Source organism: Malania oleifera, chromosome 7 (genome assembly GCF_029873635.1).
Source record: "Malania oleifera isolate guangnan ecotype guangnan chromosome 7, ASM2987363v1, whole genome shotgun sequence".
In the NCBI taxonomy this organism is placed as follows: domain Eukaryota; kingdom Viridiplantae; phylum Streptophyta; class Magnoliopsida; order Santalales; family Ximeniaceae; genus Malania; species Malania oleifera.
In genome coordinates this window covers 50,766,276-50,910,454 of record NC_080423.1, presented here as the reverse complement: position 1 = coordinate 50,910,454, position 144,179 = coordinate 50,766,276, and the positions used below count along the sequence as shown (strand labels likewise).

At 35.3% G+C, this 144,179-nt stretch overlaps 1 protein-coding gene across 2 annotated transcripts; it reads right to left on the bottom strand.

Moving 5' to 3' along the window:
- Positions 1-51,872: 51,872 nt before the first annotated feature.
- On the bottom strand, positions 51,873-114,189 carry LOC131160470 (uncharacterized). Of its 2 annotated transcripts, XM_058116176.1 has the most exons (6): positions 113,969-114,189; positions 110,322-110,474; positions 109,778-109,871; positions 53,853-53,935; positions 53,110-53,263; positions 51,873-52,298 (listed from the first exon to the last, which is right to left on the bottom strand). In XM_058116176.1, exons 1-6 carry the CDS (start codon positions 114,131-114,133, stop codon positions 52,063-52,065), a joined length of 885 nt encoding a protein of 294 aa, XP_057972159.1. In that variant the 5' UTR covers positions 114,134-114,189; the 3' UTR covers positions 51,873-52,062. The 2 variants fall into 2 exon arrangements, with proteins under 2 accessions (XP_057972159.1, XP_057972161.1); XM_058116178.1 differs by lacking the exon at positions 110,322-110,474.
- Positions 114,190-144,179: the final 29,990 nt, after the last annotated feature.

Below are 144,179 nucleotides of genomic sequence, written 5' to 3'. Positions count from 1 at the left end.
AGGGGGAGCCTTATCAAGGTTACCTCACTTTACTCCTTGTTTGTCATCATAAAAAAGGTTAAGATTGTTGGCCTAACAAGGTTTGATCTTGTTTTGATAATGACAAATTAAGGATTCTAATCGTACTATCAAGTGTAATTTACAGGTATTATAGATTAAAAGCACAATGAAAGATGATAAATGGAAAGCAAATGAAGAACACAAGTAAATGAAGAATGTATATTGAAGAAAAGCTTGGATGAAGATCAAGCTTAAGGACATGAAGACTTAGATAGTATTCCATGTGTATTGTAAAATAAGTCTCATGTAAGTACTTCTCAATTCAATGTTTGTTATGAAGCTCTTAGGATAATCACTTGGACTTAGATACCTTATCAAATCTTGGAAAATATTTTTACAATGTCCAAATATCATTTCAAAAGGATACAAATAACTTTTGGAATCAAAAAGATAAAGAACATTGAATTCCAGGGTGTTTGGGCGCCTGAGGCTTATGCTCAGTCGACCGAATGCAGGAATGAACAAATTAGCCTGGCATCAAAGAGTTTGGGCGACCGAACGTAGGGTTCAATCAATGGAATGGGTTCAAGCGACTGAATGTAAAGTTCAATCAACCAAAAGTATATTGCCTGCTTTGAAATTCATGATTTTAATTAGTTCAAGCGACCCAACTACCAATTCAGTCGACCAAAGAACGTGATAACTTTCACGAATAGTAAGATATCTTTCCAATTTTGAAAGATAATGTTTCCAAAACTTCCACAAACTATCAGTGTTCAAACTTAGCTATAAAAGGCTAAGCCTAATCGTGTTAGGGAAACAGAACACATTGATTTTCACATTGAAAATTTGTTGTGCGTCGTTCCCTCTGCTAAAACCTATTTTATAGTTTATACTTCAAATTCTAAACATTCAAACCCAGAAAACTAAGCCAATCTCCTTGAGCTTATTATAAAATTTTCTTTTGAGAGTATTATAGTATTTATTCATGTACAAATCCGCTATGTTAAGAAAGTTTTTCATTGTACATAATCGGTTATTGATTTCCTTGTAAATTGATGGTTTTGATTTTGAATCGTTGAAAAACAGGAGGATTCTTCTTGCTTGAGAGGTGTCTATGCCTACTAAAGGAGAGAGGCGTCTTCACCTACTGAAGGAGAGAGGTGTCTCCACCTACTAAATGGATGGTTTAGTCAAATCCTCATAGCAAGTTGCTCGAGGTAAGGATGCAGGCACAGTTACTGAACCTTGTAAAAAATACTAGTGTCACTCTTTCCCTCATCTCTTTTACTTTTCAAGCATATTGATTTTGAAATATATCTATCATGTATGCAGTGAATATGTTATATTGATTTGTGAATGTTGTGTATATTGTGAATGTGCTATATTGATTTTTGAATGATTTAAATATTTATATTGATCAAACTCTGTTATTGTTACAACTATAGGTTTGATTTAATCTACTAAAACTTTTTGTATTGGTTCAATCATTCATTCAAGTTATTGTGTTAGACTTAGTGGCTACATTATCCCAATCTAGTATGATAACAACCCATTTGTGATCCTCGAGTTAACTAATCTTTGTACATCAATTTTAGTACAGGACAACAAGACGATACTGAAGTAAGCACAAGGATCAGATGAACTTTGATGGAGCAATGGTCAAAGCTTACACAAAAAATACCCAAGCACAACCAACCAAAGCTATATAAAGTCTTACATGTTTAATAGGTTGCGTGTGAGGTAAGGATATCTTGTAACTCTTGTGATTATGATCTTAGTAAGAATATCCAACAAAAGTTGAGCAAATGCACATACATATTAGTTCATACTAGTACATAAGATATCAAAAATGAGTTTTCAAATGCATTATCACACATAAGATATCTTATAAACAAATGGAACTTCATAAGGACAAGTTTTAGTATCATTAGCGTTAGACGTCATAGCCCGTGGAGTATATACATGTGCCCCGAAGCAGATATACAATAAAGTTAAGAGGGCGGGTGAATGACTCTTTTTCCATATTAAAAGTTTTCTCTATAAAACAAAAATCTTGGCAAGGTTCAAGTGATTATATCACAATATATAAATTAAAACAAGCACAAGACAAGTAAATAAAAGAGTGTAGGGAGAGAAGAATCAACACCAGAGATTTTACGTGGTTCGGCACCAAGCCTACATCCATGCCTTGGGACCAACCCAAGGATTCCATTATCAAATCTCCTTCACTGGTGGAGAAGCCTTCCACCTCGGGAACAAATCCCTAAACTTGGGAACAAATACCTATTGCTCACAAAGAGCCTCTTCGGTGTATAAAGAACCTACACCCAACAATAGTTCACATAGAACCTTACAACAAAAAAATGGAAGATTTCAATGCGCCTCAAATGAGCAAATATGAAATACAACTCAAACCTCGCACTATTCTCTCAACAATTGAATCACACAAGATTTTCTAAGCAAGAGAGAATTGAGCACTTTAAAATGAATAACTAAAATGCAAGTGTCAAGTGCTAGGTTTTTGGAGTCAAATATATTTTTCACCAATATGATCAATAATACTCAAAAACCTTCTTAAACATGTTTAGGAACATGTATATATAGCCCAAAGCCCCTAATAGCCATTAACTAGCCGTTGAGAGCACTCCCCAAACAAAACTAGCCATTACAGCGCTGGGTACAAGGCCAGTAGTCGACCCCTCACTTTCTATGGTTGACCAATGCCCTACAATGGTTGAGCATTCACCTAGTTTGCAAGGAAAAATTAGCTACTGGAATGTCTGGTCGACCATTCCCCTATAGTGGTTGACCATTCCCCTGTTTTGGTCAACTGTAACCCTAAATCAGAAAAATTTTGTGGAAACTTTTCTTAGCTTTCCATAGACACCAATATTGTCCTATTTGGACCTTTCTAGAAAAAGTTATGCCCCAAAAATCGAAAAGTGTTCAAGAATCGAAGCTACACTACGTTAAACGACAATTGCTCAGTTTTTTCTTGTCAAAAAGCCTTTTTGATGACTTAAAACATTTCTTGGACAAAATATGAGAAAGATATTTAGTCTAATGAAGTTCAAAACTTGTCCAAGTGAGTTTCCCCTTGATTATAAGATATCTTGTTAATTAAAATCTATTTGAAAGCTCGTTTGATATCTTATTTGCCATTATGTCCTTTTATGAAAAATACTTGACTTCTTCGAAGCTTTTGGAAATAAGACTTGTTTTGAAACATTTGGGACCAAGTATGAAAATGTTTGTAAAACCAAGATGTTACAAACTTGTCTCTTTGAAAACCATGTTTTGAGTTTAGGATTCATTTAAAAAACTCTTTAAGTAAACCATGAAAGGTGAGTTTGTGTTTGTGATGACTTTAGTGCAATCCTATAAACACATGTGTCCTTGTATGCATGTGCATTGCTCAACTCTTGCTCAGAAATCATGTAAGAAACAAAACGCAAGATTTACAAAAAGTTCCTACCACACACACAACCCTATTACAAATAATTCTACAATTAAGCTTCCTTTGGTTTTCCTTGGGTTCTTCCAAGTACGTGACCTTTTGATCTTTCCTACTTCGATTGTCAACTCAGTCCAATCTTTGCCTTCAATCTAGTACTTCATGAATGTGTCACTTGTACATGTACTAGGCATAATCTGCAAAGATGGAAAACACTAGGAACAATAAGTAGGTTAATATCATCAAAACACAATAAACCATGATGGTGTAGCCACCAAGACTAACATTCTCTCCCTTTTTGATGATGTCTAACCTATTACAAATTTATTAAACTTTGCATTCGTATTTATATTTATCATAACTTTTTATGCAAAGATAAGCTAATCTAGAACCACTAATGGGTTGTTATCATCAAAAAAAGACAATCAAGCTTATGTAGTCTCTAAGGCTAACATTCTCTCTTTTTTTTTATGATGACAAACCATTGGTGTTCTTCTATAAGGTATGTTTCAAAGCTTCCCCTCAAATTATGCATATTGTTAAATAATGCTACACTTTTGCTCCCCCTTATGATATGCATATAAGGCATAATAAGCATTTAACAAGATATTTCATATCCTTGGAGCTTGAACATGCAATTCACCAAAAGGAAAGTTAATGCACGATAAAAAAAGTAAGCAATGAGAACTTTCATACTACCATATGCATTCTACCCTACATGCATTTCACTTCTCCCCCTCACATAACACCACATATCTTCTTCCTAACATGTAGGACACCAAATATCTTCTCCCCCTTTGATCATCATCAAAAGGAGAGGTACAATTCATTTTACTAAAATCTCTCCCCCCTAAGATATGCTTCCATGGTTGTGAGGTGAGTGTGTGCTATTCATATGCCAAAAGACTGTGCTAAACCATAACATTGAAAATGTCAAGAATGACTTTCTTACAACTCATGAATGATGATTTTTTTTTTTTTTAAAGAAAAAACCATTTTATGTTTGATCAAACATTTAAAGCAAATTTTCCACTTTTTGTTATGATTAGCTTTCACTAAAGCTCAACTTCATGAATGGGATATATTATGCTACGCTTAGACATACTATGTATCCAAACAAGAGCACATATCATCAAAACAAATTATAGCATGCTTTTGAATCAATAAATTCAAACCTTAGCAATTCATATGAGAAAACAAGGTTTTTCTATTTAACATGTTATTTCATCCCATTAAGCAATAGCCAACATTTTCAAAAAGAAACCAATTGATAAGATATATACACAATTTAAAGTGTCACATTGGTTTTATAATTTGAATGCATCAAATATTGGCATAATTCAAAAAAAATTCAGAAAAATAATTTAAACAAATTAAAATGCAAAAATTGGTATTTTCCCATTTTGAGCTTTAAACACAAAACAAATAAGTTTTTTTATTATAGAACAATATAAATTCATTTGATCAACACTTATTCATTTCTCCTAGGTTTCTACCTAAATCCTATTTCCCAATCCTAGGTCCTAAGGAAGCAATTCAAGGAATTCATGTGATTCCTTTTGGTACCCATTCCTCCTTGGGTGCCAAGGACTTTTTTCTTCACTACCCATTCAAGCTTCCTTGCTTTGCCTCTTTCTCCTCTATAAGGGCAAATATATCTAATGTGACCCTTTCTTTCACAATATAAACAAATCTTGTTTTCATGTGAGGGTCTTGACTTATTTGCATTATTTTACTTGTTGAGGCATAACCTTGTGATTTATGAGAGGATTTTGAAATTTTTTAAAAAAATTATTTCTTTTAACTCCCAAGAGTTATAATCTTTTCCTCTTGTGATTTTGTCATGATTTTCATTTTTCTTTTTCAAGCAAATGTTTTCTTTCAAAATGTTTTCCAATTTGATTTTTCAAATTTTATACTTCGTCTTGAAAAATTTTATGGTCTATTTGAGCTTTTTCATTAAGCTCTTCATTTTCTTTTCTAAGGGAAGCATTTTCATCTTGCAACGAGGAACAAAGAAAAGGTTCTTTTCCTTTGTATTTTGACAATTTTTCCTCCAAGATTTCTATCTTTACTTGCTCTATTCACCGCATTGGTCATGCCCGATTTTGATAGTTACAAATACTCTTGTATTTAATGAATATCTAGTTCATGTGCAGGTCTACAGTAGCAGATACATTGACGGCACAAAAAGAAAGTAAAGTTGAAGAACAAATCTCTTTTTGTAATGCATTTCATATCTATTTGGTCTGTAATAGTAATTAGGACATTTGCTTTGTAATAAGCACACACATCACATGTATGATCTATTTTGTAAGCTCAAACCAAATGCAAACTAAAAGTGACTACTCTCACATATGTACTACACTGATAGAAAATACCTTTGAAAGTTAAACTATCTAGACCACACTAAGCTTACATTTTAAACCATATTATGGTGTATGTTATTGAGCACATTCGGGTACAAATTTGCTTTACGTGAAAGCACCCATATATTTACCTTTTGATTGTATATCTGAGAGATTCCAGGCGTGGCCTAAGCGGGCAGTAATCCAACCCAGTAAGGATTGGTGTAAAGGTTGAGATTAGCCCTGTGCTAATTGACCTGGTTTGTATAGATGCCGCTCCACCCATTTAAGTGAGCAAGTTATTGTGATAATCCTTATGCTGGTTAGCCAAGGCGGGGACGTAGGCAGTTGGCCGAACCTCGATAACATATCTGTGTGTTACCCTGTTCATTACTGCTTTCTGATGCATGTGTAATTGATTAAACTTCTTTAATTAACTTCTGATATTACTTGCACTATATTGACTATAGGGTTGTGAACATACTGCTGTTAGGAGGAACACATAGGGGATAGAATTTTAAAAATACCAATTCACCCCCCCCCCCTCTTGGGATCACGGTAAAGCTAACAATTGGTATTAGAGGCACGTAACATAAACTAGTTGTTATTTTGCAAAAAGATCACATATGGCTCATAGCTCCGTGACCCCTTTCCCTGAGGGACCATCTTCCACACAACCTCCTGTTTTAAGTGGTGTTAATTACACCTTCTGGAAACAGAGGATGCGCATCTACCTTCAGAATACTAATTGGAAAGTGTGGAGGATTGTCTTTAAGGGAAACTATGTCCCTATGAGAACTGAGGGTGCAGCTAGGGTTCCTAAAACTGAGAATGAATATGATGATGATGATGATATGAAAGCTGTTAGTCTTAATACCACTGCCATGAATATCTTATACTGTAGTCTTGATGTAAATGAATTTAACAAGATTATGGCATGTTCTACTACAAAAGAAATATGGGATAAGTTAGAGGTCACATATGAGGGTACTAGAGATGTGAAAGACAGTAGGATAGATATGTTGACCAGTGAGTATGAGGCCTTTAGGATGAATGTAGGTGAGTCCATTCAGAGCATGTACACTAGATTCACACACATCATAAACTCACTGCATGCATTAGGAAAGACCTATCCCACATATGAGATGATTAGGAAGATCCTTAGAGGCTTACCTCCTGTTTGGGAAGCCAAGGCTACGGCCATTGCTGAGGGTAGAGACCTTAAAGCCATGAGCTTAAATGAATTGATAGGCTCCTTGATCATTTATGAATTTTTCATAAATGAAAGACTTAATGAGCATAACAGGGCTAAGAAAGTGACTGCACTAAAAGCATCTAATAACACATCTAGTGAGTATAATGAGTTTGACACTGATAATGAAATGGCTATGCTAACCAGAAAGTTTAGCAAATTTTTCAGGAAGAATAGGAAGCCGTTTAAAAAATATAGAGACTCCACTAATGAGAAGGGAGAGTCTAGAAAAAGAAAATAAAAATCAAATACTCCTACATGCTATAACTGTAACAATGTGGGACACATCAAACCCGACTACCCACTACTGAAAAAGGAGGCTAAGAAAAAGAAGAAAGCCATGAAGGCTGGGACTTCATGGGACCAATTCAGCAGCAGCGATTCGGATTCAGATCATAATGACACGGAGGTCGCTAATCTGTGCTTGATGGCACATGAGGATGAGGTATTGTCTTCTTGTTCATCATCCTCTTATTATTCATCTAATGATTGTGATTCTGATAGCATGCCAACATTTAGAGAATTACAATTTGAATATATTCATGTTTCAAAATTGCTAGGCAAAATGACCAAAGAGAATAATGATTTGAAAAAGAAATGTGAGAATTGGTCAAAATTGTTTAATATGGCAAAAACCTCTCATGCATCTATTTTAAAAGAAAAAGATACTACTATTGTTGAGCTTGAGAGGAAATTGGAGAATAGCTCCAAAATCATTTTTAAATTCACAAAGGGCAAAGAAAATTTTTAAAAATTACTTGGTACCCAAAGAAACTCCTTAAGTAAAGAGGACCTTGGTTTTAATGGCATTGAAAATGTTAGACGACCTAATCTTTACTTAAGACATCATATTCCTCCTAAAGAACCTAAGTGTAGATTGTCACATTCAATTTGATTGTCCACTTAAGAATAAGCATGCTAGAATTAGGAAGGTATGGGTAGTTAAGGGAGATCCTGCTACTAACCCCCATGGACCCAACAAAATTTGGGGACCAGCATCAATCACTTAACTTATTTTGCAAGTATGCCTAAGATCGTCCTCCTCCAAGGACAAATGGTACTTGGATAGTGGGTGCTCACGGCACATGATCGGCGACAAGGGCAAATTCACATCAATCGTTCCCAAGGATGGAGGTTATGTAACATTTGGGGACAATGCCAAAGGGCGTATCATCATGGTAGGTAAGGTTGGTAAGGATTCCTCTCTTACTATTGATAATGTTTTACTGATTGATGGACTGAAGCATAATCTACTTAGCATAAGTCAATTGTATGACATAGGATATAAAGTATTGTTTGAAAATGACAAATGCATAGTAGAAAATAAAACGGACCAAAAAGTGCTTTTTAATGCTGATAGACATGAAAATGTCTACACAACCTCACTTGATAATTTAGCTTCACAACAAGTAACATGTTTTTCTTCTATAAATGAAACTAGTTGGTTGTGGCATAGGCATTTAGAACATGCTAGCATGGATTTATTATCTAAACTTGTTAGAAAAGAATTGGTTAAAGGTTTGCCTAAAATGTCTTTTGTGAAGGATAAAATCTGTGATGCATGTCAAATGGGTAAGCAAACAAAATCCAGTTTTAAGAAAAATAAATTCATATCTACTACTAGACCTTGGAGATGCTTCACCTAGATTTATTTGGACCTAATTCTGTGCAAAGTCTTGGTGGTAAATTGTATGCTTTTGTTATTGTGGATGACTTTTCTAGATTCATATGGGTGTTGTTTCTTGCACATAAAAATGAATCATGTGAACAATTCACCAAACTTTGCAGGAGAATTCAAAATGAAAAAGGATATAAGATCACTCACATAAGAAGTGATAGAGGCACTAAATTCAAAAATGAAAGCGTAGAAAAATATTATGACGTAGAGGGCATATGACATAACTTCTCTGCACCTAGGACACCTAAACAAAATGGTGCAATAGAAAGAAATAATAGGTCACTGCAAGAAATGGGGAGAACTATGTTGAATGAGCATAACTTACCTAAATATTTTTGGGCTGAGGCTATTAATACTGCATGCTATGTTATGAATAGGGTGTTGATTAGACCATCAATTAATAAAATCCCTTATGAATTATGGAACAACCATAAGCCTAATATTTCCTATTTTCATGTGTTTGGTTGTAAATGCTTTGTACTTAGAGATAATGAGCATCTAGGAAAATTTGACTCTAAATCTGATGAAGGCATCTTCCTAGGTTATGCACTTAATAGTAAAGCATATAGGGTTTTCAATAAAAGAACTTTAACTGTGATTGAATCTATTCACGTTGTGTTTGATAAGTCTAATCTATTTTCTAATAAAGATGATGAAGATGATATTGATATTAGAAAATGCTTGGAGAAAATGTCAATTGAAAATAACGCAAGTGAAAATCAAGAAGCAAATGAAAAATCACTTGAAGATAATGAAAATGGAAATCAGGAGTTTCCTAGATATTGGAAATACATTAGAAGTCATCCTATAGATCAAATCATAGAGGAACCATCCCGTGGAGTAGCCACAAGATCCTCCTTGAGAAATATAGTGAATCATTCTGCTTTCTTATCCCAAGAAGAACCTAAAAATATTAAAAAAGCCATAGAGGATGAGTCTTAGGTGATGTCCATGCAAGAAGAGCTTAATCAATTTGAGAGAAGAAAAGTGTGGACCTCAGTTCCTAGACCTAATGAGCACACCATCATTGGAACTAAATGGGTATATAGAAATAAGAAAGATGAGAATGGGGTACTAACTAGGAATAAAGCTAGACTAGTTGCCCAAGGGTATAACCAACAAGAAGGGATTGATTTTGATGAAACATATGCTCCTGTTGCTAGATTAGAAGCCATTCATATGTTACTTGCCTTTAACGCTTTTAAAAATTTTAAATTGTTTCAAATGGACGTTAAAAGAACTTTTCTAAATGGCTACATAAATGAAGAGGTATACGTAGAACAACCACCCAATTTTGAGAATCATAAATATCCCGATCATGTTTACCGGTTGTCTAAAACCTTGTATGGATTGAAACAAGCTCCTAGAGGTTAGTATAAGAGGCTTAGTTGTTTTCTACTAGAAAATGGGTTTACCAGTGGCAAAATTGACACTACACTCTTCATCAAATCCAAAAATGATGATATGCTCCTTGTTCAAATATAGGTGGACGATATCATTTTTGGAGCAACTAATGATGAGTTGTGTAATGAGTTTGCCAAATGCATGCAAAGTGAATTTAAAATGAGCATGATGGGTGAACTTACTTTCTTCTTAGGTCTACAAATTAAGCAAGCTAATCATGGAACTTTCATATGCCAATCTAAATACATTAGGGACTTGCTAAAGAAATTTGATATGGATGATTGTAAAATTCTTGGCACTCCTATGAACTCTTCCATTAAGCTTGATAAAGATGAGCAAGGAATCCCTGTTGATGTAAAATTATATCGTGGCATGATTGGAAGTCTCCTATATCTCACTGCTAGTAGGCCTGATATTATGTTTAGTGTGTGTATGTGTGCTAGGTTTCAGGCTGCCCCTAAGGAATCTCACTTAAAAGCTGTCAAACGAATCCTTAGGTATCTAGTTGGGACTATAGAGTTAGGCTTGTGGTACCCTAAGCACACTACCTTTGAGATTGTTAGTTACACTGATGCTGATTTTTCCAGTAGTAAGGTTGATAGAAAAAGCACTAGCAGCACTTGTTATTACTTAGGACAATCTCTTGTTTCTTGGTTCTCCAAGAAACAAAACTCAGTTGCCTTATCCACAGCCGAAGCTGGATATATTGCGGCTAAAAGTTGTGCCCAAACTCTTTATATGAAACAACAACTTGTGGATTTTGGATTGCACTATGAAACAATACCGATTAAATGTGATAATACTAGTGCAATCAACATATCTAAAAATCCTATCTCACATTCACGAACTAAACATATTGAGATTAGACATCATTTTCTTTGTGATCATGTGCAAAAAGGAGATGTGGCTCTTGAGTTTGTATGCACTAATGAACAGTGGGTCGATATATTCACTAAACCACTACCTGAGGATAGATTCATACAAATTAGACGCGAGTTAGGCTTAATGCATAGTAGAGATGCTTCCTAAACTTAAATGTGTCATAACTTGCATAATTTTAGGGGGAACTCTCTCATGGGAACCTTTCAAGTCTTAGCAACTAATTCTATTGTTGACTTATCTTCTTGCTTGAGACTTTGTGAAAAGTTAATTATTGATTGTATGCACAGTTCATATTTCTATCACATGCTTATATTGCGTATCATCTGTGTTGCAAATTTGTCCAATTCATGTTCATCTTGATATTTCACTTGCTTGATTGGACAATACTGAATTGTTTGAGTAGTTGTGGATAAATTGTTAGGAAATTTAAACCCAAACAGGTTACGATTATACAGGATGTCTTTTGGAAAGTCCGATTTATAAACAACACTCTGCCGAAATTTTTCTAAATCTTTCCAAATTTCTTTTTACATAACTGTAATATTTACCCCTGCCTAGGATTTTAATTCATATTGCCCTTTTTGCTGTTGCCAAAAGGGGGAGATGGAAAGAAGGCAAAAATAATGGGTTTATGGTTTTATTTGAAAATACATTGGATGCATATTATAAGGGGGAGCCTTCTTGGCTTAACCATATATTTTGCCAATCGTACTTGTCATCATCAAAAAGGGGGAGAATGTTGACCGCATTGGTCACGCCCGGTTTTGATAGTGACAAATACTCTTGTATTTAATGAATATCTAGTTCATGTGCAGGTCTACAGTAGCAGATACATTGACGGCGCAAAGAGAAAGCAAAGTTGAAGACCAAATCTCTTTTTGTAATGCATTTCATATCTATTTGGTCTGTAATAGTAATTAGGACAATTGGTTTGTAATAAGCATACACATCACATGTATGATCTATTTTGTAAGCTCAAACCAGATGCAAACTAAAAGTGACCTTAGAAAGACTTTAGGGCGGTCGATCGACACCAAACTTTTTCGGTGTCTTGATTTTGGACATAAATGACCTTAGGACACTCATATTTGCACATATGTTTGTTAGGCACTTAAATAGGGTTCATATGTTTCGAAATGGGACCGAAATGCACACTTGGTGCACTTTTGGTCGACTGAACCAGGCAGTTCATTCTACCTTGGTCGACCGAACCAGGCCTAAGTCAACAGTTGACCAATGCCCTGGTCGACCGAGTCAGGTAGTTCAAAAAGTCCCAGTTGACCGAAACCTCCCTAGGTCAACATTTTGACCATCTGGTCGACCGATCCAGTTTTGTACTCCAACTACCTGGTCGATCAAGGGTCCTTAGGAGAAATCCCAGCGGTCTGGTCGACCGAACCAGCCAGTTCAAAATGGTCTGGTTGACCGAATCTCGAAAAATTAAGAAATTGCCCTGTCCTGGTCGACCGAGCCCTTAGTTCAAAATTCCCCTGGTCGACCAAACCATATGAGTCCTAGACGACCAAAACTGGTCTGGTCGACCAGACCTCTCGGGTTACCCTGATTTTTACCGCGATTAAATATTTTTTAAACAGGGTTAAATTGGTTTAAATGTCATTAAACTTTTCCAATAATTACTAATAAGTCCCCAACGGTCAAAAATCAAAGGGTGTCTATATATACCCTTTCATTTGGGAAAATTAAGTATCGATTAGCAAACATACTCAAAAATTCTCTCCCAAGCTAAATACATCCTACTTCTCATACTCTTGAAAAATCCACTCAAACTTACCTTCTTTGTCCTTCAGTATCATTTGTAAGTGTATTGAGTGTTATTGTTTAGAGGTTTTCTCTCATTGTTTGAACTGCTTTGAATCGATTTTTTTACGAGAGCACAACCTAAGTATTCTTAAGAGGCTTTTCTAATAAGCTTATCCTAAGAAGACTTATTAAACTTCCGAGTGTTGCATTATCATTGCAATAACTTAGGAAGTTTGTATTTATTTTTGGTTTGCAAAAACGTTTTTAAACTTACTCAAATATCTTGTGGAATCATTACTGAACTATTTGTGAAAAGATATTTGTGTTTGTTACATTAATCTTTTTGGCAATATTTATTCAAGTATATATCATTTACTGAATACAAAGATTATCTATTTTGCAATCCAAGCATATATATATATTCATGTGATTGAGATATTCTACTGATTGATATTCTTGAGGCTTGCTTGGTATTCTATGTGAACACATTTGATTGAAACATTTTGAAATACACAGATTGTTATTGATACTCTCACATATGTACTACACTGATAGAAAATACCTTTGAGAGTTAAACTATCTAGACCACACTGAACTTACATTTTAAACCATATTGTGGTGTATGTTATTGCGCGCATTCGGGTACAAATTTGCTTTACATGAAAGCACCCTTATATTATACCTTTTGATTTATATCTAAGAGATTCCAAGCGTGGCCTAAGGGGGCAGTAATCCAGCCCGGTAAGGATTGGTGTAAAGGTTGAGGTCAGCCCTGTGCTAATTGACCTAGTTTGTATAGGTGTCGCTCCACCCGTTTAAGTGAGCAAGTTATTGTGATAATCCTTGTGCTGGTTAGCCAAGGTGGGGACGTAGGCAGTTGGCCGAATCTCGATAATATATTTGTGTGTTACCCTGTTCATTACTGCTTTCTGGTGCATGTGTAATTGATTAAACTGCTTTAATTAACTTCTGATATTACTTGCACTATATTGACTATAGGGTTGTGAACATACTGCTGTTAGGAGGAACACCTAGGGGATAGAATTTTAAAAATACCAATTCACCCCCCCCCTCTTGGGATCACGGTAAAGCTAACATGGTCCTTTTGAGAATTTAAAACAAGCTCCTCATTCTTCTTTTTAAAAGAATCATTTTCTTCTATCAATGAGGATTCCCAATGTTTTGATAAAGTAAGCTCTTTCTCAATATTTTTGTTCCTTCTTTTTACTAAAGCTAATTTATCATACAATTTAGACCAATTTTCTACTATGTCATCATAAGAAGGTGCACGGTCGTCCTCCTCATCATCCGAACTAATATCTCCTTGTTCATTTGCTACAAAGCAAAGTGCTTCTCCAAGTGTGTGTTGGTGAATATCACAAAAATGTATCTAAGGTTAAGTCCACTTTTTTCCTAGGCTCTTCATGGGTGCTTTGAAGCAAATCCCATATTTCTTTTGTAGTTTCACATCCGCCAACACACCTATATTCAATGTCATTTAAAGCACAATAAATAAAATATTTTGCTTTAAAATTCAACTCTACTAACCTTATTTTCGTGCTTGACAACTTCTTAATTTCTTTGGGTTTCCCATCTTCATTTTTGAAGATGTAATCTCCCTTTGTGATGACTTTCCACATTTGAAAATCAAATGACCGGACATCATTCTATTTTTCCATTTGGGGTAGTTTGAACTGTTGAACAATGTCAGTTGATCAAAAGATCGTCCATACGAAGAGATGCTCACCAAATACTACATGATCTTTTACACTCTAGATTTTACTCTGATAAATTCAAGCCTCTGGCTTTGATACCACTTGTTAGACGTTGTAGCTCGTGGAGTATATATGTGTGCCCAGAGCGAATACACAATAGAGTCAAAAGGGGGGTGAATGAATCTTTTTGCACATTAAAAGTTTTCTTTACAAAACAAAACTCTTGGTAAGGTTCAAACGATTATGACACAATATATAAATTAAAACAAGCATAAGACAAGTAAATAAAAGAGTGTAGGGAGAGAATAATCAACACCGGAGATTTTATGTGGTTCGACACCAAGCCTACATCCACGCCTTAGGACCAACCCAAGGATTCCACTATCCCATCTCCTTCACTAGCGAAGAAGCCTTACACCTCGGGAACAAATCCCTAAACTTGGGAACAAATCCCTATTGCTCACAAAGAGCCTCTTTGGTTTACAAAGAACCTTCACCCAACAACAGTTCACAAAGAACCTTACAACAAAGAAATGGAAGATTAGAAATCAATGCTCCTCAAATGAGCAAATATGAAATACAACTCAAACCTCACACTATTCTCTCAACAATTGAATCACACAAGATTTTCTAAGCAAGAGAGAATTGAGCACTTGGAGATGAATAACTAAAATCCAAGTGTTAAGTGCTAGGTTTTTGGAGTCAAATATATTTTTCATCAATATGATCAATAATACTCAAAAACCTTCCTAAACAAGTTTAGGAACATGTATATATAGCCCAAAGGCCCCTAATAGCCATTAACTAGCCGTTGAGAGCACTCCCCAAACAAAACTAGCCATTTTCTAGTCATTACAGCGCTGGGCATGAGGCCAGTGGTCGACCATTCACTTTTTATGGTCAAGCATTCAACCACTGGTCGACCACTACAAGGTAGTGGTCAACCATTCACTTGGTCTATAAGGAAAAATTAGCTATAGGAATGTCTGGTCGACCATTCCCGTGTAGTGATCGACCATTCCCCTGTTTTGTTCAACTATAACCCTAAATCAGAAAAAGTCATCAATGCAAAAGTTGTGGAAAATTTTCTTAGCTTTCTATAGAAACCAAGATCGTCCTATTTTGACCTTTCTAGAAAAAGTTATTCCCCAAAAAATGAAAGTTGTTTAGGACACAAGGTTGCACTGTTAAACGACGATTGCTTCGTTCTTCCTTGTTAAAAGCTTTTTGATGACTTAAAACATTTCTTGGACAAAATGTGAGAAAGATATTGAGTCTAATGAAGTTCAAAACTTGTCCAAGTGAGTTTCCCTTTGATTATAAGATATCTTGTTAATAAAAACCCATTTGAAAGCTCATTTGATATCTTATATGCCATTATGTCCTTTTATGAAAAATACTTGACTTCTTTGAAGCTTTTGGACATAAGACTCATTTTGACACATTTGGGACCAAGTATGAAAATGTTTGTAAAACCAAGATGTTAAAAACTTGTCCCTTAGGAAACCATGTTTTGAGTTTAGAATTCATTTAACAAACTCTTTAAGTAAACCATGAAAGGTGAGTTTGTGTTTATGACTTTAGTGCAATCCTATAAACTCATGTGTCCTAGTATGCATGTGCATTGCTCAAATCTTACGTGGAAATCATGTAAGAAAAAAAACGCAAGAATTACAAAAAATTCCTACCACACACACAACCCTATTACAAATAATTCTACAATTAAGCTTCCTTTGGTTGTGCTTGGGTTCTTCCGAGTACGTGACCTTTTGATATTTCCTACTTCGATTTTTAACTCTGTCCAATCTTTGCCTTCGATCTAATACTTTGTGAATTTTTCACTTATACCTGTACTAAGCATAATCTGCAAAGATGGAAAACACTAGGAATAACAAGTAAGGTTAATATCATCAAAACACAATAAACTATGATGGTGTAGCCACCAAGGCTAACAATTAGTTTCAATATCTTTCATGTACACTTGTCCTGGATTGGTTTAATTCAATAGAAAGCATATAAGTATGAAAAATAGGCCAATTAGTCAATTAATTGACCCTACACATCAACAAATTAAACCAGTAGCTAAACATGATTTTCTGCCCCGATCAAATCATTGACTAATTTGGGTAACTCGTCGATGCATTGGGGCAACTTGTTGATGAATTGGAGCATATCGTTGACAAATTAAACCAGTACTGTAATACCTTGAACCCTTAAACCAGGGTCCGATGCGTTATACCTAATAATGTCCTAAATAATCATAAATCCATCACATATGCAGCGGAAAACATAATCATAATCTCCATAAACATAGTTCTACAATACCAACATTCCATAATACTAGAGTTTGTTATATCCTAACTAGAAATCCATAAAATTTATCCATCACCTGCATTTTCCATAGATACATACATCTCCAACACATTTCGGTATATTCACAACCATTTCTCTCACAACATCCTTAAAACATAAAGACATAAAACATAAACTTAAAATTAAACTTTATACAACTCTTCAGTATATCAAAAATATACCCTTTTCTCTTTACAACCCTCCAAAGGTGATAGAAACGGTGCAATCCCAAGAGGGGGGTGAATTGGGTATTTAAAAATTATAGCCTAGGTTGTACGAGATAGACGATATTACTTAACCTAGGGTCTATCTATGCAAATGTAAACTCAATCATTCACAATATAACATACACGTGCAGTAATTAAATTGTGGAAATGTAAAAGAACACGCGCAATATGTTATCGAGGTTTAGCCAACAGTACCTACATCCCCGCCTTGGCCACGGCAGCACAAGGATTACCACTATAATGCTCACTTAAACGGGTGGAGAGGCACTTAATACAACCAGGTCAATTCAAGGAGCTGACCTCAACTGACACACCTTAACAGGATGGCGCACCTAGCTTTCCTAACCGGGTCTAAGCCAATCTGAAACTATTTCAAAGGGCTAGTCTCCCTCTTCAAGCCTGTGCTTGGAAATACAATAGATTTGAAATACAATCAAATGGTACAGTGATTGTGCTTTTTTGTAAAGTAGATATGTACCCAATACGCACAGTATAATCATTACACTACCAAAAGATAGGATTTGATAAGCTTGGTGTAGTCTAAGTGTTTACTATCAAATATTTATGCAAATATAGCAATTAGTGCATGAGAGTGTAAATGATAGGATCTTTGTGTCAAAATAATATTTCAATCACAATGCACCAACAAAGATCACAAGCACACTTCAAATATCTCAACAAATAATATTTCTCAATATAAACCACAAGAGATATTTAAAAATGGCTTGCAAAATATTTATTTAATCTTTGTAATAAAAAGATAATCTCAATCAAAAGGTGTAGCAACAAAGATCTTTTAGCACTTGATAAAATATCTAAAAATAGATTTCTCAAAGATATGCACAAAAGATATTTTTGAAAATGATGTATAATATTTTTGCAACCAAAACACAATATGAACTCTTGAGTAATGCAATGAGAATGCAAAATTCAGAAGCCCAAAGAAGTTTTCCTACAGAAGGCTTATTTACGAAGCCCCCTAGAAGAACTTGCAGCTTACTTTCTACGAAATATAAATCTCAAATAGAACAACCAAGAGAGAGTTTAAGCTTGGTGAGATAAGCACAAGAATACTCTTACAAAGAGGTATTTGCAATATGAATGAGTAAGAGTGGGAGTTTAAAGCTTGAATATGAAATATAGGCTTTTTGAGATTGAGAGGATATTGGCTAATTATATTTGCTAATCTCATACTAATTATTCCAAATAATGTGGTATAAATAGACAACCCCTAAAATATAACCATTAAGGACACATATGGAATTATTAGGAAAGTTTTAATACAATTTTAATTATTTTAACCCCATTTAAAAAGTTAACCACGGTAAAAATATTGGGGCAACCCGAGAGGTCCGGTCGACCAGAACAGGTTCGGTCGACCGAAGTTCTTAAGGTTCGATCGACCGGGGAAGAAATGAACTATATGGTCAGTCGACCGAGCATCAAGGTTCAGGGGCGATTTTCTCAATTAATGCGGTTCGGTCGACCAGGAGTATTTGAACTGCAAAGTTCGGTCGACTAGGTAGTTGGGACATCTCCCGAGGACCCTCGGTCGACCAGACAGTTGGAGTTCATTTTGGGCTCGGTTGACCAAGTGGTCAACAAGTTGACTAAAAGGGAGTTCGGTCGACCGGGAATAAATGAACTATATCAGTTCGGTCGATCGGACTGTGGTCAAATTGTTGACCTGGTCCGGGTTCGGTTGACCGATAACTTTTGAACTAACAAGTTTGGTCGATTGGACTGTGGTCAAATTGTTGACCTGGTCTGAGTTCGGTCGACCGAATCTATTTGTACATGGAAGTACAATCGAACGAATGCACCTATTTCAAGCATTTTGGTCCTATTTAAGCATGCAAACACCCTATTCAAATGACCATTCATATATATATATATATATATATATATATATATGCATGTGTGAGTGTCCTAGGGTCATTTTTAGGTCCTTTTTAGTTCGAGGACACTTAAAAAATCTAGTGTCGGTCGACCGAAGGGTGTTCCCTAAGGCCCATCTATGGTTGTGAGCTTATCGATCCTACCAGGCATGTAAGGAATTAATTATTACAGATCATTTCCTATTTACTATTACAAACTCAATATGATAAATATAAAATACAATGAAAACACATTTTGAGTCTTCGTCTTCTACAAATCCATGTGCGTGCACCATATGATACGTTCGATTGGTCCTGCACACAAACTCATCAAACCATTCATATTCAGGTGAGACACATCTCAGTAAGGGAATAAACAGGGTATGACCCTATCAAAGGGCTATAAACCCTTGAGCTTCTAAGCCCGACCTCGAGGATGTCCTGAGAAAGAAACATTCATATTCAGGTGAGACACATCTCAGTAAGGGAATAAAATATACATATTAAAATAACGTGTGGCCAACATGAGGTAAATAGATATCATTTTAATTACATTTGCAAATCATTAACATAACTCTGAAATAATTTTCTAAACCTAATCAAACACTTGTAGAGATTTAGCCCATAAGACTACTAAAGGATAGGGGTGATTACCCGCCCATACAAGTAGCACCCCTCTGCTCTAATACTTAGGCAACCCTGAGGTCACAACTAAAGCATACTAGGGCACTCACCTTACTCAGTAAGCCCTTAAGTGTTAACTTGATCTCGTACTCACACATTCAACAATAGTTTACCGACAAAGGTCTTAAGGATAGGGAAATTTACTCGCCTATACAAATAGGTTCCCTCTACCCTAGTACGTTATGCAACTACTACCACATATGAAGCTACTAGTGCACTCGCCTTTCTCAGCAAGCCCTCAGGCGAAGATTTTGCCTCGCCTAATTGTAACATGTTTCACATACATAGATACTTCTAATATCATAATGCTTTATTCCTTTCTGTCATTATTCATTCATACACATCTGTTCATGTTCATAGCTTAAACATTGCATTTCGTTTCACTTTAAGTGACTCTTTCCCATTTACTTTGTTCACATTTGTCATTTTATTCAATGGTCATTCCGTTGTCATTTCATTGCATAACAATTTCCATTTCATTCTTTCGTACTACAGCTGCTCTTTAGCCATCATTTATTAGTCCACATAGAAATGTGCGAGACTCTGCTACAGTTAGTCCACATAGAAATGCGCTAGAATCTGCTAACATGGCTTTCAGCTGTCTTACATTTATATGGTTGCATTTAACATACACAGGCAACATAGCCCATGTAATACTTTGTTCATAATACCTTACTTACTTAACCTGCATCTCATACATTTAATATCTATGCGCAGAGAATCTCATGCCACACAATTTAACAATAATTTCATACATATTCATGTAAAATAGGCCAACCCACATTTAACATTTATATGCTGAAAATACATTTCATTTCTCACGTAAATTCCTCAGAAAATTCCTTTTCACTTTCATCCATTTAGTTTCACATATACATAACTATATAAACAACCTTAGGTTCAGAAATCATAATTTTTAAATGGTTGGCATTTTATACCCATTGAAAAACATATATGCATAAATAACACACAATCCATTTTAATTCATGAAAACCTGATTTAACATATAAATTTCCCCCTTACCTCACTTTCAAACTACATTGGTAGGATCCCCGATCCGACACTCGCAGCGTTCACTTAGACCTTGAATCCAAAAATCCTAACTTAATTGAAATAAATTCCAATTTACTTAAATCTTAAGAAGAGTACTTATTTACTATTTCCTAGGCTCCAAATAAGAATATTCGTTAAGGAAATTCCAAAATAACTCACTTACCCTGATTTTGGGATGTTTCCCAAACCTCACAACCCAACTATCAACTCCTACAGACTTACAGAGAATGATCCTACGAACCTCATGGTGGTTCCAGATCATCAAATCGGGTCAAATCCGACCCGAGATCGAAGAGAGAAGGTGGAAAACTGTCCTAGAGAGAAAGAGGAGAGAGAGGTCATGAGTTTTTTGCTAAAAAATGAAGAACACTCTATTTATAGGTAGGTTTTCGTCGACGAGACATGTGGATTCATCGACGAGGCACTATAAAGACTTTGTCAGCGAGAAGATACCTTCGTCGACGAAATTCAAAGTTCCAAAATATACTCTCACGGGATTCCTTCATTGACGAGGAACTGGATTCGTCGATGAGAACATGACATTCGTTGACGAGGCCTGCTCTTCCTTCTAAAAATCCTTCCTTTCCCCTTATTATCCATTAATCCATTTCATTTGTTATATTTCCTAATTATTTTAAATTTCCAGGTCATTACAAGTAGCTTAATGTATTTTCTACCCAGGTAATTCGTCAATTAATTGGGCAAGTCGTCGACAAATTGAGGCAACTCATTGGTGATTTGGGTCACACAGCCGATGATTTGCATCGAGCCCCTAAACCAATGGGCATTAAAACAGCTAGTTCTCGAGCCTAACAAATGGGTTTCACACCCAACAATCAGACAACAGCTAGCTGGAGCATTTGCCTATAAATACAAGCTACTTGCATTTATTATGCAACCTCTTGAATCATTATTAGTGATTAAGTGATTGTTGCATTCATTCCAAGTTATCATTTGCTCAAAAACTCTCTTGCTCCTTATTCTTGTGAAATATCATATAATTAAGAGAGTAGTGTGGGGCTTTATGTTGCAGTATTAGCTCAAGAAGGAGCACTCTTTGTATTTTCTACAATCTTTGTGATTGTAAAAGGAGTCTTGGTGAACCAAAGGTTCTTGGCAAACTGTACAAGGAGATTCTTGGTGAACCGTATTAAAGGAGTTTCTTGGTGAACTTCATGTATTGGCTCTTGGTGAGCATTAGGGATTTGTTCCCAGTTTGTAAAGACTTCTCCATCTTGAAAGGAGATTTTTTAGTGGATTTTGCAATCCTTGAGTATGTCTCAAGGCATGGACATAGGCTGGGTATCAAACTATGTTAAAATCATGGTGTTACGCTTTTATCCCTTTCATCTCTTTAATTTATTTGTGTTATTAATTTTTCTATTGTTTTGATTTAAATTATTTGTGTCTTGCCAAGTCTAATTATTTTGTAGAAAAATATATTATCCGCAGAAAGAGTCTATTCACCCACCCCCCCCCCCCTTTAGACACAACTCTTGGGCCGACAAGTGGTATCGAAGCAAGTCGCTTGACCTATTGGAGAAAATTCTAGAGCACAAAGATCAAAGGGAAAATACAATTGAGGCTCCACTCACCCAGGGAGAATCAGTTGATCATCCACCAAAATTCAGCGGAAACAACTACCCAACATGGAATAATCGAATGACCATTTTCATCCAAACACATGATCTTCAAATGTGGCGCGTCATTACAAAGGGAGATTATGAATTCAAAAATTACAAAGGTGAACCAAAACAACTTGAGGATATGTTAGGCACTGAAATGAGGTTAGTTCAACTAAATTTTGAGAGTAAGAACTGTCTTTACTGTGCTATGAGTGATGAAGAATACAATCAGATTTGTGGTTGTGACACCGCAAAGGAAATATGGGAAAAGCTCAAGGTACCATATGAAGGTATGTCTTAAGTTAAAAAAAAAAATTAATATGTTGGTGAAAGAATATGAAATGTTGAAAATGGAAGAAGGTCAATCAATCACTTCCATGTTTACTCGTTTTATACATATAACAAATGAATTGAAAGCACTTGGTAAGGATTATTCTATGGAAGATAATGTTCAAAAAGTTCTTCAATCATTGCCCGAGTCATGGCTTGCAAAATCAACAATCATTGAAGAAGCAAAGGACCGCTCCAAGGTTACCCTTGATGAGTTGATCGGATCTCTCATGACTTATGAGATCAAAAATAAAAATAAAACACTTGAGTAAGAAAAACCCAAAAAGACAATGGGCATCACCTTAAAGTCAACAAGCCAAAAAGAAATAGTTGATGGAGAAGAAAGTGATAATGAAGATGAGGTGGCTCTACTCACAAGAAGATTCAGAAGATTTCTATTGAACAAAAAGCCTAGAAAGCAAAAAAGAAAAAGGGGAAGCCAGCATAAAGAGCTATAACTGCAAGAAATCCAGACATAGAATGCTTGATTGTCCTCAGTTCAAAAACAAAGGTAATTATCGACAAGGGGAAAATAAGAAGTACAAAGCCATGAATGCAACCAGATGGGATGAACTGGACAAGCTTTCAACCAATGAAGAAAACGAAGATGAAGTAGAAAACTTTTGTTTCATGGCGGAGGACCAAGATGAGGTTAGTTCTGATGATGAGTATTTTCCTTCAAATGATGAATTGGGAGATAAATGTAGAAAACTATATGAGTTAGTTGTAATTAAAAGGAAAAATAAACATCTTGAAGAAAAACACTCAAAGTGCAAACAAAAAGAAATATGTCTTTGCTCCACTTTTAAAGAAGAAAATGCCTCTTTTTTCAAAAAAAAAAATGAACTTATTAAACACTCTTAAGAAGATCATGAACTCTTTCAAAAGAAAATTAAGAACATGAAAAGTCAAATTGATAAGAGTTTAGAAGAAAATATGTCTTTGAAAAAGAAAATTGAGGATCAATGTAACATCATTTATAAGTTCACTAATGGAAAAGAGAACTTTGGCAAACTACTAGTAGCTCAAAGAATTGGGATTTTTAAAGAAGGTTTAGGTTATGGTTTTTCCTCATCTAAATCTGTTGGCTTTTCTAGTCTTTGTGTCAAAAGAATTTCTTTACCAAGTAAAAACACGGAACCCAAACTAAACCCTTTACATGTAGATAAAACTTGTTTATACAGTGAAAGAAAGGGTCATATTCACTACACTTGTCCTTTTAGAGGAAACAAAGGAAAAGAAAGTAGGTATGCATGGGTCATCAAGAGAACTAACCCCCTAAGACCCAAGAAAGAATGGGTACCAAAACAAATCACTTAACTCTATTTTGCAGGTTTGCTTAAAGACCACATCCATGAAGAACAAATGGTTTCTTGACAGTGGGTGTTCAAGGCACATGACAGGAGATGCTAGCAAATTCGTCTCCCTCACCTACAAAAAGGAAGGGTTCATGAATTTCAGGGATAACTCCAAGGGTAGAATCATCGGCAAAGGTAAAATAGGTAACTCATCATTTTATGTTTATAGTGTAGCACTTGTTGACACATTGAAACATAATTTGTTGAGTATCAATCAACTATGCAATAAAGGGCTTAATGTTATATTTCAGTCCACTCAATGTCTAATAAATGATTTAAATGGAAAAACAATCTTGATAGGACATCGTGAATCTAACATCTACACTATTGAGTTTGATGACATTAAATCTAGTGATATTAGATGTTTGGCTGCAACTAATGAATTCAATTGGTTGTGGCATAGGAGACTTGGTCATGATAGCATGGACCTACCTCAAAAATTATCCTCTAAGGACTTAGTTAATGGTCTACCAAAAGATAGCTATGTCAAAAACAGAGTATATCATTCATGCCAGTATGGTAAACAAAACAAATCACCCTTTAAAACCAAAAAGGTAATCTCCATAACTAGACCCTTGGAATTAATTCATATTGATTTATTGGGTCCAAATGACATTGCAAGCATTGGTGTACAATTATATACTCTAGATTTTCTTGGGTAATTTTTCTGGCAAAAAAAAGTGACACTTGTAATGCTTTCATAAATTTTTGTGGCAAAGTTCAAAATGGGAAAGGGCTACCCATTGTTCACATTATGAGCGATAGAGGAAAAGAGTTTACAAATAAAGAATTAGAAGACTTTTGTAATGAAAATGGTTATTCACACAACTTCTCTGCACCAAAAACTCCACAACAAAATGGAGTAGTTGAAAGAAAAAATCGAACACTCCAAGAGATAGCTAGAACAATGTTGAACGAACATAGTCTTCTTGGGCTGAAGCGGTAAATACCGCATGCTATGTTAGTAATCGTGTAATCATCATATCCAAAATTGGTAAAACTCCATATGAAATATAGAAGGGTCGAGAACCCAACATATCTCACTTCAAGGTCTTTGAATGCAAGTGCTTCATTTTAAATGATAGATATTATTTGGTAAAATTTGATCCAAAGTCCAATGAAGGAATTTTCTTAGGATATGCTATAAACAGCAAAGCTTATAAAGTATTTTAAAAGAACCCAAACTATTCAAGAATCAACACATGTAGTTTTTTATGAAGTGAATCCTTTTTCCTCTAAAGCCACAGTTGATGTAAAGGAGGATGATCAAGTAACTACCCTAAGAATTGAAAAGGAACTTGAGCAACTTAAAATAAACAACGAACAAGAAGAAAGTTGCCAAAATGACATGTCTAACCATTAAGGGTCACAATCTCAGGACGAAGCCTTGAAACTAGATGAAGTAGATCAAGAGCTCCCTAAAGCCTAGAAATTCATCAAAAATCATCCAACTAATCACATAATAGGAAATCCATCTAAGGGAGTTAGCACTAGATCACACCTTAAGAGTGGATGCAACCACATTGCCTTCGTATCCCAAACTGAACCAAAGAACTTCGAAGAAGCTAAAAATGATGAAAGCTGGATCATGGCTATGCAAGAAGAGCTTGATCAATTTAAAACGAACAAAATATGGGAACTAGTTCCTAAACCAAAAAACACTTCAATAATTGGCACAAAATAGGTATTTAGGAATAAGAAAGATGAAGATGGTAATATAGTGAGAAATAAAGTAAGATTAGTTGTACAAGGGCATAATCAATTAGAGGGTATTGACTATGATGAAACATATGCCCCTGTAGCTATACTTGAAGCCACTAGGATGTTGCTTGCCTTTGCTTGCTATAAAGATTTCAAATTATTTCAAATGGACTTCAAAAGTACTTTCCTCAATGGGTATATAAATGAAAAGGTCTATGTTAAACAACCCTCTGGCTTTGAGAGCCATGCACATCCTAATTATGTATTTAAACTCTCAAAAGCTCTTTATGGACTAAAACAAGCACCAAGAGCATGGTATGACTGGTTAAGTAAATATCTCTTGGAAAATGGTTTCTTAAGAGGACAATTTGACACTACCTTATTCTTAAAACACAAAGGAGATGATATGTTAATAGTGCAAATTTATGTGGATGATATCATCTTCAGTGCTACAAATGAAAGTATGTGTGAAGAATTTGCTCTATCTATGCAAGAGACCTTCGAAATGAGCATTATGGGAGGCTAACCTTCTTCCTTGGATTACAAATCAAACAAATGAAAAATGGGATATTCATAAATCAAGATAAATACGTGAAAGAAAAGCTCAAGAAATTCGGATTAGAAATCAGAAAGACTAAATCAACCCCAATAAGCATGACAACAAAGCTTGACAATGATGAAGATGACAAGAAGGTTGACCAAAAACTTTATAGAAGAATGATTGGTAGCTTACTATACCTGACATCGAGTAGGCCGGATATATTGTTTTGTGTATGTTTGTGTGCTAGGATCCAATCATGTCCCAAAGAATCTCATTTAAACAATGTTAAAATAATTTTCAAGTACCTAGCAGGGACGTGTGACTTAGGACTATTCTATCCTAAGAATGCACCATTTGATCTCACTTGCTATTCAGATGTTGATTATTACTAGTGGCACGTGGACACTCGCTCATTGCATGGTTTTTTTAAAAGTAAACGTCAGTAGCACTATCAACCACTGAAGCTGAGTATATTTCTGCTAGTAGTTATTGTGCTCAAGCCTTGTACATGAAACAGAAACTTGAGGATTTTAAAATCTTAGTGAAAGGTACTCCAATCCATTGTGATAATACCAGTACCATTAGCATTTACAAAAATCCTTGCCTCCATTATAGAACCAAACATATTGAAACTAGACATCATTTTTTCAAAGATCATGTACAAAAAGGGGATATTGAAGTTGTATACATCAACACTGAAAGCCAATTAGCCGATATCTTGACAAAGCCTCTAAATGAGGATAGATTCTGCAAAATAAGACATGAATTGGGAATGTGTACTCCTCAATACCTATATTAAAAGTGTGAAGAATTCCCATTCATTTGATATATTTAGTTTGCTTAATTAGCAAAATTCTCATTTCAGTTCTATTCCAAAATTCTATTATGGCCACAATTCTTGATCTCCTTCACCGAAATAACTAGGATCCCTCTTTTGATGATAGTCAAAGGGGGAGAAAGATGTATATTGGTGTTGACTGATGCATGCGTATGGGAGATAAATGTATATTTGTGTTGGCTAATGCATGCTTGTATGTGTTGGAAACTTGGATGAATCTTGGAGAAAGATGTATATTGGTGTTAACTGATGCATGCTTATGGAGATAAATGTATATTTGTGTTAGCTGATGCATGCTTGTATATGTTGGAAACTTATATGAATATTTAAAACCTTAACTCTTGATGAAACTTGATAGTTGTTGAGTACTACTATTGATACTGTTGAGCAATACTACTATATCATACATGTCATGATTTTTAAGTACATCACAGGTTATTTACATGTGGCATATATGATTGTTGTGTACTACTACTTGCCACTTTATACTTAATTATTAACATTGTGGTATATGTATGTTAAGTAAAGACTTGTTGGATATACTGTTTACTTATTGGAATGTTGTCTATCTGTTGGATATACTATCAAATTGTTGGATATGCATACTTACTCTTAATGAAAGTTCAGTATTTTCTTGCTGGTTTATATGATATGAACTTTCTAAATTTTGCATGATTGTGAAATGTAAAGATGAATACTTTTATCATGCTTGTAATGCATACAATAGGGGGGATTAATGTTTTCTTAAACTTCAAAGAAGTATGCATATATTGAGGGGGAGTTTTTAAGTTATATCCTATAAGAACACCAATGGTTTGTCATCATCAAAAAGGAGAGATTGTTAGCCTTTGTGGCTACATTATCCCAATCTAGTATATTTTGATGATAACAACCCATTTGTGATCCTTAAGTTAAATAATCTTTGTACATCAAGTTTAGTATAGGACAATAGGACAATACTAGAGCAAGCACAAGGATAAGGTGAACTTTGATGGAGCAATGGTCAAAGCTTACACAATAAATACCCAAGCACAACCAACTGAAGCTATATAAAGTCTTACATGTTTAATGGGTTGTGTGTGAGGTAGGGATATCTTGTAACTCTTGTCATTATGATCTTAGTAAAAATATCTAGCAAGAGTTGAGCAAATGCATATGCATATTAGTTTATACTATTAGATAAGATATCAAAATGAGTTTTCAAGTGCATTATCATGCACAAGATATCTTATAAGCAAATGGAACTTCATAAGGACAAGTTTTTTTATCATTAGTTTCAATATCTTTGATGTACACTTGTCCTAGATTGGTTTAATTCAATAGAAAGCATATAAGTATGAAAAACAAGGCAATTAGTCGACTAATTGACCCTACTTGTCGATGAATTAAACCAGTAGCTAAACATGATTTTCTACCCAATCAAATTGTCGACTAATTGGGGTAACTCGTCGATGCATTGGGGCAACTCGTCGACAAATTAATCCAGTAGCTTAATGTGTTTTTTGCCCAAGTAATTCGTTGACTAATTGGGAAAGTCGTCGATGAATTGAGGCAATTCGTCAATGATTTTGGTCACACAGTCAATGATTTGCCTCGAACCCCTAAACCAACAGGCATTAACATGGCTAGTTCTTGAGCCAAACAAATGGGTTTCACACCCAACAATCAGACAACGGCTAGCTGGAGCATTTGCCTATAAATAAAAGTTACTTTCATTTATTATACTACCTCTTGAATTATTATTAGTGATTAATTGATTGTTACATTCATTATAGGTTATCATTAGCTCAAAAACTCTCTTGCTCCTTATTCTTGTGAAATATCATATACTCAAGAGAGTAGTGTGAGGCTTTATATTGTAATATCAACTCAAGAAAGAGCACTTTTAGTATCATCTACATTTTGTGTGACTATAAAAGGGTTCTTGGTGAACCGTATCAAAGTAGGTTCTTGGTGAACTTTGTGTATTGGAACTTGGTGAGCATCAGGGATTTGTTCCCGGTTTGTAAAGGCTTCTCTGTCTTGAAAGGAGATCGTTTAATGGATTTTGCAATCCTTGAGTGTGTCTCAAGGCGTGGACATAGGCTGGGTGCCGAACCACGTTAAAATCATGGTGTTAATCTTTTCTCCCTTTCATCTCTCTGATTTATTTGTGTTATTCATTTTTCTATTATTGTGATTTAAATTACTTGTATCTTTCCAAGTCTAGTTATTTTGTAGAAAAATATATTATCCGCAAAAAGATTCTATTCACCCCTCTATAAACACAACTCTTGGGCCAACATGTTGTATAATCCATTTTGTGTGGCTGAAAATTTTTTTATCAATATTAATATATTACAAACTTTGTCAATAGTGTGTGGTTGATTATATATTAAAATTTTTGTTTAGTCTTTTTCATATTTAGGAATATCAAAATTGGTATAGTTATTTGCTAAAAATATTTCCGTGGTGATTAAAGTATTTAGATCACTTATGAAAAAACATATTAAGATAGATTAAACTCCCTCATTAAATTTTAAAATACTCAATTCACCCCACTCTTGGGATTACACCTTAACTTTTAGGATGAAGGAGCTTTATAATAGAAATATTTCGAAGGGTGTCAAAACATGCAAGCTAAATTTCTACAGGTATTGTATTCTTGAGAAAGCTGAAGTGGAAAACTAGACCGGGAGGAGGATCAAATGCCTCAAATCAGACAATGGTATTAAGTACCCAAATTCAAAGTTCATGGAGTTGTGCGAGCATCATGGCATTAGGAGACACTTCAAAGTACGCAAGACACCACAACAGAATGGTGTGGCAGAAAGGATGAACCAAACAATAGTTGAAAGAGATCAGTGTCTTAGGTTGAATGCAGGGCTTGCAAAGAACTTCAAGGTTGAGGTAGCAAATATGGTGTGTTTCTTGATTAACAGATCACCAAGGGTAGCATTAGATAGGAAAGTAGTAGAGGAGGTGTGGACAGACAGCGTGGTAGACTACTATAGTTTGAGAGTGTTTGGATGTCCGTCCAACGTGCATGTTTCTAGTGAGGAGAGTTTGAAACTTGATGTAAAGTCAAGACAGTGTATTTTTATGGGTTATCATAAAGGGGTGAAAGAGTTCAAGTTGTGGGATCCAAAGGCAAACAAGGTGGTGATAAGTAGAGATGTGGTTTTGATGAAAAAGTCATGTTGTCGTGTACTCAGGAAGAAGAGAAATAGGTGCTATAAAATTGCAGCAGCAACGAGCATGTGGTGCAAGTAGAGCTAGAGACTTAAGGTATAGATGATTATGTTTATAATGCATGGAGTTCTACCTCAAGAAACTAGCAGCATCACAATATAGCTATAGATAGGCCCAGACACACTATCAAACCACCTTTCATGTATGTATTTGATGATCTGGTTTCTTATGCACTCATTACTTGTAGCGGAGATCCTATTATTTTTCAATAGGTTGTGCACAGCCATGAGAAAAGTAAATGGATGGGTGCTATGGTGGAGGATATGGAGTCTCTGCAGAAAAACTAGGCATGGGAGTTGGTGGAGCTTCTAGGAGAAAAGAGAACAATGGAATGCAAATAGGTGTATAGGAAGAAAGAAGCGATATCAAAAAAGGAAGGAGAAAAATTCAAAGCTCGTCTGGTAGCAAAAGGCTACTCATAAAGGAAAGGGGTCGAGTATAATGAGATCTTCTCCCCTGTGGTCAGACACACTTCCATCATGGTAGTGTTGGCATTGGTGGTGAATTTTGATATGCATTTGGAGCTATGAATGTAAATATCGTGTTTCTCCATGGTGATTTGGAGGAGCTGATTTGCATCGCATAACCAGAAGGGTCCAGTGAGCCTAGGCATGAACACTTGGTCTGTAATTGAGGAAATCACTTTACGGGCTAAAGCAGTCTCTAAGGCAGTGGTACAAGCGGTTTCACTCCTATATGATATGGATTGTCTACATGAGATGTGAGTATAATTGTTATGTGTATCTAAAGAGCCTTGATGATGGTTCATTCATTTTTTTGTTGCTTTTTGTGTATTACATGATGATTGCTGCGAAGAGTTTGATTGAGGTCAACAATTTGAATACCTTGTTAAGCAAAGAATTTGACATGAAGGATTTGGGTGCAACCAAGAAGATTCTTGGGATGAAGATTCGCAGGGACAGAGCTTGCAAGAGATTGTGGTTATCTCAGTGTAGCTATGTGGAGAGGGTGTTGGAGAGGTTCAATATGGACAATGCAAAATTGGTGAGTGCACCTTTAATGAATCATTTTATATTGTCTACTCCCTAATGCCCGAAGGCAGATGATGAAGTTCATGACATATCGAAGGATCTATATGCTAGTGCAATAGGGTGCTTGATGTATGCTATGGTCTGTACAAGACCGAATCTGGGACAAGTTTTCAGTGTGGTGAACAAGTTTCTTTGATATCTAGGATGATAGCATTAGGATGTAGTCAAGTGGATTTTTAGATACTTGAGGGGTACTACAGACTATGACATCATATTTGGCAAACAATAGGGTGATCCTTCAGTTTTGCGATATTTGGATACAGACTTTGCAAGGGACATGGATGACTGGAGGTCTACCACAGGGTATGTATTCACCCTTGTGAAAGGACCTATTTGTTGGAAGTCTATGGTTTAATCTCTAATTGCACTATTTACTACTGAATCGGAATATATGGCAGTGGCTGAGGCTGCCAAGGACCAAGCACATAGATGTGAGGTTTATCAAGATTGGTTGGTCTCTTCTGGTGAACTACGGCTTGAAAAAGTTCACACTTTTGAGAATGCAGCCAGCATGTTGACAAAGCCTATTTCCACGGACAAGTTTAAGCATTGCTTGGACTTGATTAACGTCTCCAATTGCTAGATAGGAGGTGTCCCAAGTGGAGTTGCGGGTTATATTTTGGTTTTCTCCCAAAAGGTGAATATTCGCCTAGGTGGAGATTGTTGTAGTATGTGGCTTATATTGAGTGGAACACATGTATAGAGAAAGCATGCTGAGGGAAACAAGGAAGCTGGTATGAAGAAAACTGTCGACGGTTACATCAACGATTTCAGACAGAAGCTTATTTAGAAGGAACCCGTTAACGGTTTTGTTTGTTGTTGTTTTTGAATTTTGAATTGAAAAGATCAATAGGTTGGGGATTCAAAGGAAAATCATCCGGGGATTTATCTAGGGATATTTATGGAACTTCTTAATCCCTCTGTACATGTAGGGTTAGCATATATACAGTGTGGTAAGCTTGGTTTCGATAGATAGTGAATTTCAGCTACTGCTTGCTCTCGTGGATGTAGGCTTTCTTCCGAACCACATTAATTATTGTGTCATTGTTTTTATTGCTTTCCTTATTATCTATGTGATTGTGTTTTCCATATTGTTCATCGTTAATTGTTGCATTGCACAATCAGTTCTACACAACATTAATTTGCAGAACACAAGTGATTCAAAATTGATAATGGATTGGAATTTTTCTCTTGAATTTGAAGAATTTTGCAAAAATGGAGGCATTGTCAAGCACAAGACGGTTAGACATATAACATAACAAAATGGGGTAGCTAAGTGCATGAACAAAACCCTTTTGAAGAGAGCTTGTTGTATGCTCTCAAATGCTGATTTATCGAGGGATTTTTAGGTAGAGGCTATTTCTACTGCTTGCCATTTAATAAATCGTTCTCTAGCCTGACACTTTAAAGTTCAAGACCCTAGAAGAGATATGGTCCAGTAAATCTATTGATTATTCTAATCTAAAAATTTTTGGGTGTTCTACCTATATGCATGTTAGATAAGGGAAATTAGAGCCAAGAGTTAAGAAATGTATTTTTTTCTTAATTATGCAACCAGGGTGAAGGGTTATGGAATTTGGTGTCCTGATTCCAAGTCACCCAAGTTTATTATTAGTAGAGATACTATTTTTTTTTATGAGACAATAATGCACCCAAAGGAGGAGAAAGGTACCATTACAGAAGTTAATCAAGTCAAAAATGACATCAAGAAAGTGGAGTTAGAAGATGACACGAGCCTTTTATAGGAGATTACTCCTAGTCAAACTAGCTCAATCGAGAACACTAGTGAAGTATAAGAGATAGCACAAGAAGAATCTTATAGAATTGCTAGACATAGGCTAGAAGAGAGAGGTCAAGAAAGTCAAGGTGTTATCCCAAAAGGGGGGATGAATTGGGTTTATAAAAATTTCTTTTAGAGTTGTTAGAATTGGTGTATTCCCAAGAGGGGGGGGGTGAATTGGAATTTTAAAATTTATCACCTAGGTTGAACCGGATAAACAGCAGTATATACACAACCTAGGGTCTGCCTATTCAATTTCCAAATGCGTAGATAAGTATAATGTGAAATTTAAGTCATACGCATCATTCACCCATAACATACATGTGCGGCAAATATAAAGTGCGGAAATATAAATGAACACACGATATGTTATCGGGGTTCGTTCAACAGTGTCTACGTCCCCGCCTCAAGCTCGCAAGCTAGAGGATTGCACTAAGAGCTCACTTAAGGGTGGAGCGGCACCGTTTACAACCAGGTCAAATTAACACAGGGCTGACCTCAACCTTAACCAGGTCAATTAGCGGGGCTGACCTCAACCTACACGCCTTAACAGGACGACGCACCTAGCTTTCCTAACCGGGTCTAAGCCAATCCGGGACTATTCCAGGGCCAGTCTCCCTCTTCAGGCCCGTGCCTGGAAATACAACCAATGTGTATTACACTGAAATGGTACAGTGATTGTGCTTTCAAGTAAAGCAGATATGTACCCAAATTCGCGCAATAATATACACCACAAATATGAAATAATATGTAAGCTCAGTGTGGTCTAAGATGTCAACTCTCAAATAGATTTACTATCAGTGTAATGCGTACGTGAGAGTGCAAACCTAAATGATCTTTGTATCACAGGTTATTCAATCTAAGTGCTCAAACAAAGATATCATCCGGACTTCATATATTTCAATCAACAAATTTTCTCAATACACATATGTATATGAAGCTCTAGCAACGTATAAGTTTGGTTTGCAAAAGGATATTCAATCTTTGTATTCAGCAAGAGATATATGAGTTAACGAGTATTGCAACAAAGATTTTATCACACTAGCAAATATCTCATCAAATATTTTCAAGATTAATAACACAGTAGATATTTGAAAATGTTTTGCAACCAAAATACAATTACAATCTTCTTAAGATGTTGTAATGGAGGTGCAAATCTTAGAAGATCTATCAAAGTTTTCTTAGGATAGACTTATTAGTAAAGTCCCCTTAGAATACTCAAGGTTTAGCTGTCAAGGATAATAAAACAATCAAATATGAATGGGAGAGCAAACCAACTTAGACTAGCACTCAATCAACTTACAAAGGGTTTAATTTGTATGAGAAGGTAAGTATGAGTGTAGGAGGCTTAAGAATGAGTATTATAGGGTTTTGGATTTTCAAAGAATTTTCCCTAATCAAAGTGGGTAATCCTCTCCTAATTTTCTCAAATGAACTTGTATATATAGGCAAGGGAGAAAATATGACCGTTGGGGACCTATAGGGTATTTTTAGAAAAGTTTAATGATGTTTAAGGCATTTTAACCCTATTTAGAAAAATATTAACCACGGTAAAAATGGAAACAACCCGAGAGGTCCAGTCGACCAAAAGTGTCTTGGTCGACCGGGACTCAAGTAGCTCGGTCGACCGGGGGCATTTTGAATTGAGTGGTCGGTCGACCGGGCAAGGGCGATTTTCAAAAACACTGAGGTTCGGTCGACCGGGGCCTTTTTGAACTGTAGGGCTCGGTCGACCATACCGCTGGGAATTCTCCCAAGACCCCTCGGTCGACCAGGTAGTTGGAGTACAAATCTGGTCGGTCGACCGGGAGGTCAAACTGTTGACTCCCAGGTGGTTCGGTCAACCGAGGTCAAATGACCTATAAGGGCTCGGTCGACCGGGCCTGGGTCAAATAGTTGACCCGGACCGGTTTCGGTCGACCGGGCCAAATTGAATTGAATTGGCCGGTCGATCGAAAGTGCACCAAGTGTGCATTTCGGTCCCGTATCTACCCAAACAATTCCTATTCAAGTGCCTAACAAATATATGTGAATATGTGTGTGTCCTAAGGTCACTTTGGGGTCCAATTTGAGATCACCGAAAAAGTCCGATGTCAGTCGACCGAAGGTTGACTGAAGGTTCACCCTAAGGTCTTTCTACGGTTCGGTTTGAGCTTGCAAATTAAATCATGTTTGTGATGTGTGTTCTTATTACAAACCGAAGAACCCTAATTACTATTACAGACAATTTTACTGAACATTATTACAATTAAGAGTTATGAAATTGTCTTCAAGCCTTTCTTGCTTTTGTGCACATCTTGATCTTATCATTCTTGATTCCTGCTCAAAAACTCAAACGCTCATTAGATACAATGAGTATTTTTCATAATCAAAACCAGGCGTGACCAATAAGGTCAACAAGAGTTATTACCAATTTTCAGCTTTTTATATACTTAATCAATCACACAAGGAAGCTATTAATTTTAAATATTCAAACAAATCAACCACACTCACAAAACCAATCAGAAACCAAAAATAAACAATCACCCAACCATACAATACTTAGCCAACTTTGTGAGAGCTACAGCACTTTGTTTTTTAGCATTTGCAAGAATTCAGTTTATAGCCCTATTTGAATGAATTTTTATGTGCTCCTTTTAAACAAGATTTCCTCAAGCAGTTAATCAACGTACTCCCTTAAAGGTTTCCGCAAAATATTAACCAACGTACTTTCTTAGATTTAAAAGGTCTTCTCAATCTCAGATTTTCAGCAAACCTGCACTTTGAAACACAATTTGTATATGCTAAAATTTAAATAGAAGAGGCTAGAAAGAGTGACATCGAGATTTTTTACGAGGTTCAGCTTATTCCCAACCTACGCCCTCACCTTAGGCAAAACCACCTAAGGATTCCACTAACTTATTCCTTTCCGAACGAAACAAACTGACTACAACCCTCTTTTAACGTGGAGTCCCCTCTCCAAGCAATGCCCCACGCTCGGTTACAACGATCCAAATACCTAAACTGTCAAAGAAACAAGAAAATAATTTTTTTTTTTTTTGGTACAAAGAATGCTCTTAGATAGAGCTGGTTAGAACAATTGAAAAAGTTATATACTTCAATTAGAAATACCAAACGAAATAGAGTTGAAGCTCGAGAACAATATCACCGCAATACTTCTCTTGACAAGGAATCAACAATTCATAATGAAAGAATGAGCAAAAGAAAGCTTTGAGAGAATTAGTGAGCTTTCATCTTAAGAACATATTTTTCAATTGCTTGGTGTATGTTTGATTCATGAAAACATGTATTTATAGGCTCATAAAGCTTAATTCGTGTATCCCAAGTTTACTTGGAGTATTTCCCAAGTTTTTACAAAATTTGGAGCACAAGAAACTTAATTTTGAATTTTAAAAATTTTAAAAAATATAATTGTTAATTGTGTTTAGTTGCCTAAGGAGTCGAGGTCAGTCGCGTGAGGTTCTTTAAAACAATAATTTTTGAACTAAAAACATGGTTAGATGCTTGAGGTGACAAGGGTCAGTCGCCTAAGGGTACCCTGCCTCTTCAGAAATTCATCAAGAAAATCTTCAGGTACTTGAACTTATTCTTCAGTTACCAAAGGAAATTCTTTAGGATCCTGAGCTTATACTTCAATCGCCTGAACAGATAAAATTTTTGTTTTTCAGGTTATTTTTCAAAAACACTTTGCTCTCTCGCTTTGTTACTTTATAAAAACATTTTTCAGGGTTTTTAAAAGAAAGTCAATAAATCCAAAACAAACCCTAAAGAGCTTCAAACCATTTCACATGATATTTGAATAGGAAGTACTTACATAGTTCATCCTAAAGCCTTAAACACTCTAAGCTTTGAAGTCTTCATATGAGTTTTTGCTTTGAGTCCTATGAGACTTTGAGCTTGAGTCAACTTTAGGTTTCCAAATTATTTTGGTCCACTTGAGCTTCCTTTGGATCACTCTAAAGATAAGTGTGGCTTTGTGGTCCTTGGTGATCTTGAACTTGTTTTTCCTTTGATATTTTTGAACTTTGTCATTTAGGCTTTCCTGAAACATCATCACTTAAACAACACATGTTTAATCAACCTTCATTTGTTATCATCAAAATGAGATTCGAAAGCCATGTTAGGCCAATAGGTCAAATTACTGTCAAGGTATAGTAATGTTGTACAATTTTATCATTCTATTCCTATTGGCTATGCTTTGGCAGTTGCATAAGAAACCAATGAAATCATAGAACCAATAACATATTCAGAAGCAATTTCTTGTGTTGATTTTTCTAATTCTTTAGTGGCTATATAAGAGGAGATTGATTCTTTACATAAGAATCACAATTTGGAATTAGTAAAGCTTCCCAGGCGGAAGAAGATTTTAGGTTTCAAATGGGTCTTTAAGAAAAAAGAAGGTATTATAGGAGTTGAGGAAGCAAGGTATAAGGCTTGGTTAGTTGCTAAAGGTTATAGTCAAATTGTAACAGCAGATTTTAATGATGTTTCCTATCTTGTTGTAAAACATGCCTCTATACGTGCATTATTATCTCGTCATTATACATAATTTGGAATTGGAACAACTAGATCTTAAAAGAGCTTTTACCCATGGTAGACTTAAGGGGAAGATTTTCATGCGCCGGCCTAAAGTTTTTATTAGTGATGGAAAAGAAGGCTATGTTTGTTTACTAAAAATATCGTTATATGGATTGAAACAATCTCATGGTTAGTGATATAAAAGGTTTGACTCATTTATGTTGCACAATGGTTTTTCAAGGAGCAAACGTAATGGTTATGTGTACTTCAAGAAACATAAAAGTTGTGACGACCCGAAAAATTCCGTTCAATTTCTCTGATACCATTTGTAATAACCTGAATATTTCAAAATTATAATAATCACTAATACAGACAGTGGAAGGCCTCAAATTCAAATTACTAGAGTATTAATTATCCCAATACAACAGCAATATCATTTTTAACATCACAATTTACATATCCCTAAAAGAATAGTCTAAATACATCAAAAACCTAATTTAATTAAATATCTATTCTAAATAAAACCTTTTATCCCACCCACGCTTTCACTACGCTATTTTGACGACTTTTATACTCCTAATGGCATCTAAAAATATTGGATAATCATGGGGCGAGACACCTCTCAGTAAGAAGGAATAAATTATTGTTAGCGTGTGGCAACATAAGTTTTAATGTATCACAACACATTAATTTAATAATAAATTTAACTGAGAAATCATGAAAACTGTACTCATAACCATATATATACACACACACACAAAAATTTGCAACTATATATTTTTCTCAAAAAATGCTCGTGCTCAATAAGTTTCTCTGTGTACGAAACACAACATGTCTGTTGGCCTCACAAGACTTAATATCCTATTTTGATGCTAACAAACAAGTGGATATTAACATGCTATGTTAAGTGATGTATTTTCAGGACTAAATGAAAAATGCAAGGTTAAAGAGTTCATGAGAGCTTGTACTTCAAAGAAGGATGACTATATCAAGCTTGAGGCATGGATTAAAACTTGAAGATCATGAGAGCATTGATATAAAATAAAAAGCTTCAAGAATGAAAGCTCAAATGATCAACATGAAAAGCTCAAAGAAAGATGAAGCAAGCATAAGGATCTCAAGGAATTCAAGAATTGAAAATTTGAAAGAGTCTATAGGAAATGTCATATAAGTACTTCAAAGAATTTCAATATGGATGCATGAAACTCTTAGGTAAATTTATTGGACCTAGATACCTTTGAACATACTTGAAAAATATTTTTATAATGTAGAAAGTTGTTTCAAAAAGTTTAGAATCATTTTTGGAATGAAAAGTACCAAAAAGAGGATTTCTCAAATGCTATCAATTTTTCTACATCTATATTGATGCACGTTTTTCTCCATCAAAAAATATTATTTTAAAATGTATTCAACATAAAAGTTTTAGGATTTTCTCTTAGCTTTCATTTGACACTAAGAACATCAAATTTGGAGTAACACAGAAAAGGCTATGATAAAAAGTCTGAAGGGTGCTCGAAGTTGACAATATGACAGGCGACTGTCAAGAACTTCACAGACAGTCATCAGTGCAAAATGAGACGTTTGTGCTTGTTTGTACAGACGACTGACACCCTACTGCCCCTTTAATTTAACTGGACAAACAACTTCCAAAAATGGACAGTCATCTGTCATGCGACTGTTTTTAATTTTTTCATAACGGTAAAATTTTTAAATGAAGTTACTTGGAACTCAAAACTTATGGAAACTTGGGGAATACTTCAAGCCACTTGGGGATCAAGTTACATACATTTTAAAGTCTATAAATAAGCCTCAAAGATCATTGAATTAAGGCACCAAGAATTCAATTCAGAAAAAATTCAAATCTCTCTCAATTGCTCTCAAATTCTCAAGGCTCTCTCTTGCTCTCAAGCTCACATATTGTGCACAAATTCAACTGAGTTTTTGCTAATCTTCTTCTACCGGAATTGTACTACAAATTCTAAATCTTTTAATCATTGAAATAACTAATCAGTGATATACTTCATTGAGCTTCAAGTTAATTTCCATAATTGTGATTTACTTTGAAGTATATTAGTTGTGTTGTAATTGTTTTACTAACTAACTCTTTGAGGAGCAAGTTCTTTGTATGCATCTATTTGATTTGTATCTTGTAGATTGACGATTCCAAGGGTTGTTTGGATTGATGGCTAAGCAAGGGGATATTGCTTAGAGGCGGGCTCTAGCCTAGTTAAAGAGTGACCAAACGAGGGGATGTCGTTTGGAGAAGGCGGGCTCTAGCCTTAACCAAGGAATGTTGTAAAGGTTTGTTCTGCCCGTTAAAGGAACATGTTTAGTGAATCCTTTGGTAGTTTTCCAAAGGTCAGGACGTAGGCTGGGTATAAGCCGAACCTCATAAAAATCTCCGTCTCACTCTCTCTTTCCCTTACTCTTTATTTTCAGTACATATTTAAATTACGTGGATGGTTTAAATTGGAAATCATATATACTACGTATATTTGGGAAACAAATAAACTTAAAGTTTAATTTTGATTTGGATTGCAGAAACCGAAAGGGAGTACGTTAAAACCCATATTTTGCTGAAACCATATGGGAGTACGTTACTTGGTTAAACATCCCAAAAATAAATTAACTAAGAGTTTATTAGGATTTTGAATATTGGGAAGAGTGTTGGATTCTTGCACATCATATTAAAGAGGCAAATCCATTCATACAGAGCTTTATATCAGCAAGCATAACATTTCATATATACATTGCTTAATTCAATTTTATATCCAAGGCTGACAACATAAACTATATTGTGATTGAATGATATTAAGTGGTTTGTGTTTATATTCCAAAGAGTACTAAAGCTTTCATAAAAAGTGCTGTAGTTAACTTATACTTGACAAATTATTTGGTTGTTTGGTTTAGGCATTGTGCTTGATTGGTTTGGTTGATTGATTGATTACTTGTTTGGCTAAGTAATAGTGTCGTTGATTGGATAAAAGAATTTAAGCTTTTTTTTATTAAATAGTTAAACAAACAAGTCAAGAATTGGTTAAAATAAATAAAATAAGTTTTTAAGAATTCTTAAAAGGAATTAAAATAATTTTTTATAATCCAATTCACCCCCCTCTTGGGACTACACCTTACTTTTCAATTGGTATTAGAGACGAATTATAGCAAATCCTAATTAGTAGCTATAAAAAGATCTAAATGACTAACTTAGGCATAGCTCCCTTTGGACACAACTATACATTTTGGAAAAAGAGAATGCAAATATACCTTCAAACCTTGGATTGGAAAGTTTGGGAGGTTGTCATGGAAGGTGACCAAATTCCCACTAAGATAGTTGATGGAAAACAAGTCCCTGAGGAGAAAATTGTTATGAAAGACTTAGACTATAAGATACTGCAAGTAAATTCTAGTACCATGAATGCTCTATATTATGCTTTAGATGCCAATGAATTTAATAGAGTAATGACTTGCAAATCAGCTAAGGAAACATGGGATAAATTAGAACTAACATATGAAGGAACTATAGATGTTAGGGATAATAGAATCGATATGCTTACAAGTGAATATGAAGCTTTCAAAATGAACCCGGATGAATCCATAACTAATATGTTTACTAGTTTCACTCACAAAATTAATTCCCTAAATGCACTAGGAAAAACCTACACTACTTATGAAATGATAAGGAAAATTCTTAGAGAGCTACCAACCGTATGGGAACCAAAAGTCACCGCCATAACCGAAGGAATAAATTTGAAAAAAACTTCCTTAGATGAGCTTATAGGTTCTTTACTCACATATGAAATGGCAATGAATGAAAAGAGTGGAAAAACCAAAGCCCAAGAATCAATAGCCTTTAAAGTCTTAAAAGAAAACTCAAGTAGTGAAATGGATGAAGATGAAGAAGCTTTCATATCTAAAAAGCTAGCAAGGATACTAAGAAGGAGAAATAAATTTAAAAGAAGAAACCAAGACTCCGAATCAGATGAAGAAGGAGAAGAAATCAACAAAAAGAAATCTAAAAATAAAACACCTACGTGCTACAATTGCAATAAAGTTGGACATATAAAACCAGAATGTCCATTACTACTAAAGAAAGAGTCTAAAAAGAAAACCAAAAAGACTATGAAAGTCACTACTTGGGACATGATGAGTACAAGTAGTTCAGAAAATGATTCAAGTGACCAAGAGGTTGCTTATATGTGCTTTATGGCTTGAGATGATGAGGAAAGCTCCTCATCTAAATCTTCAAATAATTCTTGTAATGATGAATCCAATGATGAAAGCATGTCATCTTGTGAAGAACTTCAAAATGACTTAGTCAAGGTGCATAAGATGTTAGTTAAAGTAACTAAACAAAATACCTTATTGAAAAACAAGAATGAAGCTATAATAAAGGAGTTAGAATGTAAAAATCTTACTGAAAAATAAAAAGATTTAAAAATTAAAGAACTAGAAAGCAAGAATGAAAAAATGATAGAAGACCTCCCTATCCTCTATAGAATATAAGAAAGATATATATTTTTCTAAATTAGAGGATAAAGTAAAAAAAAATATCTCTAGAATTAGAGAAATCACTAAAGAAAGTTGATGGCAAGAAAGACATAGAGATAAATGATCTCAAAAGTAAAATTGAAGATAAAGAAAAGATCATCTATAATTTTACAAAAGGAAAAACAAACTTTGACAAAATGGTTGGCTCCCAAAGAAAGTCTCTAAACAAAGAAGACATTGTATTTAATGAAATTGAAAATAAAAAGAAAATGAATCTTTACATAGGTTATTTCTCAAAAGCCTCCAAAGATAATGCAAGCACATTCTTTAATGTTTAAACTAACACCATATGCTATCAATGTAAGAAAAATGAGCATATAAAGTGTGAATGTCCATTTAAGAGAAAAGGGGTGAAAACTAAATAAATATGGAGAGTTAAAGAAACATCATTTATCAAACCAACTAGACCCAAGAAAGTATGGGTACCAAGATGAAAGACTGAAAAACTCCATAGATTAAGTCATTCCTCTTTAAAAATTGAGAAAGTAACTTAATTCATGATCAACAAATGAGTTTAAGAGCTTATCATAACAAATTCAAAAATGACATTGTTGGCAAAATCATAGGATGATTTTTTACAAAGCTTAACTTAAGAAAATATTAAGAAAATATCAAATTGAGCTTATTACATAAGTACTTCAAGTTGATTCAAGTATGATTTTTTTAAGCTCACTAGGCAAAGAGACTTAGAGACCTTAGTATAAAACTTGGAACAAGTTTTTCAAAGTTAAACAAGTTCATATTCCAAGATTAATTGAGCAAAGAATAGAAAACTCAAAAATATGTTGAAATGAAGAAAATCCTGCTGACAGACGATTGTCTGTCTAGTGACAGACGACTGACATGTTTTTGAAGTGTTTATAACACAAGTCAGAAGACTAACAGACAACTGTCAAGTAATGGACAGATGACTGCCAGTGAAAAGTGAGCCTTCTATGAGTGTTCTGCCAGACGACTGTCAACCTTCTGTGTATATTGAAAAACTGATTTGTTCATGGACAGACGACTGTCACCATATGGACAGACGACTGCTAGCCTACTGAGTTGTTTTAAAACTAAATTATTTTGGTGACAGACGACTGCCAATCTGGGGACAGACGATTACCACCTCTCTGCCTATGAACTTTATAGTTATAATACCTGTTGACAGGCAACTCCATAAATTTTTTTTAAAAGATATTTGAGAATGAAATGCTATATGCTCCATGCTTACATGCCTATATGATATGCTATATGCTACATGCTTACATGCCTATGCTACATGATATGATTGACTTATATTGAAAATTTATGGCTCACTATGTTGAAAATTTGAGCATGAGATTATTGAGTATAAGCATGAATTTTGATATGAGATTAATTTTTTATCATGCATGCTATTGATGAATTACATGGATAGACTTACTGCTTTTTATATTGATATCCATGAGCTATGAGAGATATAATGGTTATATTGGTATCAATAAGCTGTGTATAATGTGATAATGACTTTGGTATCTATAAAGTCTTTGGTATCTATGAATATTTTTGGTATCACATTTTAAAAATTTTAATTGGTATCACAATCTAAAAGTTAATTTTGTCTTTTAAGCATGACAAGTATGATTATATCTTTTAGCATAATATGACGTTGATGATATTAGCATGATATTAATATTTGATACATGATGTGAATCAATGGTTTGAAACATGGGATGATGAAAGCAAAATTGATAATAAAACTGAATGTATTGAATTTAGGGAGTGTTGTGTCATATTACTTATATTATGATTGTTTCCCTATTAATCAATTCAGAGAATTTTTCAATTGGTATCATGAATAAAATTTTCAATTGGTATCATGAATTTTAAATAGATATCATGAATTCAATTTAAAATCGTATCATAAAATCAACAATTGAAATCTAGAATAATGTCAAAGGAAGAAAAAGCTGCTAGTAAAGATATGACTATTAAAACATACTACACATGCTATATTGAAAAATAATAAATTGAGTGTGTACATGTGTTGATATGCATGTTTGATGATATGCTCAACATGTGATTTTACTTGAACTTAATCATTTTTTTTTTCTTTTTGATAGATGTCAAAAGGGGGAGAAGTTTTAAAGCAAAAATTAAGCATAATATTGCAAATTGCAAAAACTGAGCATGAACATAATATATATCAAAAGGAGAAGTATTTGATAGTAATGAGCATGATTGTAAAAGAGGTTTTGAAATTGATATTGATCATGCAAATACATTTAAGATGATGCTTATTGAAAGAGGGAGTCTTTTTAAGACTCACTCCAAGTTTTGAAATTGATATTGATCTTACAAATATTGTTAAGATGATGCTTATTGAAAGTGGGAGTCTTTTTAAGGCTCACTCCAATTTTTGCTTCTTGTTTGCCATCATCAAAAAGGGGGAGATTGTTGGCCTTACAAGGCTGAATATCCTATTTTGATGCTAACAAAAAAGTGGATATTAACATGCTATGTTAAGTGATGTATTTTCAGGACTAAATGAAGAATGCAAGGTTAAAGAGTTCATGAGAGCTTGTACTTCAAAGAATGATGATTATATCAAGCTTAAGGCATGGATTAAAACTTGAAGATCATGAGAGCATTGATATAAAAGAAAAAACTTCAAGAATGAAAGCCCAAGTGATCAACATAGAAAGGTCAAAGAAAGATGAAGCAGACATAAAGACCTCAAGGAATTTAAGAATTGAAAATTTGAAAGAGTCTATAGGAAATGTCATATAAGTACTTCAAAGAATTTCAATATGGAAGCATGAAACTATTAGGTAAATTTATTGAACCTAGATACCTTTGAATATACTTGGAAAATATTTTTATAAGGTAAAAAATTGTTTCAAAAAGTTTAGAATCATTTTTGGAATGAAAAGCACCAAAAAGGGATTTCTCAAATGCTGTCAATTTTTCTATATCTGCATTGATGCACATTTTTTGCCATCAAAAAATCTTTATTTTAAAATGTGTTCAACATGAAAGTTTTAGGATTTTCTCTTAGCTTTCATTTGACACTACTAACTCCAAATTTGGAGCTACATAGAAAAAGTTATGATAAAAAGATTGAAAGGTACTTGAAGTTGACAGCATGACATATGACTGTCAGTGCAAAATGAGATGTTTGTGCGTGTTTGGATAGATGATTGACACCCTACTGCCCCTTTAATTTAACTGGATGGATGACTGCCAAAAATGGACAGTTATCTGTTACACGGCTGTTTTTAATTTTTTCAAACGGTCAAATTTTTAAATGAAGTTGCTTGGGGCTCAAAACTTATGGATACTTGGGGAATACTTCAAGCCACTTGGGGATCAAGTTACATACTTTTTAAAGTCTATAAATAAGCCTCAAAGATCATTAAATCAAGGCACCAAGAATTCAATTCAACAAAAATTCAAAATCTCTCTCAATTGCTCTCAAATTCTCAAGGCTCTCTCTTACTCTCAAGCTCACATATTGTGCACGAATTCAACTGAGTTTTTGCTAATCTTCTTCCACTGGAATTGTGCTACAAATTATAAATCTTTCAATCATTGAAATAATTAATTGATGATATACTTCATTGAGCTTCAAGTTAATTTCCATAATTGTGATTTACTTTGAAGTATATTAGTTGTGTTGTAATTGTTGTAATAACCAGCTCTTTGAGGAGCAAGTTCTTTGTATGCATCTATTTGATTTGTATCTTGTAGATTGATGATTCCAAGAGTTGTTTGGATTGTTGGCTAAGCAAGGGGAAATTGATTAGAGAGGCGGGCTCTAGCCTAGTTAAAGAGTGACCGGACGAGGGAATATCATTTGGAGAAGGCAGGCTCTAACCTTAACCAAGGAGCGTTGTAAAGGTTTGTTCCGCCCTTCAAAGGAACAGGTTTAGTCCTTTGATGATTTTCCAAGGCCAAAACGTAGGCTGGGTATAAGTCGAACCTCGTAAAAATCTCCCTCTCACTCTCTCTTTCCCTTACTCTTTATTTTCAGTACATATTTAAATTGCGTTGATGGTTTAAATTGGAAATCATATATACTACGTATATTTGAGAAACAAGTAAACTTAAAGTTTAATTTTGATTTGGGTTGTAGAAACCGAAAGGGAGTACGTTGGTTAACCCATATTTTGCGGAAACCATGCGGGAGTACGTTACTTGGTTAAACATCCCAAAGATAAATTAACTAAGAGTTTATTTGGATTTTGAATATTGGGAAGAATGTTGGACTCTATATTACACATCATATTAAAGAGGCAAATCCATTCATACAGGGCTTTATATCAGCAAGCATAACATTTCATATATACAGGGCTTAATTCAATTTTATATCCAAGGTTGACAACATAAGCTATATTGTGATTGAATGATATTAAGTGGTTTGTGTTTATATTCCAAAGAGTACTGAAGCTTTCATAAAAAGTGTTTCAGTTAACTTATACTTGAAAAATCATTTGATTGTTTAGTTTAAACATTGTGCTTGATTGGTTTGGTTGAATGATTGATTTCTTATTTGGCTAAGCAATAGTGTTGTTGATTGGATAAAAGAATTTAAGTTCTTTTGAGATTAAATAGTTAAACAAACAAATCAAGTATTAGTTAAAAAGAAATAAAAGAAGTTTAAGAATTATTAAAAGGAATTAAAAGAAATTTTTATAATCCAATTCACCCCTCCTCTTGGGACTATACCTTACTTTTCAATGTCTATTAATATAGAATCATCTTGTCTGTAAAGAGGAACCAACCTGAGTGAACATTCTTATATCACTGTCATGTAATAACCCTACATGATCGAGTTGTGCAGCCCGAATGAGGGACTTAACCATGGCTAGCCTACCAGGCTGAGTCAAACTGTACGCGTTTGTAGTACAATTGGCCTACCGCAGCTTGGTCAGGACCCAAGGGCGGTTAACATCTCTCTATAGGCCCAATCGACTTCCAATACCAACACTTTCCCCGAGTTGTGTGGTTGCACTAACTTACTCACTATCAACGGTGTCGTGCTCTCATGTACATCGCTGGTCCATCAAAGTTCTCATTTCCACATCTCAGTATAAAAACTGTCATTTCATTTTCCGGTATAATACCGTCACCACATATCTCAGTATCAAAAATATCATATATGTATTTCAATATAAAACTGTCATCACATATTTTAATATAAAATCATATTTCATCATTTCACAATATCTGCCGTATTTTCAATATTTCCCATAAACAAGTATAAATCACATTTCATCATAAAATATTCCCACATGTTTATTGTACAATAACAGGACCATTTCTCATGTCATGCAAATTTATGTAATATTTCATAGTATAATAATTGCCCAGAAAAAATATATGATAATCCAAAACCACTATTTTCATATGCTTGATAGGTCAAAAAATCATATACAATTTTTTCATATTCTCATGCTTTAAATTAATCAGTTAATTTCCAAAATTCTTGGAAGAATATATATACATTTCACTAAAAATAAAATGAATAATCTTCCTTTAGGGTTTAATCAACTCATAATAATAATAATAATCCAAAATCTAATTTCCATATATCCAAACACCCAGAAAACATATATATCAATTTCTGTAACCATATTTTATAATTTAATTGGTTAATTTTTAAAAACAGCTGACATAATTTATTCTCCTTACCTTCTCGCAGGAGTGGTGCTTACGACGCGCCCAAACCACAAAATCTTCCTGATTAAAACATTAGTGGCCGAAATTGAAATTCAGGAATATTTTCTGTTCTTCAATCGATGCAGGTTTTGCCAAGAAATTGAGGAGAGAGAGAGAGTTGAGGAGAGAGAGAGAGAGAGAGAGAGAGAGAGAGAGAATTGGAAAGCAGGGGGCTCTCAGGATCACTTTCCTGATTCTTCATGAAAGTGTATCTTATATATATATATATATATATATATATATATATAATATATTAATATTATATTATAGTATATTAATATATTATATTATTTAATTAGTACTTATTATTTAATTATTTAATTTTAATTAATTAGTTAATTAATTAATTTTTATTTTTTTTTAGGATCACACTTACACACATATTATTTTTGGAGTTTTTACAAAAGTGATTCTTTTATTTACTTATTATTATATGTTGATGACATGCTTATTGCTTTTAAAGATAAATCTGGGGTCAACAAGTTAAAGGACTAGATTTCTGGGGAATTTGAAACGAAAAATTTAGGAGTAGCAAAGAAGATTCCTAGCATGGAACTTCATAGGATTTGAAAAGAAGGATTGTTGTATTTGATGCAAAAGAAATATGTTGAAAAAGTTTTAGATAGTTTTTGCATGGTTATGTCAAACCTGATAGCACTCCATTTTCTACTTAATTCTAATTATTAGTTTTGTCTCTATAATCAAACATAAAAAGTTATTATATGTCGCATATTCCTTATTCTAGTGTAGTTAGATGTCCAATGTTTGCTATAATTTGTATCTATCTAGACATTTTATATGTTGTCAGGGTTGTGAGTAGGTACATAGTTAATCCAAGTAAAGAGCATTGGCAAACAATAAAATAGATACTTCGATATCTAAAAGATACTTATGCTTGTTTAGAATGGGAAGACATAGGCCTAGTGCTACTGGTTATGTTGATTCATATTTTGTTAGGGATCTCAACAAGAGAAGATCTATTGCTGGCTATGTGTTTACTCTCGGATAATGTGTCATAAGTTAGAAAGCAAGCCTACAACATGTTGTTGCGTTATCCATTATTAAGACAAAATACATGGCAATAACAGAGGTAGTCAAAGAAGTTATTTGGTCAAAGATTTGATTGGTGAGCTTACAGCTCGTTATGACAAGACTATTCATTGTGACAGTCAGAGTGCTATTCATTTGATTAAGGATCAAATATTTCATGAAAGAACTGAACATATTGATGTTAGGTATCATTTTGTTATAATATTATTTCACTAGGAAAATTTATTATAAAGAAAATTGGTATTGTTGATAATCTTACAGATATGTTGACAAAGTCTTTGACATTGACTAAGTTCAAGTATTGCTTGGACTTGATTGGAATATAAAATTCATGAAATATGCCCATGGGGGTATAAGATGGAGAAGATGGAAGAAGAAAATTGTCATCCATATGTGACTAGAGGGGGAGACTTGTTAGTGATGGACTAGTCCCATATGAATGCTTGGGCCAACCTATACGAATGCTTTGTAATAAATCTTTCATTCAAGATGTGAGTTATTTGTAATAAATTAAGAGTTTATTCTCTCAATAAGAATTGTTTTTATTTTTTTATATGAAGAAAGAAAATAAAAGAGTTGACTTTAAGGAGAGTTAATTTGCATCCTTGATTTGAGGAATTAATTTGATTTGAGAGGGAGTTATTTTTTATAGGGCATATATATAGGTGCCTTTGTGAGTCTTTGGAAAGTGTGTCAGAGAGCATAACATTTTAGATGCCTTGTTATTCTCTCTTCCCAATAGTGAAATTCTCTTGTCATCTTCTTCCATAGATGTAGGCTATTAGTTGAACTAAGTAAATATTGTGTCTATTCTCTTGTATTTCTCTTTCATTATTCACTTTTTTTCTCAATCATCATACTTGCCAATCCTAATAGCCGTGTTTACATGCATGCACATTCAAGCATGTCACAATCAGATGGATAGTGGGTGTGGGTTCAATGATGAGGTATGTTAAACCCTCAACAATCATGTTAGCAACGTATGTACCATCGGCATAGAGAAATTGAGGTATCTTTTTGAAAAACTATAATATGTTTTCTTGGATTTTTGAAAACCAATAGTAGTATCAATAATCAACTACTCACATTTCATAAAGTTTTTGTTGGTTAAGCTAAAAAGCATAGGCACTTGTCAATTTAAAGGTCAAAGAAAACCTTTAAGATAATTTTACATTTTGCACTTTATGTTGATGCAAACATAAGCTGCAATCCACGCACATCACTGCACATGTCTAATGAATAAGAGATGCGGACGCAATTATAAGTTATGTTTTTAATCTTTAACAGCAACGTGACAATACATATGCATCTGTACTGATTAAGTTGTAGAGAAATCAAGGTCTCATTTCAATAGCTATCAATATCTAACTTTTAAATCCAATAATAGCGTCAACAATCAATTAATCAAATTGTAGGAAGGCCTCTTCGACACCAATTGAATCATATGTGAAGGCATGTTCGGTTCGTCAGAATGAATTGACTATACATTTGGAACATAAGAAAGAAACAAAATTAAACATATTAAAATTGAATTAAGCATACTAGAGGTCACTGCATTATGAACTAATAAAAAGTCTTTTAACTTCTAATGCTATTCATTGTATTCATATCAAACAATGGGCTCCTTAACAAAAATGCACATGTGCTTATCCTAGACATGGCAAATAGATAGGAATACAATTTAAAGTTGAGAGAAATAGATTGGATATATGTGACTTTTCTATAGTTTCCATTATTAAAAACAGAAACATGATAGGATGTGGATGAATTTGCGATTTTTCATTCAAATAATTTTTCTACTTATTAAGATCAATGCTTGTAATTAATTTCACACTCAAAAATTAAAGATAGATCAGAATGGATTCAACGGCATAGACATGTATTCACTTGTATTGCCATATCTGTTTCATGCCAGAATGGTTTATGCTTCCATTGCTGGCAAGTATATGACAATATCTATAACCTTATTCACCCAAGAAAAATAAATGTATCAGAAACTATATTTTTATACCTAGATTTGCCCTTTGATTTGATACCATATATTATCATTCCTAATATGATTTATTAATTTTATTTTTTTATTTTTTTGCTAAGTCAATATAACCTAATTCTTTTTTATACTTTTTAATTTTAATTATTATATCATGGAATCCATGATCTTAAAATAGCAATCAATTTTTGTCTTATATGTTCATCAAAATTTCTACAAATCATCCAAAATTTATCAAAATCACAATTTTTTTTTTTCTGAAATTTTTTGATATTTTAACTGTTGATTGAAATTTAAATTTGATATTCAAATCCAAAGTAAAATTTCCATTATTTTTATTTTTTTTTATTTAAACCAAAAATTAGTACAAGGAATTTTAACGTGTATAAAGGAACAAACTTAAAAATTAGCATCGTCATTTTATTTGACTATTTATGTCTAAATTATTTGTATTTATATACATAATAAATAATTCATATTTATATTAATTGAATATGGGACAGTTGTATTAAAACTACTATACCTTGCACACACCATATCTATCATTAAAGTATTTAATTTATGATATTTAGTTCTAAAACTTGCATTATTATGCCTATCAACAATTTATATTTTTGTTTAAAAAATTTCCATGCTTTGCTCATTAATTTCCATCATTTTAAAAATCAAAATTAAAATTACTGCACTTTTAAGCCTGCCAAATTTTAGTGGAACTCGAAATTTAAGACTTGATGGTATCTAAGTATTGCCCAAGAGAGAATTCTTTTAAATGAACAAAACCAAATGTGAACTTTGTGATCATCCTATTCTGGCACATTTTAATCTGCTTTGTTAGGTCTAGTTTATACTGTTTATTGATCAGATCTAGATCGCAATTTGGTTGCAGGAGGAAAAAACACAAAAGCACAAAGTGCAATAACTAAACTATCCCACAAATATATCCAAACACGGCATTAAATTACATGTAACTGACACGCAACCAATCTATAGTTATTATGCAACTCCTAGAACAAAGTCTATCATAGTCCTTCCCTTCTTTTACAATACAATGAGACAAAAAACTTGAAAATTAGAAAAATCACCAGAAACATGACTTATTGTTTGAATATAGAAAAAGTAACAGATGGATTACCATGGAATTTCTTGACCATCCCAGCCAAAGAATTTGCCATTGTCATGGCTTTTTGCATTGTTGATGATGCTCAATAGCTTCTGCACTGAGAACTCTTTGGAGAAAAGCTTGCCTTCAGGAACATTTCCCTGAAATGGCCGGGAAAGATCTGTGTTCACAGTTCCCGGGTGCAACAAAAGGCAAACAATTGGATCCTTCTTTCGTGCAAATTCCACTGATACACTTTTTGTCACTGTTACCACGCAAAAAAAAAAAAAAATCATAAATTGGAGCACGAGAATTAAATTTAGGGCAGCCAATATTTGGTTGCCTCGAAATGACTCACTAAGTTTGTACAGGAGGCCATTTATCAACCAAAAAACAATTTAGACACATGAGATGGTTGAATTGAGGTCCCACAGGGCACAATCAATTTTTATGAAATTTAGTAAAATAAGATTGTCACTGCATAGCTCCCACTCATTTTCTTGCCATTTTAAGTATTTACATAATATGAATGCACTGCTGGTCTCATTGCTCAAGCCCCAGAACAAGGGCAAAGCAGCAAAGGCTACAACAGCAAACTCAGAAAGCATTGAGTACTTTATCACAAGTACTACTAGCTCTTTTCTGGAAATGGGAATTATCCTAGACCTATTTTTTATGGCATTGAATGCTTCGTTATGAACTCCCATAGGCTGCCAATGGGAGTCCAAGAAAACAACAATCAGGATCCCTTCAAAGAGCAATATTCTCATGAGTACAAAATGTCCTATCCAAGGATTATAGGGCTCATGTGTGAAAAGAATATGTCATATGACACATTTCTAAGTAAACATGACACTCGAGATCATATGCAATAATAGCAAAAGAAATAGTGAAACCCTGACCTAGGTCCTGATCTAAAACCCCATGCTGGGAATGCCCTGAAAAAATCAGCCAGATGTAATTTGATGTTTCACCCCCTCGATTGGGCAAAGTTGCTTAGGGAAAGCAACTTTTCTTGAAGGGCAACTGTGAAACCAGAAATCAATGCTAAGGGCACTCAAATGAAGAAATAATACACTGATTAAGTGCAGCCTTGGAAGATCGATATGAGTGCCATCCCCCTAATCGATTGTCTCCAATGGATCCCACCCTGGCACTTAAGTTGGCAACAATTGCAATATCCCTTTCTGTCCCAGAGCCGCCTCCAACTTTTAGAAGAGGCCACATGTGCTGCTTGAACAAACAACAAAGTATGACATTCTTTTTCAAAAATAAAAATAAAAAAAAGAAACAAAGTATGACATTCAAGCATACCATATATTGTTAGGCTCAGGAAAATATGAAGATGACAGAGAGATTGATAAGAAATTAAATAATTTTTCTGGGAAACAAGACTAAATTTTCTAGGAAGCATTTTAACAATACACAACCTGAATATAAAGAAATCATTACTTGAAAGAAAAACAAAATAATAGGTGAAAATAATAAGAGATATGGTGATGAATGCTCTTCATACAAGACATTGCTTTCAACATCATGATGGAGAAAGCTTTCCTCCCCATTACATTATTCTCAGAGAACATTCTCCAAATAAAAAAATAAGCAAAAAAGAGATAACAAAAAATATATGGGTACTTGGTAGGAAAAATTATTGTTACTTGTCTTTAAGTCTAGCACCTGAAAGGCAGAAACAGACTTTTGGCAAGGGAATTATTTTTTAATTGAACACATGAAGAGCCTTAACAGAAAAAGAGTTCCACTTAATCTAAAAAATTCAATACCAAAGATAAGATAAATTTTGAGAGTGAAATGAGCATACCTTTATCACTAATATTGGACCAACTGCATTAACTTCATATGCAAGCAGCAAAGAAGGCTTCTGTACCTTGCTCAATGTTGTTTCTGTACTGGAAAACACATTAAATAAGTTTATTTGCCTGAATAGGTGCTATAGAACCACTCAAAAAGAAAACCTCTTGATAAGACTTTAGCTGCAATACTGAAACTTGTAGGGGGTAAGAATTGGGATTTTATGTTTTCCATCTTTTTTGGGGTTCATTTTTTTTTTGCAGGAGGTGTCACAAACCAAGTATTTCACACCTTGTAAAGGGCCGTGCTGCACTAGATAAAACACTCTTGCTTAACTAGTCAGCCCAAGATTGCCGCGGTTTACCACAAAAATAGATTCACAACAGTCGAATTTAAAGTAAACAGAAGTAGTAAGCAATTCATGAAAACAAACGGAAGCAAGTGGTAAACATTGAAGCAACGTAATTGATTAACAAACACTTCCCTAAGCAACGTGTGGTTAGGGATGGAGGCAAGTAGCCTAAAGACGGGTAACAAATGCTAATGAGTTCTACAAGACTGATGAACACTCACCCTCCCTTAAAGATATGCTATTTTAGCTCTAGAAACTAGGAAATATCAACTTGTCTGAGGAGACATACTCCCACTGTACAAGCCTAATGCCCTGAACAAGCTGGGCTCATGACAGGGGGGGATGCTGTATGCAAGCACAGGAATTAAATTTGTTTTTCTTATTGAGGACATTTTACTTGGTAATTTCTTGTAGATTCTAAGTTAAAAAACAAATTTTGTCACCATTTAAAAGGTTCTGTTATATTAGTGTCAGACAAGATTTTGCTATTTTATTAATTATGTGGTGTGGCTGGGGCATTTTTTGTCTTTCATGTCTTTTATTATTAATATATAAGAGGGGCAGACCTGGAGCTGTACGTGTGCTCAAAGCCTCCAAGAAACTGCCTCCTGACTTTTTTGTCTTCTCTTTCCTCCATCTCTAACTTTACAACATGGTATTAGAGCATTGTGTCAAACGTAACTTTTATTCATCCATTTCCATAAAATTGAGTACAAGATATAGAGATACAAGAAACTCTTTTAGGAAGTTATTCTATGTCTGTACAATATTTACAGCTACAATCATGTTTGACCCTTGAATGAAGGAATTCCTAAATCTAAGATTTCCATAGCTGGCTAATTGCGGGACTCACGCCAACACATTGTTCTCCTCTAATCTGATGTGAAGTCAGTTGTACTCTGTTTCAGATATACAGCAAAAGCTGTTTGATGTTCGACTAGCTCATTGTAACATGACGATGTTTTGAAGCTGCGTTGTTCACGATTGACTGATTGCAATTTGTATCAGTTTCCGGTTGGTTTTGATCAGTGTCCGATGACTATTTCCTGTATTTTAGTTTCTGTTGGCCATAATGCTTGTAGCTGCTAGGCTGTTTATTAAATGCGGTGCTTTGTTGTGGTCTGCTCTTTTCTGAATAGTCAAGTGATTCCTCCTGGGATATTGTACATACAGTCATGTGGTTGTAACTGTCTCCTGAAATTCTGGATCTTTGAAGTTCTGAAGTGTTATTCTATGCCAGTGTGTGCTGCCTAATTCTGCATTATAGAAGTGTTGTTCATACCCAATTACAAGGTGTGCTGATTATAGTCTATTGGGTGTGGTTGTGATGGCTTTTACATAGAGAGCTTAGGCTGATGTGGTCTCAGGTAGTGCATGACATTAACAAAAGGAAAGTCAATAATCTACTACATTCTCCTCTGCCTCCAAACTCCAACAATTATGAAGATTTGGTGAAAGAGAATGACATATTGTTTGTGTGGTTGTGGAATAACATGAAGCCATGAATTACTGCAAACTGATGTTCATAGAACAGCCAAAGCTTCATGGGATAATCTCTGTGAGAAGTTAAAAATCAACCGTGTGTTTCTTACCAGTGTGAGAAATTTTTCAAATATGACCAAGAAGGCCCATCCATTAGCGAGTATTATAGCAGTCTGAAGGGTGTGTGAGCAACATTTATCAACTTGTTAGTTTTGGTGTTGAGATGATTGAGAGGAAACAAACAATGTTCTTGGCTGCTAAGTTTCTATCTGGGTTGAGTCCCAAGCCTCAAGCATTCAACCCGTCCACAATCAGATTCTTGCTGATGAATCCTAATCATCCATGAATGAAGCATATGCTAGAATCCAATGGATCACCAAAGATGGCCATGACTTCTCCTTCCCATGATAATTCAACTATGATTAGTAGCTTAGTACTGTGTTTGACTCTAGCTGGGGAAGTGTTAGCGACAAGGGCAGGGTTTGGATGGCAGTCATGGCAGAGAAACTGTGTTAGAACAAGGAGTTTGTTGCAGCAAATTTCATTCTTGGATAGCTTATGGCAAGGATAGATCCCTCTTAGACCTCCATGGGAAAAAGTTCTCTTGCTGAGGGTGATTCTACTATTGACACTTTAAGTGCACCTGGCCATTCTAGGGGGGAGTTGAGTACGTAATTTACTGTGTATCGAGAGGAGTATAACAATCTTTTCTGCATGGTTCAACAAGTCCAAACCCACTATTACATCTAGCACTACTAGGGCAATTTAGATATTGCTGGGCCTCATGCCTCTTCATCCTCCTCACCATGGGCTATTGATTCTAGTGCCTCCTCCTAATGGCAGGTAGTCCTAATTTATTTCAGTCCTTGAAACTTTACAGTTTAATGTTGTTCCTGCTGATGGTTCAGTTACACTGATTTTTGGTTGTGATACTACTTTTTGGATCCTTCAATTTCTTTTTTCTCTGTGTTATGCGTGCCTAAATTCACAATGATCAGTTTTGTGAAATTCATTCCTTCTCATTGTCTTATTTAGAATCTCCAAATGAAGAAAAGGATCGGTGGAGGGCATGAGAAGGATGACTTATACAACTTCAATGGTGGTGGTGGTAGATCCAAATCTTGTCTTAAAACTTCGTCAATTTCTACTCATGATGTTTCTTTGGATAAGTGGCATGCTCGTTTTGGCCATCCATCCTTTCAAAAATGGTAATAAGTTTTTCACTTCACATCTATTTCTCATTTCAAGAGTTACATGTGTAAATTAGGAAAGCAAATTAAGACATCTTTAACATCTAGAGTCATGTCCCATGGTAAATCATTGTTTTCTCTTATTCATTCAAATATTTGGGATAAGTGAGCAGTAAATAATTTGAAGAGTCATCAATATTTTGTCTTTTGTGGATGATTTTTTGCGTAGACTTTAGCGCTAGGTACACTTCAACTTTGCCCACGAACAGTTGCATATCTTCCATTGAAATCCAGTTGATTTCTTTGTCATCGAGGCATTTGCACTTCACTAGGAACTTTTGCCGCTTCTTCCTTCAGGATATGAACATTTTGTCTGCAAGGATCTCTTCAACTTCACATCTGTCAAGTTGCAATGTCTTCAACTCTACTCTATTTGACTGACTTCTGCTTAGATCATCGGTGTCGACATTGAACGGCTTAAGGCAGTTGACATGAAACATACGATGCACTTTTATTTGCTTGAAGTGTTGTGGTCTTCTCCCCTGATCAGCCCTGGGACTCTTTCCTCTGTACGGCTCACCCACGGTGTGAGGTAACAACTGCTACTAGCTTGTGGCAAGCTCAAAAGGGCTCTTGTTGGTTGTTAAGCTCCTTTGAGCATTGACATAGAATGGAGCAACACCAAGTAGTTGCACCCAATTCTGGTTGTCGTTGACGGAATGGCACAAGTACTCTTCCAGTAGCTCTCCGAATCTCTGAATCTGTCCATCTGTATGTCAGTGAGAACTCGAAGAGATGTCAAGATGTGACCTAAATATCCTGAAAAATTCTGCCAAGAAGTTGTCACTGAACATTAAGTCTCAGTCGCAAACAATAACTTAGGGAACACCCCAATGTTTCACAACATTCACAAGGAACAATTGTGTCGTCTCCTTTGCCGAATAGTACTTTGGTGCGGCCATGAACATACCATACTTCCTCCGCTCCCTCTTGTCTTGTTGGCAAGTGAGACAAGTTTGGGTATAATCAACCACATCATCACGCATGTGCGGCCAACAATACCTCTTCCTCAGTACTCCTGTCATTGGAGTCCTTCTCTGTGAATACTCCTCAACGAACTTCCTACAATAGCTAGTAAGGCCAAGAAAGGAACACAACTCCTTCACTATCGTGGGGATCTTCCATTCTTGAATCATCCTTACCTTCTCCATACTCCTCCGAATACGACCTTGTTCAACCACATGACCAAGGAATTTGTTGCTCCACTGAGTGAAAGAGCACTTCTCTTTCTTCACATACAGACGGTTTCCCCTCGGCCTATTGAACATCTTCCGAAGATGCTCTTCATGTTTCCTCTGAAACAACACCGATGCTCCCAAAGGTGCTTTGGAAGGGTGAACACATCCCGCTTCCAATTTATCAAGCTATTTCCCCAACTCTGCTACTCTGGAGGCACCATCCAACATGGCCCCTTTTTAGGTGGTTTCACTCCTGATAACAGCTCGATCTCATGTTGCAAAGTCCGTTGTGAAGGCAAATTGTGAGGCAGCTTATCCGGCAACACCTCATTGTACTCATCCAACACCGCTTGGATGGTCATAGCAACCAGCTCTTGGCCTACTTGTTCATCTACCACCACCATGGCTAGATGTGTCTGCTCACCCTTTCTCAGCCCCTCATTGAGTTGTATTCCTAAAAGGGACTTTCCGTCGTCTCCTTTCGTTGCAACGACTTGCACCATGCACGAGTGATCTCCCATCAAACATAGGGAACCAGTCGAAGGCTTAGCACTGCCCTCGTCCCCCTGAGGAACTTCATTCCTAGAATGACTAGAAAGTCATCCAATGGCACCGCTGTGAAATTCGCATGACCTTCCCACTGTCCAAGCTTCAAATTAACTTACTTGGCTACTCTCAAAGTAGGCTGGGTTATAGAATTAACTGCTTTCATGCGTCCTGCATCCTTCTCTAAGGATAAGTTGAGTCTTCATGCTTCCAGTTGTGAAACAAAATTATGAGTAACCCCTGTATCCACCATAGCGCGGGTACTCTTCCCATTGATCCTCAAGTCCACAAATATTAACCCTTTTGTTCATGTAACTTTCAGTGCTTTCGCTTGCTTTTCCAATGCATTCACATGCCGCATTGCACCTACCCTCGGGGCATCATCCTCTTCCTCCTCGCTTTCCACCACTTGTCCCCAAGTGGAAGCGTGTAAGGCATTGAGTAATCCCTTGTGTTGACACTCACTATGAGGTCCTCCACACAAGTAGAACGAAATTTTACTCTTCCCTTTTCAATTTCTTTGTACTTGGTATGTCACCACAGTTTGGCATCACCAACCAAGTACGTGGTCGCAGTATCCACTTTCACCTATTTTGAGGCCATCCTCACAACGCGAAAATACTGCTCCACATCAAACAAGAAGTTCTGTAACTCCTTGGCATCCCAAGCACCCCCATATGTCCTGGATTCTGGTACCTTGGTTTTGCTAACTCTCGGAGTGTTGGAGTTCCTCATAGCAAGAACCATCAGATTCATCTTTACATCCAGATCAACCATCCGCGATTGCAAAGTTTCCACTATAAGGAAAAAGTCCTCTGACATGTCGCCTATCAAATTTGCTTGATGGTTTTGTGATCCCATCACTTCATCAACAAGTTCCCTCATCTGAGCCACCTCCGCAGCCAACAGCCTATGCTTTTAGCACTCTGACCCTCTCAGCATTGTTTGGTGTCATGGTCACTTACCAAAGCTTTCCAAATCCCACAACGAAGGTAACTGAATTCTCGTAGAAACTGAGCCTTGGCTCTGATAACAAGTGTCACAGGCTGACTATTTTCACACCTTTGTGAAAGGGCCGTGCGGCGTTAGCTAAAGCACTCTTGCTTAACTAGCCAGCCTATCGTTTACCAACATTCATCCACGAAACACTTTTACTAGCATTCAATCAAATGACAGCGGAAATAGTAAGCATTCATGAAAGTAGTGGCAAGCAAGCAGTAAACATTGAATCTACGCAATTCATTAACAACACCTCCATTAACAATGTGTGTTTAGCGAGTGAACAAGTAGTCTAAACACGTTGACAATAGCTAGTGAGTTTTACAATGACTGACGAAGACTCACCCTCCCCTAAAAAGGTCATAATGCCCTTAACAAGCTTAGCTCGTGACACATGGCATAGTCCTTACTCTTTCACATGCATGTTCCTATAGCCCCTTATACTGATGCTCTTATTCTTGCATGTTTTGCTTAACACGGTGCCCTCTGGTGCTCTAGTCTATTGTGTGCCCAAAAAACATTCATGTTCTTTGTTATGCCTTGTATCTTTGGTTGCACATATTTTATTCATGTTCCATATACTTGTCAAGACAAGTTTTATCCTCGTGCCATTCAACGTGCCTTTGTTGGGTACTTAAGAACACAAAGAGGATAGATGTTACAATCCCCACAATCGCAAGAAATATTTTAGTGCACATATCAACTTTTTAAGGGACACTTTATTTCTTTTGTGTTTGGTGTTTGGTCCTCCCTGAATGAATCTATTTTGAGTCCCATCAACAATTACAATTCCCCATCATCTATTGATCATCCTATTCCAACTTTTATCCCTCTAGAAAAAGCTTTTGCTCATTCGAATCCATCAGCTACTGGCCTAGAGAAACAAACAACAAAATCAATTACATCACCACCACCATGCAGCTGCCTCTTTTGCCTTTCACTATCTTCATTTATGGTTTTCAATATCCATCCCAATGTGATTTGGATTTGCCAATCGCTCACTAGTAGGTTTCAGTTCTTCACCTTCCTAGTCTTATGCGTTCTTTTGCCTTATCTATTTCCTTTGTTTCTATCCCTTATATATTCCAAAATCTGTAATGCTTGGGTGGAAATATGAAATGGATTAAATGAATGGCTTGACCACTCAAGGGACATGGGACACAGTGGATCTCCCTCTAAGTAAGGAGTTGGTTAGGTGTCATTTGGATCCAAACCATCAAATATCTTCCTAATGGCTCTATTGAATGACTTAAGGCGGGATTGATTGCCAAGGGGTACAGTAAAAAATATGGTGTTAATTATTTTGAGACCTCTCCTATTCCTCAACTAAACTCTATTCATGTATTGATCTTATTGGCAATTAATTCCAGTTGGCCTTTATAGGTGGATGTGAATAATGCCTTCTTGTATGGAGTTTGCAGAAAGAGGTAAACATGGAGCAACCTTCAAGCTATATTTCTTTGGGGGAAGATCGTAAGGTATGTAGGTTGCATAAGGTCATTTATGGTTTTAAGCAACCTCATCATGGCAGTTTCGATGAGCATCTACAATTATTAGGGCTCCATCCTTGCTCTCCCTAACTCTGTGATCAAATGCTTGGAACAAAATTTCGAAGCCTTCTTTTGGAAGGGCAAAGAATTCTCCAATGTTCTCGGGAGTATCAGCTGGGATAAAATCTGCAAACCTCTTAATGAAGTGGGCTCGACATTAGGAAACTTGGGGAGATCATGCCTTTGCAATAGCTCCTTGATCTCCTCTCCACCTCCCAACTCTTCTGGATTAAATGGTTGAATCTTTACAAAATAAAGAAAAGGAGCATTTGGGCCATCAAACCCCGCCCAATGACACTAATCCTCGGAAAAGCAAAGTTGCCTTCGACTTTAGAGGTATCATTGGTGATAACAGTGTCACCTCTGTTTTCCATGACAACTAGCACCCACTTGGTCCCCTCTCAGTGAAGTATGGCCTTTGCATTGCCAATGACTTACAACTCCCTCTTCGAGCAAAAGTCTCAAGCATCATCAAAGATGGTGAGTGGGCCTAGCCTAGAACTCTTGTTGTTAAGTCTGAAAGAGATAACTAGTACTATTCCCTTTTTTCCCTAACCCCCGCAGGGCTGATAAGATCCTTTTTGGCGGGAAAAGCATCTCCTACCTCAGCCTTAGATTTACCTGGAATCTCTAGGTACAAGGTTCTCCGATTCAAGCAACAACACCCCATATTTTCTATCATCATGTGGCTTGCTGCATGGAGCAGGCTCAAAACCAAAGACAAACTCTGAACGTGGCACTTTTTCTCTTCCCCATCTTGTTCTTTTTATGAGAAAGAGAACAAAAGTAGGGATCACCTATTTTTTGAATGCAGGTTTACAAGGAGCATTTTCTACAGGTCTGCAGTTGCTATTGGAGCCCCTAAAGCTTATGTTCCTAGGAGAGGGAAATTAAAAGAATTGTCAAACTCAGTGGCAATATAAGATCCTAATGTCCACCACTCTGTACCACATTTGTTTTGATAGAAACAAACTCATTTTTAAGGGTATAAAATGTAAAGAGGAAGATCCTGTTAGCATGATCAGTAGGTACTTCACTAACCACCTCTAGTCCTGCCTCGGTTTCTGTCTTGGTCTGTTTGGCCATCCTTGTACTTTGTCCTTATTCTATTTTTCATTAATATACCCCCTCTCGCCTTCTCCAAAATAATAATAATAATAAGTGAAGAACCTCTAAGTCCAACTCTTCTAAATAAAACTCATTGTCAACATCTCTTGCCCAAACTCAACTCCAAGTTCCTCTACAAAGATAGACTTTGAGACACACAATCCTTTGACTAGCATAATCTGAATCCAGTTTTCCTCAAAGATGTTAGTTAAGTCCATTATGAAGCACTACCCATCCAAACCAATTCAACATCAAAAATGTTAAAAATGGATTTAAATTTCTTCCTTGCCAATGAGTGTCCAAAACTGACCATACAAGTCCAACTAGAACTTCATGCCTTTTTAGTAGCCCACCAACTAAAAAGAATGAATACCTTCCCATTTGTAATCCTTAATCCTATAATTCGATGAATATCTTCCAACCTATGGAAACTCGACTCAATATGCCATTCAAGAGATTGGTCACTTAGCACAATATTTGTGTTGTTCCCTTACACTTGCAACTCAATAAATGGTTCTCCCGATTCTTCAATCCATAAGGAACTTGACTATGAATCAAGTTGTGGTAAGGGACCATCTTGGTGATAGTTTCACCCTTTTGTGACTCTTTAACACTTTCATCCTTGGTTCCTAGTCTAATAAGCAAGCTTTGTTGACAAAACTCAAAATTCACAGATCAAAACAAATATCCCAATGGTGCATCTTGCTCATTTGGGATTTTTGCTCATGTGCCAATGATCACAACTCAATAGCAAAAGCCTATTTCCTAAATTATCCAAATATACAATGGAAGCATGCTCATGAGGCAACAAGACTCCACCAAGTCCTATTTTTCCATGCTCATCAAAATGTATGAAAAAACACCCATGGACATAGTCAATGCAAAAATTGTCTCAACTAGAATCATTGCTAAGGAAACACATCTCGAAAGGTTCATGGGTCATGGTCATTTCCAATTAATCAACTGAGGGTTGCTCTCACCGCAACAACACCCTGGTACAAATATATATGCAACTGAACTTCCTTAAGCTGAAGCCATTAGTAAAATGGCAAACTACTCAAGTTGACACTAGCACATGAAAGATTTAATACCCTCAATAGTCCAATTGTTATAAAAAGGTGGACTTGGATCGAGATATACATTAATCCACTAAGGAAGGAAATCCAAAAGTGCAATTAAATTGAACTCTGAGCATCTTTACATGTCAAAGCATGAGACAAGAAGAAAAGTCAATAAAGCAATCACTATTTTTGAATAATAGGGTAAAATGAAATACCTAATCACAGTGATAGGTCTCTCCCTCTATTTATAATATATGCCATGTGCATACTGTTAAAGGTTATTTAGTCATTTAGAATTATTATTATGTGTTAGAGTTTTTGTTAGTAATAAGTGTGAGCTAGTAAGGGTATTATGGTCACATTAGCATTGTGCTTGACATATATATTATAAATAGAGGGAGAGACCTACCATTGAAGTTAGGTCTTCCATTTTACCCATTTATTCAACATGGTATCAGAGCATGATTGTGAAACCTAAACCTTAACTGTTACCACCACCATCAAAACCAAAGCCTAAAACCCAAAATCTGCTGCATGTCTACTATCATAGAAGAATTTCCAGCAACACTATCGCCCTAGAAAACAGCCAGTAGCTCCCAGAAGTTAGACCAGTTGCTGGAAATTTTCAGGAACACAAAACAACACCATAGTCAATCACAGACATTGCTGATCTGCCTCCCACTGAAATCCCACCTTCAAGAGGTGTCTCACGTGCCGTCATGCACCAGTGAAAGGCTGCCAGGGCCAATCCCACGCTCCGGCGCATGAAGCTACTTTCAGGCATGTTTTTGACGTGAAATTATCCAGCAGTGATCCAATCCCTCTATTAACATGCTGATGGAGTTTTTTGTGATGTTTTTTGTCCAAAGATCTCACCTTTTTTAATTGCCCGCGTGGCACCCAAGGAATGGTTTTTTGATGCATTGTGAAGCTGTTGATGAATGGTTATTGAGTTTATTGGGCCTGAAACAGTGGGATTTTCTGTGTTTTTTGATTCTATGTTATAATTCCTTCCATATACCAAAATATCAAGCTGTTGGGCATGTGTTTTGCTCAAAGATCTAATCTTTTGTTTTGACCATGCACCTGTGGTAATTCGTTAGTTGTTGTTCGGTGTTAGTAAAAGCCATTGGTGACTCTCTTGCAGCAGTTGTAGTGTTACATAAGCTGTTTTCTGTGAGGCTGTGGCTGTGTTATAAAAGTTTGTTGGTGATTTGTCCATGGTAGTTTTGGTGGTTCACCTCTCCAATTTTTCTAGTGCTGTGTGTTGCTTTCTTGGGGCTGCATCTGAGTTTCTTGGTGCTGTGGCAACCTTGTACTGATTTATTTGTGACTTGTTCATGGTGGGTCACCTTGTTTGTGGTTGTTCCAATTGTTGCAGCAAATAATCATGTTATCATTGGTCTGAGTTTGCGAGTCTTGGGATGGTGTTTGCAAATCTCAAAAGTATGGTTCCCTTGTAAGTGACTTGTTTGAGCAACAAGCATCATATCACATTGCATCTATTGCCTAGAAAAGTAATCCTACAGTCTATATGTCATCTGGTATCTTCCCCACTAGTCCTTGGGTTATCGATTCTGCTGCCATTGACCATATAATAGGAGCAACCAACTTCTTTTCTGACCTCTAGTGTCCTAAAAATCTACCTCAAGTTACCTTTGCTGATGGGTCCACTATTACTGTTAAGGGGATAGGAACAGTAAATCCTACTCCTTCCAACTCTCTTTCTTCTGCTTTATACATTCCTAAATCCCCTTTCAATCTCATGTCAGTTAGTAAGCTTACAAAGTCACTAAATTGTTCTGTCACTTTCTTTCCTAATTTTGTGGTTATTTAGGATCTGAAGAGGAGGATGATAATTGGCATAGGACGTAAGGCTCATGGACTTTACCACTTTGAGTCACCTTCTCCTCCCATTGCCTGCACAGTCACGGCTACACCACTTCAAATCCATTGTCGCTTTGGTCATCCATCCTTGGAAAAGTCAACACAGCTAGTTCCTATATTGAGTTATGTGTCTAATCTTGAATGTGAGTCTTGTCAATTAGGAAAACATCATCATATTCCCTTTGTTTCACGGGTCAACAAACAGGTAAATAGTCCTTTCATGCTAGTTCATCCCAAAATTTGGGGTCCTAGTCATGTCATGTCGAAGTTGGGGTTTCGGTACTTTGTTACATTTGTTGATGACTACTCTAGGATGACTTGGTTCTATTTAATGAAAGACCATTCCGATTTGTTTAATATCTTTTGTGCCTTCTTATCCTACATAAAGACTTAATTTGATATGCCAGTCAGGATACTTCGTAGTGATAATGCTAAGGAGTGTCTTAATACCCAATTCAGTATCTATATGACTAATTCTGGTATAATCCATTAGTCCTCTTGTGCCCACACTCCACAACAAAATGGAATTGTAAAGCGGAAAAACAGACATATTTTTAAAGTCACTCGTACCTTATTATATCAAATGAATGTCCCCAAATTTTTTTGGAGTGATGTTGTGCTCACCGCTTGCTCCCTCATCAATAAAATGCCATCCTTTGTCCTTGGTGGTAAAATCCCACATTTAGTTATCTTCCCTAAGGCTCCTTTGTTCTCCCTTCCTCCTTGTATATTCGGTTGTGCATCCTTTGTCCATCAGTTAACTCTAGGAACGGATAAGTTGGATCCTTGTGCTATCAAATGTACTTTTTTGGGCTATTCCTATACTCAAAAGGGATATCAATGTTATAGTCCTACTTTACATCGATTCTTTGCCTTTTTGATGTCACCTTTTTTGAGTCTACACCATACTACTCTAATTTCTTGAGTTCTATTGACCTTGATGAGTCCTTTCCTTTACCTTGCCTTCTAAATCCAAACCTATTATCTGTGCCCAATTCTACTACATCCTTATCTAGTTTGAGTCCTTCTCTTTGCTTGGATCATCCCAATTTGCAGGTATACACATGGCGACTCAAAGGAGGAGAGCCTGCTCTTGCTTCTACTACTGCACCTCTAGTTCCCTCGTCAGGTGATCTTATTTCCCATGATGTTGATCTTCCTATAGCTATTCGGAAAGGTAAGTGCACTTGTACCCAACATCCGCTCTCTAAATTTGTTTGTTATGATTTCTTGTCACCCTTGTATTATTGTTTTGTTAGTACTCCACCTTTTGTTGCTCTTCCAAAATCTATTTCTAAAGCCTTATCCCATTCTGGCTGGGTGGAGGTTTGCAATGGTAGAAGAGATGCATGCACTACATGATAATGATACTTGGGATTTGGTACCTCTTCCTCCTAATAAGTTTGTGCTTGGCTGTTGCTGGGTGTACAATGTGAAAGTCAATTTTGATGGTTCTGTGGCTCGTTTAAAGGCCTGCATTGTTGCTTAGGGATATACTCAAGTGTATGGTTTGGATTATTCAGACACATTCTCTCTAGTCGCTAAACCTGCCTCAATACATTCGTTCATCTCTTTAGCTCCATTTGTCATGGCCTCTACATAAGTTAGATGTGAAGAATGCTATCCTACATGGTGATCTTCATAAGGAGGTATATATGGATCAACCACCTGGGTTTGTTGTTCAAGGGGAGTCAGGCCCAATATAATGGCTTAGGAAATCATTATATGGATTAAAACAATCTCCAAGAGCATTGTATGGTTGTTTTAGTAGTTGAGTTTGGCCTCTATCCATGTGCAATAGATCACTCTGTATTTTATCATCATACTCCATCTAGAAAAAGAAAAGTGTCCCCATGCCATAAGGCTCCCCGCTTCACAAGGGTAAGGGGAGGGTCATCGCAGTGTACGCAGCCTTACCCCTACTTTTATGCAGAGAGGTTATTTCCTTGGACTCGAACCCATGAACAACAAGTCACGAAGGAGCAACCTTACCGTTAATCCAAGGCCATTAGCAGCCCTCACTGGTGATGATGATCAAGGCATCCAAGACCTAAATCTTTTCCTACAAAGTAAGTTTCAAACCAAGGACTTGGGATCACTGAAATACTTCTTGGAAATAGAAGTATTGAGATATCTTACGGAATTCTCTTGTCACAGAGGAAGTACGTTCTTAATCTTTTTGATGAGACGGGGCTCTTGGGATCCAAACCTGGTGATACACCCATGGATCCCAATAGTAAGTGCCAAATATAGGTAATTTGTTGCCTAACCTTGGTTGGAACTAGAAATTGTTGGAAAGTTGAATTATCTCAGTCACTCTACCAGATATATCCTTCACAATAAGTGTCGTGAGTCAGTTTCTTGATTCCCCGAGAAAAAGCCACTGGGATGTAGTAATTCGCATTTCGAGATATCTCAACGGTGCACCAGGGAGAGATCTCTTATATCAGGATCGGGGTCATACTCATATTTCAGGGATATACAGATGCAGATTGGCCCGGATCACCTTTCGACTGAAGATCCACAACCGGGTTGTATATTTGTTGGTGGTAATTTGGTGTCTTGGAAAAGTAGAAACAAACTATGGTGGCTGGGTCAAGTGCTTAGTCAAAGTCTATGGCTATAGTGCACACTACATGTGAACTTGTTTGGTTGAAGAATATGTTGAAAGAACTAGGTTTTCCACATTCTTGGCCTATGGAATTGATGTGTGATAATCGAACTGCTATTCGTATTGCCTCCAACCTGGTCTCCAATAAGCAAACGAAGCACATTGAAGTTGATTGCCATTTTATTCAGAAGAAACTTGTATAGAAGCTCATTACAACCACCCATGTGAAGTCTAAGTTTCATCTTGCTGATTTATTTACTAAAGCCTTGGGAGGTGCTTGTGTGAAATTCATTTTTGACAAGCTAGGAGCATATGATATATACGCTCCAGCTTGAGGGGGCGAGTTAATGGTTATTTAGTCATTTAGCATTATTATTATGTTTTAAGAGCTTTTGTTGGCCATAAGTGTGAGTTTGTAGGGGTATTATGGTCATTAGAATTGTACTCGACATATATTATAAATAGAGGGAGAGACCTATCATTGAAGTTAGGTCTTCCATTTTACCAAATTATTCAACACATGCTAATAACCAAAATACCCTTACTAATGCATGCTTACCAACATAATATTAGCACATACTAATGATTCTAAATGACCAAACTAACCATTAACACTCCCCCTCAAGTTAGAACATATATATCATATGCTCTTAGCTTTCTAAAAATGAATTTAACACGAACACCCCCCCCCCCCTCCCCAAGGCTTTAGTAAAAAATCAGTTAGTTGCAAAGCGTACTTTACATGAATTATGGAAATGACATGCACAAGTTTCCCCCGAAAGAAGGGCAATCAATTTTGTTGACTCTACAAGTCCAATCCTGTTTTGATAATGACAAATCACTTGGTATTTGATCTGTGCATTGAGATTGTGAACAGGAACAATATATAACATGCACGAAAGGATAACAAGTCATGGAAGCCATGAAGATTAAAGCATACATATTTTGACACAATCCATGGAACTAAAAGAGTATAAGAATGAAGATGCAAGCGGCAAGTTCAAGATCCTCATGGGAATGGGTATTTAGAACTAAATGTATTTACATATTTCATATGATTTAATTTGAGGCTCAAAATATACCCTAGAATGACCTTAGGACTCATGCATCTCATGAACGTCATTAGGGGATATTTATGAACTTAGATATATTTTTAAAACCCCAGAAAATATTTTTATGAAAGAGCAAAGAAAGAGAGCAAAACAGATTTTTGAAACTAAAAAGAAAAAATTCAGGAAATGTTTAGTCCAGAAGACCGAAGTTAAACTCAGTCGTCGGAAGAATTTCTTCAGAACACACCGAAGATTAAGTTCAGTCGTCTGAAGAATTAATGGTGAAACACAAACCTTGGTAGAAGCACATCAGAAGACTGAACTCAGACTTTAGTTGTCTGAACCCGACACTTCAAAAGACTAAACCCCAACTTCAGTCGTCAGACCCTATGTCCAGGTTAATTTTTCGGAACTCTAAGAAACTTCAGTCGTCTGGGCTCTAACCCTCAATCTTCTGAACTTACGGGAAGATTAAAAAATTTGATCTTTTAATGAGAGAACACGCAAGTTATTTCTACATCAAGTTTATCCAACGGTCAGAAATCATTCTAAGGGCAAGGTTACCTATATATTCTATATCTAAACCCTAGTGGCCCAACTTTTGGAATAGAATTGAGAGACTTGAACATATTGCAATACGATTGCCTGCACTCCAACATATACTCATCAAGCTTGGGCAAATCAACTCGAAAAACGAAGGAATTTCATTTACACATCATGATTTCAACCTTTGGTATTGAGGTTTGGTAAATCGATTTGTTATTTTCAAGAGTTTCTAATCTCATCATCTATTATTGAATATTATTAGAGAGATTAATCTTGAGTGTTCATATACATATAGAGATTGTTTTGACAAGATCATTACTTGAGAAAGGTTTTGCCATTAATTAAATAGTTTTTTTATTCAAGTGTGTATTTAGTTAAAGACTTGATATTTTTTATATTACAAAACCACTTAATTAAATATCTTTAGAAGTTCATAACTATAGATATTATTGAGGGATATTTTCTAAAAAATCTTATATTAGGCTTTTGATCTTTGGAACTCATATCATATATATATTCATATTACAAAGATCATATTGTGTTTGGATATTTGGAAGAAAACATATTGATTTAGATCTTTATAATATTCAAGACACATTTTTTAATAAGACCACATTTGGTATTCATGCATCTAGTAAAGTTAAACTAGAACCCTAATTTCTCCAAAACTTTTACTTATATCATTACTTGGGAGATTGGACAAAAGAGAATTTGGGTTGAAGCATATCATTCATATAACGATTATATCGTTACATACATACTGAGCTTCAAGTTTCATCATATGTATATGTGATAGGTTTCAATTATACTCACTAACTTTGTTAGAAGCGAATCTTGAGTTGTTTTGCAGGTTTGATAATTATAATTGTAATCACGGTTCAGGTTGTGAACCGGGTGAGGAGGAAGCTGTTCCTCTTGTAAGCAGAGGATGTAAGGGAAGCTCCGTCCCGATTTAAGGAGCAGGGATTTAGTGGAATCCTTGAGTGGGTTGCTCAAGGCGAGGACGTAGGCCAGGTTGGCTGAACCTCGTAAAATCTGTGTTTGCCTTTTTTCTTCCCTTACTCTCTTTACTTTCTACACTGCATTTCATTACTTGTATTTCATGTGTGTATGTTTGAATAATTTCACACGCACTTAATAATTAATTGGGAAAACATTTATTGATATAATAATTTAAATCAGCCTCAAACCCTTTAATTAATTTGTTAAATATAGAAATAGGGTTTAAGTGGTAAATAAGTTTAAAGAATTTTAAAATACCCAATTCACCCCCCCCCTCTTTCTCTTGGGATTACACCTAAATCAACATTTAGTATCAGAGAGGGTTTACATAGACTTAATTGTTCATTTGTAAAAAGATCACATGGCACACATCGGTATAACTCCATTCGGTGAGGGACGCTCATCCACTAGACCACCAATCTTCTATGGTGTAAATTACACCTATTGGAAACGTAGGATGAACATATACCTGTTAAATGTAGATTGGAAGGTATGGAAAATAGTTACTAAGGGAAATCATGTTCCCATGAAAGTAATTGATAAGGTAAATGTACCTAAAACTGAAGATGAGTATACAGAGGAAGACTGGAAATCGGTTCAAATAAATGCTACTGCGATGAACTTGCTTTTATGTACACTAGATGTAAATGACTTTAATAGGGTAATGGCATGTAACTTTGCTAAAGAGTTATAAGAAAAATTAGAAGTTACGTATGAAGGCACTAAGGAAGTAAAAGATAGTAGGATAGACATGCTCACTAGTGAGTATGAAGCATTTAAAATGACTGCTGATGAATCTATTCAATCAATATATGCCAGATTCACACACATCACGAAATCTTTGAATGCTCTTTGTAAATCTTACCCTACTTATGGGTTGATCAGGAAAATACTTAGGGGACTACCTCCAGTTTGGGAAGCAAAAGCTACGGTAATAGCAGAAGGGAGAAATCTCAAGGAAATGTTTGTTGATGAACTAATTGGATCGCTCATCACCTATGAGCTAGCCATAAATGAGAGGAAAAGTGCGCAGAATATGGCAAATAAAATTACCGCGCTTAAAGCATCGTCAAACAAATCTAGTGAAGGAAGTGATTCTAATATAGAAGACGACATGGCCTAGCTAACAAAGAAGTTCGGGAAGTTCTTGAAGAAGAATAAGAAGTTCAATAGAAAATTCCGGAACTCAAAATCAGAAAGAGGAGAGTCAAGCATGAAGAAAAAGAAGGAAGATCCACCAACTTGCTACAACTGTAGAGAGGTTGGACACATCAAGCCTGAGTGTCCCAAACTAATGAAAGCTTCCAAGAAAAAGAAGAAGGCTCTAAAAGTCGGTTGGGATACGCACAGCACAAGTAATTCAGAATCTGAATCCAGTGATGACGAAATTGCAAATCTGTGTCTAATGGCACATAATGACTCTGAGGTACAATCATCATTCTCATCATCTTCTTATTATTCTAGTGATTCTGAAAATGAGAATGGCATGCTTTCATATGATGAACTGAAACAAGAATATTTGTACACTATTAAAATGCTCGAGAAGAAAATTAAGAAAATTTCTGATTTGAAAAATAAAGTCAAAGAACTTTCAAGTTTAGTTGAACGTCAAAGTGAAACTCGTACATCTCTTATGAAAGACAAAGATTTGAAAATTGAGGAGTTAGAAAAGAATTTGAAAGACAAATCTAAGATTATTGGTAAGTTTACCGTAGGACAAACTAATTTTGAAAAACTCCTTGGAATTCAAAGAAACTCCCTAGAAAAGGAAGGTCTTGGTTATAATGGAAAAGATAACATAGAACAAAGACACCTTTACATGGAATATTTTGTAAGAGAGTCAAAATTATATGTTCCAACTAAAGACTATCATAAAAATATTACATGTTTTAAATGTAAAAGGTTGGGTCACATAAAATTTGACTGTCCTTTCAAAAATAAAGACGTCAAAATTAAAAAAGTCTGGAAGGTCAAAGGAAAATCTATTACTAACCCCCATGGACCCAAGAAAATCTGGGTACCAAAACTAGTTATCTGATTGTGTCTTGCAGATATGCTTAAGATCATCCGCCTCAAAAGACAAATGGTATATGGATAGCAGATGTTCACGTCACATGACCGGGGATAAAGCAAAGTTCACATCCATCACACTCAAGGATGGAGGATTTGTCACTTTTGGGGATAATGCTAAGGGAAGGATCACAGGTGTAGGTAAAGGTGATAACGATTCATCACTAATTATAGATGTTGTTTTACTGGTTGATGGTTTAAAGCACAACTTATTGAGTATAAGCCAACTATGTGATAAAAGTTACAGAGTGTCTTTTGAACATGACAAGTGCATTGTTGAACACAAAACTGATAATAAGATACTATTCACTGCTAAGCATCATGAAAACGTATATACCACCAGTTTTGATAACTTAACCTCACAAAGTGTGACATGCTTCTCTGCTATGAATGAAATTAGTTAGATTTGGCATAGGAGACTAGGACACGCAAACATGGACTTAATATCTAAACTAGTTAAGAGAGACTTAGTTAAGGGATTGCCTACGACAGAATTCGTCAAAGATAAAATTTGTGAGGCTTGTCAACTAGGAAAACAAGCAAGAACGAGCTTTAAGAAGAAGAAAGAAATCTCCACTACTAGGCCACTTCAAATGCTACACTTAGATTTATTTGGTCCAAACCCAATTCAGAGTCTAGGAGGAAAATCATACGCATTTGTCATAGATGATGATTATTCAAGATATACTTGGGTACTATTCTTAGGTCACAAAGATGAAGCGTGTGAACAATTCATAAACCTGTGCAAGAAAATCCAAAATGAAAAGGGATATACAATCACTAAAATTCGAAGTGATAGAGGTAGAGAATTTAAAAATTCAATGCTTGGAAGACTACTGCAATTCATTAGGAATAGCTCATAATTTTTCGGCTCCTAGAACACAACAGAATGGTATAGTTGAAAGGAAGAATAGGTCTATACAAGAAATGGCCAGAACTATGCTTAACGAACATAAACTACCTAAGTACTTCTGGACTGAGGCAGTAAATACCGCCTACTATGTTCTAAATAGAGTTTTGATTAGACCATCTCTAAATAAGACTCCGTACGAATTATGGAATGGCCATTGACCAAACATATCATATTTTCATGTCTTTGGCTGTAAATGTTTTGTGCTTAGAGAAAATGAACATTTAGAAAAGTTTGATGTGAAATTAGATGAAGGTATCTTCCTAGGGTATGGTTTAGATAGTAAAGCCTACAGAGTATATAATAAACGAACATTAACAATTATAGAATTATTTATGTAGTGTTCGATGAGTCAAATCCCTTCACTAAAAGGACTAATGAAGATGAAATTGAGATAAATAAGGAATTTGAAAAACTGTCCATTAAAAATGATTCAGAAAAGAGAAATGAAATTAAGGAAACATCTTCTGAAACTAATCAAATTGAAAATGAGGTTAATGAACCACCTAGAGAATGGAAGTACATAAAAAATCATCCCATTGATCAAATAATAGGTGAACCATTATGTGGAGTAGCCACTCGATCCTCACTTAGGAATATGATTAGTCACTTTGCCTTTCTATCACAAAAAGAACCTAGGAATGTGAGTGAAGCAATTGAGGATGAATCGTGGGTGTTGTCCATGCAAGAAGAGTTAAACAGTTTGAGATAAATAAAGTATGGACATTAGTTCCTAGACTTGAGGATAAGACAATTAGTGGAACAAAATGGATATATAAGAACAAGAAAGATGAATATGGAAAAGTTAAAAATAAGGCAAGACTACTAACTCAAGGATATAACCAGGAAGAAGGAATAGATTTTGAAGAAACCTTTGCACCTGTAGCTAGGATGGAAGTCATTTGAATGCTTTTAACTTATGCAGCTTTTAAAGATTTCAAGCTATATCAAATGGATGTCAAAAGCGCATTTTTAAATGGCTATATAAGTGAAGAGGTATATGTAGAACAACCCCCAGGCTTTGAAAACCATAAGAATCCATATCACGTTTATAGACTAACAAAAACCTTGTACGGTTTAAAGCAAGCTCCTAGAGCTTGGTATGAGAGATTAAGTGCTTTCTACTAGACAATGGATTTATCAGAGGAAGGATAGACACAACACTTTTCATAAAGTCTAAGAAAGATGACTTGCTCCTAGTTCAAGTATATGTAGATGATATCATATTTGGAGCTACAAATAAAGACCTATGCAATGAGTTTGCTAGCACTATGCAAAATGAATTTGAGATGAGCATGATGGGTGAACTAAATTTCTTCCTAGGACTTCAGATCAAACAAGCGAAACATGGAATCTTTATAAATCAATCGAAGTACATTAGAGATCTGCTCAAAAAGTTTAATATGGAAGATGGAAAAATACTAGGAACACCTATGAGCCCTTCTTTGAAATTAGATAAAGATGAACGAGGTATACCAGCAGATGTCAAGCTATATCGTAGAATGATTGGTAGCTTACTATATCTAACTGCCAGCAGACCGGACATAATGTTTAGCGTATGTTTGTGCGCAAGATTTCAGGCAGCACCAAAAGAGTCACATTTGTTAACTGTCAAACGAATACTTAGATACCTAATAGGAACCGTGGAACTTCGGTTATGGTATCCTAAGTATACATCTTTTGAGATCATTAGCTATTCAGATGCTGATTTTACCGGTAGCAAAATGGATAGGAAGAGCACGAGTGGTACATGTCTTTTCTTAAGACATGCATTAGTCTCTTGGTTTTCCAAGAAGCAGAATTCAGTAGCTCTTTCCACAGCTAAGGCAGAATACGTAGTAGCAAAAAGTTGTTGTGCTCAAACGCTATACATGAAGCAACAACTAATGGATTTTGGATTAAGCTATGAAACAATTCCTATAAGATGCGACAATACGAGTGCAATAAACATCTCAAAGAATCTCATATTACATTCATGAACTAAGCATATAGAAATACGACATCACTTTCTTTGTGATCATGTGCAAAAAGGGGATGTGACACTTGAGTTTGTCTACTCGGATGAACAATGGGCAGACATATTCACGAAACCACTTGCGGAGGATAGGTTCATCCAAATTAGGCGTGAAGTAGGCCTGATGCATAGTTGAGAGGTTGCCTAAAATTATATTAGATGACATAATTCAGGGGGAGCAACGTCACTTAATATTTAAAATTGATTAAAACTTTCAATTTCGGCTGCTCATTTGTTCCCATTTGGTATCACATTAGTTAACATTTGGTATTACACTCCCATAATGATGAGAGCATATTAACTTCCACATGTTAATCCTCACATAATCATTGAAGTTTAATGACTATGTTTGCTTATACATTTATATGACATTTATCACACTGTGTATGTTCACATTGAAATTTAAATTCAGCAACACAGTTGTCTGCACTAGCGAGGGGGAGAAGTAAATTAAAATAACACAGGGAGACATGTTTCACAGTACAATCCTTTCACAGATGTTGGTTGAATAAGTTCAAAACTTTAAGAGTTAAAGGAGGAGAAGAATATAAGACTATGTCCACTCATGTTTTTGTAATACACCTTTTTGTTGATGTCAAAAAGGGGAGAAGAATATTAGTTTATAGCAAAAAGAGGGAGAAGAATAACAGCTTATAGCAAAAATGTATGGCCAAGCTAATTGTATGATCGTGGGCATATTTTCATTTGCTGAATATTTGATGCATTATTTGAGGGTGAGCCTTGTTAGGCGTAACCCACTATATATTTTTGTTAGTATATTTGTCATAATCAAAAAGGGGGAGATTGTTGACTCCGCAAGTCCAATCCTATTTTGATAGTGAAAAATCACTTGGTATTTGATCTGTGCATTGAGATTAGGAACAGGAACAATATATAGCATGCACGGAAGGATAAGAAGTCATGGAAGCCATGAAGATTAAAGCATACATATCTTGGCACAATCCATGGAACTAAAAGAGTATAAGAATGAAAATGCAAGAGGCAAGTTCAAGATCGTCATGTGAATGGGTATTTAGAACTGAATGTATTTACATATTTCATATGATTTAATTTGAGGCTCAAAATATACTTTGATAATGAAAAATCACTTGGTATTTGATCTGTGCATTGAGATTGGGAACAGGAACAATATATAGCATGCACGGAAGGATAAGAAGTCATGGAAGCCATGAAGATTAAAGCATACATATCTTGGCATAATCCATGGAACTAAAAGAGTATAAGAATGAAAATGCAAGAGGCAAGTTCAAGATCGTCATGGGAATGGGTATTTAGAACTGAATGTATTTACATATTTCATATGATTTAATTTGAGGCTCAAAATATACCCTAGAATGACCTTAGGACTCATGCATCTCAAGAACATCATTAGGGGATATTTATGGACCTAAATATATTTTTAAAATCTCGAAAAATATTTTTATAGAAGAGCAAAGAAAGAGAGCAAAACAGATTTTTGAAACTAAACACAAAAAATTTAGGAAAGGTTCAGTTCAAAAGACCGAACTTCAAGTTCAATCGTTTGAAGATTGAACTTCAGAAGACCGAAGTTAAGCTCAGTTGTCTGAAAAATTTCTTCAGAAGATCGAAGATTAAGTTCAGTCGTCTGAAGAATTAATGGTGAAACACAGAACCTGGTAGAAGCACATCAGAAGACTAAACTCAGACTTCATTCGTCTGAACCCGACACTTCAAACGACTGAACCCCAACTTCAGTTGTCTGACCCTGTGCCTAGGTTAATTTTTCGAAACTCTAAGGAGCTTCAGTTGTTTGAACTTACGGGAAGATTAAAAAATTTATTCTTTTAATGAGAGAACACGCAAGTTATTTCTACATCAAGTTGATCCAACGGCAAGAAATCATTCTAAGGGCAAGGTTACCTATATAATATATATCTAAACCCTAGTGCCCCAACTTTTGGAATAGAATTGAGAGACTTGAACATATTGCAATACGATTTCCTGCACTCCAACATATACTCATCAAGCTTGGGCAAATCAACTCGAAAAAAGAAGGGATTTCATTTACACATCTTGATTTTAACCTTTGGTATTGAGGTTTGGTAAATCGATTTGTTATTTTCAAGAGTTTCTAATCTCATCATTTATTATTGAATATTATTAGAGAGATTGATCTTGAGTGTCCATATACATATAGAGATTGTCTTGACAAGATCATTACTTGAGAAAGGTTTTGCCATTGGTTAAATAGTTTTTTAATTCAAGTGTGTATTTAGTTAAAGACTTGATATTTTTTATATTACAAAACCACTTGATTAAATATCTTTAGAAGTTCATAACTATATATATTATTGAGATATTTTCTGAAAAATCTTATATTAGGCTTTTGATCTTTGGAACTCATATCATATATATATATTCATATTACAAAGATCATATTGTGTTTGGATATTTGGAAGAAAACATATTGATTTAGATCTTTATAATATTCAAGACACATTTTTTAATAAGACCACATTTGGTATTCGTGCATCTGGTAAAGTTAAACTAGAACCCTAAGTTCTCCAAAGCTTTTACTTATATCATTACTTGGGAGATTGGATAAAAGGGAATTTGTGTTGAAGCATATCATTCATATAACGATTATATCATTACATACATACTGAGCTTCAAGTTTCATCATATGTATATGTGATAGGTTTCAATTGTACTCATTAGCTTTGTTAGAAGCGAATCTTGAGTTGTTTTGCAGATTTGATAATTATAATTGTAATCACAGTTCGGGTTGTTAATCGGGTGAAGAGGAAGTTGTTCCTCTTGTAAGTAGAGGATGTAAGGGAAGCTCCATCCCGATTTAAGGAGCCAGAATTTAGTGGAATCCTTGAGTGGGTTGCTCAAGGCGAGGACGTAGGCCGAGTTGGCTGAACCTCATAAAATTTGTGTTTGCCTTATCTCTTCCCTTACTCTCTTTACTTTCCGCACTGCATTTCATTACTTGTATTTCATGTGTGTATGTTTGAATAATTTCACACGCACTTAATAATTAATTGGGAAAACATTTATTGATATAATAATTTAAATCAGCCTCAAACCCCTGCAATTAATTTGTTAAATATAGAAATAGGGTTTAAGTGGTAAATAAGTTTAAAGAATTTTAAAATACCCAATTCACCCCCCCCCCTCCCCCTCTCTCTTGGGATTACACCTAAATCAACAAATTTCAATGTGTTTTGTTGCTCATGGAAGACTAGGTTAGAGGCAATATAAATGGAAGCTAGATTATCACAAATAAACTCTACAAACTAAGAATGTTGAAAATCCAATTCTTCCAACATGTTCTTCAACCAAACAAGTTCAAAAGTAGTGTGTGTCGTGGTCCTATACTCTAACTTAATACTTGACATAGCCACCACTGTTTGTTTCTTACTCTAACCACTGTTTGTTTCTTACTCTTTCGGAACAAAATTACCACCAACAAAGATATATTATCTATTTGGCGCATCTATTAGAAGGTAGCTATATTATCTACATTAATATATCCTTGAATATGAATGTGACCCCAATCCTAATATGAAAAAGAGACCTCTCCACGTTGCATCTTTGAGATATCTTAGATGCATCCTAGTGACTTGTTCTCAAAGAATCAAACAACTGGCTCACAACACTTGTTACGAAAGATATATTTGGTTGAGTGACTGTGAAATCATTTAACTTTCCAACAAGTCTCCAGTATTGTCTAGGTTTAGGACCAAATCACTTACTCTAAAAGTCATCATCATTGGATCCCAATAGCCCAACTCTTCCTCTATGACAAGATGGTTCCATATGAGATCTTAATACTTCTATGCCCAAGAAGTACTTCAATGGTCATAAATTCTTGGTCTAAAAGTTAGTCTATAGGAAATGCTTTAGGCCCTGGAACCTTGATTATCATTACATAATCATAATATCATCCATATACACAATAAGTTTCCTGCCAAATATAGTATGACTATAAAATACAGAGTGATCTATTGCCCACCATCCAAGGCCAAGTTCAAGTATCACAACACTAAATCAACCAGACCATGCTATAGGAGACTGCTTTTAAACCATATAATATTTTCTTCAGTCAACACACTAAACTTGACTCCCCCTAAGCAACAAACCCACGTAGTTGCTCCATATAGACCTCTTGAAGACGCCATGTAGGAAAGCATTCTTTATATCTAACTTATGTAGAGGCCCCTGACAAGTAGTGGCTAAGGAGATTAACAAAAGTACTAAGACAAGTTTGGTGAAAGGGGATAATGTGTCAATCATCCAAACCATAGACCTGAGTATATCTTTTAGCAACAAGGCGGGCCTTCAATCAATCCATGGAACCATTAGGATTGACCTTCACGATGTACACCTAGCAACAACCAACCACAAAATTATCATGAGGAAGAGGTTACAACTCCCAAGTATCATTATCCTATAGATTGAAGGGATCCTACGCCAATTGTCTTTCTTATCTTTAGATCCTAAATAACAAATACAATCAAGAAATAAAGCTTACAAAACAATTCAATGACTTTGTAATTTTACTACAAACATGAGATTGAAGGGAGATTTGGAAATGTACAAAAGAAAAAAAAATAAATGGAGGGAGTAGGATTTGTTGTTCCTATCCCTTTAACTGTAGGTAGTGGACTCATTCAGCAAGGGTAACTTGAGGTAGACTTTTAGAATCCTAGAAGGCAAAAAAGATGTTGGTGACACCTATTATAGGGTAAGTAGCAGCAAAGTCGATAACCCAAGAACTAGTTGGAGAGATACCAAATGACATACAAATGGTAGGATTACCTTTACGAGCAAAAGATGCAATGTGATGAGATGCTTGTTGGGATGCTCGATATTGCAGGAACCTTGAATACTCCTCCTCTGAGATAGTTATAGTATAATTTCATTTGAACAAGTGACTAACGAAGGAAACATACTTTTGGGATTTGGGGTCTCCATCCCAACACACACACAACCTCAATACAGCAGCAAATTTGAAATACTCAACAAACAACATGCTCCGGAATTCATGGGTTCCGTCCCAACACACACAACCTTCGACAACCAATGCAAACCACAAGCACACGACAAATGAATTACAAACACAGCAAACATCATTGTTTCCAAGCCCCCAATGAACTCGATAAGCATTAACAGATAGCGTCAGCAAGCATCAAATAATCATTCACCACGTGCCTCAAATGAGCAACTTAAAAAGGTGAGATATTTGGACAAAAAACATCACCAAAAACCTCAACAATATGTTTATATAGGAATTTAAACACTGCTGGATGAATTCATGCTCAAGCACGAGATAAGCTTCATGCCTTGGCACATGGGGAGTGTGGAAGGAGCTCTGAGATGGGATTTCAGTGTTGGGGGGGGGGGGGAGGCAGACCAGCAATGTCTTTGGGTGGCTATGGTGTTAGTTTTGCAAAACATATAGCGGTTTTTGTGTTCCTGAACTGGCAGTGTTGTCCAAGAAATTTATGGTGATTGCTGTGGCTTCCAGCCCCTGCTGGCTGTTTTCCAGGCCTACGGTGATTAGATTTGTGGGCCAAAAATGCATATCAAGCTTCGACAGTTCCAAGATCCCTTAAAGTGTACACTAGGAAGCACTAGCATAGGTTTAAACCCTAAATCTAAATAAAGAAACAAAAAAGAGAAATAATACTAAATATGTAAAGAAATTTTAAGATATGAAAAATCACCCTAACTTTTTTTTCAAATAAATAAAATTGATAATAACTAAAAATAGATCTCAAATTATTTTCTTTCTTCCAACGTCAATTATGACAACCTCTCACAAGGAGTGTAACCGGTTATATATTGGTGGGAAGGACCCTACCAAAATATAGCACACTTTCAAAATCATTATGTTTTGGGAATCTAAGAAAAGATACGAAAAGCAACTCCCTTATCTCCTTCCATAAAGAATCTTGAGAATCATCCTCCGCTTTATAATGAATACCCTAATACATGGAGAGATAACATGGATGAGGTGTGAGATAAATTTCCACAAGCTTTTATAAGACTTTATTTTCAATATTAGCATTGGCTCGCAACCAAATTTACTCTTGATAATTTCATTGGAAATTGAACTAGCTGCCACAAGAAAATGCCACAACCACTTAACCATGAAGGCAGTGTTTTTAGATGCCAAATTCCCAAGATCCAAGCCCTTGTAATCCTTAAACCTAAAAAACTTCCCTACTCACAAGATGGCCCCTTTTCTCCCCCATACCTAACCAAAGAAATCCTCTCAAACCTAGCAACTACCCCGTTAGGAGCCATAAACAAGGATGAAAAATAAAAAGGTGTTGAAGAAAGAAAAGCATCAATTTAGTACTATCCCCCAACTAAGAAAGAGCACCTTCCAACCATCTAAATGCTTAGAACCCTTGTAGGATCCTGAAACTATTGCACAATATTATAGCTACAAGCCTACAACTTAACACAATGCCTAGATCATACACTACCATCGGCTTATTACATTTGTTTGCACCCTTCAATGAATTTACCTAACAAACAACTTTTTTTGCCTCCTTTTACCATATGTGTTTCCAGACCTTTTACAAATTCAAAATTTTTCTAAATGCAGCCACTATCATTTGTTGACATGAGCCTGACCAAGTCTCACGAACAAAGCTTGTTCAAGGCATTATGCTAACCTATGATCGCTTGTCTTGTGTACATGAGATGAGTAACCATCATATAAATAGTAGTGTAGGTTTTATTCCTTTTGTATGATAATGTCTGTGTAAAATGGGAGGATGACTACTCGGTTAGTTTGATGTTTCCTAGTGTCAGAGCTAGAATAGCATAGAAAGCTTTTTGGGGGAGCGTGCATGTTCATCATTCATTTTAAAACTCACTAACTTCTGTAAACATGTTTAGTGTGCTTCCTCCCTCACTAAACACATGTTGCTTACAAAGGTGTTAAGAATGAATTTTGTTGCTTTACCATTTACTGCATCACTCTTGTCTACTTTCATACTTGCTAACTTCTTCAACTTAACTTTGTATTCAATGGCTGAGAATTTTTTTATATGGTGAAAGTAACATATTTTTAGCTAACAAGTTAAACAAGAGTGCAATAATTAGTGTTGCATGGTATTTCACAAGGTGTACTAGTTATGCAAGAGTGCAATAACTACTGTTATATGGCTCTTCACAAAGTGTGAAGTGCTCGGCCCATGATAGTGGGTATCAAAGCTTGGTTAATTACTTCATGAAGTAACTTTCATATTATGGGATTTCTTGAAACATCGGAAGAGACCGTGCCAACCAATACCGAGAGAATTGAGGTGCTAGAGGGAGAAGCTGGCACAGTGAACAATATGGATGTGGGGATGGCCAAACTTGTTGACAATTATGAATTGGAAGGATCACAAAAAGTCAATAGGGTTCTATTGTGGAAATGTTGAAGGACTTCCATGCTATGATAGAAGCTTTACAGATCAAGATAGGTGATCTTAATGCCAAGATGAACCTGATAGTTCATGTTGTTAGGAATTCCAACTCTATAGGGGTAGAGTATGGAAGAACAAGGTTACTAGAACCCATACTGTATAGGGTGCCCATGATGCTAAGGAGTTGGAGAACAATTTATTTTACATGGACCAATTTTTATATGCTGAGAGCTGACTTAGAGGAGGTGAAAGTATCCATGGCGACAACGTATTTGAGTGGTGATGCTTAGTTGTGGTGGCGTACCGAGTATGACGAGATATAGAATGGAAGTTGTGTAATTGATAATTAAGCAGACTAAAGAGAGCTTAAGGCCCAATTCTTTCCTAAAAAGGTTAAATACAATGCTCGATGCAAACTGCGAGATCTTAAGTATACTAGTATAGTAAGGGAGTATGTGAAACAATTCTCTACTTTGATGTTGAATATCCGAGGCATCTCAAATAAAGATAAGTTTTTCTACTTCTTAGAAGAGTTGAAACTATGAGCAAGGGATGAACTTCATCAACAAAGAGTACAGGACTTTCCTACAGCATACTTTTGTCACAAAATGCTTAATTGACTACGCTAGAGAGAGTTCCACCATGTCCAATGAGAGTGGCAAGTTGGGTGAAAACAGGCGAAAGGCATTCAAGAGGGCAAGCCCAAAAGTTGGGGAGCTAATATCAAGGCATCAACTTCAAAGGAAGTTTTTTCATTTCAGTAATACAATACAATCGGTGGTAGGTGCACGCTGGCAAGGCATACTTCTTATGTTGAGGCCCTCACAAAGTTATTGATTGCCCTTGCTTAATGCCTTGCAAGCTTCCATTAGGGAGGAGGCACAAGGACAAAATGAGAATAAGGAAACCAGGATGGGTGCACTGCAATTACTCAATGCATTGGAGAGCCAAATAGTGAAAGTTACCCTAGCTAAGGGGTTAATGTTTGTGGATCTGTGGATTAATAAGAAGAGCACCCGTGCTATGGTAGATACCAGGGCTACACATAACTTTGCCTTACAAGCGAAAGCCTAAAGACTTAATTTAAACTTGGGGAAGGATTCAAGACGCATGAAAGCAATTAACTCTATAGCTCAGCCTACTCTGGGAGTAGCCAAGCAAATGAATGTGAAGCTTGGATAGTGGGTAGGACATGTGAATTTCACAACGGTGGCGAGGGATGATTTCCAAGTGATATTTAGATTGGAACTCTTGAGGGAGACTAAGGTAGTACTGATGTCATTTCCTGGATCCTTTTGTTTGATGAAAGATCATTTTTGCATGGTGCAAGTTGTTTCAAAGAAAGGAGACGACGAGAAGTTTCTCTTAGTCATGCAACTCAAGAAAGGATTAAGATGGGATAAGCAAATACATCTTGCCACATTGGTGGTGGAAGAAAACATAAGCCAAGAGCAAGTTCCTACTGCCATCCAAGATGTATTCGATGTGTAGACACCTAATTTTGTCCGAATTGAAATTAATTACAGACTAGGAGAGGCTAATTGAAGTTTCTCACCTCTTGTCCTAGGCCTTTATTTTTGTAATTAAAATTTGGACATTTAATTGCACTTTTCAAGGCTAAAATGAGCTTTAATTCGGTTAATTTGGGAGCTATCCTAGATGAGGATAAGCTTCTATCCATGGAAGCGCCATTCTTGTTGCCAAAAGCCCATTTAGGACAAGGAAGGGGTTTCCTTGTTCTAAAAGGGCATTTTAGGAATTTTAAGCTCAAGGCAAGCTCCCTTGCTTCTCTATAAGAAGGAAGCTATAGCCCTTGCAAAGGAGGAGACACATGTTGAATCCTAGAGTGGAGTGTAAGTTCACTCCAGGAGAGCAAAGAGAGACAGCAAGGGAGCAAGAGAAGAAAGGAAGAGAAAGAGAGCAAAAGGCGAAAGGAAGAGTGGAAAGCTTGAAGCTAGAAGATAGGAGATTCAAGCTAGAAGGAGAACAAAAAGATCGCTTAGAGTTTGGAAGAATCAAGGCATCAAAAGGGCAAGGTAAGCTTCTAACCTTCTTATTTTTGCATGATTTCATGATTTCAATTTTTTTTACCTAGACAATGCTAAAGTTGCAGTTTTTGGTGCATGTTCACATAAAGTGAAACACCTAGGGTATGTAGTTTTTGTTTGGTTCATGGAAAAATCAAGAAAACTTTTGTTTTCAAGATGACTTCAAATCTGGGTTTTGGGCATCATACGTGAGAGGGGGGCAGCTTTAGGTTCAGAATAGGCCTAGGGTGGCCAGAGAAACCAAGTAAAAGAGAGAGAGATAGGGTAGGGGGGAGAAAGAGAGAGAAATAAAGAAAAACATAGAGAAAAAGAGGGATGGTAAAGGGGTTTTGCCATGGGAGGTTTTAGAAGGCCTAGATGACCCAAATAGGGTCAGAGGATCCCAAATATGTATTCAGAAGTGGCAAAAACCATCGAAATGCAGAAACTCTAGCCGCTGCCATGATTGTTGGCAACAGCTGGCCATAGTTCTAACAACCTTATGTTTGCAGGTCTCTAGCCAATTTGAAGGTCAAGGATGCATCCCCATGGAGAGAGGAGTCTAATGGCGTTGACGGCATGTTGTTTCAACATCAGGAGAGGCTAGAAGAGCCTTAGAAGTTTTAGGTTTTTGTTGGAGAAGACGACCAAAAAAGTAGGAAGAACTGCACTATGTAGATCTGCAGCATGTTGGCCTAACAAGGCTTAATCTCGTTTTGATGATAACAAATTAAGGTTACCAATTGTGCTTTCAAGTTAAATTTCAGGAATCATGTGTTTTACAAAGTACAATGGTTGTACTTGGAAAAGATTGAATGAAGTCCAACTTAAAGCTAGAAGTCATGAAACATACAAGCCTATTAAAATGTTGATCAAGCTTGGACAATGTTAAAGCTATACAACATGAAGACTTGCAATTTAAATGTATTTATTTTTTCTTAGAGTCTCATGTAAGTACTTCTAAACTTCAATATTGTGACTGAAGCTCTTAGGATTTAGCTCTGGACTTAGACACCTAATTTAGAATCTAGAAAATAATTTTATAAGGTTCAAAATACTTTTCAAAGTAATATAAATGAGTTTTGGAATCAAAATGTGAAAAACACTAAGTTGCGTAGTGTTCAGGCGACTGAGGTTCATCACTCAGGCGACTAATATGCTACTGCCAGTGTAAAAAGAAATCAGAACAGGGTCAGACGACTGAACTCTCGGGGTTAGGCGACTAAACTACTACTGTCTGTTTTGGAGCTCTATTTTTAATTAGTTCAGGTGACTGAAAGTATGGTTTAGGCAACTGAAGTTTATGCTTTAAACTTTCTAACAAGATTGATTTCTTTCCAAAATCAAAAGATATGGTTTCCAAACTTGGGGAAAACGGTAAGAATTTTTCCAATTCTATATAAAGATAATTATTTATGCATTAGGGCAACCAATACTCACGCTGTCACGCATACACATTGAAATTCATTGTTATACTCTTGTGTCAAACTCTGAAAAGCTGTTGTGCGTTTTTGCTCAAAGCCCTAATTGATTTCTGATTTTAAGATTAGAGGTCGGGTTCGAGGTAAACCAACCAGCTAGATGGGTATGAGATCTATCGGGCTTCAGTCGCAAAACCTTCTCCCGTCTTCCCTTCCACCGATGTTCTCTAAATTTCTCATACCACAATAAGAATCCGTTTCAATTCCCTATGAGCTTCAATTACATACTATTGTCATGAGTATATAGAGCTTATTATTGTACAAATTCTACTCTGCTGTGAGAGTATTCATATTGTACGAACAATTGATTTTTTTTAATTTTGCAATTGGATGATTCGAGTTTAGAATCGTTGTCTAGCGAGAGGGTGTTCTCATTAGATAGGGGGCTCCACCTTCCAACGGAGAGAGGTGTACTTATGGTCTTAAATTTCCACGAAATTGTCAAAATTTCCGTCGAAATTTTTGATTTCTGTCACCCTCGAAATCAAAATGGCAGTCGATTTCCGTCTAGCATAATTTCCGTCGAAATCTCAATGAATCATCCGAAATTTATCGAAATCTCGAAATTTTAGCGAAACTTGTTAAAATTTTAACTATACAACGAAATTTTGTCAAAATTCAAATGAGAAATTTAGGATTAAAGTGAAATTTCTATCTTAATTATTTTATTTATTTTATCGAAACAAAAGATTATTACAAGTGTTTTTGAATTTATATGAAAAAATAAACTTACAATAACATTTTATTTAACCATTCAAGTCTAAATTATCATTATTTGTACAATAAATAATATTTAAATGATTTATGAATTTCATTTGTATTAACTGAATATATTTAATGTACATTATCCTACAAATATGTTTGATACACATACTATTTTACAACTTTTCCACTTCATACAAAACATAGATGTATTTAATTTGTAATATATTAGTCCTAAAACTTATAATATTATGTTTGTTAACCATTTCTAAAGTTAAACAAAGAATTCCATGCTTTATTACAAATTTCTATTATTTTTTCAAATCGAAATCGAAATTGACATCGAAATTGAAATTTTCGTCGAAATTTCCGTAGTTTTGGAGCTTCAAAATTTGAGTCGAAATCGAAATTTAAGACCTTGGGCGTACTCCACCTATTGAACGGAGTGGGTAAAGGAAATCCTCACAGCAAGTTGTTTGGGGCAAGGAAGTAGGCAGTAAGCTGAACCTTGTAAAAAATATAGTGTTCCATCTTCTTTCCCTATTCTTTTAAATACTGCAATTATAAACTGCTACGTGTGTTCTGAATTTATAGGGATATTCTGTTGAACACTAAGTTCGGTTTTGGATTACTTTGAATAAAATCTATTGGGTTGTTAATGGTTTGTATGTTTTAAGTTTTCAGTTGAAATTCAGACAACTGCTGAAATTTTGAATTCAGCTGTTGATTGGCGGTAAAGCTATTGTGGTTGGTTGTTTATTCAATCTTAAGAAGTTAACTTGCCTGGTTTATATTATTGAATTTTTTCTTAAATATATACTTGGTCTTTAATTGAATTCAAAGTTGATTGTTGAATTTGTTGAAAGCTAAATTCAGATTTTGATTTTCAATCTCATATATACCTAGGATTGTCTATTGGTATAGTACCCATTGTTGATTAGTAGATTGTGATTGAGATTGTGAGTCGTATATTTGAATAGGTTTAAAATAAATCAAGATTCTGCATAATAATTTTTAAAATACCCAATTCATCCCCCACTTGGAATTACATCGTTACTTTCAATTGGTAACAGAGCCAGGTTGTAGCAAATCCTAATAGGTAGTTACACAAAGATCTTAATGGCTAATGTAGAGACCCGGAAAAAAATAAAATAATAAAGAAAATGGGAAAAAATGATTTTTGGCTGGAAAAGGAGGAAACCGGCGACGGTTTTCTGAGGATCAGAGAAAAACCAGCGACGGTTTTCTCTGCAGTGGGCATATTAAGGAGATCCTGCGACTCACTTTTATTTTAACAAATCAAACACTCTCTTTCTCTCTCTCTCATGCAAGCCCACGAAGCTCCCTCCTTCTTCCTTCGATTCTGGCTCCGTTAAAGCCCGGATTAACGATCAAGAACCACCACAGGATTCCTGGGAAGATTCTCTGCAACCTACGCGAAGTAAATTTTCAAGTTGGGGTTCCAGGGCACCAACCTAAAATCAGGTAAGTGGTGTATTTCGATGTTTTTAAGTTAATTTGGAGTATATGAAATTTAGGAAATATTAACTAGAGATTATTCTAGGAGTTGTGTTGAATAAATTTGGGGTAAATGTGAATTGCAGGTTTTTGGGCTGCGAACGCCAAAGGGCATAGAAATTGGATGTTTTTGTGAAATCTCAGTAAGCCAGGTAGGGGGAATAAATTATAACAGTTTATTTATGAAAATTATGGGTTGAGAAATATGAGAAACGATATTATGTTATTTTACCTGAAATTTATTATGATATAAATATCATATGAAATTTGTATGGCATGTGATTTATATTGAGAAATGTTTAAACTGGGTTAAATGATTTACCCTGAAAATGTGAATTGAGATTATGAGATTATGAAATGTGAAATGAGATATGAGATTTGAAATTGGGAAAAATGATGAAAGTGAAATGCACTGAAAGATGTGTATCTTCTGAGAAATGATGAATATGAGATATGTATATGGTAATATGAAATAAATAGAGTTGTGAATACTGAATTGCGAAAACTGAGTTGAGAATACTGATTATGTGAATATTTCAATGTTAATACTGCAATGCAGACTTTGAAATGTGAAAAAAAATGAAATGAAAATATTGCATCACAAATACTGCAATATGAATAAGATATGTGTATACTGAAAATGTGAACATTGCAACGATAATACTGCAATGAGAATATTGATATGTGAATATTGATATAAGAATATGAAATTGAGAAATCGGGAATGTGAGTATTGTAATGTGAATACTACAATACAGATATTGAAATTTGGAAATGAGAAATGTGAATATTGCAACGTTAATTCTGCAATATGAAAATGAGAAATATGAATATGAGAAATATGATTATAAGAAATGTGAATACGTGAAATGTAAATATTGCAATGTAAAATTCTGCAATATGAATATTGGATTGTGAAAATTGAAATGTGAAATTCTGAAATATGAATACAGACATGTGATTGATGAAATGCCAATACCACATAGTGATTGTTGGTATGTGGCAGTGGTAACCCTGATGGATGGATATGAAAACCCTAATGATGGGTTGTGATATTGAGCACGGTACCGTTACTAATAGAGTTAGTGCAACCACACGAGCTCGTAGAGCGTGTGGTGTGACAGTAGACTGAGCTGTATAGTAGAGTTGTTGTGCCCCATGAGTCTAGAGTAGGGCTTTTGGCCGGCCATTCGTACTACAGACACGGGATATATGATGAAACTTGACGGCGCGGTTGGGTCCAACCTTCGGGCCCCACAACCCTATTCATAGGGGGAAGCATGACGTGGAGAGATATGCTCAGGGCAGCCATGATTATAGACACGGATGTATCGGCAACTGGGGACACTCATGAGCTAGATATGGAAACGAAAAGTAAATGAAATGAAAATGGGAATAAAATGAGAACGAAAACGAGAAAGAAAATGAGAAATGAAATAGCTTGAGTTAATAAATAATTAAAGCAAAGTAAAACACATCGCCTGAGAGCTTACTGAGTAAGGTGAGTGCTCTGATAAGTATCTGTTGTAGTTGAACCCAATTTAATCGAGCTAGGATGCAAACGATATCAGGGCAGAGGGAAGCTACTAGTATGGGCGGGTAGGCTTCTCTATTCTTGGGAACTTCACTGGTAATTATGGGCTGCGTGTGTACGTTTTAGAAATGAAAGTAAAAGCTTATAAAAACTTGTGTTGTATATCTATATGATTATGATTGTAGAATTGGTATATTTTCTTAGAAGATATTATTACTGAAATGAATATATGTTATGATATAATGAATCTCATATTGCCACACACTGTAGATAATTTATTCCGTCTTACTGAGATGAATCTCACCTAATCATTTAAATATTTCAGGAAACCGAGATAGACCTGGTGATAGAGCTTCGAGATAGAGGGGAGTAGATACCCTGGGTAGACAAGGTGAGTATTATGAGCTAGGGAGGTTTGATTCCCCTAGAGGTTTTGTAGTAGACTTGTATTTATGGTTGGTTGACACTCTGGTATGTGTATTCATTGTGGTGTGTATTTATATATGAAATGACTTCCGCTGTTAGGATTGTGTATATGAATATGATTGTGTACCCAGTACCCACTTTCAGATCGGGTTATATATTGTGGTATCAGAGGTTGACGTGGCCGATATATGATATATGTGTTTTATCCATATGGAGAATATATATATATATATGGTATGAAAAATCGGGGCGTCACAGCTAATGTAGGTGTATCCCCATTCGATGAAGGGCAATCCTCATCTAGACCCCCTATTTTTTGTAGTGTAAATTACACCTTCTGGAAACAATGAATGAGAATATTTTTGCAAACCATGGACTGGAGAGTTCGGAGAGTAGTAACCCAAGGTGACTACGTTCCTTCTAAGACTGTAGAGAACAAGGAAGTTCCCAAAGAAGAAAACGAATTGAGTGAGACTGATATGAAACAATTGCAAATAAACTCTAACGCTATGAATGTCTTATACTGTGCTTTAGATGCAAATGAGTTTAACAGAATAATGGGATGTAAGACTTCAAAGGAAATTTGGGACAAACTAGAAGTAACCTATAAGGGAAAAGTGGATGTGAGGGACAGTAGAATTGACATGCTCACTAGTGAGTATGAGGCCTTTAGGATGAACCCATAGGAATTCATATCTAGTATGTACACTAGATTCACTCACATAATAAACTCTCTGAATGCACTAGGGAAGAACTATTCAACGTATGAAATGATTTGAAAAATCCTTAAAGGACTTCCACCTATTTGGGAACCCAAGGCCACTAGCACAACTGAAAGCAGGAACTTAAAGAACACTTCCCTAAATGAACTCATAGGGTCACTTCTCACATATGAGATGGCTATAAATGAAAGTGAAATATGGAATAGCTTCCCAAGAGGGGGGGGTGAATTGGCTTTTAAAACTTTCTTTTTAGTTCTTTTTTAAAGTCCTTAACTTCTTTTAATATTTAAATAATTCTTTGACTTGTTTATCTATTTTTTCAATCAAGCAATAACTTGGTTTCTCTTAAACAATAAACAAGACAACTAATAAAATATTCAATCTTCAACCACACAAATAATTAAACTAGTCAAGCCTATCAACCACAATGCTCAAACCAACAACCAATTTGATTGCCAAATATAAATTCACTTCAGCACTATTAGATTGATGAAATCATTCAAGATTTAACACTTTCTGAAATATAAACACAGTTCACTCAATCTCAAGCTTTATACCATACAATCACAATATATTAATGGTAATGTAACTTTCAGCTTTTGTATTGTGTTCAGCCCTGTAGTAAATGCAAGTTTGAACAAAGCCCTATATATATGAAAATGCTTCTTCAATGTGATGTTCAATATAAGATCCAATTGATCTTTCCAAACTTCAGAATTCAAATAAACTCTTAAGTTAGTTTATCTTTGGGATGTTTAGCCAAGTAACATACTCCCGTATGGTTTCCGCAAAAGAATGGTTCAACCAACGTACTCCCTTTCGGTTTCCGCAACCCAAATCAAAATCAAACTTTAAGGTTTACTTGATTTCCAAATATACGTAGTTTATATGATTTTCAAATTTAAACCATCCACGCAATTTAAATATGTACTGAAAATAAAGAATAGGGAAAGAGAAAGTGAGACAGAGATTTTTACGAGGTTCGGCTTATACCCAGCCTACGTCCTCGCCTTTGGCAAACCACCAAAGGATTCACTAAACCTATTCCGTTGACGGGTGGAACAAAACCTTTACAAGATATACCCCACGCTCAAACACTCCTTCACTAGGCTAGAGCCCGTCTCTCCAAACGATGTCCCCTCATTTGGTCACTCCTTTAGGCTAAAGCCCGCCTCTGTAAGCAATATCTCCTTGCTTAGCCAACGATCCAAACAATCCTTGGAAAGTCAAAGAACTACAAGAAACAAGATATAATATGCATACAAATATACTCTCACAAAGAGCAAGTTAGTACAAGTTCAGCACTATATACTTCCATGTAAAATATCAATATGAAATAGAATGAAGCTTAAGTGTAGAATTCACCAATATCCTTCTTAGATGAGGATTAGCAGTAGGAATTCAGAGAAGGAAGGATTAGCACTTCAGAATATCTCAGCAAAAGAGATTTGCAACGAGTGAACAAGAGAGCTTTAGAAGAACAAGAGTACTTTCAACTTCTAAAACAGATTTTTCAATTCATTGTTTAGTTTTGATTTGGAAAACCATGTATTTATAGGCAATTAGACTTGTTTCCATGTTGCTAAAGTTTCCTTGGAGTGTTTCCCAAGTTTTTAGAAAGTTTGGAGCCCAAGCAAATAATATTTAAAACATAAAATTTTTGAAATTTCTGCCCATTAACAGTGTTCAGATGACTAAAGTCTCGGATTCAGTCATTTGAGGTGGTTCTGCCTCTTTCGAAAATTCAGCAAAAAATATTCAGATGACTGAACTTAATCTTCAGTTGTCTGAAGTTATTTTTCAGACATCTGAAGTTACACTTCGGTCGTCTGAAGTGGCTATGTCTGCTGTTCAGTCAGCTGAAGTTCCTCCCGTGAACAGTATTCAGTTGGCTGACAGCTATGAACCTGCTTCAATATTTGGTGCTTTTCATTCCAAAAATGATTCTAACCTTTTTAAAATAATTTTTGACCTTATAAAAATATTTTCAAAGTATTTTAAAAGGTATCTAGGTCTAAAAAGTTAACCTAAGAGCTTCATAATATTTCAAACGATATTTAAACATTAAAGTATTTACATAAAGACTTCTAAGATTTTTCTCATTCTAGGTTCTTGAGTCTTCATACTTTGTCCTTGGATTGAGTCCATCTTTTCTTCAAGCTTTCATATTCTTTGAGCTTTCTCACTTTGCCTTTCTTTGGCTCTTTTGACTTTAATATTCCTTGACTTTCAACAACTCATTCATGTCCTCATATTCTTCAAGGTTTAATATATCATCTTTAAATCCAAGGTTTGACTCATTTAAGCTTCATTTGATCCTTGTGAGCACTTTGACCTTGCTTTCTCATATATGAGCCCTAAAATATCATTACTCACACAAATACGTTAAATTCCACTTGTTTGTTAGCATCAAAATAAGATAACAAGATTTTAAGCCTTGCAAGGCCAACAGAAAGGACAACTGAAGTTAGCAAACATAAGAAATCAATTGCACTCAAAGCTTCGGAAGAAAGCTTAAGTGACGAAGAGGATAATGAGTTGGATGATGAAGATTTAGCATTGTTCACTAGATGATTAGGAAAATTCTTTAAAGAGAATAAAAGATTTGCAAGAAAATTTAGAAGAACAAAACTGGACAAAGGAGAGTCAAGTAAGAAAGGAACAAAGGCAGAACCCCCAAATTGTTATAACTGTAAAAAGGTAGGTCATATAAAACCCGATTGTCCACAGCTCAAGGAGTCTAAGAAAAAGAAGAAAAAGGCAATGAAGGCCACTACTTGGGACAATATAAGTTCCAATAGTTCAGACAATGAATCAAGTGACCAAGAGGTTGCTAATGTTTGCTTTATGGCATGGGACGATGATGAAGTACAAAGTTCCTCGTCCAACTCGTTTAATGAATCCTGTGACAATTCACCTGATGAATCCAATGATGAGAGTATGTCATCTTATGAAGAACTATAAAGAGAACTATTCAAGGTTCATAAGATTCGAGTTAAAGTGACTAAACGATACACTTCATTGAAAAATAAGAACGAAGCTTTAATGAAAGAATTAGAATCTCAAATTCCTGTTGAAAAAGGAAAAGGACTAAAAAATTAAGAGGTTAGAGAATAAAAATGAAAAGATGACGAAAGAACTAGAAGATCTAAGATCTCAAACTACTATTGAAAAAGAGAAAAATTTGTATACTGCTAAACTGGAAAGACAAATTAACAAGATGGCTAAAGAACTAGTAAGGTTACAAGCAAATTGTAAAGATGTGAAAGATTCAAAAATAATCAGTTTAGAAAGAAAATTAGAAGATCAATCTAAAATCATTTATAATTTTACAAGTAGAAAAGAAAACTTTGATAAGCTGTTAGACTCACAAAAGATGACCTCAGACAAAGAGGGCATAGGATTCAATGGAATTGAAAATAAGAAGAAAAAGAACCTCTACATGGGGTACTTTGTAAAAGCTTCTAAAAACTATGCTAGCACCTCCTCAAATGCATATACTCACACTACATGCTTCTTGTGTAAAAAGAAGGGGCACATCAAGTTCAATTGCCCATTTAAGAGAAAATGTGTGAAAACCAAACAGGTCTGGAGAGTCAAAGAATCATCTCTCGTTAAACCCTTAAGACCCAAGGAAGAATGGGTACCAAAAACGATAACAAAATCCTTGAAGTAAGACTTCCATAGACCTTAGGAATAGTCATTCCCTTTTAGGAATCAAGAAGGTTCAATTGTACCAAAATGAAAAGGGTTAGTGATACCTCAACAGCCTATAGAGTTTAAGTAAGTCAATCCTAATATAAGAACAGATTTTTTAATAACTATAATTGTGCTCTGATAGTAGATAATACTTAAAATATAAAATACTAATAGATATGTCTACTATAGTAGAGTCCTTGAAAAGCTAAGTAAAAATGATAAATCTAAAGCATAAATCCAAAGCCCATCTTGACTGTGTATATCACGGTTGATTGATTAAAACATTAGCTATAGTTCAAGGGATGAGATAACACACCTTAGAAAATCTACTTTCCCTACACAAAGGTGTTTACTTTAATTGAATAATTAAAATTAATTGATGTATGCTTAAGGTTAAATATCTAAAGCATATCATATATTGTCCATTGCACAAAATTGAATGTTAGGAGATTAATTCATAATAGTCTTAGCATCGTTTTCCATCAAATTCTAAATTCATCTTGAGACATTAATAATTGATCAAAGATTGAAATAGAGTCAAAATGAAAAATCAATAAATCAGTGTGTCAAATTTTGAATTATAGGATATTCATCTAATCATTATCTCAAGACACTAAAAGATTATCAAGTACTAGTGCAATGCAACATTGGTTTTGAATACTCACAACATACAATTGAGTCAAAAAGAAAAATGCATCTAAGTATCCTTCTAAACTTATTGTTAAGAAAGTAATCAATTAAAAGCCTTCATTCCATGATCATATGAGATGCTCCTATTAAGAAATTCAAAGAGTTCACAAATTCAAAGTAGAAAATTCTTCTTTGCTCAATCTATGGAAAATTCTTAATTAATATTAATACAAGAGTATTGAACAAAGTTGAAATGGATTATGACAATCTTGAAGATTAATTTCCAAGCTTATTGATGACATTAATATTGAAATCAAATGAATATAAAAATGGCATTGTTGGCCAAAACCAAGCAAGGTTGGATTGCACAAGGTTTAATTTAGAAAGCATTGAATTCAAAATAGACCTATGCATTAACGGCAAAATTTGATTACACCCAAAGAATAATGCAGCAGTTGTAGCACAGCTTTGGGGTGTCAATTCCACAGAGAGAAAAATTAAAAGAATAGCAGAAGGAACAAAGAAACTAAAGAAAAATATTAAGTGATTAAGGGTGAACAAAGATTAATTTTAAATGCAAATTAAAGTGAAGCAAAGTGACTAATAGAAAAAGTACCCAAATTTGACAAACAGTAAAGCGTCGAGAATCCCTTGCACAAATCCGGTATTTTAATTATTCTTAATTCATTGAATAACTCAATTGGGAACTCAATTCCCAAAATTCCCAATCGGAAGGTATAGATTTATAAACCAAAATTAATCCAAATGTAACCCTTTGAAAAATCATTCACCACTTTTAGAATACGTAAATTATTATCCCTATTAAAAAAATCCAAAGACGACAATATACTCAGGGAGCAATATTGCAGCAAAGAAGTAAATCAATATAGATAAATAATTGATCCAACCATAATCAAAGAACTAATCCATTCAATAGAAAAAGCATGACTGAATCCATAAAAAGAATAAATTCTACGATTATTTGTAGAAGAAAACATCAACAATGAATTGAGAATGGTAAAACAAAGGAGTTTAGTAATTGAAAATCAAATTCATAAGTTAAAATAAATTGAAAATACCATAGTGTGCAAGTTCATCCCTCCTAGCCCTACTTGAGAATTTAGTTGTCCATACTAAGATGAAAAACAAATAGATTCTAGAGAAAACCTTCAAGTCTCCAGCCCCTAGTCTACCCCCTTCTTCACACAAAGTTTAGCTTATATATGTCCCTCCACAAAACCCAAAAAATGGAATAATATTAAAAAAATAATAATAATAAATAAACCACTGAAAAATATCCTCTGGTTTCCAATCTTGGATTGCGGCCCACTTTTGACCCAGTAAACATCCAGATTAGAGAAATATTATCTCACAATGAATTGTAGGTCTTTCCATAAGTTTCCAACGCCACTTCAATCACGCCAATCCGATATCAGATGAGAGAGTTATGATTAAAATACAGATATATGTCCACGCTGTCTCCTAGCGAATTTCGGACTTGGACTTCTTGCAATTTCCTTTTGTGATTTTTTTTCTTTTTCTTCTTGATCCAAATTGCTCTCAAAGCCCATGAGAGTCCTCCTTTAAATTTAACTAGGCTTTGACTTGCTCTTTTATAAACTCTTAAATAAAACATAAAAATCAGCTTAGGACTATTCCAAAGTAAATAGAAACTCAATTCAAGAATACACATTAATTCCAATGATTTCTATTCACATTTTAGCATTTTAGTCCAATAATAGGGTATTTAGAGAGCACTTTCATACACTCATCGGCTAATTTGGATAGTCATTTGAAATTTGGTCACTCATATGCAAAAAGAATAATTTTAATCAAAAGAAAGAGAATCAGAAGAAATTTAGGTTTATTACACAGTAGAGAAGTAATTTGAGAGGGAGAAATTCATTAAGATGAGTGTTTGGGTCAAAAGAGCAAGTTAGTAAAAATTTCAAAACTTCAGGCGACTTACCCTTCACTATTAGACGACTGAACAGCTACTGACTTGCATATTTTAAAGTCCAAGCACTTCAGGCGACTGCACTATCGACATCAGTCGACTGACCCGCTACTGACCTGCAAGTTTTTAAAACCTAGACAGTTCAAGCGGCTAAACACTTCAAGTCAGGCGTCTGAACCGTGTAGGTATAAATACTTATTGTTTGCGGAAACCTTAACTTTTTCGAATCCTCGGGCACCTGAACACTATTTTCTCCTCCCGTGAAGCCTTGTCTCACTTCTTGGCATTCTACCACTCAGATTGAGCCACTAAACCTCCATATCTTGCCTATTTCTCTCGGTTTAGCAAATTTAACCGAACATCTTCTCCCAAACCATGCCTAGAACAAAGACAAGGGCAAACCGGAGTCAAACCTCAGGGAAAGATGATTCCAAAGCTATTCAACAATGGCTTGTCTCTTCCGAAGTAAGGAGAATATACAACGAGCATATCCGATCCACGGAACCAATCCTTGGTAAGTTTTTGGATATTTCATTCATGCAAGAGAATTTTCCCATTATCCTTCATATGTTTAATGTCTTAGGATGGGAAAGATTTATTACATATCATTTATCCAAATTTAGGTAGGTTGTTTTATGCCAATTTTGAAAAGGGAGAAACCATGTATACAACCACTGTTATGGATAAGGCTTTTGCACTCACCCAACAGACTATTGCCACTAGGTTTAGGATTCAAGTTGGTGAGTTTGAATGTCCTCACCTAGGACGATCCTGGATCATGGCACAGGACTTTACCCCAGAAGAGTTCTTACCTTTAATCATGAGTGAGCAACCTGTCTATTTTGGTCACCCTCCTTTATATAGACAACTTGCCCTTGAAGTTAGGATTATTCATATCCTCATCACCTATAACATTCTACCTAGGGTTGGGTCTCGTGACCATCTGTCGTATTTAGACTGTTTTGTAATGTGGTGCCTATACAAAGGGAAACTCTTGGATCTATCGACCCTAATCCTAAGATAGATGATCTCAAAATAGGAATCGAAGCAAGTAATTCTTCCCTATGGAGGAATTCTTAACCTCATTTTTTATCATCTTAGGGTTACCACCTCATCTACCTTGTTTATTAAATGCACATCATATGACAAATTTTCCTCTACTATGGTGAAACTCATGGGATACAAGCTGTATCGAGACCATGGATGGATACCTAAGCCTAGTAGAGCTCCTCGAGGTGAGGTAGGATTAAAGGCAGATCAACAACATGGTCAAAATCCACATCAGGATGCACCACCTGCACCAGCAGTTCCAGATATTGATGCTCCTTTGTGGTTCATTGATTATCATCAACATATGGACTCCTAGATGAGTGTGTTTCGTGGCGACACGGATACAAAGTATAATGTACTCCAGTCCAGTTTCACTTCGTTCGATCAAAGACTCGCGCGTATTGAGAGTCATATGGGTGGTTTTTCCTCTTCGAAAGAAAAGGCTCCCATGGAGGCGAGCTCGGGCGAGGAGGATGATGATGAGGAGGAGGAGGAGGAGGGTACATCTTCTGGTGGTGATGATGTTGATGAAGACTAGATGCTTGTTTTTTGAACTTACTTACTGAAAACATTTTGGGTTGTAATATTATGATACTTGATATTTTTATTTTCTTTTTAAACTTCTTGTAATTTTCTTATCTTTATTGTTATTTTCTCCTGCTTATGATATTTTGAATGTTGCGTGAATTATATTGATTATATTTTGCATGTTGATGGATATATTAATGGACATCTTGCTGGACATATGGTTTGAGAATTGCATGCTGACTATTGGACCTAGTGTTTGTGAGCTGAATGCTGATAAACGGTCCTATTACGATTTGCATGTTAAATTTTCTATTGTATTCCTTTTTGTTGATGTCAAAAAGGGGAGAAGTTATAGCAAAATGAGAATGAGAAGAATGATGAGAAGGTTATGAGTCATGCTGAATATTGAAAATGAGTTCATGCTAAATGTTGATATTTATGCTGAATGTTGATATATCTTATGAATGTATTGAAATCTCTTATGAATGTACTAAATGTTCTTATGCTAAATAATTAATTGAATGTTGCTTAAGCAAATATTATATTTAGGGGGAGTAATACATGTCATAGTGATACATGTTATATTTGGTAAAGCCTGATATATGTTATATTTGTCGAAGCTAAACCTTGTTGTTATTCTAAATACAAGTTGAAATTCTGAAATAAGCTTTGTAAGTTTTGTTATTCATGTAATGACTTGTTGAAGACAATTTTTATGAAAAGGAGAAACACAAAATCACGGTTAAAGCTTGAACACATATGTGTATATTGATTATGTTTTTGTGCTTCATGCTTGTTGTCAGGGGGAGCCTTAACAAGGCTACCTCATTTTGCTCCTTATTTTTCATCATCAAAAAAGGGGAGATTGTTGGCCTAACAAGGCTTAAGCTCATTTTGATGATAACAAATTAAGGTTACTAATTGTGCTTTCAAGTTAAATTTCAGGAATCCTGTGTTTTACAAAGTACAATGGTTATACTTGGAAAAGATTGAATGAAGTCTAACTTAAAGCTACAAGTCATGAAGAATACGAGCTTATTGAAATGTTGATCAAGCTTGGACAATGTTAAAGCTATACGACATAAAGACTTAGGATTTAAATGTATTTATTTTTTCTTAGAGTCTCATGTAAGCACTTCTAAACTTCAATATTGTGACTGAAGCTCTTAGGATTTTACTCTAGACTTAGAGACCTGATTTAGAATCTGGAAAATAATTTTATAAGGCCCAAAATACTTTTCAAAGTTAATATAAACAAGTTTTGGAATCAAAATGTGAAAAACACTAAGTTGCATAGTGTTCAGGCGACTAAGGTTTATCACTCAAGCGACTGACATGCCACTGCCAGTGTAAAAAGAAATAAGAACAGGGTCAGGCGATTGAACTCTCGGGGTCAGGCAACTAAACTGCTACTATCTGTTCTGGAGCCCTATTTTTAATTAGTTCAAGTGACTGAACGTATGGTTCAGATGACTGAAGTTTATGTTTTAAACTTTCTAACTGCGCTGATTTCTTTCCAAAATCGAAAGATATGGCTTCCAAACTTGGGGAAAACGGTAAGAATTTTTCCAACTCTATAAAGATAATTATTTACGCATTAGGGCAACCAATACTCACACATACACATTGAAATTCATTGTCATACTCTTATTTCAAATTTTGAAAAGCTGCTGTGCGTTTTTGCTCAAAGCCCTAATTGATTTCTGATTTCAATTCTCTGAATTTCTCATACCACAATCAGAATCCCTTTCAATTTCCTATGAGCTTCAATTACATATTGTTGTCTTGAGTATAAAGAACTTATTATTATACAAAATCTGCTCTGTTGTGAGAGTATTCATATTGTACGAACAATTAATTTGCTGATTTTGCAATTAGACAATTCGGGGTTAGAATCGTTGCCTAGCGAGACGGTGTTCTCGTTAGAGAGAGGTCTCCACCTTCCAACGGAGAGAGGCGTACTCCACCTATTGAACGGAGTGGGTAAAGGAAATCCTCACAGCAAGTTGCTTGGGGCAAGGACGTAGGCAGTAAGCCGAAACTTGCAAAAAATTGAACAGAGTGGGTAAAGGAAATCCTCACAGCAAGTTGCTTGGGGCAAGGACGTAGGCAGTAAGCCGAAACTTGCAAAAAATCCGGTGTTCCATCTTCTTTCCCTATTCTTTTAAATACTGCCATTATACTGTTGTGTATGTTCTGAATTTATAGGGATATTCTGTTGAACGCTGAGTTCGGTTTTGGATTACTTTGAATTAAATCTATTGGGTTGTTAATGGTTTGTATGTTTTAAGTTTTCATTTGAAATTCAGACAAATGCTGAAACTTTGAATTCAGTTGTTGATTGGCAGAGGTAAAGCTATTGTGGTTGGTTGTTTATTCAAGCTTAAGAAGTTAACTTGCTTGGTTTATATTATTGAATTTTGTCTTAAATATATACTTGGCCTTTAATTGAATTCAGAGTTGATTGTTGAACTTGCTGAAAGCTAAATTCAGATTTTGATTTTCAATCTCATATATACCTAGGATTGTCTATTGGTATAGTATCGTTTGCTGATTAATTGATTGTGATTGAGATTGTGATTGGTATATTTGAATAGGTTTAAAATAAACCAAGATTCTGCATAATAATTTTTAAAATACCTAATTCACCCCACTCTTGGGATTATATTGTTACTTTCACAGCACCAGTCGACCAATCCATGCAGAGCATCGGCAGCAACCCCCCCCCCCCCCTTTTTTTAATTCTTAATTATTCTTTTTATCTTTTTTCAAGTTTAAAAAAAATAAAAAATGGTTTTCCATGGTCAAAAAATCTAAAAAAAATAATAAGGGGAGGTCAGAAAAAATTTTTTTTTTTACTTTAAGACCATTTTCTTAATTTATTTCATTTATCTGCCATTTTATTTTGTATTTTCTTCAATTTAACTTTCTTTAATTTAAAAAAAAAAATGGTTTTTGACAAATTTTCAATTGGCTTGTAGCCTTAAAATTTCTAAGGATTTATTCCTAAGGTGTAGGTTTTTTTTTTTTTAGGTTTTTTTAGTCCTTTATTAGATATTTTATTGGATTTTCTTGTATTTTCCCTTATTTTTGGCCTTTATAAATTGCTAGAAAATATTTAAAAAATGCAAAATATTCCTAGAAAATATCAAAATTTTCCTAAGCATTTTTCTTGTGTAATTCTTAACTTTTGAGGTGTTTGGACCTTGTTTGTGCCTTAAGTTGGGTATAACGGGTGAAGCATGAGAAACGGTGAAACTTGACGGTGATCCAACATCCATTTTGCAAGAAACTCCCCATTTATGAGTATGAGATGTTGAAATTGAATCAAAATACAGCTAACTTACATGTGAAAGCACTCTCACTTGACTTAGCTAGAAATATACATGATAGCTCGAATTGCTTAATGTGTATGTTATGTATGCATGCGATGCTTGAGTCCTTTGATGAGGTAATCTTTGAACATGTACGTAGATGAGAATGGAATGGATTGAATAAAAACCCTAAAACACTTTAATGAATCTAATAACGGATCTCAAGGTGGTGTCTTGTGCATACCTTCGAGGATCTCAAGGTGAGGAATACTAGTCGTCTTGTGTGGGTTTATCCAATATATTAAAGGTTAGTAAATTCCAAAATGAAAGAATTAAAGTCTCGATGGGTTGAATTCAAAGTCAATCAAAAGTTAATTAGGTACCATTCACCAAACAAGTGTGTAGGGGTGCTACTTTCTAGTACCTTCCCTTTACATAACTACACTCTCAGACTTGGCTCCAGTGTGTAGACATTGACTATCGGTTCCTTGGACTCTAGATTAGCTATGTAACCAATTAATCATAAATCATTAGGTATTCTAACTTCACCTAGAATAAAGTAGGTTAGTGGCAACTTTGTTGACAAAATTTTGACCCACGTCTCATTCCCCAAACATCAATTTCAAAATTTAAGTTTGCCATTCGTGTTAAAGCGGTTCAAAGATTCACCCAGGTAAAGGTGAGCCTGTGGGACGTGTTGAGAAGATGAATATAAAGTTGCAATGTCGGATAAGTTTCCACACAACTTGCCTCCACAATGAGTTGTGGAGCATCAAATCAGGTTGTTACCAAAAGGGAAGCCTCCTGCTGAAGGACGACTACCGGATGAAGCCTCCAAACTTAGGAAAGCTTAGGAAGCAACTTTACAAATTATTGGAAGTGATGCCATTCATAGCTAATTTATTTGATCAACCAAGTCATGCCCAGTACTTCACCAAACTTGACTCATGGCCAAGCTACAATCGAGTTAGGATAGGAAATGATGATGAGCCAAAGATTACTTGTGTACACAGTATGAGGCGCATAAACTCTTGGTGATGCCCTTTGGGGTTGATGCATGATCGACTTTCTACAAACTCATGAATTAGGTGTTTCATAACTACCTTAGCAAGTTTGTTATTGTGTACCTTTATGAAATAATTGTCTACAATTCCACTCTATAGGAGCATGAAGAGCATCTACAGAAGGTGTTCAATAGGCTGAAGGAGAATAACCTTCATGTGACTGAGCAAGGTCATATTTGAATGAATATGGAGAAGGTGAGAGCTATTAAATATTGGAAGATCCCAACAACAATGAAGGAGCTATGTTCCTTTCTTGGACACGCTAAGTACTATCGCAAGTTCGTGAAGGGGTATACGAGGAGAACTACCCCACTCGCTATTAGAGCTATTGAAGAAAGGTCATAGGCGGAACTAGATGGACTAGTTTCAAAGAGCCTTTGATAACTTGAAAGAAGCCATAATAAAAGATTCTATTCTTGCTCTACCGGATATCATGAAGCCCTTGGTGGAGTCTTGTTACATGATGGGCATCATGTGCATATGAGAACCGTAAGCTTAATGAAGCTAAGTGGAAGTACAAATCTTACGAGAAGAAGATGCTAGACGTGATACATTGTCTATGCGTGTGGCGGGATTACGTACTTGAGTCAAAGTTTGTGGTGAAAACAGATAACTTAGCTATCAGTCATTTCTTTATATAGCCAAAGTTATCCCCTAAGCAAAGATGCTGGCAAGAATTATGGGTAGAGTTTGATTTCTCTTTTGAGCATAAGACGGGATGGATGAACCAAGTCGCCGATACACTGAGCAAATAGGTCAAGCTTACAGCCTTACAGTAACACACTTGATAGTAAGTAAAGTTACCACAACAATGTGAGAGTACATCAAGAAGAACCTTGTGAAAGATCTAGCTGCCCAAAACCTCATGAAGTTGGTGGCAGAGGGCAAAGCGCGCTAGTTATAGTTAGAACATGGATTGCTGACGACACATTGTAATTGACTCTTTGTGCCTTAAGTGGGAAACCTAAGGAAGACATTGCTGATGGACTATCATGACACCATGTGGGCAGGCCACCTAGGTTGGCATCACACTTTGACACTGTTGAAGCAGAGATATTACTAGCCACACATGTGTGATGAGGTGTTCGAGTATACCCAAACTTGTCTCACCCGCTAGCAAAACAAGGTCGAGCGAAAGAAGATTGCAGGGCTATTGGGACATCTTCAAATACCAATGAGACTATGGGAGAGTGCCCCACTAGACTTCATCAACCTGCCCAAAGGCAAACGCAAGGTCTATACTAGTGGTTGTAGACAGTTTTTTGAAGTACAGTACTCTCATGCCATACCCACACCGAAGTACTATTCAACAGAAAGGACAGCTCACTTGTTTTTTAAACGCGCATTCAAGTATTGGGGTGCTCCCAAAGACATCGTTAGTGACCAAGACACAAGATTCACGAGGAACTTTTGGAATAACTTTTTAGAATCCTCAGTTCACAGCTTGACATCTCTTCAAGCTACCACGCACAAATAGATGGAGAGATTCAATAAGCTACCAGAGGAGTCCATTCGCCATTTTGTCACCACAACCACAAAAATTGGGTCACCTACTCAATGTGACTCAATTTTATTTTAGCGCCTAAAAGAGATCAACAACCAACAAGAGTTCGTTTTAGCTTGTAATAAGCCAGCAACTGTTGTTACCTCCCATGGTGGACAAGCTGTATAGAGAAAAGAGTTTGAGAGTGAACATATTTGTTGAGCTCACCTAGAGAAAGCTTCTAAGTGGATGAAGAAGTGGCACTGGACAAATTAAGGAAGAAGAGCATTGTTGTTAAATTTGGGTGTCTTGGTGCTTGTCAAGCTCCATCCAAAATAGATTGCCACTTCAAGGATGAGATAGGAGTCTACTTTGCAAATATAAAGGACTAGTTTCTATCTTGGCTAAAGTTGGGAAGGCCTCTTACAAGGTTGATCTACCGCCTTGGATGAAGATGCATTCTATGTTTCACGTTAGTCTCCTCAAGCCATTCATTGCCAACACTGAATATCCAAGAAAAAGTAAGTCAACCAAAGCACCACTGAAGACATCGCAACTTGATAGAAGAGAAGTTGTAGTCATCCTTGAGATCACATCATCAACGATGAAGTGACACAAGTTCTTAGTGAATTGGAAAAGCCTTGGAGACAAAGACATTAGTTGGATGTTAGCAGAAGAGCTACAACTGTTTGTGGACGAAATTGAAACTTGGCGTCGAAGTCTACGAGGACGTCAAACGCATAAGTGAGGTGTCACGAGCCAAGCTTGTTCAGGGCATTTATTTGCCTACGACCGCTTGTCATGTGTACATAGGATTGGTAACCAACATGTAAATAGTAGTGCACGTTTTATTCCTTCAGTAAGATAATTCCTTTATGTAAAATGGGAGTATGACTCCTTGGTTAGTTTGATGTTTCCTAGGGTCAGCGTTAGAATATTGTAGGAAGTTATTTAGGGGAGGGTGCGTGTTCATCAATCATTGTAAAACTCACAAGCTTTTGTAAATGTGTTTAATCTACTTGCCTTCCTTGCTACACACATGTTGCCTACAAAGGTCTTAGGAATGAATTGCATTGCTTTACAATTCACTACATGATTCTCATCTACTTTCATACTTGTCTACTGCTTCTGCTTAACTTTGTATTCGATGGTTGAGAATTTGTTCATGTGGTGAAACCGTAATATAGTTTTGGCTGACTAATTAAGCAAGAGTGCTATAACTATGGCCCTTCACAAGGTGTGAAGTGTTCGGCCCACGAAACCAAGCCACGTAATTCTTACCACATGGCTTCTATTTTCCTCCACCCTTCTTATGATAAAGGTTTTAGCAAAATTGAGATTCTAATCCATCCTTTTGTACTCTCTACCATCGCCGAAATTACTCATGTCCACTAAGCCTGCCATTAACTTGTCTAGACCTTGATTTTGGCAATTTTGAAATTTCTTTCTACAATTTTTCTTCTCAAATAGACCTTGATTTGGAAACATGAATGAAACATCTGATTTTAGGTCCACATCTATTGGTCTTTATCACAGTACCGGCAACTCATTAACCACCATCCTCATCTAGAATCCTCATTCTCATTGATGATCACCAAATGATTAGTAATTTTTCCACCATTTTTTCTTAGCATATAAATCCTATCCCAAAATTTTTCAATATTCATCTATGCTCTTAATAATCGTCCATAGAAGTCATAATGGCTTCTAGCAATGAAAAATTTTAGAGATGCAATTGTAACCCACATCACCATTGCCCATTTCTTCTCTTTCTCTAGACACTCTCAATACCCTAAGCATCCTTCAATTCAAGATTATAATGCAATCACCTTTCATCTTGCACAATTTTGGAAAGAATAAGAATCTTTCTTCTTAGCCAATCGGCAAAGAGAATATCATCCATTGAAGGCACCGTTGAGAACTCTATTGCAATCTTCCAAGTTGAAGCTACCTACTTTGTAACCTATATACTCCCGGTTGCATCAACTTCAAAAGAACCCACTAACTGCAATTGAAGAAAAAATTTCCCCTCTTTGAAGTCTATCTCTTGCTGCATATGTAGCCTAGAAAGCCCACACTTCACAATCATCTTATCCATCAAAAACATTGAACACCTTTTAAGTTCCAGTTCAACGATAAATAAAATTGATAATGGTCTTTTATGGGTTGATAGTCCTTGGGGAAGAAAAAAAAAAAAAAAAAAAAAACACAACACTATGCTAAAAAATAATAATTCAAAAATTGAATGACAACACACATGGAAGGAAAAAAAAATGAAACTAAAACTTTTTTATGCTCGCATATTGGGTCATACTCCTATAATTGAAACAAAAATCAACCTTGAGTTCAAAATAATGCATTGTAGATGGTACCACACACTTCCTAGCCAGCAACATTACGCCATTCATCCTCATCCCCAGTTGAATTCCTTATCAGAGTCCCCTATCACACTTAACGACGTATGTTTGCTCATCCTCCCCAAATAACATCTAGCAACCAATTTTTCCTAAATTCAAGTGTGTAAGCACATACATCTCTATCACATTAAGCTTGGGCACAAAAATCCACATACATATTTCACTCATAGTTGACAATGAAGAATTTCCTTTGAGATGCCTCATAGGGCTGCATTCACATATCAAAGTGTGCCTAAGCTGAAGCATATATGCTAGATTGTGCCACCAAGTACATGCATAACCTTTATAGTTGTTAGATTACAACTTTACCAAAAAGCTTAAGCTGTTAGGTGATGGGCCAACAATGTATATCAAGCTTTAACAATCCCCGTTTTTTGCCTTTTCTCTTTAACCCTTTTCATTAATTCTCGTTTTTTGTTCCATTTACTTTCTCCGTTATTGTTTTATTTTATTTTCTATTACTTTCTCTCCTGGAAACCACCCTTGCATCACCTTTTGTTGGGGTAAAAAGATAATCTTCAATATATTTTCAGTGCGGGAAGAGACAAAACTGCCAATTACAGGTGAAAGTAGAATAGAACAACTGAATACAGAATGCATCAGGCCAAAAAAATATATATAGTCAAAACCAGAACTTAAGAACACCTGAATTTGACTTGCATGACAATCTGTCTAGATATAGAATCTAGATTTGGTTCAATTCTTGAGAAAAGCAATGAATTTCTCATTCTCCATGAGTGATAGATGGTAGAAGACCATATCAGCTTTGGAATTTCATCCTTTACTGTATTACCAAAACTACTTAGCCAAGAAAGATTTCTACTCCAATTATTGTCAGCTCCAAAAAATTCCAGCTCTGTGTTTGCTTTGTAGAATATTTGCTGTGTACTAGACATTCAAAAAAGAGGTGATTTCTAGTCTCAGCATTTGCCTTACACATTCTGCAGGTTACATCACTAACTTTACCCAAACCTGCCAGCTCAGTCCATATCATTTTTGCCCACCTAATCTTGGGGGCATTTGTCTCACAAAATCATATGCAAAAGAAACAGTGAAAATTCCAGGATTTGATAAAGCCCAATATCTTTTGTCATCAATTACTATGTTGGGTGTGAAGGTAATGCAGCTAATCATATTTTGTACATTTATGGATAATCTTCTTGGCTATCTCCAAACATTTGCATAAAGAGCTGAAAACTTAGTATTCCAAGTTCAAACTGAATTCGAGAGTCTTTGTGAATCATTAAAGAGCTATAAGGATGCCAATTATCAGAAAGTATGCTAATTGAACAACCTGAGCCCACGGTGTACTTTATGTTGGGATAAGCTCTAGTTCTGACCTCAAGGATGTTCCTCCATAACTAAGTGTCTCCAGATGCTGCCTTCATTTCCCAGAGATTCCTTCCTTTGATTTTATAAGTCTTGCATCACCTTTTATGTCTAAATTACTTGTATTTACACATAAAATATTGCCTAGTTTATTTATAAATCTTATCTATATTAATTAAAGATCTTTATATCATATTATTTTATGGTAATTGCATTGTATGCAGAACATTTTTGTTATTTATGCATTTTAGTCCCAATATTTTAGGTTTAAATTATGCATCCTTATGCCTACTGACATTTCCAAGTTTCATAAAATATTTTCATGGATTACTACTAATTGAAGAATCTTCAACAGAAAACTAGTAAGTTGGAAACTCAAAATTCTGGGCAAAGCCATATTTTTCTTGCTAAGGTGATTTCAATGTCTCTTGTACCAACAGAAGCTGCTCTTTAGAATGGTTAGACATGAGAGACAAGATTCTTACAGTTCACCATTCTAACCATCATTAGGTAAGAGTTGGTATTTGTCTAATTTTTGTATTTTATACAGCGGTGTGGAGAAAAATGTGGATCATCTAGTGCTCATTCCCAGTTGCTCAAACTTGGTGGAAACTCTGTTTGAGTTCTATGGTTATTTCCAAAATCCCCGATGGGCACCTTTTGGAGTTATGAAGCAGCTTCTGTTTCAAAAAGAAGGTTTAATGGAGAATACCTCCAAAGGATCGTGTGGCATATATGGGAAGCCTAGAAGGAGAGACATTTGATCTTCTTAAATCACTATTCATTTAGGCTTTCATGGATTGGGATTAAGTTTCCTTTCTTGACTTTCTCGATACAATATACATCCTTTTTTTTTCTGTTGATACTCCATCCTTTCTTTGAGCATTTAGTCTATATCATTTTGTGGCTTCTTTCTTTTAACAAACCTGCTTATCAGATAATACACGCAGAAATATGCATATTGTTGAAGTTCATTACTAAGTTCAATATCCTGGCAAACAAAATAGCAGTGTCTATACCTGGTTGTACTACATCAGGTACCGAAAGAATGCCAGATGAATTAATGAGAAGGTTTAAGGAACCATATTGCTCTTGTATGAGCTTTGCTGATGCCTAAAATAAAATGTTGTATTAGGTCACTGAAAAATATGACAAAGTGGCAAGCAAGAAGTATTATTACTGTTAATAAACATAAAGGACGTTCTCTATTAATGAACATAAATTCTCAGGAGAAGATAAGAACCAAGAGGAGAAATCTAAATAAACAACCTTTCTAAACCTAGTTATTCTAATCTTTCAAGTTCCATATTATTTTCATTCATTTTTTGGACACCCGAGCAGAGTAATAGTCTTCCATGAAAGTATGCATATTAAGACAGTATAGAACAGAAACAATTTAAATTTAAGTGACGACTTCAACAGAAGCCACAGATTGATAACCAGTCCACCAAATCAAGAATCTTTGGGAAGGTATGATAACAGCTAAGGCCAGCTCCTCTTTGTTGTTGGTCCAACTAAAAGAAAAAGCTACTAAACGAAGTCAATGGAAGAGAGCAATCCAACCTCTATGGTGCTTTCAATGGTGACATCCAACTGCATAATATTAAGTCGATCAGCGAACTTATTTTTTAAATCAAGCAGCTTTGTTGCCTCATTAGGTTTACGACAAGTAGCAATAACATGCCCTTTCTCTCTTTTCTCCAGTAGTTGCTTAACCTTATGGGGCAGAAAACAAGTTATGAAGGAGCCAGGCAAATCAACTGATTTTGTTGCATATTGATGTAAAATCCTGAATCTAATGAAAAAATAATTAACATATCCAAAGTAAACATAAGGTAAAAGAAAATCACTGTAGATGGATTGAACATGTGCAATGGAAATCAATGGATGCACCCATAAGGACGAGTGATTTGATTGAGGTAGATGTAAATTTTATGAAGAGGAAGACCAAGAAGAACAATGTTTGATCAATAAAGGATAAGACTTTATACACACACACATTTGATGGACGCAAACATCTTAAGACCTCATGCAAATACACATAAACTTCCACTAACGATAGCTTCAATTAAGCAGAATCCATGTAGTCCACCCCATGTAGTTTAACAAAGGCTTGGTTGTTGTAGTTCTGTGTGTTTCTTTAAATCGACAATCAACCTCAGCAAATCATGAAAAATAACCTCCAATATTTTCCATCCCCCCCCCCCCCCCCCAAGAGCAAAAAGAGAAAAGCACTTACCACAAATTTAAATCCACAACAAGATATATATATATATATATATATATATATATATATACAAGTATATTGAATTTTCACCCAATAACAATTCTTTCCAAATTGCCTACTGGGATGAAATAGCTCAAAACAAGTGAAAACAGGGGATAAACACTCACAAATCCACCTGGCATCCAACACTAAGACTCTGATCCATCAATGCCATCTCTGACTCTTGTCCCATACCTGAATGAAATCCCCCTATGACTACTTCTTCCAACCACAGCTCAAAATGTACAAATATTGGAACTTCTTTCCACAAATCATCCGTCCCAAAAACAGATCTTAGTACCACCCGCAGGTTTATAATGAATCAAAGGAATGCAAAAGGAAAATGCAAGAAATGAATTTCCACAGACCAGCGAAAAGTCACTAGGCATAAATAATCTGCTTGAAATTAAAGGTTATATACTTAAAAGGGGAGACTTACATAATATCATTCATTGAATTATAAATTCATATTGATATAGCATGGTACATGCATTTTTTTCGGTTTGCCGAGCAAGCATAGTGCGTGCATTGAATTACAAATTCATACTGATGTAATTATGATATATAATACTAAATGAACTTACATAACAGAACAACTGTTAAGGAAAAAACTTCTTTACTTATTAAAGAACTGATGCATTCTCCCCCAGAGAATAATTTCAGATGTGTTCTATAATAAATACCACTAGCATAGCATCACCAGAAAGGACCTGTCCAGCGATGCATTCACTTGCTTTGCAACCACTCATGTAAAAAGTAAGAGTGCAAGACCAGTTTGTTCATTAATATATACATTTATATATAAAACACTTTGATACTATTCAGTGATTATATATTTTGACTCTCTGCATTATGCTTTAAAAGCAAATCAGGTTAGATATTTTTTCGTTATATTTTTCTATTCAAATAAAATAAACAAGGGCGAGTTAATTTATTCATGCATGCCTACAACTTCAACTTTTATTTTTATAGGAGATGGTCAAGTAACGAGTAAAGATATATGTATCATTATATTTAAATGTGTCAGTGTCATTTTTGAATGTCAAGAGAGACCCGCGACTTCTTGATAAACCTCAAGGGAGGTCAGATTATTTGCCCAAAATTTTATTTCGAGAAACAAGAGAAAGAGGAGAAATACAAAGACTCAGCCAGAAAATATATATCTTTATGAGTAAGTCAAAAAAGTAAAATTGATAACCAAATATTTTTGTTGAGAACCAAAACTACAAAGAAATACAAACATTTGGCCAGAAAATGCAATCTTTTTTGAGTAAAATATCCTGATTCCTTACTCTGCATCATGTTTGATGTGGCCAGAGTAGCAATCAAAATTTGTGGTGTTACATAGATACTTTTTGCCTTAAAGGAAGAGATGATAGTGATGTGAGACATAATGTATAAATCATTTCAGTTCGGTCAAATGTATAGAGCAAACTAAAAGAATTGTAGGGCAAAGAAATGCCATTCACTTCCATGCAGCAAATTGATTTCAAAATATATTGTGCCATCCTAGGCAAAGAAAGAGAATTGTAGGCTATGAACATCTATTATTGGGTTAAGGAAAAAAAAATAAAAAGGATTTCATTTTAACTACCTGATGTCAAGCTTTCCAAACATTTTGTATTGTGTTTACAATCACCCACACTCTTATAGAATTTTGATGGACCAAGTTTATCAAATGATAGATGGCTGGAAAACAACCTATTGTCCCCAATTTCTTCTACATTTTGAAATGCTCTCCTTTGGAAGGCTTGAAAGATGTAGAAAAAACTTGGGAAAACATTTGGCTCATTTGAATTTTATTACAATAACAGCAACAAGCCTTGAGTCTCACTAGGTGGGCCAACTAGATGGTTTAGGGTTTAGGGTTTAGGGTTTAGGGTTTAGGGTTTAGGGTTCAGGGTTTAGACCATTCACACAGTCGAGAGCATTTTCCTCAGCTAACTTAAGAGTCATTAAATTCTTTCTCACTATCTAATTCCAAGTTGTTTTAGGTCTAACTCTATCTCTTCTAATACTAGTAACAAATAAATAACTTACTCCAACTCACTGGTGCACTATCTGGCCTACATTTCAAATGTTAAAATCATATAAGTTGTACTCCCTGATCTTATCTTCTACCAGTCCTTTGCCTAACTTATTGCAAATATGTTTGTTTCTTAATTAATCCTTTAATGTAATATCACTCATCCACTTTAACATTCACGTTTCAGAAATTTTTACATTTCATTTACTTTTTGGATATGTTGTTTCTTAGTTGCCCAACATTTTGATCCTCATTTGAATTTTTATTAGTGAAGAAAATTTGGCCAAAACATTTCAAAAATGTTATTCTAGTTTAGTGCAACAAAATCTAGCGTGAAAGGAATGTGAAAAAATTCAACAAATTCAATATATTTGGTGCGTTAGGCTTTACTTACAAATTGATGAGCTAAATGACGTATGATCACAATCAAGTTCAAGGTATGGAAAGGACTTGAAACTGAATTCTCTCCACCCGAATATTCAATCAAACTGGAATGCCAGTCGTCTAGTAAGGTTAACTAATTCTTAAAAAGGATGCACGCATAAAACAAAATATCAACGAGCATTCTCAATTCCAATGTGTAAACCAATAAATATAATAAAAAAAAATCCATCGCTGTTTAGAGAGTAGCTGAAATTCCAATATCATTTCGCTTGCATTAAACAAGTTTTTGTGGTTGCATTAATTTTACTGCTAATTTCAGCATAACCCCATCGCAAATTAAAATATATCCCTGGAATTAGTATTCAATTAAACAACTTCTGCTTTTTGTCAAAAATTCTTCAATTAAAAAAAAATGCTCAATCCTACAAAAATAAGCACAAAAAATCTAAAGAATCATTGTACATTGCACCAAAAATCCACTTCAAACTGTTCAACATGCATTGGCGGGTGGCATGTAAAACTACATATACGTACAAATTCAAGGCCAATTCCTCGTGAAGCTCCTTGAACCATGGAAATCCCACCTTCCCGATTGGTATTAGAAGCAGAGGCAGATAACGAAGCAAACCTTCGGAATGATCTGGGACTCAGGGTTGCTGCCATGAAAGCACGCTGGCTTCGAAGAATACTCGGCTTCATGTCTAGTATAAGCGCGCTGATGTTCTCGGAGACAAGGAGAAATTTTTTTAAAAAATACCTTTTACAATCAAAATTTTAATTGTAAATTACTACATTCTGATTTACTTTTTTACTTTAAAATCTATTTAAAAAAAACAAATCTATCTTTAAACATGTTTTTTAATAAAATCTTCTTTCATTATATTTTTAAATAAATAGATTTAAATAAAATATATTTTATTTAGGGCAGCCAAGGCGGCAATGGCTTGTTGCAGCAACGATAGCTTGCCATGGTGACAGAGTCAAGGGCCAACTTCTCAAACAATGAGGCTTGATATGCAATCTAGGGCACGACTTCAACATCCCTCAACCTTGATAATGATGGAACTTAGGGAGAGGCCCTGGACGGCGGTGACGGATAGCAAGGCCATGGACAACGAGGCCATGGATGGTGGTGGCAACATCTGCAATGGTGGAGCAAGGCATCTAGAGTGGAGGAGGAAAAGGAAAAGGAGGAGAAGATGTTGACTTGTCCGATCTCTAATTGATGCTGACGAAATACAAGGATCTTATGTGTGTATCTAATTTGTAAGCAGGTTTACAATACAATACACACATGAGAGTGGATTTATGAAAGTTTGAGGAACTTAAAGATCATACTCCTGATATATTCAATGGGAAAATGAAGAGCAAAAGAAGAAGACTTGTTTGTGCTTCACTTGTAAATGCATTTATTATATTTTGGTATGTAATAGTTTATATCGGTCTATATTAATTAATTATGGTAGGAATATAAGCTCAACATGACTGTAGATAGACCATAGGGAATCACAGGACCTTAGGGATCACCCTTTGGTCGACCGATACTGGATTTTTTGGGTTAGTTCAAAAGACCATAGACTAACTTTAGGTCCCAAATTATTGCATCAAAAAGCCCCCTATAACTTAGAAGTATCAATTATATGAACAGGGGTGTCTTTAAAAGAGAGTTAGGAATTAAATGCACAAAGTTAGTGCATCAGTCGACCGAACCCTAACACACGGAGCAACTTCGATCGACCGAACCTCCCTAGGGTCAACAGTTGACCATTTGGACAACCAAGTTTGAAATGAACTTCAACACACTGGTCGACCGAACTCCTAGTTATAAAAGGACCTGGTCGACCGAACCTATGAATCTGGTCAATCGAACTTGACCTGATCGACTGAACATCGAAGGTTCACAAATCGCCTCAAAAATGGTCAACCAAAACCTCAATTCAAAAATGCTCTAGTTGATCGAACCAAGTAATATAGCCGACCAAACCTTAAAAACGGTCGACCAAAGCTCTCAGGTTGCTCAATTTTTACAGAGGTTAAACTGAGTTATTTTTAATCAAACTCAATTAATCTTTTTTCAAAATACCCAACGTGTCCCCAACGGTCATAATTTGTGTCATGTCTATATATGTGTGTGTGTGTGTGTGTGTGTGTGTGTGTGTGTGTGTGTGTGCTTATTTGCTCAAATTAATTGAAATTCCTCTGAAAATATTTCTGATTTTTTCATTCATTTATACTCTCCTATACTTATTACATTGAGAATCTTTCAAGAGATTTATTTTATGCATTCCTTTGGGCATTTGTTTTACAAATCAAATATATTTTAACTCTTATATCTTATTTATTTTTCATATCATATTTTGAGAGTGTTCTTCAAGTTTCTCCCACATTATTCTTTGATAAATATTTTTGGTGGAGAAATAGTTTCATTGCTTGTGAATCTTGCACATCCATTGCAAGATTCAAAGGCTCACGTGCTTTTGCTTGCAAAAATATTTTTGAGCCAAAACCCTAGGTTCTCCTGTACTTTATTTGAAAAATATTTTTGGGAGAAAATTATTTTTTTTTGGGTTTGAATCTTTGAAGTGTTGTATTATATACATCTAACTCAAAGATTGCATAAGGTATTTTGAGAAAATCACATTTACACTCAAGCTTATATTTCATATCATGTGTGAGTGTATTTGAACTTCATATTGTACACATCATCTTGCATTAGAAGCATTTGTTTGTACAAAAATTATTAATTTTCTATTGTATTCCCGACGATCTGTCAAAAGAGGGAGACTAGCCCTATGAATGGTCCTAGACTAGTTCAGACCCAGTTAAAAGAACTAAGTGCACCATCCTATAAGGTGTTGTATTAGGTGTCGCTCCACTTGTTAAGCGAGTCATAGTGGAATCCTTTTGCTTGTGAGCCTGAGGCAGGGACGTAGACAGTCTTAGCCAAACCCCGATAAAATATCGTTTGTGCACTTTATAATTCCGTAATTTATTTCCTACACATGTATGCTTAGATTTAATTAATTATGAATGTGTGCATGATTTAAATATTGTGAATGATTAGGGAAATACTTAGACAGACCCTAGGTTGTGTATTACTGTTGCTAGCTAATTTGACCTAGAAAGAAAATTGTTAAATACTCAATTCACCCCTCCTTTTGGGAACACACCAATTCCAACAGAAGAAGATTGGGGGTATTATGGGAATGTCAACCTTAATGGTGGTGGAGCATAAGGCGAGGCCGTGGATGGTGGCGAAGAACAATGAGGCCATGGATGGTGGTGGCAACATTAGCGATAGCAGAGTAGAGGTCATTAACCTGGCTCATGCCATGATCTCAACTATAGGAAGTAAAGCAAAGGAATTAGAAGGAAAGACACGAAAGAAGGGTGAAATGAAGGATGGCATTGGAATGAGTTTTTTAGGGCATACTTAAATGATTAAGATGCAAATCCAAGACTCTTAACTTCTAGCTTTGTCAGTTTATGAGTTTGCTTTCAACTACTCATATTATTGAACATGGAGCTGTCATGATCTTTGTGTTAGGGATTTATACTGAAAGACATGCTTTATGTAATCAGTTTTAGTATTTATTAATAACTTCAGTTATTAGATTTTAATGAGAATTTTTATGAGCAATGTTTGCCTGACATTATTTATTTAATGATTATGTATGTGTGACTTTTATTCTATATGGTAGGTGATCTAGTGCATAGAGTACAACTTATACATAGAAGATTACATCATCAGTTCTTATAAAATATAACTTTATTGTTCACAGTATTAAATGAAATTGGACACACCATTGGTAGGACTATAGCACAAGGTTTTAATAGGTCTGTTTTAACTACTGGGAATGGTACAGTTCCAACTCCTTGTACTAGTACACTTTGTTTGTATTGAACAGGATCGTCTTGGGGTAATTGTTTTTATACTGACTATATAAAATAATTAATACCTCATGGTTATTATGAGTGCTTAATCCTGATATGATTATTGGACACATGCATATAGTGTTTATTACTTTGATTCATAGAAGAGTGAGATTCTTTATGGGTCAAAATACTCAGTGAGTTGGGTAATGACATTATGTGTATGGTGAACATTAATTATTGATGGAATTCATGTCCCGGTATCGAGATTGATGATACCCCCTTGAAGAAGCTTATAAGTTTTGATTGTGTCAAACCCTGCAGGTGGATTTTGAATCCGACATATCAAATAAGTTAAGTGGAAGGCATAAGGGAATTAATATGTCAATTAATTAAATTATCAGTAATCTAATTTAATAGATGGGTATTTATAATCTTTACGTGGGGAGATAAATAAGCATTTAATAATAGGAGTTCGAAATTTAATTTCAAATATGACAGGGAGTGCAATTATAATTCTTTAGTGGTATGAATTATAATTAACGTAATTAAGGATGAATTCATGTTGGATTAGGAATTCTTAATTACATGAGAAGCCCTAGTCATATTTGCCCAAAGGTCCCTGTTGCAGCCTATATATACGTGCTCCATTCAGCAACTAGGGTAAGACGAGTGAACTCTCATAGAGGCAGATGTTTTCATGAGAGAAGAAAACCCTAGTATCCACTTATGAGCCCACTCTCTCAGGAGCAAGGCGTGTTCAAGGAATATAGTAGAAAAGTCCTGGTTGTCTTCAAGAGCTCATTTTCGTACTTACAGATTCAAGATCAAACCAAATAGATCTCACAGGTATAATCCTAATCATGGAATTAGGGTTTGCATGATCAGATTATTTTTTTAATCCGTATGCACGATAGCTGGATCTTAAGACTATTCCGCAAGTCCATTCACTTTGTAGAGATGGAGCACAAAGGGCAAGCATTATTTCCTGCCATCATTATTGAGACCCTCGCTTAACTTTTATTAAGGGAAAGGTAAGGGAGTTTTTTTTATGTTGCATATAGCTACTATACATTTGATTTCTTAGCCATATAGCACCTTATCTATTTCAGAGTGCTTTCATGGGATAAAGGAACTCACCAGTTGATTAAGCAACCAGTTATCAGAAGGTTGACCAAGCTGTAATTTTGGAGAGCTTAGAGGGGAAGACCATGAGATGGTTAGAATAATGGATGCATGTTCAATCTGACACTTTGATGTGGATACTTACTTTGGGTACCACTATTGGAGCAAGAAGATGCACTAAATATGCACCTTCCTTGGCTCTACGTCAACTTAGGAATCTTTAATACATATACCTTGGACCATAGGACTTCACCAGTTTCATTGCCAGTACTGGTAGAGCACTGTCATCCTCTTTATCGAGCAAGCAAAGAAGGCTTGTCTATATCCTAAAGTTATACAGAAGGATTACCATCCGCACTTACTTGGGCTACCCCATATGTCATAAATCGAAGGGCAATGATTATAAAGTCTTATGTTCCTTGAGACCAGCTAAGCCTATGCCTTACCCCCCCCCCCCATGAGCTTGAGGACTACCATAAAGAATTTTGGGCAAGGCAACAACATTACCGCCAAAAGTGGAAGGGGAAGATGCATCGACTCAAAGAATCATGGAGCAAGATGTTTTTTCTACTAAGGAGGGAAGCTAAAGAAGGAGAAGTTCTCCAAGGTTGAGTAATCGAGCTAGAAGCATTAGCGAAAGGACTAAAAGAGATTGGGTCGTTGCCACTACAAAGAAGATGAAGTACAAGATGGGCAAAAAGAAGTCTCAAAATAAAATAGATAAGCTGATTAAAGAGAGCCAAAATATAAAGTGGTAGCAGATCGAATGGGAAGTTGAGAGAGTGGAACTAATGGAAAAGGCGTCCAAGGTGGAAAACGCAGAAAGGCTAATTTAACGACTATTAGATTTGAACCAAAACTTGGGGAATAAGCTTTAGGATGCAAGGGCAAACCTTCATGGACAAAGTGAGGAAATAGCAACTCAACATATCCATATAAAAGAGTTGGACTAGATTATCATGTATAAAGAAAATAAATTAACTCAATTTTTGGTCAACAAGGAAGAATCATAGGACAAGCTTCAAATTGTCATAATGGTCCACCATGCTATAAAAAAGAAGCTCCTTGCCTTAGACTTGACAAGTCAGCTTAGGATCTCTTCTCTTTGGTCAAGGGAACATTGGATAGGATGATTCTCAAAGTCTTCAAGAGTTTATGATGTATTGACACAAGTGCTAGCCCATTTCAAAAGTTCTAGTGATGTATATAAGGAGGAAAAGGCCAATTCCCTACCCTCAAATAAATTATTGTACTTTGAATGTTTAATGGAATAAATATTAGCATTTGTCTCTCACCAAATAAGCAATCATATGACATGTTTTATCCAAAATTTAATTCAACTCTATCTATTGTGTGCCTTTAGTATTATTTTATTTTTCTTTGCCCTATCATTATAAGAGCTTGATCACAAAGCATGGGAACACCGGAAGTAATTCAACCTGAAAAGTATCCCATGGATAACAGAATTGATGCTTTGGAAAATTTTGTAGGGACCTAGTCCAACTCATCAAGAGAAAGATAGCCCTTGTTGATGAAACTTAACCTACTCAACCAATTCCATAGGAAGCAATTTTCATCAACATAATAGAACAAGGAACTAACACTAAATCAGCAAAGCTAGTTAAGGCAAAGGAAGAGAAGAAAAAATCAAAAGGAGAAAAGGACCGTATGGCTTATATAGATGAACAACTAAGATCCCATCCAAGGAATTTAGGATGGAGGGGTTGGAGATTTTGAGGACTTATGTCTTTTTACTAATGTGGTTTTAATAGAAAAATTCAAAGTTGTTAGATTTGATAGATACAATGGCATGGGTTGTCCAAAGATACATCTACAAATGTATGTAAGAAAGATGACATAACATAAAAAAAAAATTAGAAATTTCTCACTCATGTCTTCTATAAGAGTTTGGCTAGGCTTGTTTTAAGGTGGTATGCCTCTTTAGACAAGAGCAAGGTCCAAAAGTGGAGAAAAGTGGAGAGATTTGGCAAATATATTCTTGAAAAAAATACCAATTTAATGCTAATGTTGCAACTGACTGAATGAACCTACAAAAAATATGGAAAAAAATAGCTTTAAAACTTTCAAAGATTATGCACCAAGGTAGAGAGTGGATATAACATAAGTGAACCCACCATCATTTGACACGAAGATGGTGAGTACCTTCATGGGAATATTAAAAGGCATGTATTATGATAAGCTAAATCTTCAAAGCTTATCTAACTTTTCCATAGTGGCTCCAATTGGCGAAAGAATCAAAAGTGGTTTGAAATCAAGCAAGTTAACTAACTACACTGCATTGAAAATGACTAAGAAGTTACTATTAAAAAAATAGTCATAAATAAAGAGAACAAGAAAGGAGTAGTCAATAAAGTATCTCAAGGAAACGCACAAAATCAAACCACTCTAGGCATCTACACTTATACCACCTAACTAGTTTCCAATCAACTAGTCAAAACCTCAAGTTCACCCAATTTCAACTCTAACTAGCTCAAGCCTGAAGGGAATTCACTAATTTGTCGATACCTCTTGTGGACCATTACCACCTATTGGTATCCCAAGGGAAGACTTTCCCTATGCCAATGAAATCGAGGCAAAACTCGAGATTCCACAATCCACATGTATCATGTGAATATCACACGAATGCACCCGATCGTGCCACAAATATTTGTCACTTAAACATAAACAGCAAGACTTGATTAATGAAAATATTATGAAAATTCAACCAGTAGAAGATACTACTAATCCCACGTCAAAACCAATCCATTATAATACCTCTATCAATGCCTTGAAAATATGTGAAGTCCAAAACTCCACACCATCCATCATTATTCCCTACATTCTAACTTACATTCAATCTCATGCACCATCCTTAACCAATGTGGTTCTATAACCATAAAAACCCCTCACCATTTCCATATATTTCAAACCAAGTTGTGTTGTGGAAGTTTGAAGTTGAGATTATAAGTTTAGAAGAAGGGACCAATGTAGCCAACCTATTAGAAGTTAGAGACATGACAAGAAGTGGAAGATTCTATACTCATGAAGAACTTGAATGAAGGAGAAAAGGAAAAATAAAAATTATTAAAAACAAAGATAATGAACTAGAAAAAAAGAGGTAGTGATGATGAAGTAGTCAAATTCCAATAGCAACTTAAAATCAGTGACTACAATAGATCTTTATACTCAACTTACTCACATCCTTTGAAAGTCACAAAAATGCCTTGATAAAAGTGTCAAAAGAAGCTCCTGTGCCACAAAATGTACCAATGAACAATCTAAGGAGCTAGTTAATGTTATTATGACAGTCAATAACATTACATACACAGATAATGAGATACATGAAGAAGGAAAAGACCATATAAGCCATCTCCATAATGCTATGAAGCATGATCTAAGATCATACCAAGAGTATTGGTTGATAATGGATCAACATTGAATGTATACCCATATTCCACACTAGTGAAGCTGGGAGTTAATGAATTAGTCATTAAGAACAACAATTTGATAGTAAGAGCCTTCTATGGGATGATAAGGGAGATAGTGGGAGAAGTGGATCTAAACATTGAGATTGGACCTTATAAGTGGGAGAAGTGTATCTAAACATTAAGATTGAACCTTATCCATTTGAGGTACCATTTCAAGTGCTAGAGATCACACCCCTATTTAACATGTTATTGGGAAGACCTTGGATTAACACAATTAGGGCAGTGTCATCATTCCTTCATCAAAAGTTGAAGTTTGTGTTATGTTGATTTTTTGAGTCAGATCCCTAGTTTTGATAATGACAAACCGCATGTTACTAATATTTGTGCTGAAGTTCTTGAATAGGTTAATCATTTAGAACACACACATGAAAATGATGTGGTTGCCAAAAAGACCTTAAAGAGCGCATACTCCTTACATAATCCATGGGAATCTGAAGAGCAAAAGAAAAAAGAAGAAGTTTTTCATTATATTGTTTTTAATTTTTTAAAATTGGTCTATAATAAATTGCATAACTTACATAATAGATTGCATAAGCTCAAATAGACCATAGAATGACTATAGGAATCCCTCAAGCATATAGGTTAATACCACACATTTATAGGGATTTAACTTACGTCTTTATTTGGGCCAAATTTAGGTTGAGGACAAATTCAGTCGACCAAACCTAGGCAATGTAAATTGCCTTAGTTGACTGAACCGAGTGGAATTCAACATTTTGACTTCACTTGGTCGGCTATATTCCTTTTGAATGTATCTTCCTTAGTTGACCAAATTCACACATGTTTGCCCCCGAACAACTTAGTCGACTGAACTTCTAGTTCATTTTTGGTTGAGTCGACCGAACCATAAGAATAGCTGACCGAATTTTAGATATAATCAGCCGAACCTCGAATGGTTCTCAAATCGTGCTGAGTTAGTCGACCGAACCTTCAGTTCAAAATCTTCTCGGTCGATCGAACTTGGAAAATAGGTCAACCAAACTTAAAATAAAGTCGACCGAAAACTCTCATTTGGACATTTTTAACTGCAGTAAAACAAGGTTAATTTTATTTAAACTTCATTAATTTTTTCTAAAAATACTCTTATGTCCCTCAACGGTTATAATTTTGTGTATTTCTATATTCACTAATTCATTTGGAAAGATTAATGTGGGATTAGAAAATATCATTAGCCAAAAATTCGTTGAATTTCCAAATCCTTATTTTCTCATATACAAGCCAAAAATCCCTCTCTTACTCATCCTACTAGTTAAAATCCTCTGGTAAGAGTATCATTGAGATTTTTAAAATTAGCTTACACTCTCATTGTATTTGTTTGATATTGATTTTATTGAGAGTAAGCTTGAGAGTTCCCTTGTGATTTAATTCATAAGTCTTTAGTGGGAATACTCTCTAGAGCTTGTGAGTCGTGCATTATTGGTCCAAGTATTCATAGGCTTGTCTTTGTGCTATTGTGAAATAATTTTTGAAAACAAGTTTGATATTCAAATATCTCTTATACTTATTTGTTAAATTATCTTTGAGATATTTGCTTGTGCTTTTGAGATCTTTGAGGTTATTGCTTGTGATTGATATATATATTTTAACTCAACGATATATTCACACCACTCTCGCATATAAATTGTTATTGTTGCATATAACTGAGAGTTGGCATTTAGGTGTCACTGAGTTTACTCATTCATATCATACGGAAGTGCAATCTATACTTGTATTAAGCATATTGTTGTGCAAATCTGCTTGTGTTAGAAGCACCTTTTACTTGTACGAAAAAGCTTATTTGATTGTAATCTAGGCATGACCTGAGGTGGGAATTTTCCGCCCCAAAAAGAGAGTATGTAAAGGTTGAGGTCAGCCCTGGTAATTTGACCTGGTTGTAACTGTGCCACTCCACCCATTAAATGGACAATAGTAGTTGCAACAACCCAGCTCTTTATACGGACCCAGATTGTTGTCACCAATACAAAATACTTGTACCTAATATACATACATAAACAACCCGCCCTAAATAGGGATATATGGGTGTAAGTCATACACAAACTGTAGCGGAAAACATAAACATCTATCGGGATTTCTATTAGACATATACCAGAGTTTTCTATCTGTCTTCTATAATACATACATCCATATTCAACATATAACCATATTCTTACAATATCCCAAAAAGATATTCCGTACCAAGACTATTACACACATAAAAGACTTACGTAAGCTAAACTCAAAAAAACCACCTCCCCGGTCCCTCTAGCAACTAGGACCGACGTCCAGTAGAATCTGAAACAAAGGTTGTATAATGGGGTGAGACACTTCTCAGTAAGGTGGAAAATATTACAACAGTATGTGACCACATGCATATATTTCAATTAAAATCTGCTACATATAAGGCAAATTTGCAATACTATAATATAAGAGATCTATGGACATAAATCCAGTGACTTTATCCATTTTAGTTGTTAAATCATACATATGAATATTAGAACAATGACTAGCTTGGTACGATATAATACGCCTATTTACCCGGTGGCACGGGTTGTGCACTGATAACTCTAACATGCCCTATTTGTGCATGCATTGTCGAGCATCTATTATATAGTCCAACTGCCCCACCTGGTCCATTATTTCACTAGTGGATTCCATTACTTCTGCAAGCCAACTACCTCTGTACTCACACTGATTCACATGTGTGATTGCACTATACTTTACTAGCTACGGAACCGAGCCTTTAGTAACGGGAGTATCTTTCAACCCCTATAAACTGAAGTATGTTTCAACTCCTTTAAACTAAAGTATCTTTCAACTCCTTTGGTAGCAAGCTGTGGTTCCATTTATCATATATACAATTTACAATAAAAACGTAATAACTTGTGTAATTCTAGTATTTTCGCAAACTCATACAATCACATTGTGGTGTAAACCGGCACATACCCTCTCGGTCCAACCTATGAATACTTGGACCAATAATGCACGACTCACAAGCCCTAGAAAGTATTCCCACTGAAGACTTATGAATTAAATCACAAGGGAACTCTCAAGCTTACTCTGAATAAAATCAATATCAAACAAATACAATGAGAGTGTAAGCTAGTGTAAGCTAATTTGAAAAATCTCAATAATACTCTTACCAAAGGATTTTAACTAGTAGGATGAATAAAAGAGGGATTTTTGGCTTGTATATGAGAAAATAAGGATTTGGAAATTCAGGGAATTTTTGGCTAATGATGTTTTCTAATCCCACATTAATCTTTCCAAATGAACTAGTGTATATAGATATACACAAAATTATAACCGTTGAGGGACATAGGAGTCTTTTTAGAAAAGATTAATGAAGGTTAAATAAAATTAACCTTGTTTTACTGTAGTTAAAAATGTCCAACTGAGAGTTTTCAATTGACTATATTTTAAGTTTGGTCAACCCAATTTCCAAGTTCGATCGGGCAAGAAGATTTTGAACTGAAGGTTTGGTCAACTAACTTAGAAGCATACCTAAATAGAAGTTTTGCATCTTCATGCATTGCATACATACCATCAATAGTAATAAGAAGAAATCTACCTACATTTTGTAAAATCATTGCATAAGTAGAGTTAGAATGTGTTCTCATGTCATGCATCATCATATAGATTTTATAAATAGTGTTCATTCCACTTCTCATCCCTTAAATTCATTGTCTTCCATAAATTGGAATGATTTGTGTTTTACTTTGGATACAAAGGATATTAGTTTCCAAATCCAAGTAGTCATTTCCAAATTGTTCTGCCTACTTCAAGTATTTGAGGCATCAATTCCCAAATTCAAGTAGTCATTTCCAAATTGTTCTATCTACTTCGGATATTTGGGACATTGGGTCCCAAATCCTAGTAGTTATTTCCAAATTGTTGTTTCTATTTCAGATATTTGGTACATTAGTTCCCAAATTCAAGTAGTCACTTCCAAGTTGTTTTGCCTACTTCAGATATTTGGGACATTGGTTCCCAAATCTGAGTAGTTGTTATCTACTTCGCATATTTGGGACATTAGTTCCTAAATTTGAGTAGTCACTTCCAAGTTATTCTGTATACTTCATATATTTGGGGCATTGGTTCCCAAATCCGAGTAAACACTTACAAATTGTTCCATCTACTTTGGATATATGTGGCATTAGTTTCCAAATTGTTTTGGTTACCTTAGAAAATCTGAGTAGTCACATCCAAGTTGTTTTGGCTACCTAAAAAAATATGTGTAGTAAAGTCATTTTTGGCTAGTTCAAAAGATATGAGTAGTCATTTCCAAGTTATTTGGGCTACCTCAGAAAATTTAAGTAGTCGCATCCAAATTATTTTGACTATCTCGGAGAAATGGGACATTAGTTCCCAAATCCGAGTAGTCGTATCCAAGTTGTTTTGGCTACATCGAAAAGTTTGATTAGTTGCATCCAAATTATTTTGGCTACCTTAGAAAATCTGAGTAGTTACATCCAAGTTGTTTTTGCTACTTCAAAAAATCTGAGTAATCACATCCAAATTTTTTTGGCTACCTTAAAAAATTTGAGTAGTTGCATCTAAGTTATTTTGGCTACCTTAGAAAATCTTAGTAGTCGAATCCAAGTTGTTTTCGCTATCTCAAAAAATATGAGTAATCTTATCCAAGTTATTTTGGCTATCTCAGAGGCATGCGACAGTGTTTTCCGAATCTTAAGTAGTCACTTCCAAGTTTTTTCAGCTATCTCTGAGGTGGGTGGCCTTAGTTCTCAAATATGAGCAGTCATTTTCAAAATTGTAATGATTTATCTACCTTAGTGCAACTTGGCATAGTTCCCAAACCCGTGATAGTGATCTCTTCATAAACTAGGTTACTTTACACCTTACTCTGTAAGTTTGTTGAGTTGACCTAGATGCATCTTTGTAAATCCATACATTTATTTTTCATTAGGACTTTGTTATATAAGGCCCGATCCAAAATTTGTGTCTCTTATCTTATAGATTTGTTACTGTTGGATGCCAAGAGATGAGTCTTCTTGTCATCCTAAGTAACAAACCTATAAAGAGGGGTAGCTGTAGACATCTTTTTTTTGTTCGGGGCTTATATAACAAAAATTGAGCAAAATTTTTATTCCATAAAATGAGAAAATATAGGAAAATTAAAATAAAGGGAAAGTTGAAATTTTACATTGAAAATAAAAAATAGAAAAGAAAAAATGAAATAAAAAAGGTCAGATTCTTCATGCTTGAACTTGCATATGCACAGAATAAAATTTCATTTAGGAAGTTAGAATTAAAAACTGATTAGTTACTTAAGATTGATTGAACAATTTAAATTGATTATTCAACTTAATTAACAAATTAGTTTTAAGTTTGATTGATTAATTTAAATTCGATTAGTCAATAAAATTTAAGTCAAGATTCAAAAACAAGCCTATAAATAGAGGATTTGAGAGTGAGACAAGGACAAACACTGTATTAGAATACAGAAGCCAAGATTGAGATACACATAGAGAATTAGAAAGAAATTGCTTAATTGCTGATTAAGAGAGAATGTTGAAAAGTTGAGTGGGTGAGATTGAAAAAACTAAAGATGATTGAGGACTGAAGAGCTTGAATTGTAGCAGAGGCTTGGAACTGAAAGGTTTAGGCAAAGGAGGAAGTCTCACTTTGAAATAAGAGGTTGGTTTCTTGGAATTCTGTGTTACTCAATTCAATTTCAAACATGTTTAAAAATTGAATATAAGTATAAATTAGAATAAATTTTTGAACAAAAATAAGTTTTTAAACCAAATCAATCTGGGAAAATACTACATAATATTTCAAACAAATTTGGGTATTTGACCCAAATTTTGAATACCCGATTATCTGAGACCCCACCCAAAAACTCGGGTCAACTTAACCTAGGTCCAAATCAATCGATCCAAGTATATATACTCGGATACCCCTTATTCAACCCAAAAGACCTGGGTCAATTTGACCCTGGTCCAGGTACAATGACCCAATAGCTAATGGTACAATTGTGTTCAACCTAAATTGATCAAATCCATTTCCATTAACCCATATTAGGCCCAAATGGGCCTATGATAATTCAACGTAATCCAACTAACCTAATCCAAGCCCATTAACCCCAAATAAAGCCCAATCAATCTTAACCTGAGCCTAATCTTACCCGAAGTCCAACATAACTTGGGTTAGTCCCAGATCAACCGATCAACCCTGTTGGGCTCCTAAGAAAATGTAAGAAAATTGAAAAGTAAGGTGTCGTCCCAAGAGGGGGGTTGAATTGGGTTTAAAAAGTTTCTTTTAACTCTTTTTATAGATTCACAACTTATTGTAAGTTAAGTATTCAAACAAGGATGATTTGAATTACAATATCAACTAAGAATCAATATTCACTTTTAAAATTTTAAGGATGGGTAAATTGATCTTGCAGCAATGCCAATTAACAACCAGCCAAAGATTTTGATTCAATCAACACAAACCAATGATTCATAATGTAATGCTTTCAGCTTTTGAATAATTCAATCCTCTTAACAAGATAACCAAAACAAGATTCACACTAAAGAATGAATTCAGCAAAGCTTCCAAGATTCAGTGATTGAGTAACTCAAAGTAGAGTTTGATAAAAGCCCCGCTTTAATGAAGCACAATTGAAAATTCCAACACTCTTCCAAAACTCAAATTTTAAATAAACTTTCAGTTAATGAGTTTTGGGTGTTAATCAATCAACGTACTCTCTAATGGTTTCCGTAAAAAGTATTGATCAGCCAACGTACTCCTGTTTAGTTTCTACAATTCCAAATTCAAATTAATTTTTGGTTTGTTTAATATCCAATCCACACAATTTATAGATTTGAAATTAACAACCACATAGTTATATATGTGCATAAAAGTAAAGAGAGTTTAGGGAAAGAGAGTGAGACTGGGTTTTTTACGAGGTTCGGCTTATACTTAGCCTACGTCCTTGCCTTAGGCAAGACTACCTAAGGATTCCACTATAACGTTCCTTTACAGGTGGAAAAAACCGTTACAATCCCTCTTTTAGGGTGGAGCCCCCTCTCCAAGCGATACCCCGCGCTCGGTACAACGTTTCAACCAACCTTGAATCGTCAAAAACTACAAGTGTGATGACCTGCTTAATTTCCACATGTATTATTTTTTCATTTATATAATAAAATCAATATCATTAAACTCAGTAGATCATAATCCACCTAGACTCGTGGGTACCAGGGATACATCAGAACACATAACGGAAGCCTAAGCAGCAGGAAACATGCAATCACAATATCATAAATACAAAATCATCCATCACAATACCAAAGTTACTACAATCACTGTATTTATATACACACAGTACACAACCTAAAAGATATCTAAGGCCATCCCACAAAATACATCCAACCCTATCAAAACACTTACCCTTCTGGAAGGGCATATCAACAGTACTAGATCAGCGGGGCTTTACCCGCTCTTTTATCAGGGGCTCCTGAAATGTTTATAAAGTTTTGGGGTGAGACACCTCTCAGTAAGGGAAATAAAATAACACTAGTGTGTGGCAACATGAGCATTTCTGTGGTATACATATAATCATAAACATAACCAGTAAAACTGTATATACATCATTTCTGGGAAAACATGTATAATCAAACATGGAAGAACATAATGGCTTCCATAGCATAATTCATCTCATAAAAATAATAGTACAAAAACAATCTTGGTAGGTTAGCTGGCTATTGTCATGTATTCCCCTCACATAATTGGGTTGTGTGGCCCAAAGGCGGGACCTGACAATGGTTGGCCGACCATTATCAAGTCAAAAGTACAGTATGTAAGTCTGATGGATCTGCCAGACCTGGTCCGTACACCAGAGGCACTCACACACTTCTTAAAAACCACATCGACCATCCAATCTTACACCACTCCATACAGCGGCGTTAACACAAATATCATGATCATGATGACTAGGGACACATAGCAACGGTACCGTGCAAGTGCTAGCCTAAACCAAGCCAACCAGATTCTGATATCATATAACATATATAGAAACTATGATACATGGATATTTCATATCGTTAATTATCAAATCAATCATATCATTTTGCATATATACATATATTATGAAAATCATCAGCCCGTACGCCGGTATTTCACATTTTACCATAGCTTGGCCCGTACGCCGGTAAATCATATCCATAGCATAGCCCGTATGCTGGCAAATCATTTCCATAGCTCAGCCCATACGCCGGCAAACATATCCATAGCTCAGTTCGTACACTGGAAAATCATATCCATATTATGGCCCGTACGCCGACAAATAAATCAAAATCTCGGCTCGTACGTCGGTTTTCAATTATAAAAATCCAAATCTTTATCATATTCTCAGAAAACAGTTTTTCATTATAATTTCTAGTCATGCCACACAAAATGGGTATTTTGTATAATCAGATCTGAACACAGTATCATTTTCAACAGTATTTCCCAACATAATGCATATATATATACATACATATATATATATATATATATATTTATTTATTTCTCTGAAAACAAATGCTATAAAATCATTCTTATAATTTTCATGAAAATATCTAGCTTAGTTTATCCCCTTACCTATGTCCTGAAAACCCCTTAAGAGAAATACTCCTGTACCCGTAGGGTTCCCCGCTCAACACCCTGAAAACAACATTCCCCACAACTAAAGTTCAATATTTCTATGCATACTATGCTTTCTACAACTGTCAAATAACCAAATACTGAGTAGAAAACCTTACCCTGGATTTGGGATGGTTTCCAACTTAGCCCCATCGACGATTCACTCCGGCAGACTTGCTGAGAACTTTCCCAGGAGCGTCGTGGTGGCTTCAGATCGTTGAACCAACAGAAAATTGGCCTGAAATCTTAGAGAGAAGAGTGGGGAACCGAAGGATGAGAGAGAGAGAGAGAGAGAGAGAGAGAGAGAGAGAGAGAGAGAGAGAGAGAGAGAGAGCTTCTGCATAGAAAATGAACTGAAAAATCACGTTTAACCCTATTTATACTGTGGAATTCGTCAACGAGCCACATCACCTCGTCGATGAGTCCTGTAGAAAGTTTGCCGACAAACTTCAACCCTTGTCGACAAATCTCAGGCTTCCAAAAATCCTCTCTCAGTATCTTCTCGTCAACGAGACGGAACATCGTTGATGAGATCTTGAAGAACCCTCGTCAACGAAGCCCCTGTGTTCGTCGACGAGGCCTAGAAAATTTCTTGGGATTATCCCATCCAAGATGCAACGTCATCAAGTTGGCTGCCTCCTTCTGTTCCTATTTCCATTTCCCTTCCTTTTTATTATTTAAATACCATTATTCTTCAGGTCGTTACAACAAGAGAAACAAGAAACAATTTGGTGTACAATGACACTCTCAAAAGTGTAGATTAGTACAATTGAAATCTATATACTTCAATTAAAATCACAATACAGAGAGATGAAGCTCAAGCATATATATCACTAGGGTTCCTTCTTAGGTTGAATAAATCAGTAAAAATGCAAAGACCTTTGAGCTTTTCTCAACAAAATCGCAGCAAGTAATTTAACAAAAGTATAGGCAAGGTAGCTTTAAAGAGTAGAAAGAATTTGATTGATTTGCTACTTGTAAGTTGTTGGTGTATTTGATCCTTGGGTTTAATTATGTATTTATAGAGTTTAAAGAGTATTTTTTTTGTGTTGCCCAAGTTTCTTGGAGTATTCTCCAAGTTTTCATAAAGTTGATGGCCAAGAAATCACTTTTGGAAAGTTTCCTAACTGTTAAAATTTAAATTTCAAAGGTTCAGGCGCTTGAACTCAAGGGGTCAGTCACATGGACTTTAAATTTCAGCATATTTTTGAAGTTAGTATAGGGTTAGGTGCCTCAAATGGTTCTGTTTGTTGTTCAGTCGCTTGAACAGACAAGGTCAGCCGCTTGATAGCTTTGACCACCCTTTAGTATGCTAGTCATAACTTTTTATACACAACCCCAAATTAGATGTTATTGGTATCAACAAAACGCTAAGAGAAAATCCCACAACTTTCACGTTAAACACCTTTTAAGATAAGAAGTTTTTGATAGAGTAAAATACACATGAATGCGGATATAGAAAAAATAACAGAATTTTGAAAAATCCTATTTTGGTGCTTTTCATTCCAAAAATAATTTTAACCTTTTTGAAATAACTTTTGACTTTATAAAAATATTTTCCAATTATTTTAAAAGGTATCTAGGTCCAAGTAATTAACCTAAGAGTTTCATGAGTCCATATTAAAATTGCTTGAAGTACTTATATAAAGACTTCTTAAGACTTTGACATTCTAAGCACTTAAGTCTTCATGCTTTTCCATCTCTTGAGTCTATCTTGGCTTCCAACTTCAATTTACTTTAAGCTTCATCAAATCATCTTTGAATCCATGCTTTAATAGTATAACCTTTATGAGATCTTCTTTCTTTGGAGTATAAGCTTTCAATAATCCTTGTGTGCACTTGACCTTGTATTCACATACTTGAGTCCTGAAATATCATCACTTAACCAAATATATTAAGTTCCTCTAATTTGTTATTATAAAAATAAGATTTTAAGCCTTGTAAGGCCAATAGCCTCCCCGTTTTTTATGATGACAAACAAGGAGAAAAAATGAGTAAGTTTTAAAAAGGCTCCCGCTTACAATAAACATCAACTTAACAATATTTGCAATATTAAGATCAATTTCAATAAGCATATCAGAATTCATGATCAATTTCAATATCATTCTCATATATCAAGATTAGCTTACTATCACATCATGTTATAATTCAAGATCAATTATCATGCTTATATACATCATTTCATAGTTGAGCCAATATATATGCTTAGGTATGTCATGCTGGTGTCATGCTCAATTTTTGTCCAAAAATTCTCCCCCTTTTGACATCAATCAAAAGAGTAAGATATCAAGAAAAATATAAAAATTCTAAGGCAAAGAGCAATCATAAGAAAAAGTATATATCAAGTGAAGGCACGAAACATAAACTTTGCATTCATCATGCATAAAAGGATAGACAATAAGTCCCCAAAATAACATGATAAAATACAAATGATTTTATATAAGATTTTTCAATAATTTCTATAAGTCATGATATCATTACATAACAAATCAAACTCCCCTTGAATGAAATATATTTCATATCCAATAAATTTATAATTTCATTCATGAAAAGTATAAATATGTATTCATGAAGGTGTCAAGATTATCAATTGTGCTTTTGAATTTATCATGTCATGCTCATGCTTAGTTTGCTTACATTCACTTTTGCTAAATTTTCTCCTCATTTTTTATATCAACAAAAAAAATAAGCCGAAAGAATTATTATGCAAAAGTACTAAGGACCAAAAAAAAATTCCGCATTTAGATCACAATAACAAAGTCCATAAATTAGCATATATTTTAATCAAAACATGGTCATCCATTATTCATCACGCCAAAAAATATATATAACATATTCCAACGTCAGCATGTGAACTTAAGATGGTCAAGGCAAAAACAAATAAAAGAACTAAGCACAACAAATAATATTTCAATCCAGCTTAGTGTTTAGTTTCACAAAATATATATGCATCTTGCATTACCTTTAGATTTGTATGCTCATGCTCATGCTTCCTTCAAACACTTATCCTTATTCCTTATTTGAAATTCTTATGTAATAAGCTCAATTTGTTTCAGATTTGCTTTCTATTGATTTCAGATAATTCTTTTGCATATGAATACCATAATTTATATGACTTTTCAAATCTCAATACTTTTTAAGTTAAGCCTTGTACAATCCAAGCTTTATTGATTTGTGGCCAACAAAGCCATTTTTTTATTCATTTGTTTCAATATTATAGTCGTCAATAAGCTCATAAACTCTTCTTTAAGATTTTCCATTCCAACTAGTTCAATATCCTTGGATTAAGTAGCTTTCCATATATTGAAGAAGGAGAAATTTTCTTCTTATATTTGAATTGTCTATCTTGCATCTTGTAGGCTATGGAGGCATCCCTTTTCATTTTAGTATAGATTCAACTTTTTTAATTTCTAAAAAGGGAATTACTAATCCTAATATCTTTGGAGTCCTTAGTTTGTGAACTAGACTTTTTATCTAGACACTCATACTTTCTTGGGTTCGGATGGTTTACCAAGAGTTGTTCTTTTATTCTCGAACTTGTCTAATTTTTGCACCCTTTCTTTTTAATGGACATTCAAACTTAATGTGTCATTTCTCCTTACATAGAAAATATGTGGTATGTGTAAGCATTTAAGGAGGTGCTAGCATAATCTTTGGAGGTTTTTACAAAGTATCCCATGTAGAGGTTCTTTTTCCTTGTATTCTCAACTACATTGAATCCTATACCTTCTTTATTCAAGGACATTCTTTGTGTGCCAATCATTTTATCAAGATTTTCTTTTCCTCTAGTGAAGTTGTAAATTTTTATATTTTGATCCTCAATTTTATTTTCAAGGCAAAGTCTTTTTGAATTTTTAATTCCTTTGCAGTTAGCTTGTAGCCTTACTAGTTCTTTAATCATTTGATTTATTTTACTTTCAAGTTCATCAATGATTAGGTCTTTTTCTTCTTCAATAGAAGCTTGAGATCTTAAATCTTCTAGTTCTTTCATCATCTTTTCATTCTTACTTTCTAATCTCTTGATTTTTAGATCCTTTTCTCTTTCAGCAAGATTTTTAGATTCTAATTCTTTAACACAACTTCATTATTATTTTTCAATGAAGTATATCGTTTAGTCATTTTAACTAAAATATTATGAGTTTTGAATAATTCACTTTGTAGTTCTTCAAAAGATGGCATGCTCTCATCATTGAATTTATTAGATGAATAATCACTATAATCATTAAATGATTTGGATGAGGAGTTTTTTTCTTCATCATTGTCCCATGCCATAAAGCAAGCAACCTCTTGGTCACTAGATTCACTATTTGAACTACTTGTACTAATATTATCCCATGTAGTGGCTTTCATTGCCCTTTTATTTTTCTTTTTGGAATCTTTCTTAAGTTGTGGACAATCCAATTTTATGTGTCCAACTTTCTTACAATTATAATATGTTGGAAGTTCAGCCTTTGTTTTCTTCTTACTGATTTCTTTTTCTTCATCTTCATCTGATTTTGAGTTTTGGATTTTTCTTGTAAATTTATTTTTCTTTCTAAGGATTTTTGCAAGTTTCTTGTTTATGAAAGCTATTTCACTTACATCCATCTCTTCTTCATCTTCATCACTAAAGCTTTCACTTGAGGCTTTAAATGCAATGGATTCCTTGTTTTTAGATTTTCCACTTCTTTCATTTATTGCCATCTCACAAGTGAGTAGAAAACCTATTAATTCATCTAGGGAGGTTTTTTTTTTTTTTTTTCAAATTTCTTCCTTCAATTATTGTAGTGGCCTTAGGTTCCCAAATCGATGGAATTCCTCTAAGAATTTTTTGGATCATCTCATAAGTTGAGTAATTCTTTCCTAAGGCATTGATGGTGTAATGACCTACTAAATTAATTAAGAGATTTTTTTTATATTAAATACTATGAAATTTACACTGCTCTAATGCTTTTTGATTTAAATCTAACCATCAACCTAAGCAGTAGAAAGCTGAGTATGTAGAACATAATCACACATATATTACAATACCAGAGTGTCTAAGTGTTCTTCAAAATATACATATACTACTATTCCCAAAATACCCTTAAATGAAACTAGGGCTATACAAAAATAATCTCCCATAAAACTCACTTTACTGATAGGGCAGCACTATAGTCTTTCTACCTGCGAGCCTGATCTGCTCACCTAACTAGATCACCCAAAAAATGTCAATTTATTGGGATGAGATGATGCTCAGTAAGATGAAATATGCTATTGCTAGTGTGTGGCAAGTGAGCTACATGCTTGTAAAATATGATTTATAAAAATACCATAAATCACACAATTGAATAAAACCTATATGTCTGCTACAAAATAAATCATACCTAGGTTGCTTAACATAAACTGATTTTTCTAAATATTATTTTCATAATATTGCTAATATTTATAGGTAAGACTATTTTCTGTAAAGCTGATCATACATTTATATAATAATTGAGAAAATTTCTTGGATGGATAACTGAAAGTCATGATTTAACCCCTCATGACAGGGTTGTGTGGCCCGTAGGTGGGACCAAACTTGGCTGGCCGACCAGGGTAAGTTAACTAAACTTTGACAGTCAGATCGGTCCCCTCAACCCATATCTGATGGGGAGCCTGTCCACAATACAGACACGATCGAATTTTGAATATCACACACTATCTAAGTAATGTGGTTGCACTCTGAACTGAATATAGCTACAGTACCGTGCTCTACTGGCTGAATATGGTCCATCAGGGTCTAATACAATATATATAATTGATATTTCTAAAATACTGCTTTTACCATGATTTGTAACAACTGAATAACCACAACATTATATAAATTGATCTGAATAAACTGTAATAACTGAATATTTGAGATATCTGCATAATTGAATTATTGAAATATCTGATTAGCTGTGGTAACTAAATGTTATGGTTATGTGGTTTGTATATCATAGTATTTTGAAAATACTGTAAAATACAAGTTTCTGTACGCATACTGTAAATCATGGTATTCTGAAAATTATATAAACCCTGTGCTAATCTAATATTAAACTCATGTCACACAACTAAATATCAACATTATCAGGCTCTGAAAACTGTATATAGGGTTTGAATAATAATTTTCTAAAAGCATATGATTTGTATTGAATCATAATAGAATTGCCTAGCATAACATATTTTCCTTATCTGATTCTAGCTAAAATCCTGTACTGTGATGGGTCCTACACCCGTAGGGTTCCCCACTCCACACCCTGAAAAAAATATTTATCAGAACAAAATATCACTATTTCTTCAACTACTACATTTCCTACAATTGTTGGAAAACAAAATATTGCATAAAAGACCTTACCGTGAATTTGGGATGAAATTCAACTTTATCCTACCAATGATCGACTCCGGTAGACTTAGAGAGAACTTTCCCAAGAGCATCATGGTGGCCTTAGATCGTCAATCCGACGACTAACGGAGCTAGAATCGGAGAGAGAAGGGAGAGAAACCATAGAGGAGAGAGAAAAGGAAGATTTTGCTGAGAATTTTGCTAAAAGTTCGAGATTAGGACTATTTATACTCTGGCCTTCGTCAACGAGCCACGTCACCTCATCGACAAGGTCAAGAAGGAGGTTCATCGACAAATGCCTTCCCCTTGATGATAACCTGATCTGAGGTCAATCTTGGAATATACTTGTGTACCTTGGAGCTGATCAAATAGATAATCCATATGGGGTAGAGGATATTTGTTCTTAATAGTGACCTTGTTTATTACCCTATAATCAATACACATCCTCATTGTCCCGTCTTTCTTCTTTACGAATAACACTGGAGCTCCCCACGATGAAACACTAGGTTGTAAAAATCCCTTATCTAGCAAATATTGCAATTAATCCTTCAATTTTCCCAATTCAGCTGGAGCCATATGATAAGGAATATTGGAGATCGATGCTATCCTTGGAGGTAAATCTATAGCAAAATCCACCTCACGTTCAGGAGGCAACCTAGGTAGCTCTTATAGAAAAACATTTAAAAATTCTCGTACTACTGGTGTACTATCAAGCTTCGATTCATTTTCTGTCACTTGTTTTACAAAAGCTACAAACCCCAGACCTCTGTGCAAGAGCAATCTGCACGCCTGCATGGTTGTCAACAGCTGCGATGGATTTTGTACACGTGAACAAATAAACCTGAATTCTTGCTCACTAGGGGGTCTAAAAATTACTTCTTTCTGATGGCAATCAATACTGGCGTAATTAACTGCCAACCAATTCATACCCAATATTACATCAAACCCACACATATCTAACATGATCAGATCAGCTGGTAGCACTTTCCCCTGAATCTTTATCAGATAGCCTTTGAGTACTCTTTGACATCTCATCAGTGACCCTGATGGTGTAGCTACTGATAATTCTATATCTAACGACTGGGTCTCACTTCCAGATAATTTGACATATGATGCAAAAACAAAGGAATGAGTAGCACCCGAATCAAATAAAACAACAACTGGATATGATAGAACAGTAAAAGTACCTGTCACCACATCCGCGGCTGTCTCAGCATTACCTGACGTCAAAGTGTAAACCCTCACCGGTGCTACATTCCTCTGCTGGCCTCCCTAAGCTGCCTGATATCCTCCTCGATAGGGCCTAGGAGCTAGAACCTGGTCTGGAAGTCTTGGGCATGCAGGTGCCATGTGGCCAGATCTCCCACAATGGTAGTAAATATCTCCCCGTACTCAGCACTCTCCCAAATGCTGTCTCCCATATGTCTGACATACTAGGAAGGTCTACGTACCCTGATTCTTATGAGGTCTTGTTGTCTGCCTCTGATCTCCCCCTATCACGGCCTCCTTTCCATGGGCCTTGGTTCAAGCCTGCTTGAAAACCCTAAGGCATGGGCCTCTTCCTCTGACTCTAAGCTGCGATACCTCTTTGTATACCCCTCTTAATAATCGCAGCCCAATCTACGACCGCTGCAAATGTCTGAGCCTTAAAACCAATTGCCTGCTCAAACATGCTCTACCTCAATCCCTCTTCAAACTTTCTCACCTTTTTCTCTTCATCTGGAGCTAAATATGGGGCAAATCGTGACAACTCAATAAATTGAGTTGCATACTGAGATACTGTCAGCTGCCCTCAACCAAGTGCATAAACTCTACTGCCTTCGCTCTCTGAACGATAGTAGGAAGATATCACTTGAAGAATAGCTCCTCGAATCGGTCCCACGTCACTGGCACTGGAACCGGTCTTTACTCTTCAATCAGTCGCGCTGATCTCCACCAACCCATTGCCTCTCCTGTTAGTTTAAATGCCGCAAATACCACTTTCTATTCATCTGTACATGGGAGCACAGCCAGCGTCTCCTCAATGTCCTAGACCCAATTTTCAGCTATAATCGGGTCATCCTCTCCAACAAAAGATGAGGGCTTCATTCGCGTAAACTGCTCGATCGTGTAGTTACGCTCCCCTGAGCTCCTGGCCATCACCTGCTGGGTGACGCTGCACAGTACGACATTAGTATCTCCACCTCCTATGCTGGAAGGTACTGACCTATCTTCCCCAGCATTCATGCCACTACTTCCTGGATCCATCCTAAAAAAAAAATAAGGAACACACTTTAAGGATCTTATCTCCTATACAAACCTAATCTATACCATTCAACTTGAATCCTATATTCATAATTAACAACCTTCAGTAATCTTAATTCAAAATCCAACTCTGCAACTTAGACACACGACCCGATGATAGTTTACTATAGTTTTCCTAAAATCCTCACCCTAGGAAAAATATAGAAACCACCACAGAAATCCTGTACACAGATTATAGAACAAACCTCAAATTCTTTCCTATACTTTGGTATTGCTTCCACTGCACTCTAAAGTAAATCCTGTACCCAGATTATAGAACAAACCTCAAATTCTTTCCTATACTTTGGTATTGCTTCCACTGCACTCTAAAGTCTATAAACCTAGCAACCTAGGCTCTGATACCAAACTGTAACGACCTATTAAATTAATCAAAAGATTTTTTTTAATACTAAATACTATGAAATTTACACTGCTCTAATACCTTTTGATTTAAATCTAACCATCAACCTAAGCAACAAGAAGTTGAATATGTAGAACATAACCACATATATGCTACAATACCAGAGTGTCTTAGTGTTCTTCAAAATATACATATACTACTATTCCCAAAATACCCTTAACTGAAACTAGGGCTATACAAAAATAATCTCCCATAATACTCACTTTACTGACAGGGCAACACTGTAGCCCCTCTACCTACGAGCCTAATCTGCTCGCCTAACTAGATCACCTAAAAAATGTCAATTTATGGGGATGAGACGACGTAGACGAAATATGCTATTGCTAGTGTGTGGCAAGTGAGATACATGCTTTTAAAATTTGATTTAGAAAAATACCATAAATAACACAACTGAATAAAACCTGTATCCCTGCTACAAAATAAATCATACCTAGGTTGCTTAACATAAACTGATTTTTCTAATTATTATTTTCATGATACTGCTAATATCTATAGGTAAGACTCATTTCTGTAAAGCTGATCATACATATATATAATAACTGAGAAAATATATATAATAACTAAGAAAATTCCCTGGCTAGATAACTTAAAGTCATGATTTAACCCCTCATGATAGGGTTGTGCGGCCCGTAGGCAGGACCTAACCTGGCTGGCTGACCAGAGTAAGTCAACTGAACTCCAATAGCCAGATCAGCCCCCTCAACCCATATCTGATGGGGAACCTGTCCACAACATAGGCACGATTGACTTTTGAATACCACACACTATCTGAGTAATGTGGTTGCACTCTGAACTGAATATAACTACGGTACCGTGCTCTACTGGCTGAATATGGTCCATCAGGGTCAGATACAATATATATATATATATATATATATAAAATTAATGTTTCTAAAATATTGCTTTTACCATGATTTGTAACAACTAAATAACCATAACATTATATAAACTGATCTGAATAAACTGTAATAACTGAATATCTGAGATATTTGCATAACTGAATAATTGAAATATCTGATTAGCTGTAGTAACTAAATGTTATGGTTCTGTGGTTTGTATATCATAGTATTCTAAAAATACTGTAAAATACAAGTTTCTATATGCATACTATAAATCATGGTATTTTGAAAATTATATAAACCCTATGCTGATCTAATATTAAACTCATGTCACACAACTAAATATCAACATTATCAGGCTCTGAAAACTATATATATGGTATAAATAATAATTTGCTAAAAACATATGATTTGTACTGAATCATAATAGAATTGCCTAGCATAACATATTTTCCTTACCTGATTCTTGCTAAATCCCCTATTGTGATGGGTCCTACACTCGTAGGGTTCCCCACTCCACACCTTGAAAACAATATTTACCAAAACAAAATATCGCTATATCTTCAACTACTACATTTCCTACAACTGCTGGAAAACAAAATATTGCATAAAAGACCTTACCCTGAATTTGGGATGAAATTCAACTTCGTCCCACCAATGATCTGCTTCGGCAGACTTGGAGAGAACTTTCCCAAGAGCATCGTGGTGGCCTTAGATCATCAATCCAGTGACTAACAGAGTGAGAATCAGAGAGAGAAGGGAGAGAAACTGTAGAGGAGAGAGAAAAGGAAGATTTTGCTGAGAATTTCGCTAAAAGTCCGAGATTAGGACTATTTATACTCTGGCCTTCATTGACGAGCCACGTCACCTCGTCGACGAGGTCAAGAAGGAGGTTCATTGACAAATGCCTTCCCATCATCGATGAAATTCAAAATTTGGAAAAACAACCTCTCGGTATCTTCTCATTGACGAGATGCACCCTCGTCGATGAGCTCAAAATGCAACATCGTCGACGAACGCGTTACTATTCCATTTTCCTCTCTCTTTATTGATTAAATACCATTATTCCTTAGGTCATTACAGATGGAATTTATTATATGGGTGAACCTAGTGTACATACTAGTGATGGTTTCATTCGAGTTCATCCTAAAGGCCTCATACTTGCTTGTGAGCATGTTGATTCTATTATCTTTAACATCAATCGTTCCTTCATAGGTTACTTCTAGTTCATCCCATATTTCTTTAGATGATTTACATGCCATGACCCTATTGAATTCATTTACATCCAGAGCACAATATAAAACATTCATAGCACTTGAATTTACTTGCAACATCTTATTGTCAGTGTCAGTCATCTCTTTTTCCTCTTTAGGTATTTCTTTGTTATCTATGTTTTTGGTAGGGACAAGGTCACCATGTGTGAGAACTTTCCAAGCTTTCCAATCCATGGTTTGTAGGTATATCCTCATTCATTGTTTCCAAAAAGTATAGCTGACTTCGCAAAAGAGAAGAGGTCTATATGAGGATTGACCCTCAGCAAAGGGAGGTACGCCTAGGTGTGCCATAAAGATCTTTGTGTAGCTTCTAGGTTAAGATTTGCTACAACATCGCTATGATACCAATTGAAAAGTAAGGTGTAGTCCCAAGAAGGGGAGGGAGGGATTGGGTTTCAAAAGTTTCTTTTAACTCTTTTTATAGATTCACAACGTATTGTAAGTTAAGTATTCAAACAATGATGATTTGAATTACAATACCAACTAAAAATCAATATTCACTTTTAAAACTTTAAGACTGAGTAAATTGATCTTGTAGCAATGTCAATTAACACCCAACCAAAGATTTTGATTCAATCAACACAAACCAATGATTCACAATGTAATGCTTTCAACTTTTGAATAATTCAATCCTCTCAACAAGATAACCAAAACAAGATTCACACTAAAGAATGAATTCAGCAAAGCTTCCAAGATTCAGTGATTGACTAACTTAAAGTAGAGTTTGATAAAAGCCCTATGTTAATGAAGCAAAATTGAAAATTCCAAAACTCTTCCAAAACTTAGATTTTAAATAAACTTTCAATTAATGAGTCTTGGGTGTTAATCAATCAACGTACTCCCATTTGGTTTCCATAATCCCAAAGTCAAATTAATTTTTTATTTATTTAATATCCAATCCACACAATTTATAGATTTGAAATTAACAACCACTCAGTTATATATGCGCAGAAAAGTAAAGAGAGTTTAGGGAAAGAGAGTGAGATCAGGTCTTTTATGAGGTTTGACTTATACCCAGCTTACGTCCTCACTTTAGGCAAGACCATCTAAGGATTCCACTATAATATTCCTTTACGGGCAGAACAAACCATTACAATACCTCATTTAGGGTAGAGCCCCCTCTCTAAGCGATACACCACACTTGGTACAACGATTCAACCAACCTTGAACTGTCAAAAATTACAAGAAAAACAAGAAACAATTTGGTGTACAATGACACTCTCAAAAAAGTAGATTAGTACAATTGAAATCTATATACTCCATTCAAAATCACAATATAGAAAGATGAAGCTCAAGTATATATATCACCAAGATTCATTCTTAGTTTGAATAACTCAGTAAAAATGTAAGGACCCGTGAGCTTTTCTTAGCAAAATAGTAGCAAGTAATTCAACAAGAGTATAGGCAAGGTAGCTTTGAAGAGTAGAAAGAATTTGATTGACTTGTTGCTTATAAGTTATTGGTGTATTTGATCCTTGGGTTTAATCATGTATTTATAGAGTTTAAAAAAGTATTTTTCATGTTGAACAAGTTGCTTGGAGTACTCCCCAAGTTTTCATAAAGTTTGGTGGCTAAGAAATCACTTTTGGAAAGTTTCCTAGATATTAAAATTTGAATTTTGAAGATTCAGGTGCCTGAACTCAAGGGCTCAGTCACCTGGACTTTAAATTTCAGCATATTTTTGAAGTTAGTACAGGGTCAGGCACCTGATGTTACAAGGGTCAGGCGCCTGAAGTGGTTCTGTCTTCTGTTCAGTCACCTGAATAGACAAGGTCAACCGCCTGACAACTTTGACTACCCTTAAGTAGTTTGGTTATAATGTTTTCTACACGACTCCAAATTAGACGTTCTTAATATCAACCAAAATATAAGAGAAAATTCCACAACTTTCATGTTGAACACTTTTTAAGATAAGGAGTTGTGAATAGAGAAAAATACACATCAATGCGGATATAGAAAAAATAACAGAATTTGGAAAAATCCTGTTTTGGTGTTTTTCATTCCAAAAATAATCTTTTTGAAATAACTTTTGACCTTATAAAAATATTTTCCAAGTATTTTAAAAGGTATCTAAGTCTAAGTAATTAACTAAAGAGTTTCATGAATCCTTATTGAAATCGCTTGAAGTACTTACATAAAGACTTCTTAAGACTTTGACATTCTAAACACTTAAGTCTTCATGTTTTCCATCTCTTTAGTTTATCTTGACTTACAACTTCAATTCACTTTAAGTTTCCTCAAATCATCTTTGAATCCATGCTTTCATAGTATAAACTTTATGAGATCTTCTTTCTTTGGAGTATAAGCTTTCAATAATCCTTGTGTGCACTTGACCTTGTATTCACATACTTGAGTCCTGAAATATCATCACTTAACCAAATATGTTAAGTTTCTCTTATTTTTTTTCATCAAAACAAAATTTTAAACCTTGTAAGGAAAAAAAAAAAAAAAAAAAAAAACTAGAAAATTCACAAGAAAAAGAAATATGCTAAGTGCAGCATCGCTTTTTG

Excerpts from the sequence above, each read along its gene's own strand:
- LOC131160470 (XM_058116176.1), bottom strand. The coding sequence starts at position 114,133 with ATGAAGCCGAGTATTCTTCGAAGCCAGCGTGCTTTCATGGCAGCAACC. Across the intron at positions 110,475-113,968 it reads GAGGAATTGGCCTTGAATTT|GTTAAGCAACTACTGGAGAA; the intron begins GTACGTATATGT and ends CTGCCCCATAAG. Across the intron at positions 53,936-109,777 it reads ACCTGATGTAGTACAACCAG|AAACAACATTGAGCAAGGTA; the intron begins GTATAGACACTG and ends TTTCCAGTACAG.